This window comes from Rattus norvegicus, chromosome 3 (genome assembly GCF_036323735.1).
Source record: "Rattus norvegicus strain BN/NHsdMcwi chromosome 3, GRCr8, whole genome shotgun sequence".
NCBI classification, from domain to species: domain Eukaryota; kingdom Metazoa; phylum Chordata; class Mammalia; order Rodentia; family Muridae; genus Rattus; species Rattus norvegicus.
The window spans coordinates 135,866,548-136,010,726 of NC_086021.1; the positions used below are offsets into that span (position 1 = coordinate 135,866,548).

General features: G+C 46.2%; 2 long non-coding RNA genes and 2 pseudogenes across 11 annotated transcripts; 1 reads left to right on the forward strand and 3 right to left on the reverse strand.

Moving 5' to 3' along the window:
- Window positions 1-7,514: 7,514 nt before the first annotated feature.
- On the reverse strand, window positions 7,515-10,277 carry Snrpf-ps3 (small nuclear ribonucleoprotein polypeptide F, pseudogene 3; annotated as a pseudogene).
- Window positions 10,278-11,920: 1,643 nt separating this feature from the next.
- Window positions 11,921-94,281, forward strand: LOC102555576 (uncharacterized). Of its 10 annotated transcripts, XR_010064886.1 has the most exons (6): window positions 11,921-12,054; window positions 32,600-32,759; window positions 33,261-33,388; window positions 67,152-67,241; window positions 69,989-70,451; window positions 70,598-71,057. It is a non-coding gene; the product is annotated as an uncharacterized LOC102555576 (long non-coding RNA). The 10 variants fall into 10 exon arrangements; XR_005502440.2 differs by lacking the exons at window positions 69,989-70,451; window positions 70,598-71,057 and adding an exon at window positions 94,007-94,281; XR_010064887.1 differs by lacking the exon at window positions 33,261-33,388.
- Window positions 23,137-27,181, reverse strand: LOC134486150 (small ribosomal subunit protein uS17-like; annotated as a pseudogene).
- A 4,394-nt stretch (window positions 94,282-98,675) lies between the features above and the next one.
- LOC134486438 (uncharacterized) lies at window positions 98,676-114,344 on the reverse strand. Its single transcript, XR_010065372.1, has 3 exons — window positions 110,757-114,344; window positions 109,166-109,273; window positions 98,676-109,024 (listed from the first exon to the last, which is right to left on the reverse strand). It is a non-coding gene; the product is annotated as an uncharacterized LOC134486438 (long non-coding RNA).
- Between the last annotated feature and the right edge of the window lie 29,835 nt (window positions 114,345-144,179).

Below are 144,179 nucleotides of genomic sequence, written 5' to 3' on the forward strand. Positions count from 1 at the left end.
CGTGTGTGTGTGTGTGCGTGTGTGTGTGTGTGTGTTCCAGTCCACACTGGTGCACACATGTGTATGCACATATGTGGAAGCCAGAGGCAAATATCAGGTGTCTTCCTCAGTCACTCCTCGCCTCGTTTTAGAGTCTCTCATGAACCCCATTGCTTTCTCACTCAGCTGGACTCACTGGCTAGCAAGTCTCTGGGACCTTCACATCTCTACCTTCCTGGTGCTGGGATTGCTTGTGTATTCTCCTGTGCCTGGCTTTTTATGTGGTTGCTGGGTGTCTTAGTGAGAGTTTCTATTCCTGTACAAACATCATGACCAAGAAGCAAGTTGGGGAGGAAAGGGTTTATTCAGCTTACACTTCCACATTGCTGTTCATCACCAAAGGAAGTCAGGACTGGAACTCACATAGAGTAGGAAGCAGGAGCTGATGCAGGGGCCATAGAGGGATGTTACTTACTGGCTTGCTTCCCCTGGCTTGCTTCCCCTGGCTTGCTCTTATAGAATCCAAGACTACCAGTCCAGGGATGGCACCACTCACAATGGACTGGGTCCATTGATCACTAGTTGAGAAAGTGCTTACAGCTGGGTCTTGTGGAGCCCCCAGACTCCCAAACAGATGATGTTGTTGTTGTTGTTATTGTTGTTGTTGTTGTTGTTGTTGTTGTTATAGATGGGTGATGGACCCAATGGCCAACCTTCATCCCCATATGGAACATCGGTTACACACAGGCCAGATGGTAAAGAAATGGGGCATTCTCCAGCTCAGGCTTTTTGTTTGTTTTGATATACAAAATACCAGGGAGAGGAGCCCATTTCTCCAAATCTCCCAGAGGCTCTACTGTGAAAGTGACTACAAGGTGTGTCTGGGCCCCATAGTCTCTGGATTAGAGCTTCCCCCAAATTCTCATGGGTGACTGCAGAATCTGGGGGGCCAGCACTGTAGTTGGAGCAAATGAAAACACACAGGATAAACACGCTGAGGGACAGGTGCTCACTGTTTGTTTAAATTAGTTGTAATTGCAAAATGTTCAATTCTCATCTCTACTTCCCTCTGCCAATTTGCCCTGGCCCAAGCACCCATGCCGCCTGCCAAAGGCAGGGTGAGTGGGAGGACAAAGTGGGCTGGAGGGCCCAGGGCCAAGGCCATGGAGGGAGCAGGTGAAGCAGCTCCAAGCTGTGTGCCCAGGGAGAGCCCAGTCATCAGGTGAGTCAGAGCCTGCTGTTGACAAACCTAAAGGGCTAGGTGAGGTCAGAGAGAAGGAGGAGCCATGAGTGTGCCCTAGGAGGCAGAAGAGAGGGCGTCTCACGTCCAGCACGTATCAGCGATAGCATGAATCACTGTGGGCTTGATATCCGCCGGCTCAGTGGAGTTTGCTGTCACAGAGGGTCTTGGCACAATCATTGCTTCCTTAAGGACAGAGCCTGGAGGAGGTACAGAAGGCTCTGAGCCTCCCTGAGGTGTGCAGAGAAAGAGGAAAGTAGTCCTTTGCACTGAGGCCCAACCCACTAACACTGGAGAAAGTCTTAAAAAGGGGATTCCCAGCTATTTCTAACAGTATCTCAGAGGCCCATCCAGAAATGGCTTTTTGTGACAGCTAACTATCCCAGACCAGGCTCTCCCCACCTATCCGTGTGAGGCTGGGCTCAGCCCAGTGCCCCTCAGGTCATTTAGATTGTCCCATGCTGTTTTCCCAGTAACGGTAACTCATAGGTGCCTTGCCACTTATAATTGAAGTTGTCCTCCGGGTTGAGGCTCAGCACTCTGACTTGGCAGGACCTGAGAGGACCAGTTAAGCTGTGGGCACTCAGCACCATCTGCTAGGGCGACCGAGTGGCAGTTCCACGCCTGGGTAGGACTCTGAGGTAAATCCTTCTCATGTAAGCTGCATCCCCCACCTTGGCTTCTTGACGTTCATGATAGGCACCTTTCTAAAAAGTGCATGGCCAGCAAGATTACCAGGAAGTAAAGGTGCTTGCTGTCAAACCCAAGGACTCGAGTTCATGGGGAAAGAAGAAAACCGACTCTCACAAGTGGTTCTCTATGCATGCCGTGGAATGCTTGCACGTGTGAACATGCGTGTGTACACACAAATACATGTAAGCATTCAATTTGTAAGGTGTGAGAACACTCGTCCTATTCAAATGAGCAGCCTCTGGACTCTGGGACCACTGTGTGTCCTCTGAACTCCCTGTGAGAGTCTCTGTCCAGAGCTCCATAGAGGCAGGATTCGATGTGTGGACTCCCCGGAGAGAATGGTTGGTAGCGTTCTCCACACAGTCTATCTGAACCTGGCGGCCACTTAAAACAGCAGTGTTCATGTGTCATCTGAAAATGACACTTGAGGAAAATAAATCTGGGTAAGCAGGGCCCCTCCTTCCTGGAACATGCCACAGACTGCCTCCCAGAAGGCCGAGTTCACTCCCACCGGGCGCCCTTGCTTTCTCAAGGAGTCTCTTCCCAGACAGCCGGAGGAGGATTCATTTTCTAGTAGCTCCCTGACCACCATTCAGTGCTATCTTCAAGATTTGTCCTCCGTCCTACAGGTCTTGTGCACACTCAGGGGGCTGCAGCTCTAGTGAGCTTGCAGTGACTGGGAACCATCGAGGAGGACTCAGGCCTAGGGTTCTAGAGTACTTTTGAGGATGACAGAGTTCTCCGTCCAGGGAAAGACTGTGGCTGCTCCCTGGACTCGGTGAGCAAACACAACATTGGAACAGAAAGGAAGCATCCTTCCCAGTTCCCTCCAGGCCTCTGGGACTATCCTTGGTGGTACTGTCTGCTAGAGGGCCTTTCACTGCACAGCCCTGGCCTGGGGCAGGGGAGTGGGAGAGGACAGGCTGGGGCTGCGGTTGGAGCCCTGGCCCCAGGGCAATGGGATAGAGAAGCACTGAGACCCGTGTTTCTTTGAACTCTCTTCCACAGGAAATTTGGCTTCAAATCCTTGTACAGCAGAAGGCCAAGGCAGCCTTGGGACACCATGTCTCTCATCTGACGATGTCTGGACAGAGACCTCTGGAAGCTCTTCCCAGAGCATCAAAAAGACCCAGCTGGTGACCTCATGGGTCACAACTTTATTCCCTCCACTTGATTTCAAAACATGGGACTGACCTTCCTGGATCCTGGCGGGGCTTTAAAGTTCAGACATGCATACAGACAGACAGTTAGAGACAGACAGTCAGTCAGACAGTCAAACAGACAGACAGACGAGATGTGAGGGAATACACTTGCTCCTGTGACTAAAATCCCACATGAGATCAGTGTTACTGATTATTTTTGGACCAGGGAAAGTGAGGACCTGTCCCCGAGGTAAAGGTTAACACCAGGTGTCTGAAGCTGGGGAGATCTTGTTATCGGATAGCTGGGCACAGCCATACTGACAAACCCCCTTTCCCAAAGCAAAACTCCTGAGAGGTAGGTGTGAAACCTGAAGGACTTTGTCGCCCACCCCCACCCCCGGAGACATGATGTCAACATGTGTACACAGCACCTCTATGGCAAAGTAAAGCACCAGCCAGGGACAATGGCTCCCTGTCGGACAGAGTCTGTTTCTCCCTCTGTCCACAAGTCAACCTTAAAGAGCCAAGGGAGGAAATGACAACAATTCTAAGCACAGCCTTGTTTTGTATAATTTATGGGTTTTTTTTTTTGTCTGACTTTGAAGAACTGTAGGTTTATATAAAGTAAGCTAAATGTTTTCTTTCCAAAAAACGTCAAAAGAAACTCCACGTTCAAAGAGCGAGAATTCATTGTCCGTGTTCCTAAATGCCGAGAGCCTTTCTTTCTGTGTGTTCTATGACTGCAAGCTCTTCTGAAGCCCGACACAGTTTTCTATTGAAAAGTAGCCAGGTCGGGAGCAAGCCTGGCCCAATAAGTGTCCTGAATGTGCAAGCTCCTTTTGTATTGTCATGGCAGGGAAACTCAGAAAGAGGGCCAGGGCAGGCAGAAGCTGTCCGGACCCAGCATCTGAGACTGAAAAGCCACAGACCTGCGATGAGTACTGATTGATGGAACTGTCTTCAGATAACTTCTACCCATCCGCTGCTGCTCTGCGAGGCAGTTCTAATGACTGAGTTCAGCCATCAGGGAGGCTGGGACAGGCCCCACCTCTGATGGCCGGGCCCAGCCTCTTCTTGGGTCCATTTGGGGCCTTGGGTTGAACTGAGACTAGCAGACAGAACCCTTCATCTGTTGTATGGTTCTCACAGATGCCCAGGCTGGCAGTGATGTATCCATTTCCCTGACTGTTATCACATATGATATCTGTCTAATCCATATTTCACATATGTATGTGCACAGACCTATGCTAGCTCCTACGTCTGGCCACTAGTGGCAATGTACCTTTAGGAATCTTGTGTTCAGTGTTCCATGCACCTAAGGAAGTGTACAAGGAACGGAGCCAAGTCACAGGCGCAAGAGGTTCGTGCCTGCAGAAGCCAGTGATAGAGGCGGGAAGGGTACTGTGTTGTTATTTAGTTTACAAAATACCAGAAATTTAAAAAAAAAAAAAAAAAGCAATGAAAGTGGAGAAGCTTCAGTTTAGTTGGGCTCAGTTTGTGTCCATCATCGGTCAGTCCCAGTGCCTAGGTGGGACATAACTGGTCCCTTCCAATCTGCAGAAGCAATGCTAGTGACTACTGAAAACCAGTTACTTCTTTTTATTTATTTCTTTGCCTTTCTACTCAGTTCGCCCCCGCCCCCACCCCCCCCCCGCCCAGGCCATGGAATGGTGCTGCTAGTTAGCGCTCGGGGTGGCCTTTTCCTCCTCAGCTTCGGAAACACCCTTCCCGACAAGCTCTGGGGTGTACCTCCTATGTGACTCTAAACCCAGTCAGCTTGACATGAAGATGACCCACAACTGGCCACCAGATCTACCCACCCCTGTGTACCTGAGACTTGTACACAGGTCAATCTTTAGCTCCCAAGTCAGTCTCCAAAGCTGAGGGGCCTGAGGGTCAGGCACATGAGGAAGACTTCATTTCCTGGGGCTGCCTTAGCCAGTGGCTCCAATGCCCTGATTTAATGCAGCTCACCCCAAAGGCCGCTATTTAGCCCTATGAGTGTGTGCTGTTTTCAGCGTTTTACCTGAATTATCTCCCTTGGTGCTCACATAAATATTAAGATGTAGGTACCAATCCTTGTCCCCACTCTTACAAAATTAGTGAACTGTAGAGAAGGGAACTGTACAGCTAGAACGTGGTGGGACCTGGTAAGGGTGTGGCTCATAGGCTAATCAGAGGCATTGGCATGGACTCCACCTCTCTCATGGTCTCTTACTCCCTTGTCCTTGGAGACAGCTATATCCTATCCAGTGGACCATGCAGCATGTAGCCCATACTTCTCTGGAGACCCCTCTCTTCAGACGCTCTATTCCTACAGCCATTGAGTCTTACCCTTGATCCAGATCCCCAATACCTCTGCCCTCCTGCTGTCCCTGCAGGATGCCTGTGGCCCTCCATTTTGTTCTGCTTTTCTCCTGGGCCTTCCTCCTGCCTTCTCCTCTTTTCTGTCTGGCTTCTATTCCTCAGAATCTTCGTAATGGGAATTCCCTCAGCAAGCTGACCTTTGTTATAGCTGCTTGGCAAAATCCCAAGCCCAGAGAGTCCTCCCTTCCACCTCTCTGTGGCTCAACCACGGCTTCTGGTTGTTTGGAGAGAGAATCACACAATCTGACGGGTGCCTTTGTACCGGGCTCTCCATTCAGCTCAGCCTGCAGGTTGACCCTCACCACTGCCAGGCTAGGCTAGGGGTTCCATTATTCTATCTTGTCCTGTGCCCACAGGACCCGTATGCTCTCCTATGTCTGCATCTGGCCCTCATTCTGCTCCATGGACCCCTGCACTTTCCTTCCAAGTGACCCCACCCCCAACTCAACTTTCATCTTCTGGACATCAAACTGGCCATCTCATCTAGGCTGTGTCTCTCTCCTCCCTGCAGAGATGGCCAGAGGCCTCCCAGCTGGGCTCTGGAGTCAGCCATCCCACTCTCTTGGTGTCTCTGGCCTCTTGCACAGTGCCCTTCTGTTTCTGGACAATTCCAACCAGCATCCAACAGTGCTTCCTTGGTGCCCTGGCCTCCAGCCCCTCTGGCACAGAGACCTCTGAGCTCTTCTCTCTTTGCCTTCAGAGTCACAGCTTTCAAAATAATCGGATTTGTTCACATTGTGTCTATTTTCTTAACTCCTTTGCAGTCCTGGACTCAAGGCAGCCTGGCGCAGCTCCCAATGCTTTCCCTGGAGCTCTCGGTCAAGGTTGCCAGCAACCCGTCTGGCTGGCTCTTGGACTTTATCCTGAGTCTGGACACACTCTGAGCATCTGTCAACAGACTCTCCCAGCTCACCTCCTACCTCCCCAGTGGTCCTTTTTCAGACTCCTGAGTGTGAGTGCTCTCTGGGCCCCTGAAGCTCTTGACTTCCTACCCCAGGTGGCTTCCATCAGACTCTGCATGGATTCAAACACCGTTCTTGTCTTAGTCAGGGTTCCTATTCCTGCACAAACATCATGACCAAGAAGCAAGTTGGGGGGAAAGGGTTTATTCAGCTCACACCTCCACATTACTGTTCATCACCAAAGGAAGTCAGGACTGGAACCCAAGCAGGTCAGGAAGCAGGAGCTGATGCAGAGGCCATGGAGGGATGTTACTTACTGGCTTGCTTCCCCTGGCTTACTCAGCTTGTTCTTATAAAACCCAGGACTGGGGTTGGGGATTTAGCTCAGTGGTAGAGCGCTTGCCTAGCAAGCGTAAGGCCCTGGGTTCGGTCCCCAGCTCCGAAAAAAAGAAAAAAAAAATAAAACCCAGGACCACCAGCCCAGGGATGGTACTACCCACAGTGGGCCCTTCCCCCTTGATCACTAGTTGAGAAAATGCCTTATAGCTGGAGCTCATGGAGGCATTTCCTCAGCCGAGGCTCCTTTCTCTGTGATAACTCCAGCTTGTGTCAAGTTGACACACAAAACCAGCCAGTACAGGTGCACAAGCCAGCGATTCCAGGTCCATCCTGCACCTCTTTGAACTTCCCTCCAATGGATCTGTAGAGGCTCTAGCCTTAAACTGTTTCCTCCACAGAGACCCCAGTCATCCCATAGCTGACACACCCACATTCAGTTTTCCCCACCAGTGTGTTCCCTACAGCACTTGCCATCCCAGTAAGCTGACATGGTGCCCTCCCCAGCTCACTTATGCCTTTGTCTAGTGAATTCTCATATCATCTGATATGTATATCCTATGGTGACCTGGAGGACCCATTTGTCCATACTCCGCTCAAGACTTTGTCTCCGAGACTCTCTCGGATCCTAAGGTCTTCCTACTTGAAGATCCTGGGTATATAGCTTGTTTTGTCCTGAGTAGCCTTCCCAGTCTCCACATGAGCTGTTTTCCCTTACTGTCTCCCTCTGTTTCAAATGCTCTCTATCCAAAGTGATCATCATTTAACAGCGTAATCTAAAGTAAGCCCCTTTTATATTTTTATCTCAAACATATTTTCTTTATTTCTAATAATACAACTTAAAATCGATTCTTCTTTGGGTTTTATATCTCTTTGAAATTTGATTTGATCTTTATTTTTGATGAAAACAAATGTACATGTATAAGAAATAAAATACACATTTTCAAAACATGTTTATGTGGCTGGCATCACCTGATCGTGTTACTCAGTTGCACATCTGTCTCGTGTTAAAATCGCTTTCTTTGCATGTCTGGTTTGCTCTTTTTGATGTTGCTGTGGACCCAGGAAAGCCTGCATCTTGCATCATATGATGCCCTTTTGGGATGCACAGTGGTACCTAGCATATCCTGATGGGTACCGAATGGGTGACTGAAGGACGGAAAGCAGGGTTGGAGTGACCTCATGACTCTTACAGCTCACAAAGCATCCTGCAGAAGATCGAACACAGTACCAGAGTTATTTAGAGCGAGAGAAAAGCTATTTGAGACTGCAGGAGGTCTGAGAAGTCTTCCTGAGGTAGAGACTAGACCGCTAAGACTCCGTCCTGTTTCTGCTAACTTCGAATCACAGCGATTGCTGTGAAACTCAACTGTGGTCATGAAGGCCTGGCGTTGGTTTTGAATTCATCTTGTTTCCCCTGTGTGTCTGGCCTGAGGAAGAACTTGGGATTTCCAAGGACCCCTGGAGGCACTTTCTTTGAATCACTGCTTTTGATCACCTTTGTTTCTCATCCTAAACCAACCCCATCACCCTCTGCTCTGCCACCCCCAATTCCACTCAGCCTCTTGCCAGGCCTGTCTTCTTCCAAGGGTTCTTACCCTATACTCCCTGACTCTGTCCCTCCCACTGGTGTCTCTAGGCTTTGTTTTCCTCCTGTTCCCACCCTTGTCCACACTCATCTGATGGTGAATCAGGTTGACTGTGGTAAGGATCCCCCACTACCCCCAAGGCTCACAGTGACTGGTGTGTGTGAACTGGGAGAGGAACCGAGTCCTGTACTGTTCACCCACCATGGATTTTCCCATGATCTCCATTTGAGGACACAGGCTGGCGGAGCCTCCAACATCTGGAGTGTCGCCAGGCACCACGGTGGGAGTGAGAAACAAGGAGAACTCTGAGTCAGCTCTTACCAGCGCTCATCCGGAAACTCGTCGTGTCTCTTTCCCTCTCGTTCTATGGTCCTGTGGGCTTTGCAGAGTGAGGAGAGGCAGGAGCCACGAGTAGAGTATCACACAGTCCTCAGGAGGAGAAGAATGCTAGCCTTGCAGGGCTTCCACTCTAACGGGGCTGCATGCTCTCAGAGAGAGGGCACTGTCTTGCCCCTCCCATGCCGGGCCTGTAATTTGTGCAAAGATGCAGTATGAACATGAACCCTACTTCTGGACCAGGATGCTCCCTTTCCGTTTCAGTGGGTTCTAACACACACAGTAGGAATGGGTGATTTTGAGTTTAGGCTTTAAGAGAGTTCTGGCAAAGGTTTGGATGAAGTTTCCACTAGTTGACCTCATTTTGCCCCGTGCTTCTTAGCCACAAGATCTCTGTCTTTCCCTTTTAGTGTACAATCCTCTCCCAGCCTCACCTCGTCCTTCCACTCGTGAGTAGCGAGACCACAGCTGTTCCGTGTTGAGCCCTCCCCAAAGCCAGCACTGGGGTCAATGTTTAATCACCTTTTCATGACTCCTCGTCACAAGCCAGCTGGTGAGGAGACAATTGTCCTCAAGCCACTTTTATAGAAACGAGGAAACTGAAGTTCAAAGAGGTTTTTTCAAACCTCCCAGCTTGTGGGCTGGACCTTTGGGCATTTCCCTAGTCTGTGTGACTGGCACGCCCGCCTCGTGACTGACTGGCTCCTCGGCTGAAGGGGTGAGTTGGTGAAGGTCAACCCTGGAGACAGCTGCCAGCTCGCCTGGGAACTAAGTGTTCTGCGCAGGGGTTGAAGTGCATAGATAATGGTGGAATTTACCTCTCAAGATGGCAGGGCCAAGTGTGACTTTGTTTGATAAGCTTGGATTTTTATGTCTTTAGAAGCAAACAAACAAACCACCAAATGGCAGTGTTGCTGGATGACTTCCCAGAAGCCTGACTGGGAGGGAGAGGCATGGACTCCACCCTCGGGAAAGCCAGGGTTCTGGGGTGAGGAGCTCGGTGGAGTTTCCCCGCTAATACTCAGGTTCCCCTGGCTGTGTTTCTTCTAGCTTCTCCTGTCTTCTGTGGCGTTCTGGAGCCATGGAGAGCTCCCACAGCACGTCCCCTTACAGGGCTCACTCACTGACAGAAAGAAAGGACAGTGAATTACATTGACACCGCACAACAGGCTTGGAACTAAGGACATTGTGTTTTCTTTCTTAAAACTTTCATTAATCATGGGGAACTGAGGCAGAGGCTCATGAGTTTTGCAGCTGGGCTGGGGTACGCAATAATACTCTGTCTCAAAGGTATGAGGTTTTGTTTTCTGTTTTTGCTTTTTCATATGGGAATGTAGAAGCTGTTTATTTATTTTTTTATCAAATTGAAAAAAAACCTAAATCTTTATTTTATAGAAATACATATATATTTTAAAAAAACTCCCCCAAGATGCTATTTTCTCATTTCCCCATCTTCCTCCTCCTCTTCAACGCCTCTGATATAGAGGACATTATTACACCTTATTAGAACTTCACCCAGATGTCCAGACAGTGCCCTGTCTGTATATTCTTCTGTATTTGCAAGCTGCATGTTCATGTAGCCATCAACGGAGACCAGGTAGCCCTTGTACTCCATGCCCTACTTAAGTCTCACCATTGCTGGCTTTCCTGTCAGTCCGTTGAGAAAAGGCTTGGGATTGAGGGATAAACTCATCGCCAAACCCGAAAGCACTGTCCCCCCCCCAGCCGCTGACCCCTCCTCGTGACTGGAGCAGCTGACACTACACCGAACGGACCAGCGCTAAGAGTGAAGCCATTTATTTTTACACTTGCTTGTAACAACTGTTTTTCTACTTGTTTTATATTAAATTTTAAAATTGGTACCTAAAATGTAAAAACTGTAGTCTTATGGGTAGAAATAGAATTTTTTCCACTTTTGAGGGTATTTTTTTTTCCTTTGCTTGACTTTTTGTTTTGTTGTTGCTGTTGCTGTTGTTTTTGTTCTTTTTGTTTTAGGGGTTTTATTTTGTTTTATTGTTGCCTGTACACACACATACACACACACACACACACACACACACACACACACACACACACACACACACCCTCAGCTTCCCCAAGAGACAGGACTGTCCTGGAACTCACTTTGTAGACCAGGCTAGCCTTGAACTCACAGATGTCTGCCTACCTCTGCTTCCCCAGTACAGGGATTAAATGAGTGTGCCACCACTGCTTGGGTAAGTAAAACCGCTTTGTTGTTGTTTGTTTGTTTGAGATAGGGTTTCTTGGTGTAGCCCTGACTGTCTTGGAACTCACTCTGTAGATTCAGAACTTGAGACTCACCTGCCTCTGCCTCGGGAGTACTAGGATTAAAGGTGTGGGCCACCAACACTGCCTTTTTCGTTGTTTGTGCTTTGCTTTGCTTTGTTTTGTTTTGTTTTGTTTTGTTTTGTTTTGTTTTGTTTTGTTTTGAGGCAGGGTCTCAGAATGTAGACCTGACTGGCCTGGAGCTCACAGAGATGCATCTGCCTCTGCTGTTGGAGTACCATGCTATGTCACCACACCCAGCAGCCATGTGGTATCTTAATACATGTATCCATGTTTCCACTGTGACGAAATAAAAGATGACTGAGGATGCAGATGAGTGTAAACTGATCTTAAAATTAATTTATTTTTAATTGACAAATATGAATTATATATGTATATATTGATTGTGCGCATGCCTTGTGGAATGGCTAAATCAAACTAGTTATTATATGTATTACTCATTTTTCTGTTTTTGGTTTGGTTTGGTTTGGTTTTTATTAGCTAAAGTCACCACGCTGTGCAATACATTTCTTGTATTATCTCTTTTGTCTAAAACCTTAACCATTATCCCTTTGACTACAATTTCCTCCCCACTATATTTTTTGAATTATTCCATTTTATATATGATGAATATGAGGCTTGCATTAAAATGTCCCCAAGCTCCCACCTATCTGAAGTGATGAGCTAAGCCAGCAACCCACGAGCCTCCAAAGGACCGCGGTCCCTTCCCTTTATGGTGAAGAGTCATTGATGGATTGCAAGGTTGACAACAGTGATAAAACGGGAATGGTGACAGCAATGAATGTGGGGATGAGGTCAATGACTGACAGTCCCACAGTGAGCTGCAGATGCTTTGAGCATGTCCTCTAAAGACTATTATATTAGAAGGTGAAGCTTTGGAGTGGCAATGCTGGTGGGGATGGGCCTCAAGATGGTTTGTATCTACATGGCACAGGGAGTGGTACTATTAGAAGGTGTGGCTCTCTTGAGGTAGGTGTGGCCTTATTGCAGTAGGTGTCACTGAGGGTGTGAGCTTTTAGACACTCATCCTAGCTGCCTAGAAGTCAGTATTCTCTTAGCAGTCTTCAGAGGAAGATGTAGAACTCTCAGCTCTTCCTGCACCATGCCTGCCTGGATGCTGCCATGTTCCTGCCTTCATGATAATGGACTGAACCTCTGAACCGGTAAGCCAGCCCCAATTAAATGTTGTCCTTATAAGAGTTGCCTTGGTCATGGTGTCTCTTCACCACAACCCTAAGATAGACCTTTATGAGGCAGAACTTATTTGGAGTCAGGTTACTGGGATAATGTCCTTGGACAGGATTAATGTAGTTCTCAGGTCTCTGGGTTCTTCACACAAAACAAATTGCTACAAAGAAAGCCCCTGAATCAATCTCTTTTCTCTTCTCTTCTCTTCTCTTCTCTTCTCTTCTCTTCTCTTCTCTTCTCTCTCTCTCTCTCTCTCTCTCTCTCTCTCTCTCTCTCTCTCTCACACACACACACACACACACACACACACACACACACACACACAATTCTTTCTACCAGGACGCCATCTGTTTTGTTGAGATGCAGCCACACAGCTTTGCCAGAGACAGCATGGATGGAACTATTCGAGTTTAGACCTTCAACTTTAGCCTCCAAACCTGTGAACAAAATAAACTTCTTTTCTTTGCAGAGTATTTAGCTTCCAGTATCTGGCTCCTGTTGCTATGGCAACAGAGAATTAAGTGAGAGGCCAGGGAGATAGTTCAATGGTTAAAATGCTTGCGGCACAAGCAGCATGCATGAGGATTGGAGTCTGGATCCTGGAATCCATGTTCCTTTGTTAGGTTTTGCATATATTGCTGGGGTAAAACACTAAAAACAGCCCAGGGTTTATTTCATGTAACAGATTACAGTGCGTCATCAGGGGAAGTCAGGGCAGAAACTTGAGGCAGGAACCAGAGGCAGGAACTAAGGAGGAACTCTTCTTCCTCACTTGCTCCTCTGTGGGCACAATTTCTTGTGTACTGTGTAAAGGTTATCTTTGTGTTACTCAAAGGCTGGTTTCTGGTTTCAACCTGTCTCGGCATTGTAATGCTTAGGTGTAGAATCCTGTCTCAAGTTTATATAAATAAACCTTACCATTTACTCTCTGCTTTGTCAATAAATGCTGATCACTCAATGTCTGGGCAGAAGAGAGAATAGGGAGGAGCTTCTGGCCACAAGGGGGAGGGGATGGGAAGAGAGAGAGAGAGAGAGAGAGAGAGAGAGAGAGAGAGAGAGAAAGAGATTGGAATTCGAGTCTGAGAAGATACCATAGAAAGAAGTAACTGAAGCCCTAATTGTAATCATGTTAAGTATTTGGGATTGGGGCTGGGAGGCTAAGATAGACCATTTAACTGCCCAGATATTGAGGTGCAGCTTGGAATAAAACTTGTTTTCTCTGTGTGGTTAACTGGGGACTAGCAAAAGTAAAGAAATCCAGCTGCTACATTGATTTACTATTTACATAATATTAAAAGATGAGTCATTTTGCACTCTTCATGCTCTCTCAGTCTGCTCTTTCTTTTTTTTTTTCTTTTTTTTTTCTTTTTTTTTTCTTTTTTTTTTTTTCTTTTTTTTTCTTTTTTTGGAGCTGGGGACTGAACCCAGGGCCTTGCGCTCGCTAGGCAAGCGCTCTACCGCTGAGCTAAATCCCCAACTCCTGCTCTTTCTTTTTTTTTTTTTTTTTTGGTTCTTTTTTTCGGAGCTGGGGACCGAACCCAGGGCCTTGCGCTTCCTAGGTAAGCGCTCTACCACTGAGCTAAATCCCCAGCCCCACCCCTGCTCTTTCTTTTTAATGTGACCAGGGACCACTGACCAGATGTGGCACCGCCCGCAATGATCTGTGCAGCGATTCCTCAGTTGAGCTTCCTTCTTCCAAGGATTGTCTGCCTGTGTCAAGTTGACAAAAAAACCAACCAATGCACTGTAGATGCTAGATAGGCAAAGCAGTCCAGTTGTAATTCCAGCTTTTAGCAAGTGGAGGTGGGACTCCTGGAGCAAGCTGGCTAGCTAGACTAGCCATAGAAACCAGCTCTGAGCTCAAATAAGAAACTCTGACTCAGTGAAAGACGCCTGTCATCAAACTTTGAACATACATGCACATCACCACACAAATGTGAGCTTATACTCATGGACACACACACACACACATACACACACACGCGCGCACACACCCATATATGGGCCACACATGAAAAAGAGAAGAATATGAACTGCCATGTCCCAAATGGTCGTTAATGAGTCACCGAATTCTTAGCCTTTCTTAGAAGTCAAAGCCTCTCTGTCTGCAAGGTCGCAATGGAAGAGGCTTTACCTGCACCAGGATGCTCAATGAGAAGAAGCTTCTCTTTACCAATCCAGTCCCGTATCCTCCTTCCCTGTGCAGCCACAGCCCAAAAGGTCACCCACACACAGGCTTGCTGCAGAAGACCTGGGTTCCCACTGCAGCCACCTCTCCTGGGCACAGCTTCTCCTAGGGTGAGGCATCTTCTTATCCTCCACCCTGGTCTTCTTTCTCCAGCCTGGCCCAGCTCCAGGAGCCCACCCCACTCACCCAGCTTGGCACACACATCTTGGCATATCTTCTGTATTCTTCTGCGGCTTATCCTAAGGAAAGGCTCCAGAACCTGCGGCTGGTGGGTTCATTCTTCCTTTCATGGAGTCATCCATTTGTCTCTTTCAACCATGTTCGTGAGGCACCTGTAAGTTCTGTCCACTCTTCATCCGTTGTGTGGCTGGACGGATAACCGTTCACCAGCCTCCAGTTTGCTTGTCTGTAAAATCTAGCTCATCATGGGTGACACTGTGTGGAATGTGGGACCTAACAGTTTATCACAGGTCTTCTGTAACACTAACTCCTTGCTTAAGCACCTCTGCCCCTACTCCTACCACTGCTCTGACTGAAGTTCCTCCCCAGTGCTCCACCAGAGAAGGTGACCCACAATCTGGGGCTGTGTTGAGGACTCGGGGTGGTTTAGAGTCAAGGCAGGGTTGAGGCAGAGGCCTCATGGTAGCTGCCAGGTTCCCCCAGACCACTGTGCATTCCACTGAATACTTCCTGAGCGTCCGGTCTGGATGGAAAGAAGAGAGAGAAAAGAGCTGCACAGAGCCCTTCCCTCAGGCCTGGGGGCTGCTTTGCTGAGCTGTGAAGAACCACAGATTGGGCAGATTCCTGAGGTAGTCCTGGTAAGAATTCCTTCCAACTAGAGGGAGAAAAGGCCAAAGAAGAAAGCAGGGGAAATAACAGGAAGTGAAGGCAGGCGCTAGTGCTAGTGAGAGAGGGAAGAAGAGGACTCTGCACAGAACCCAGAGCCTTCTTATGCACCTCACTGCTCAGTGCAGGCAATGCTGTTAACTCCAGCTTCCACCTAGAGTTAGAGCCCTGGGACAGAGGGATTAAAGTCAGCAACCAGGGAGGGAGCAGAGCCACAGAGAAAATTGTCAGCAGGTGTCTGCAGCCAGAATAGTCTCTTGGCATGGCCAGAGCACATACCTATGTGGCTTGGTTAGTAGAGTGATTACCTAGCATGCATGGGCCCTGTGCTCAAGTCTTCACACTGTATAAACTGGGCACTTACCTGTAATCCCTAAACTGGAGAGGTAAAGACAGAGGATTAAGGTCATTCTTGCCTACATAGCAAGTTTACCTGAACAGCATGAGCCCCTGAATCCTGGTCTAAAAGTGAACATCAAAAACACAGCAAAACCCAGAGTCTCAACTCTGGTACTGCAGATCCTAACAAGTGTGTGTGTGTGTGTGTGTGTGTGTGTGTGTGTGTGTGTGTGTGTGTTCATTCCTTCTTCCTCATTTGTTGAAAACTTTGACCACTAAAAGTAAAGACTACATAAACACAATTACACATTCAAACACACACACACACATCTTTTTTTTATGCGTTGTGTATTTTTATGCCCTTTTTATTTTTTTAAAAAAGAACTTGGACAAGACTAAAACACATATTTTCCCACTAATCAGCCTCTCCCTCTTCCTCAACAAAAACAACAAAGACCCCCCACATAAGTTGAGTGGGCATGGTTACATTCTATAATTTTTATGGAGCAGTGGGAAAAGGGAGTGAGCTGGTCACCTCATTTTAGCCTTTAGGTTCCTGTGTTCTGATAGGCTAAAGTGCAGTAGTTCTAGTACTCTGCCATTGTTTGATTAGCTCTCATAGCTAGAAGGGGGTTATCGTCCTTTGGGGATCTCCAGTGCAGTTGGGGGAGGGGTGGCTGGGCTATAGCCATCAAACAATTGTGACTAACAGGACCGTGGCCAGTGCTGGCTAGTAGGATCTGGGATGGGGATGCTAGCTGGCATATTTCTTGGCCTTGTATGGGGAGCGTCAAGTATGCATGTGGTGGTCAGATTAGAAGGATGATTCACTTCCTTCACAACTTGGCCTCAGGTGTCACAGCATGTTACTTGTGTCATACTTGTAGGTATGTCCGGATTCAAGGACAAGCAGATCATTAGGAAAGTGAGAAAGGCATTTGGGATGGGAAATCTTGCTGGACCCATCCTGGGTAATAAATATAGTGTCCAAAATTTGTCATGTTAATAAGGACAAATTATGGAATTTGTGTTCTTTCTAAGAAAGTGTCACCAACTATTGTGGCACCAGTGTCATGACATCCCCATGGCTTTCAGACTGACATACAGGGGTACTGTTTTTGACCCCTGTCCACTGAGTGCATAGCGAGAGTCAGGGTTGGCTGAGCCCTCTCATGAAGAGTGATGGGCACACTTCTGTGTGAGACAAACCAGGCATTTTATACAAGAGCAAAGCTGGGGCTTGTCAGGCGCACCTAACTTGCTGTTATCGATGCCCTGTCAGCAGTGCTGTGTATTGGACAAGACTAAACAGAGATGTATCCCAGGCACGGGGAACTGGGATCCGTTTAGTTTGCATGGTCCAGAAAAGGGCTTCATTTAGTGTGCGGGATAGGAGAGTTGTGTGCTTTGAGAGGGAGATGCTTGGTTGGGGACATTCTAGAGTCTGTCGGCAGCTGCTGTTGGGTTCCTCCCCAGAATAGACTCTCCTGGTCTCTGGTCCAGTTTCTGGATGTCACTTTCTCTTGGGACAGCGCTAATGTCCAGAAGTGAGGTTGGGCCAGGCCATACAGAAACTCTAAGTTGCTTTTCATCTGAGAGAAGGTGGGTGCTCTAAGGTCCTGTCACAGGGAATTAAAGTGCAGATCCCTAGGCCTCTTTCTTCCCTTCCCGCAGGTCAGACTGTGCATGCGTACCTGTGTGGACTTTCTTGGGGACTCTGCATAGAAGCACACAGTAGCCTGCCACAGTGATCATCACTGTGGGCATTGGCACCCACTGTTGGATTTTAAATCCTGGGTCTTGTACTTTTAATAATGGTCACACTTTAGCTACCCACTGCCTCAGTTTACCTACCTAATAGGTAGAGGCAATGATGACTGTGATCAGATTTGCTTCACCAGAACCCCAGCTCACAACAAGTATCTCACAGTCCAGTAGGAAGGTCTTCATTGGGGATGGGGTTGGAGGGTGTTAGTTCATTCCCGGGGTGATGAAAGCTGAAGCCTTTCTCCACCCAACATCTAGGATCTAGGTCCCTTCTCTGAGATCCCAGAATTCAATGGGGACAACTTAAATCAACACACACACACACACACACACACACACACACACACACACACACACACACAATCTTTCCAAATTCAAGTGAGGGCAAAAAGGGGTCTCTGTGGTTACCATAAACACTTTTTAAAAACTAGAAGGGCTAGGGAGATGGCTCATTTAGTAAAGTGCTTTCCTTGTAAGTGTTAGGATCTGAGTTTAATACTCAGATGCCATGTAAAAAAGTCAGGTGTAGTGGCACCCACTTGTCACCCCCATCCGGAGAAAGTAGAGACAGATGGAGTCTTTGGGCACACTGGCTAAACTCCACTACTTGGCAAACCCCGTGTCCCAGTGAAAGACTTTGCTTAAAAAGAGAAAACGAGAGATGACAGCTGAGAGGGACCTCCTAGCATGAAAATGCACACGTGTGAAAACATATGTACTAGAATACATGCACACATGCAGATACATACAGATGGGTGGCTTCTTGTTGCTTCTTGATTTAAAGCCTAAGACAGGGTCCAAATACATTCTAGACATTTCACACACAAGAGCAGTCACCGGGAAGACAGGAGAGGCAAAGCTGAGGCCAGGTAGGCTGCCCACCACAATCTCTTAGGTGTGGCCTTAACCTGCAGTCACTTCAGAGGCTGAATCAGGAAGTAGGAAGCCTCATCCAGCAGTGGGTTGGCCACATGTGCAGTGCCAAGGGACAAATGCCTTCCAGGAAGAGATCACAGAAAGTGACAAGACTCTTTAGTTAATTTTAGTCAACTCTGAAACCTCAGTTCAGCTCCAGCAACGGGGTTGGAATTTAACATCTGTGTGGCTAGTGAGACTATCACACATTTCCCAATGTGTCATACACTGTTTCTTTGCTTTGGAATCTGAGTAACCAAAGGAAGAGCCATTTTCTCTGAGGTATCACTCATGTGGAAAGGTAAGTGAGGGAGCCCTGGGGGCAGCAACAGGCTGGCCTTGCCAGAGATAGAACCAGGAGATCTAAATCCTCAGCTCCTTTGTCAGAGATTCAAGATGAGTCGTCATGTGTGCAAGTTAGGTTCTTCCTTTCCGTTCGTGACTCTACTGTGACCGACCGTCCGTGTTCATAACTTGTACGTGTTGTGGCGATCTGTTCACGACTGCACAGGGCTCCCTGGTGTGGAAAACTGCTGCCCATTCAGCCCGGCCTCTCCCTAGGATTAGCACCAATGGCAGCTAGTCACAAAGCAGGTCTACTTAAATCAAGAACTTAAATCTCAGGGTTGGGGATTTAGCTCAGTGGTAGAGCACTTGCCTAGCAAGCGCAAGGCCCTGGGTTCGGTCCCCAGCTCTGGAAAAAAAAAAAAGAACTTAAATCTCCTTTTTATTTTTATTGTTGTTGTTGTTGTTATTATTATTATTATTATTATCATTATTATTATTATTATTATCGTCATCATTGTTTCACAGAACAAAATCATCAGAATGCTACTGATAATTTCTGGTTAATAAGCTTGTTCTTCAAAGGGTCTAATTTTCGTGCTCTGCAAATTTCTCAGGGAAACACGGAGCATGCAGGGGACTTGCTTGGGTCTCAGGCAGTGGGTAGCTTTGAATGTCTGCCACTGGAGTGCTATGAGCTTGACGAGATGGAGATCAAACTCTCACCTCAGAGGCCCAGCTCATCCTAATTCTTTCTGGGTTACCCAGAGTCTTGGGCCCATGTCCTTTCTCCACAAGGAAACAGTCTCTCAGTCGGTAAAAATCCCCTTTCCCCACCCCTAGGGAAGAACCTGGTGTTTTACCCTCTACCTAGCAGGGGTCATTATTTTCATCCACTCTTGCCCCCAAATGAAGGCATAGAGTCGGCACAATAATTCAGAATGGGAAGCAGAGTTTGGGCTTGTTTTGAAAATACCTTTTAAAAAGAAGAGTTTTAGAACAATAAAAGTATTGATAAAAATCACACAGCTGAAGTGAAACCCACTCGTCCACCTTCCTCGTGCTTCCTGTTTTGGTTAGCACATTATCGTCAGCCTCGGTGGTATTTCCACCCTCTGCTTCCACCGGCGCATCTGGACGAAATGTGTGCTCAACCGGAAGGGTCTGGAGCCCTTCCCTGTTCTGCTCAGGTCCCAACATTCCAGTCAGTTGCCACCAAGAAGGGGCCAAGGAAGCTTTGGCCACCCTTGGAGACAGCAGAGCCACAGCTCAAGTGGCCTGAACTGCTTTCTGCTCTGGACTCCTGGCTTTTAATCCTAATTGCATCCTTGTCATGGAGGAGGGATGGTATTCGTTTTTCCCAATCCTGGGACAGAAAAGAACAGTCTTTGCATCATCTGTCTGCAGCTGATTACAGCTCCTCAAGTCACCAAACATCACACTGTGAGTCCCAAGCAGGACATAATGAAAGGTGACTGTGGTGGTTTGACTAGGTTTGACCACCACCACCCCCATTCCCCACCCTCCCCAGCCCCCTTCCGCATAGACTCACATGTTTGAATGCTTGGCCCATAGGGAGCGGCACTATTAGGAGGTGTGGCCTTGTTGGAGTGGGTGTGGCCTTGTTGGAGTGGGTGTGGCGTTGGAGGAAGTGAGTCATTGTGGGGATGGGCTTTGAGGTTTTCTATTCCTAAACTCTGCCCAGTGTGGAATGAGAGCCTCCTCCTAGCTGCCTTTGGATCAAGATGGAGAACTCTTAGCTCCTCCTCCAGCACCATGTCTGCCTGCCTGCTGCCATGCTTCCCACCATGATGGTAATAGATTGAACCTCTGAACTGTAAGCCAACCCCAATTAAATGCTTTCCTTTATAAAAGGTGCTTTGGTCTTGGAAACGATGTCCCTTCACAGCAATAAAACTGTAAGACAGTGACCAAGATGCTAACAATGACAGCTCCTCTCTGTCAATCCCTGGCTGCCCTTTCTGGTAGATTTAAACTACCTTAGTCAAGCTGAGATCAGTCTACCATACTCCTACCTCTCCATGTCTACATGGATTCCTTTCTTTTCCATTATTTTGTTTTTTGAGGCAGAGACTCAGATGGCTCAGGCTGGCTCTGAGCTAGTTACATAGCAAGTTTGGTCCTCTTGCCTCTGCTTCTTCTGATTGGGATCGTACGCCAGCTCCCACTGGCGTACTGGGTTGCTGTGCCTTTATTTTAGTAGAGGAAGGACTATTGGTGTATTATATTTGCTCAAAGCTACTACATACCTCTTTCAGAAGTGTAAAGAGAACAAAGGACAGATAAACACCTTTATTTCCAAGTAGACATAAATAAATAATGATTTTTAAGTTTCTGTTGGGTTTCTCAAGATAGTATTGGGAAAATAGCAAAACTTTGCGTACTTGATTTCCCAAAGATGGCCGCCATCTGTCTATACACTCAATAGTCTCTGACCACTAACCTTGTCTTCTCATCATGATCTGGTCCCAATGACTACTCTGAGAAGTATATTCCCAGTGTCTAGGTCCAGACCTAAGTGGACTGATAGCTTCTGTCTCCTTCCCCGCTCTTGGGCACTCTCTCTCTGCTGCTGAGAAGTTCAGACCTGTGGAGAGCCACATGGAGAACAGCCCAAGTGCTCTTTGACAACACCAGATTGGACCCCAGCCAGCAGACAGCACGACAGCCAGCCACAAGTCAGGCCACCTTGTCCACATAGAAGTTCCTGATGTTCTGTGAGAACTCATTCAAGTAGTCACAAGTTTCATGAAGTTTTCTCCAAATGCCCTCCAAATGCCTGGCTTGGGCAGAAGTGATCCCTTACCTGTGAGCCTCACACAAAGCTCACTTACAGGGAACAGCAGTGGTGACCTGGTTGCTCTGGACTGCATACTTCACCCAGCATGATGTGCTGGAGACACAACCTAGAGCTCATGGGCAAAGTGCAAAGGAAACTGACTACCTATTGCCTAAGGTGCTGGCACAGTCTGAGTCCCCAACAAGACTATAAGGAAAGCACACCCCCTGGTTTTCCATGTCCTCTTCTGGTCTTACAACTTCTGTGGCCTTATAAGTTCCCATGTATGGTGTCTGCATTCTCCTCTGCCAGAACCTGAACCTTCCCTCTCGTGTGTTCCCCTCCCAATAAAAGCATCCTTTCTGGATGAGACTGGAGAGACGGCTTAGCAGTTAAGAGCAGTGGCTGCTCTTCCAGAGGTCCTGAGGTCAATTCCCAGCAACCACATGGTGCCCTGTTCTGTCTGATGCCCTCTTTTGTCATACAAGCATGCAAAAAGAACATTCATATACATAAATAATAATATAAATCTTTTTTTTTTTAAAAAGCATCCTTTCTGCACATGCCCCACCAAAAACGAACGTCTACTTTCGTCTTTAAAGTGAGCCTGAATCAGCATCATTGTTGTGATGGCCATTCCCAGTTGTCAACCCCATCGTGTGTGGAATGAACTACAATCCAGAAATGGAGGCCACACCTGTGATCCAGATCTTGAGGCTGGAAGACACAGGCTTTTTGATACGGATCTTGAGGTATAGTGGCTATGAAAAGCTTAGCCCCAGGCAAAGTGATAAACACCTTTAATCCCAGGAGACAGAGGCAAGCAGATCTCTGAGTTCAAGGCCAACCTGGGTCAGATTGTCTCAATTCCAAGTAAAGAAAAGCTTAGGACCAGGCGTGATGGTATGCACATTCAATCTGGGCCATACCTTCTGTGGAAGGCCTACATAAGGACAATGGAAGAAGGAGGGCTTTTTTCCCCCTCCACCTGCTTGCACGTGTTTGCCAGCACATCTGTTGGAAACGTCATCTTCAGGATTCCAGCTTCTACAGAAGTCCAGCTGAGGCACTCAGCCTCATGGGACTGAGCAACTACTAGACTCTTGGACTTCCCATTCACAGCTGCCCATTGTTGGGCTAGTTGGACTGCAGACCATAAGTCATTCCAATAAATTCCCTTAATATATAGAGACATTCCATAAGTTCTGTGATTTAGAGAACCCTGACTAATACAGGAAAAAGGAAAAAACAAAAACAAAAAAATACAAAAACCCCACCTGCCATCGAAGGGAGTGTTGTTAAAGGAAGGGAACAGGGAAGGGCAGAAAACCCAGATCAGGACTGTTTGTCTTAAAATGAGAAAGACCTCTCTGGCCTTGGTCTGACTCTGTGAAAGCGGTTCACAGACAGCCTTCTGTGGCTCTTCCCTTCACGTGTCCTGATCTGTCACAAGCAGCTGGTCTGACTGAAGGTCCTACTATGGTGGCAGTAGCTGAGTTCAAGCCCTAGTTGCCTGTCCGTGAAATGGGTACATGCATTTACCATGTGTAACTTCTCTCCAGTTGCCTGTCTGTGAAATGGGTACATGCATTTACCATGTATAACTTCTCTCTAGGCAGAGCTTAGATTTGGTTTTCATTTCAATTTGTATGTGTATGTGTGCTTTGCCTGCATGTATGTCTGCCGTGTCCATGTCTGTGGCCCTCAGAGAAGGCACTAGATCCTGTAGATCTCGTGGATCTGTAACTGGAGTTACAGATGGCTTGTGAGATGCTGTGTGGGTGCTGGGAATCAAATTCAGGTCCTCTGGAAGAGCAGTCTGTGCTCTTTACCACTGAGCCATCTCCACCCAGTTTGGACTGTTTTTTTTAACCCTGTCTTTTCCCTACTGCTGAAGGTAGAACTCACAGCCAAGGGTTAGCTACTCCCTGCCCTGTGGCTGACAACTGTCTTTGGTGTGGGGGTGGGAGATAACTTGGGAGAGGGTCTCATTCTGAAATCAGGAATGTCATGTTGAGGCTCAAAATGTGGCCAGGAAAGTAAAGTAGAAGTGGAGAGAGGGGCAGAGCGAATGAGGAAGAGATGTGGCTCCAGGTCACAGAGCAGAAAACAGCTCAGACAAGCGAGGGGATGCCTGGGCCAGAGCTGCCCAGGAAGTGAGAATCGTTCCCATCACTGACCCCTTGCCGGCTTTGCTGGGGAAGACTGGAAAGGAATATTGGTCTGGGCAGGTGCACCACCATAGAAGCCCCGCACTGTGGTGGGTTGCTCTGTGTTTCAGAAAGGTATGATCAGTGCTGTGCAGACCACAGTGAGAAGGTTAGAGGACCCTCCAGGACTTCTACAGACAGCCCTTCTCTCTAGTAAGCTGGGGCCAGGATAGGCTACCTAGGAGAACAGAGAGAGGCCAAGTTGCTGTTACTGACAGCAAGGGCAGCCAAGCTTCTATTCCAAACTGACTTTAGGACCGTGAGTAATTAATTCTTTCTCTCATAGCAGCCTCAGCCTTCCTAATGCTGTGACCCTTTAATACAGTTCCTCATATTATGGTGACCTGCTAACCATAAAATTATTTTCATTGCTACTTCATAACCATAATTTAACTATTGTTATGAATTGTAATGTAAATGTCTGTGGCGAATATGCTCAGGGGGTCTCGACCCACAGGTTAAGAGACAGTCATCTAGATCAGTGTACCCTCATCCAGGCAGAGGGGACAAAGCAGGGCTCCTTGGCTTTGCTCTGTAATTTTCAAAAATGAAACACAGGTTACCTCCACTGAACGGCACATATATTATTTGTCTAATTTCCTGGGCAACCATTTAGAATCCTTCATCCCTAAGCAACATACTCCCTCCTCACTCCTTCCAGCTGCCCCTCGCCCCCCACCTCTGGCGTCTGTCATAGGTTAGTTTGTCTTGTTCTTGAACTTTATAATAACGAAACTGGGGAGCGTAGAGCAGCCTTTTTGTGTCTGATTTCTTTTGCTCAGTGGAACATTCTAGAGAGACATTCAAGTTTCTCTATTTCTAGTTCCTTGTTTCACATTGCATACAGGGCTATCCCTCAATTTGGGCTATGTCTCACATTTCTTAAATCCTGGATTTTCTGTCACCAATAAAACAAGAGTATTTTTGTGGATGTTCATAGCCTCCTGCCCTCAATAATACCTCAGAGTGGAGTTGCTGGTGTGAATTGAAGATTATGACAGTTACAGAATTGTCAACCAAATACAATTGGGAGTCACCAAAAAAAGCGAGTCTCTGGGTCGTTTAAACCTGGTATAGCATTACTAGAAAGGATTTCCTCAGTTCTGTTAATTGAAGTAAGGTAGTCCACCATGAACAAAGGCAATACTATTTTCTGGGTTTGGGTCCTAGACTGTTCGTAGAGGGGAAAGCGAGCTGAGCATGTATCCACTCCTTTTGCTCCTAACTGTGGATGCCATGTGAGCCACCTTGACCCCTGCAGGATGGGTCCCAGACCTGTGAGCTAAAGCCTCCCCTCTTGTCTTCTTTCAGGGTGTTTTATCACAGCAATAGAAACCAAGATTGATATTTGTTTTTATTAGAAAATACCAGGCACTTCCCCCAAGGGCTGTGCTATCTATTGAGTTCCTCTGAGCAGGAAGAGAGCTACTGGCTTTCATGAACTTTCTAACACTTGGTGGACCTCCTTGCCCATCTGGGCAGGTGTGTGGATAGGACTGTGTGATGGTTTTTCCTTTTGTGACTTCAACTCCAGGGCACAGGCCCCGGCGGGCACCACCATTCATGTGTGCCCATACTCACAAAGATAAACACACAGCTAAACACAATTAAAAATAAATAAATCCTTAAAACAAATATCAACTTGATATCAAAAAGATACTAATTCTTCCCATTATGATGGAAGAAAACAAGATAATTTAAATGATATCTAATACAAAATTTTCAGATCTTTGATCAGGCAAAATATCAAAAGTTAACTTGAATAATTTCAAGTAGGTAACACTACTTTTTTATTTATATGGTTATGTTTCTAGAAAAACTAATAGAACTTCTGATAGTGTCAAAAAGTGGCTTTGAGGGTGGGCAGTTCTTTTCCTCTCTCTCTCTCTCTCTCTCTCTCTCTCTTTCTCTTTTTAAGGATTTATTTATTCCATGTATGTGGATACACTGTTGCTATCTTCAGACACCAGGAGAGGGCATCGGATCCCATTACAGATGGTTGTGAGCCACCATGTGGTTGCTGGGATTTGAACTCAGGACCTCTGGAAGAGCAGTCAGTGCTCTTAACCGCTGAGCCGTCTCTCCAGCCCCAGTTTTCTCTTTTTAATGGTTGTTTTGTTTGAGACAAGGTCTCATTATCTCAGGCTAGTTGTGAAAATCCTCTCTTTCTTTTTTCTTTCTTCTAATGTACATTGGTGTTTTGCCTACATGTATATCTGTGTGAGGGTGTCAGGTCTTGGAGTTACAGACAGTATGAGCTGCCATGTGGGTGCTGAGAATTGAAACCAGGTCCTCTGGAAGAGCATTTAGCACCCTAAACCACGGAGACATCTCCCTAGAGATGTGACTTTTTAATCCTACCTCCAGCTCTAAGGCCACTCCAGCACACCCAGCGGGCCGTGGAACTCTTAACAAGACTTTTGTGTAAATTACATAGACACAAACTAGATAGGAAGCATGGTCAGGCACTGTCCCGAACCAGCAGTGGGCTCTAATGCCAGGCATGCAGTATAGCATTGGTTCTTCCTGGATCCAACCATCCAGCTCTCCCTGAAGATTTTAAAATTATCAGACTCCATAGTCACACAAACCAAATACACTTCTTCACATATATACATGTTTGGTTTCTCTAGAGATTCCCACGGCCTCCTTACTAAAGCCTGAAATCATAGAACCTACCAAAAATGAATGAATGAATGAATGAATGAATGGAAGAGCATCGATGGACTATCTTTACATTTCCAAAATCTCTGAAGCCCCAGTCTCCAAATTCCTTACAATCGGGATGTCTTAGGGACCCCCTTCCAACCATCATCTTGCTCCTACATCTTCTTAGTTACCTTTTCATGAGTGTGGCGGAGTCGAGGGAAACAAGATAGGAGGATTTATTTGGGCTCACAGCTTCAGACAGTTCTGTCTGTGGCGGGTTGGCCCTGTTGCTTCGGGCCTGAAGCTAGACAGAAACAAGGTATCATAGTGTGGGAGCTTGTGGTAGAGAAGGTTGTTCATGCCATGGTGGCCAAGAAGCAGAAAAAGAAACAGGAAGGGGCCAGCAAGCAGGTATGTGTTTCCAAGGCACGCACCTCTAAGGTCTACTTCATGATTCCATCACCTCCACAAATAACCCTGCCATTGGGGGACGAATACATGACCTTGTGGGGACATTTGATATGCAAAGCATAACGCCCACTCAAAGTTAGGATGGCTTTGATTCTGTACCCATGTGGCTTCCCAAGAGCTGTGACATTTGAACGTTTATTTAAGTTGGAAAATAACTTGATTTGTTCTAGGGCTAGAGTCCCCTTAGAACTTCTGAAACTGCCTCTTGGTGCCAGCAGCTGTGGCGACCTTGAATAGACAGCCTGCACTCTCTAACAGTGACAATGTCGCTGATCCGGACATCTCTGAAACAGAGGGACAGGTGCACAGACATGTTCTTGCGACACCTCTCAAAGCAGTTGTACTTTTTGATGTAATGGAGATAGTCCCAGCGGATGACAATGGTCCTCTGCATCTTCATGTTCGTCACAACACCAGACAGGATCTGACCTCGGAGAAATTACCAGGAAGGGGCATTTCTTGTCTATGTAGGTGCCCTCAACGGCCTCCTTGGGTGTCTTGAAGCGTAGACCAATGTTTTTGTAGAACCAAGGGAGTTTTTCCTTGATGGTTTCTCCCAGCAAAACATGCTTCTTGTTTTGAAAGATCGTAGGCAGCTCTTGGTAAGCACTCTCTATCTGAGAGTCCGCCATCTTCCCAGCAGCCTGAGAAAAGGCAAGGTAGACACTCCCAGCTCCCTTATTCACTACTCGACATTTGAACTTTCATTTATCTATTTCATCTTGAAAGTTGTAATTACATTTTAAACTTTTTATTTATTTTAAGAGTTTCACTTATGAATATGCTGTATTTACATGAGGAATATCCTAGGAGTGATGTGAAGACGGTTTTACAGTCATGTATATGTAAAAACTCTTGTTATCTCTTATTACACGTGTGGGAGTTGATGGAGAATCTGGAAACCGCCCTACTGATATCTTGCACCTTTCTCCCTCAGTAACGTGGTTGGTTCATTCTAGAAGAGGCTTTTCAAAGGCACAAGATGATTTGACTGGAAATGGATTGCTATTTCACATGGCTGTGTGCAGGTGAAGTCACCTTAGTGGACTTCGTGAGAATATCTGTTTCAGGGTCCCTTCTCAGGAGCAGAGGTGAGATGTCTATTCTCAGAGGCAGAAAAAGGAAGGGCAGCCATGCAAGGTGTTGATGACATCATAGTCTTTCAGTGTTAGCAAATCCAAATGGATAGAGCTGTTGGGAATGCACAAAAATAGGGCTTGGTGATGCAGATCTGTCATCCGAGGACTTGAGAGGTGAAATTCAGAGAGCAGGAACTCAAGCCTGGGCTACTTGAGACCCTGGAGAGAAGGGGGTTGGAGGGAGAGGAAAAACAAAATTTAAAGGTGTTAAATGTTTGCCACAGGATTTGTTTTTCTTAACAGCCCAGGAGTTGGTGCAGTGCCTCAGGGGCCTGCAGCTTGGGTCAACACGGGGTACTTTCCCTGTATGTGAACCACCACAAACACTTCACTCAACCCAGGCAGAGTCAGATTCTCCAAACCAAAGAGAAAAGCCCCAGCTTGGGTTAACTGGCAACTGAAGGCGACAGACAGCCCAGACTGGAGGAGGGTGGGGTGAAGATGAACTTCATCGGGTGGTTTCTACCTGACTACCCTGGACCCTCCCACACGGGGTTTGCTCCATGTTGCAGAGGTGCCCAGCTCGCAGTAACCATCTGGTTGTGTGCACTTGTTCAAAGGCCAGTATAAGGACTTAAGGGTGAGAAAGTCTTAGGACCCTGCAACCCTCCCCACCGCCTCACTTGTATGTTGTTATTTCAACAACTTCATTCCAGTGTCTGGACATAAAAAGAGACCATGAGAATATGAGAGTCCATGAGAATCGGAGGAGGACATGTGGCGGCAGTGAGAGTGGGGAGTTGTGGGAGGAGCGAGATACACTGCCTATATGTGAGAAATTGAATAAATAAAATGTTTTAAAACACTGCACACATTTATATTAAAGAACAAGTTTTCATGTGTACATATGTTTGTAAAACCACCCCCAAATCACTCCCGGAACGTTCCTTGTGACATCCTTACCCCCAGTCCGTTTATACCCATTCTATATCACTGTGGATTTTCATCTCTGTAGCTTTATATAATGCAAATATATAACATCGGCCTTTCCCTTGACTTCTTTCATTCACCAGAATTCCTTTGATAGTTTGTCCAATTTTTTTTTATCAGTCATTTATCTTTCCCTCCTTCTCTCTGGCTGAGAAGTAGGGCTGTGCCCCATCATATCACATGCTGAGCACACAGGTGACTTTCAGTTTGGGGCTCTGACAAAGCTCCCATGATTTGAGCCCCAGATATTTTGTGAATGCTTAGTTCCTTTTCTCTTGGAAACGAAAGTCTGGGGCAAGTGATGCAGTCGGACATATTTAACTTTTTAACATACTCTGAACTGTCTTTGGAAATGTTTGTAGAAGTTTACAGTCACAGCAGCAGAGGGTGAGAATTCTAGTTCCTTTACGTCTCCTGCACTTGGTAGTGTCTGTCTTCCTCACGGAAGCCATTCCAAAGTGTATGTGATGGTTTTGCACAGTGACCGCAGTCTACATTCCCTTCATGACTAGTGATGCTTCTGTTTGCACGGCTGTGGAAATAGCTCTCCAGATGGCCACCATATTCTCGGATGGGCTATTTTCTTCTCGTTGAGCTTTTACGATTTTAAAACATTTTCTGGATATAAGTCTAAGATATGTGTGTATTAGGGATGGAGAGGTCAGAGGTTAAGAGTATGCTCTTCCAGAGGACCTGGATTTGATTCCCAGCACCTACAGCTGTCTGTAACTCCAGTTCCAGAGGTTCTAATGCTCTACTCTGGCCTCCACAGGCACCAGGCAAAGAGGCACACACACACACACACACACACACACACACACACTCACACATACATGTATATGTATATATACATATATATGCAAAACACCCATATGCATAAAATAAAAGTTAAACAATTTAAAAATTGAAAAATATTAGTGTGACATTTTTTTTCTCCCACTCTATATAGCTTGTCTTTTGTATCCATCCAAAACTTTTCAAAGAACACAAGTTTTAAATTTGGAAAGGTCCAATTATATCAGTGTATTTCTAGATTGTGTGTTTTGGGGTCATATCTTAAAACTCTTTGCTTAACGCAAAGTCAAAACGTGTGTGTGTGTGTGCGCGCGTGCACGCACATTGGATGAGTTTGAGCTTGTAGGCATGTGTGCCCATGCACACACATGTAAAGGTCAGAGGAAGACACTGGGTGTCTTTCTCCATCACATTCTGCCTTCTTGCCTTGAGACAGTTGTCTATCACCAAATGGGAGGTTAACCGTTTCAGCCAGGCTGTCCAGGGAACTAACCCCTAGCATCTATTGGTCACTGCCCCCCAGTGCTGGAGCTGCAGACACACACACAGCCAGGCCTGGCTCTGGGGACTTAAAGTCAGCAGACGCTTACCACTGAACTATCTCCACAGATGTTCCTACATTTTCATCTCTCTTATCTTTAAAGATTTATAGTGTCAGACTTAACACTGAAAAAGTGAACGATGCGTGTTCTTAGTATTTTCCTGTGAGTTTTTTTTTTAAAGATTTATTTATTATATAGAAGTACACTGTAGCTGTCTTCAGACACCAGAAGAGGGCATGAGATCTCATTACAGATGGTTATGAGCCACCATGTGGTTGCTGGGATTTGAACTCAGGACCTCTGGAAGAGCAGTCAATGCTCTTAACCACTGAGCCATCCCTCCAGCCCTCCTGTGAGTTTTGAAAGCCTCCTCTCCCCCATTCCAGGAGGGAATGTTTGAATGTGGAGGAAACAGCTACCCAGCACACGTCTGTCAGATTTATTCCTAAGTACTGCACAGTCTGCTGCCACTATGCATAGGTCAGGTCGTAATATCTGATATTATGTAGAGATAATGTCTTGGGGCATTGCTAAATCCACTTCCAAGGTCTGGCATTTTACTTTCACATTCCTAAGGGTTTTTATAGAGAAGGACTGTCCACAGTACAAAACTTATATTTCTTTTTTGTGGCTTACTGTGCTAGTTAGCATTCTTAGCACCAGGCTGAGCAGAGGTGGTTGCCCTGGTTTCTGTCTCAACATGAGGAAATTCTGTCTTTTACCATGATAGTACAAACTGTGGTTATTTTCACAGTTGCTCTTAAACAGGACAAGCACATGGTCTTCTAGAACTGGTTCTCTAATCATTTTAACCAAAAAGGGATGTTAGGTTTTGTCAAATGACTGTTTTTGTATCTATTAAGATGGCCATGTGGTTCTTAATTTTGCTATTTATGTCGTGACTTACATTGACTGGGTTCTGAAAATTGAACCCACAGGGCAGAAGGAGAGAACTGACTCTTGAGAGTTGTCCTCTGACCTTCATACACATGTCATGGCATGAACCCACATGTATGTTTCTATATGCACACGTCACATACACACAAAGTAAATAAAGATAAACAAATTATAAATGGACCTGCATGTGTATAGTTCATAGTGCACAGCTGCAGGACCCGCCACACACATCTCCCACCATATCATTAGAGACCTATTTACTGCAACCCCTTTATTTCAGATCTCATGTTCCTACCAAGAATAAGTTACAAGGTACACTAAAGGGAAAAACAGAGGCAGAATCTACCTGAAAGAGCAAGAACAGTGTTGCCAGGCATGGACTTTGAAGAGAAAACCTTTTTTTCTTCTTCTGTCAGTATTTGGGGAAAGTGCCTATCTCTCCCTGGCTTCATCTGTATGAGTTAGGTATTGTTGATCAACACCTACTTTCAAGGGTTTGTCTTTCAATTTTCAGAAATGTGACTGTGATCTGTCTGGGTGTGGCTTCTTTCTCTGGGGGATTTGTGTTACCATTTCTGTTTAGGAATCACAGCTTTATGCCTGTTGCCAAAAGTCTGCAAAGATCAGTTGCCTTCCACTGCTCCTCTTTCTCTACTCTCTGCTGAGACTCTAATCTTATGAACACCACGTCTTTTATTGCCCACAGATCTCTCAGACAGTTCATTTCCTAGTCTTCAGAGTTCCTAATTATCTAACCTTGCTTCTTTTTTTGTCTGCAAACTTAGCCCATCTATTGAGTTTTCATTTTAGGTATTATATTTTTTAGTTTTCTAACTTTTTACCTTATGTTCTTATGCTCATGATATTTGTCTTAATATTTTGTTTCAAGAGTACATCCAAGGGCCTGGGAGGTGGCTCAGTTGGGTGAAGGTCCTTACTGTGGGTCTGCATAGCTGGGGTACCAGAATGTTGCCTATATTCTGCTCAGAGAGGCAAAACACAGAGGCGCTATGCTATGTTTCTTTCTCACCGCTTGGGAGCCAGGCTCATGGGCTCAGGGGAGGCAAAGATAGGGGTCCCAGCCCATGTTTCTCCTGGTGAGAAAGAGCAGGGGTTGGGGCAGGCTGTGATTCTCAAACTCCTGTGCACCCAGAGACTGCTGGGAACTGTGAAGAGTTGAGAATGGGGGCTTCCATCCTCCTGTGTACCCAGACACTTCTGAAGACCTTGAGAAGTTGGGAATGGATTGCCGGCCTGCAATGAACCCAGGTTGGGGGAATCCAGCTAGATCAGAGTGAATGCCAAGGGTGCAAAGGGGTTGCAAGGTGGCCCTCTACAGAAGACTTAGGCATGGCTCTATGTGATGAAGCGCTCCCTCCACCCCTGCCACGGCCCCTACCATGATGGTCCTTGATGAAGGAGACTGTCCTTGTTTGTCCAAATGGCTTTATTCATTCATGAGGATGCATATGACTTACTCAGGGTGAACCAGAGACTAAATACCTTTTGCAGGAAGGGATGCCCACGAAGGGATCTCATTGGCTAAACACCCAGGGCCCCCTAGATATCTCATTAGCATGAAGAACTCTAGGCTCTATGCTATATGACCAGCTATCATGATCCTCTTAGTGGGGTGTCATGATCACATGCCCCAGGACAGGAAATCTGGTCAAAAGCTAGTTCACACTCCTGCCCTTCCCAATTCTGAGTTTTATTGGGGTTCTGAACTTTGCTGCTACCTTACCAGGTCTTCTGTCTGGTGGCACAGCCCGCTGCCCCATAGCTCACTGCAAGCTCATGACTTGGAAGGAAAGAACCAACTCCAGGACATTGTGGGGTGACCTCCACGTGCGCAGTGACACTTGTATGCCCATACACATTCATACATGCCCGCAGAACAAAGAAAGGTAAGAAAAATTCAATTTAATAGGGTATATTCGATTTTACAAGGGTCTTCAGCATATCTCATACTAATGACTACCATTGTTACCATCTGTTGCCTTTCTTGTTCACTTTTGCCCCGTTTCCTTACATGACAAGTGCTTTTTGCATAGGTAACTTTTTAGGGTGTATTAATCATATATAACAATGGATTTCATTATGAGAGTACAGACATGTATATAATATGTTTTGATCATGTCTATCCCATGCTATTTCCTGTACCTCTAACCCCACTGATCCCCTCTTCCCAAACAACTTTCATGGCCTCCTCCTCCAGGTCCTCCTACTCCTATTTCTCTTTCTCCTTCTACCTTGTCCTCCTCCTCATCTTTTGTGTCCCAGTGAGTTTAATTAGGGTTGCTTATAGGCATAAAATTGTGGTAGCTGCTAAGCCCACAAGGTTGGATGCTTCAGAAGGTTCCTGGAGAGATGCTGGTCCCTAATCTGAAACCTTGGTTCTACTACAGGCAAAGGAATCAGCGGGGGCAGCAGCACAGGGGCAAATGAACTTAGAGGCAAGACAGCAGAAGGTGGGATGGTCTTCCCTCCATTTTTTATCTGGACGCTCCGTGAAGAAGCTCTCCCCACAATGCATGTGAGTGAGGGACGGGGAGCAGGTCTTCTCACATCAGTCAAGGCAAGCTCCCATCTACTCTGTAGCTACTGAGCAGGGGCAGAATGTGGGGGCTCTGGGAAGAAAATGGACAATTATAGGTACTCATGATAAGAATGTTATGCTTTCTTGATGGGTTTTTATATTTGGACATTTTCAGTGAAAAACATATGCAGTCTCTGAGGAGCAGAGGCTCAACATTTCCCTCATCTACAAAGTGAGCCCAAGACAAGGTGGAAATGAGGAAAAATCACAAAGAACAAGAAGATAGCTAAGTTAGGGAGACGGTTTATCACTGGACAACTCTCCCAGTCTTACACTTCCCTGGTGCCTGTTCACCTGTAAAATTTGACATTTTGATTGCAAAAGTAATATAAACATATAATAAAATGATCACTCACTAGAGAAAAGAAAAATAAATGAAAAAATTATTCCCCTGGGAGAGATGGCTGAGCGGCTAAGAGCCCTTGCTACTCTTCCAGATGAGCTGAGTTCTTGACACATGTCAAGTAACTGACAGCACCTGTAATTCCAGCTCTGGGAATTTGACCCTTCTCCTGGCCTCCCAGGCACCTGTCCTAACATGCTTTTACCCACACGCAGACACGTAAGTAAACATGAAGATAAATCTTCAAAAGAAGGATTCCTCATATGAGTAGCCTCGTGAAGACAGCTCTTGGTGGTTCGTTAGTTACTGGGGGGCGGGGGATGTTAACAGAACCAGTATTATAGAATACCTATTATTCTGCAACTTCCTTTTTTTCTTGAACATTCTACAAGAAACATTCTAAAAATAGAATAGTTGCTTAGAAGGTGTGGTTATATGATCATGCTAATTTTAATTTTGATGTGAAGTTACATAGGAACATTTACCCAGTACAGAATTTTGTATTCATATTATGCTTTTAACCTAAGAACAGAACAAATGCAGCAGCAGAAACTACTAACTATCCAAGTAGTGAGAGCCGAAGTTGTGGTTGGGATCAGCTGGCCATCAGCACCTCTTGGGGCAGGTGGCAGCTGGGCCACTTGCGGGGGTGGGGTTGGGGGGGACTCTTTAGCAGAGTGACTCAGCAGAGCCAAGCTGACCAAGACCTCAATCTGTCAGGAAGATCCTTGTCCTTAGTCATCCAATTTCTCTTCTAAGATGGAGAAAACACTCACATGTCAGCTCCTCTCTGCTCTGCCAGCTGGATTTCCCAGGAATAAGCAATTTTGTTTGGAGCTAACTTTTGGAGCCATCAAAGATATTTGACCCAAGTTTGAACCCAGGATCTCCTCAGGCGTCCTACGGACAAGTATCCTCCAATGATTCCAAAATCCCATAACCAGAAATGTTAGCAAAAGATCTAACAAAGCTGACCTTCAACCATAGTGCCATGAAGCTTCCGTCGTCTCCTTGACCAGGAAAGAAAATCATCTCCACCACTGGAGGAAGAGTGGGCGGAGAACAGAAGTGAGGACTTATGAGGGAGGGTCAAAGTGCCTTTCCCAGGAGAAGGGTCCAGACATTGCTGTTGGTACAGAATGATTCTATAGCAAAGATAAATAGATTATATTGATGGGGGGGAGTCTTCCCGGAAATCAGTTTGAAGAAAACATGGACCATTCAGATACGTCTGCTCTTTCTACCTGTATTGTAATTAGATCCTTCTGAGAATTGGACCCTGGAGAGAAAGTAGGGCAGTCGACTTAGGCCTAAGCTGTACACTGTCCTTTGCTGCTGATAATGCAAATGTAAAAGATGGTTTTTGTGATGAAACTGTACAGCGGTTATTTTGAATAATCTATGCGTGTGTTTTGTGATTTATTTCAATTCTTTTGCAATCATTTTGAATAGTCTGTGCACAAGTCCTGTGATATGTTTCCAGTCATCCGCTGCAATCATTTGACTAATGTATGCCTGAGATCTGCAGTGCATTTCCCGTCTCCCATTTCTCTGATGCTGGGGTTCGCCTTCCCAACTTGCCCCCATTGATCTGTACGGTGTATGTAAAGCTTGAGTGCACATGAATGACTTCATTATAGCTTTATGTTTTAATTCGACCCAAGGAAGCACGAGTGACTTCCAGGATTCTATGAGCTTCAGAAGCCTCGAGTCTGAGATGAAGTGCAAGAATGTGAGAGAATATAAATAGAATCAAAGGGTGATCTGGCTAGAAGATAAATAATTAGATAACTGAATTTCTCTGTTTGTAGGTGTTTGTAATAAAGGCAATCTTGTTACCTTAATTTCCGGTAATAAGAACACAGAACTGATTAAAATGGGGATGTGTGTGATCCAAGTGTTTTAGGTTCCTCTTTGCTCATTTGCAAATAAACCCTGAGTGGGCTCATCCACCCCAGTGCAAATGTAAGCAAAGCCCAGGCATGAGGAGGGCCCGCTGGCTTCCCTACGTTTTCTTTTCTGTACTTAACGTTACATGAGATTTGCTCCTACCTGGTTTACATCCAGAACGGTTTCTCACATGAAAACTGACTCTTCTCCCTTGGCCCCATGAAGCACCACTGTGCTCAGGGCAAACCTGTTGTTTTCTGATTTTGTATTTATTGGCCCTAACAGATTACTAAAAGCCCAAGGAGGAGGGCGTACGTGTGGTGAGAGGTGATGGGCTGCCTACTGCAAAACCAAACTCTGGCTTAGGCCTCTTTCCCACACACAAGGCTCCTCTCTCTGATAGTGTAACCATCAAGTCCAACAGTAGCAAATGTATCCAAAGATGGGATTATGAATGTTTCTAAGTTAGTTACAGTGACTTGCCAACCCAGAGCGATGACTGGATAATACCAGATCCAACAGGAATCCCTATCACTGCCCTATCCCTAATGCTTGGTATTCATCCACCCACCCAATTGTTCAGTTCTTACTACACAGAACTAAGTGCTGATGTTCCAGACTCTTTGCACACCCTGAATCCCAGTGATTTTTTTCAACTCTGGCCTGTGCTCTGAGGACCCTGAGGACATCCCCAGAGCTATGCCCTAACTTCCCACCCAATGGAGAACTACAAACATGTCCTCAGCACCAAGGTCCTCAGAGCTATAACCTCCTGGACTTTCTCCTCCTGGGTTTCTTTTTTTTTTCCAAGGGTCTTGGTGCTTCTTCAGACATGATGTCATGACTGTCTTGGTGGTGGGTAACATGTAGGGGGAGTGGGTAGATGGTCCTCGTGGTTCCTTGACAATTTTCATTCAGATATTGCTCCTTTCGGAGCCAGAAGCCTTCCCAGAAAGGCCTAGGTAAGGGTCCCCAGGTTTTCTCAGTGTAGATTAGCTGCTCTTTCCATGGTCCTTCTGCGTGAGAGAACCCTGGGCAGCCGGGGTCTCTTGCTCTGTGCCCAGCCCCCACCCTGGCTCTGTCCAAACCAAAGCAAACCCCATCCATCTCCTTCTAGTCTCGTTGAGGTGTATTATCAGCCATCCGTTTTAGCTTTACCTAGAACCCCTCACATCTCAAGAACTAGTTTTTGTAAGTAGATTATGCTACATTTAAAAAACAAACAGACAGAGACAGACACACAATAACAAAATGATTCTCTCTTCACCCCCCAACCCAGCGACAACCAAAGTGTTATCAGCTTGAATGGGAAGAAAACTCTCCCTTCTCATGTCTAGGACTTGTGTAGGACTTACCACACCCCATCTCCTTGGCTCCCTTCTTTGTGAAAGTTACTTCATTCACATGCCATCCTTACACACGGACAATATTGTGCACTCTTGGTACAGATCATGAAATGAACAATAACCATAATGTTTATAACGAACCACACCTGAACGCCATACCAGCCAATTGAAAGGCCATTGAGCACTCCAAAGAGCCCTTCCTCTACATCCTGGATTAGCTTCTTTGTTGAGAGGTGAACTGCCCTCTGTGGGACGTATACAAGGGTGTATTGTCAGGAGCAATGGACAATGATGGCACTTTTACCATATCCATAGGCTCAATTTGGAACCGGCAAGAAAACACTCATTAAAGGCCCAAACACGACTAATATCTTCAGTGCCCCCCATCCCACCCCCCCACAAGCACACACTTTTTTTTTCTTTTTTTATATATTCTTTTCTTTTTTTATTTTCCGGGGCTGGGGATCGAACCCAGGACCTTGCGCTTCCTAGGCAAGCGCTCTACCACTGAGCCAAATCCCCAACCCCTTAATTTTTTTTTATATATTCTTTTTTTTTTTTTTTACTTTTTTTTTTTCTTGAGACAGAGTCTCTTCGTGTAAGTTTAGCTAGCCTAAAACTCAATATGTAGATCTGGCTGACCTTAAACTCATAGGAATCTACCTGCCTCTGCTTCCCTCGTGCTGGTATTAAAGGTGTGTGCCACCATGCTCAGCTAATTGATAATTTAGTTAGCTGACTAAGGTGCACATGACCAATTTCCCACAGACCAGTTATGTCACCATGGTGCTGTGCCAGCTAAGTATTCTGGCATTTTCCCCTTAGTTTCTGTACATGTATGTGAGAGCATGGATGTGTGTGTGGGGGCGGTTGTGTGTGTGTGCATTGCTCACATGTTTCTGTGCTTGCACAGTGTAAATGCAGAGGCCAGAGGTTACTTCCAATGTTGTTCTTCAGACACCGTTCACTTTCATCTTGAGACGCTAGCCTGAAATTCTCCAAGTAGGCGAGACTGACGGGCCTGGGAGCCACCTGTCTGTCTATGCCTCCCTAGTGCTGGGCACATAACAGCATCTTTGGTGTGTGTGTGTGTGTGTGTGTGTGTGTGTGTGTGTGTGTGTGTGAGACAGAGAGAGACAGAGAAATAAAGAGAAGGATCCATGTTTGCATGTGAGAACACATGTATCTGTGTGCATGTGAAAACCCAAAGTTGACATCAGATTTCTCCAGCCTATTTATTGAGTCGGAATCTCAACCTGGAGCTCCCAGTTCTAGCTAGGATAGCCAGACACCTTGCCTCAGACATTATCTCTGCCTCCTGAGGTCTGGGAGTATAGGTGGCTTTTGCTTGGGTTCTGGGCACAGAAGCTCCTGTCCTCACTCATACGGGGCCAGCACTTTATGGCATACTTCTCCAAGCCCATGCCTGTCTCTCACGTGAATCCTGTGTGTCAAACTTACCAGGCAAGTTCTCTGTGGACTGAGCCGTCTTCTTGGCCCATGAGTTATTGTTCGTTTATTATATATATTATTTGCAAGTTCATGCCCACTAAGCAGTAAGCTCAGCATGCTGTGCTATATAGAAGCTGATTAATTTTATTTTCAAGTAGTTTTCTCTTTCCTCAGAGATCATTTGGCAAGGGCTTGGTCCTGTCATGGTCAATTAGCCATTTCTCTCTCTTGCCAACAGGAGTTGGCCTGTTAGGCTGGACTTGGGCACCAGATGCCACCTCCTGCTTGGCTGCCCTCTTGGTGACATCACCTGTACCTGGAGTACCCAATAGACAATGGGCTGGAAAGGAGTCTGACCAGCCAGGCTGTGTCTTTGGACACAGATCACTGCTGTTGAAGGAGTGGCTTAGCATCGAGACTCCTCAAGGCCTGCAGGCATGACCCCACAAGGCTCTAAATCATGTGACTTTTCCAACTGCCACCATGTCACATGCCTGGCTTCACGGTGCTAAGAAGGTTAGCCAAGCCAGGGCCAGAGTTTCTATGATTGAAGTGTGATGAGACAGAAGGTGAGGACCCAGCACCTCCAAAATGAGCCACCAGCCTGAGGCAGAGCTGAACTCAATTTGTACACACAATCTGCCCATATGTGTGGCACCTTCATTCTGTCCAAACACAGTAGGTCAGGGAGACAGCACTCTGGAACACAGTCATGGCGAGGCAAAAGAATGGAAGTGAATCTAGCTAAGGGGAAATGCTGTATGGTTCACCTTAGCTTTCCAAAGTTGTCTGGTCACGTTGTGTCTCTTCCTGGGTTTTTCCTATGGGGGCAGGGGGTTCTCTAACAACTCACTGTCAAGATCAACACTGGGATGCCATGAGCTCAGGGGTTCCTTTGACAAATGCTCACCATGTACTAGAAGGGGGCCAGTAAAGCCAGGTTAGATTTGGCCTGTCTTCCAAGCTCTCAGATATCCTGTGGCCACAGTACCATGAGGATCCAGTCAGCTGAGCACAGAACTCCAGGGAAGGAAGCACAGAACTTCCTGCTGGGAAGCTGTGCTGAGAATAGCTTAAAAACAGGCAGGCCAAGGGCAGTGGTCTCACCCAAAAGAAGCACTAAGTCCTTGGTCTCCAGCAGGAGCTACCAGGTAGAAGGATGCAGCAGCTGGTGGAGGGAGCGGAGAGGAGCTGCTCTGTAGCTTGCATTTGGTGATCGTGGGGAAAAGACGGTTTAAAATGGTTCCTTGGCTTTGACCGTGGGGGACATTAAAGGAAACAAAGAGAAGTTCAGTGTTGAGCATGCTAAACTTTGGACATCTAGGAGACATTGCAGCATAACTGAGAGGTCCAGCGTTCAGGACAAGAGGTTTTTAAGGACAACAGTCTAGGTCCAATAGCCAGAGAGTTACACTAGGAGAGAGTGCGTAAGCACAGGGGTAGCTGAGTGTCCATTTCCACTTGACTGTGAGGAGGACCAGCCCAGCTGGCTGTAGGAGGAAGGAGGTGTGGCCTTAACAACTTTAGTACCTGTTGCTCCATAGGGGCGAAGACCCAGGAAACACGAACTTTAAAGAAATGGCTGGGTTTGCCAACTAGTGGATCACCATTCATTCCCCTGGAGCCAGCCACTCAGCTTGAAAAGAATTTACTGGAAACCGATTCGTTAAAGGATCAGTTTCCCTGGTGAGGACTCCCTGGAATTTACCCAAAAGTTGTTTGTGTTAATTACTTTAACAACCGCCATCATGTTTGTCCTCTGGTTCCCACAAGCCTTCAGATTTCCCCCTGGGTGGTTTTTTTTTTTTTAGACCTTACAATCAGTTTCATTTCGATCGCTGGTGTTAGGTGTATTTTCACTAGCCACTCTGCTCTTGGCCATGTCAACCTTATGAGGGTTTCTTTATTTAGAGAGCGAAGGACTTCCTGAGTGCGTGAAATTATTAATATATGTGTGTGCGTGCGCACGCGCTTGCACATGTGCACTAGTGGCTGGGTTTCCCTCCACTGCCTTTACTGTCAATTGTAATTTGAAAGACAGGGCTCTAAATTGGACAAGTGCTCCCACTTCGGGATTTTTTTTTTTTTTGTTATTGGGGAGATTGTCATGAATATGTGAAAATTAACACTGCAAAGAAAAAAAAACCGTTGACTTGGCTGACTGCCAAACCTCTCCTGGGAAACACGAGTAGATACAGACGGTGGTTAAGATGACCCTTGCGAGACAAAGCCATCTTTTCTGCAAAGCAGAGGCTAAAGTCAGAGAAGCCTCACGAATTGTCAAAACTTTGATACAAGACAATGGAAGAGAAGTCAGCACTTAGAAATGAGAACCATATGCGAAAAATCTAATTAAAAAAGAAAAATACAGGGTAGAGAATCCCCCAAATGAAATATTTCTACTAAGGCCTAACCAGAGAAAAGATAGAATCCTGAACAGAAATCTATTAGGATCATGTCATTGTGCATCTCGAGAATAGGCAGCAGAGAGAGAGGCTGGGACTTGGTAACCTGCAGGATTTGGTTTCAGAAAGGTGGTTTTTAAGAACACTGGGCTGCTGTTGTTGTTGTTGTTGTTGTTGTTGTTGTTGTTGTTGTTGTTGTTGTTGTTGTTGTTGTTTTAAACGCAGTCACTTCTAAGCATGGCTTTCGGGAACTTTTTTCCTCCCCTCCTAGAATACACCTTTTCTGAGAGGGGCTGATTGCACACTGGGGAAGCTTAAGAGGCAGAAGTGATCTGGAATCTAGATTTTGCGGGAACCAGGGGAGGCCGGTTATGCAGATTATGTGGAGGCCTGAATAGTGCCGGAGGCTGCAGCAGAGAGCACCTTTCGCTGAAGAGAGTGAGGTCATCTGAGGACAGGAGAAAATAAGAGGAAGTGCCCTCAGGAGCTGGGAAGGTGCAGGGACCACAGGGGAGTGCACGGCCATCCGGGGAGAGATTCTCTTCACCGCCTCTTCTAAAGCCTGAGCGGCACTCGCTGGAAGAACTCCAGAGTGCGTGAACAGGGGAAGTGGACATACCATAGACCGGGTTCCGGGGCCAGGGAGCAAGCACTACCCCCCGGGAAGTGCTGGGAGGCAGAACGCAGGCGCAAGAGGGAGAGTGCCCTTGGCAATGGTGAGGTCCAGACCGGGCTCCTCTCAAGCCAGGAGCAGATCTTAGAGATAATCACTGAGGCCTGTAAGAGAATACCAAGGGCCTCTAGGCAGTGAGGTAACAGGATGCTGGGTTTCAGGTGTGGGATTGGAGTTTGAGCAGGGAGAAGAGCCTGCTCAGCACGGCTCTATCCCTGCGGCCATAACGGCCCTATCACATTCTTCTCACAAAGAAAGCCCGGGCTCTAACCCACTCTCCTTCACTTAGCATCCCCATCCCATGTCCGGTCCTTCCTCCTCCCTACCAGGCTGGCAATTAACACAGTCACACCCCAGGAACTTGCTCTGTTTCGGGGCAGATATGGTTATTCATCCAGGAAGGAGAATGAATTAACCTGTTTCCGTTTTCCCAGCCCATCTATCTCCCGTTCCTAGGAGGCTATCCTCCTGCTCCTGCTCCGCCCTACACCCGATTCCATCCCGAGGCAGCAGGAAGCCTCTCTGCAGGGATACTGGCTGGGGATCTCCCGGCTGGAAGCACCTGCTCGGCTGCAGCCTGGGGCACTGTGACCCCTGGGGATGCAGCTCAGAAAGCCCCTATTAAAATGCTAATGCAGCATCTGGAAGGGTGGAGCCTCAGGATAGCCTCCTACCTCGGTGCCTGAGCTTCCTCCTGTCTGACTAGCCAGGGACAGAACACCCTGTGGGTATGGCGAAGGTGCTGAAGGCAGTGTTGACCTCAGGTACCAACCCAGCATTCTGCTAAGCTCCACATTGAGCTCCACAGCTGTCAGGCTTACGTTTGGGAGCCCCTCAGGACAGCAGGTCCTAAGAGTCTGGCAAATTCCCTACCCCTGGCCCCGCTAACACCCTATTATTGAGGGCCCAGTGTCCCACTTTACTCAAGACATCCCAGCACTACAGCTGTCCACGTACGGTCACCTTCAGCCTGTCACTTCAGAGAAGTGGAGCTCACGATGTTAGGCTTCAAACCCAGGACCCCTAACACTAACCCTGTTAATATACAGGCAGTTTCACTTGGTCTACTCTCAGGGACCTAGCAACTGCTTACATCAGCATCTGCCCCTGCCAGGTACCCCAGGTGTGTGCTGTGGATAAAAGGTCCCCGCTCCCTCTCTCTATCCCCTCCTCCTTCTCCCTGTTTTCATTGTGATCTCCCTGGCCTCAATTTTTGAGACCAGTGAACCTGCCCAAGAGCTGTCCCCAAACAAAACTGCTTTTATACATTACATTTGGCCTGAATTGGCTTATTCCATTGGTGGAGAAAGCCTTTAACAAGTCTGTTTACAACTCACGCCTCACATGAATGGCCAGTTTCACCCACTGTCATCCAGAGCCATCCCAAACCACCAGAGAACTGTTCTTTGCACATATATGTTCCATGGTCCATCTACACATCATGGGTTGGATAATAAAACAGACCTCAGCACAGCAAAGGAATTGAAACAAAGCAAGACATCTACTCTGACCACAGTCGAACCCCACTGGACATCAGACAGTGAAATGCAGCAGGGGTAGCCTCAAACACTTTGAGACTAAACAACACACCATAAGTAATGCTCAGTCCAAAAAAGGAAACATTGAAGGGAATAAAACCAAATTAACCAAACAAAATACAACAGTCAAAATGCACGGGATACTCTAGCCCAGAGTGGAAGGTGATATTCACACTGCTGACGCTTACCTTAGAAAACAGACACTTGTCAAAAGAAATAAGCTAAGTTCTTAAGAAACTAGAAAAGGCCAAGTGACGTAAGCCCAGTGCAACAAGAAGGGGAAAATATTATAGAAACAAACTGAGGTTTACAGAGATGGCTCAGCTGACGTGAGTGTTGCTGCTTTTTTTTGTTGTTGTTGTTCTTTTTTTTTTCCGGAGCTGGGGACCGAACCCAGGGCCTTGCGCTTCCTAGGTAAGCGCTCTACCACTGAGCTAAATCCCCAGCCCCCAAGTGTTGCTGCTTTGACAGAGGACCTAGTCCAGCTCCCAGCACCCACATGGTGGCTCACAGCCATCTGTACCTTAAGTTCCAGGGAATCTGACATTCTCTTCTGGTCTCCACATGCATCCAGGCCTTTAATCCAGCACTGGAGAGGCAGGAGGAGCTTTGAGTTCAAGTCTAGCCTGGTCTACAGAGCCAGGACAGCCAGGGCTACACAGAGAAAAACACTGTGTGATGGTTGTATATGCTTGGCCCAGCCAGTGGCCCTATTAGTTGGAGTGGGTGTGTCACTGTGGGCGTGGACTTAAGACCCTCACCCTAGTTGCCTGGAAGTCAGTCTTCCACTAGTAGTAGCCTTCAGCTGAAGATGTCAAACTCTCAGCTCCTCTTCCACCATGCCTGCCGGCCTGGATGCTTCCGTGTTCCTGCCTTGCTGATACTGGACTGAGCCTCTGAACCTGTAAGCCAGACCCAATTAAATGTTGTCATTTATAAGACTTGCCTTGGTCATGGTGTCTGTTCACAGCAGTAAAACCCTAAGGCACACTGTCTCAAGATGAAATTGAGAAGAAATAGAGATAGAAGAGCTGAAGAGATGGCGGCTCGGTGGTTAGGAGCACAGCACATACGACTTTTCAAGTACTCACATCACGCAGCTGCCAACTGGTTGTAACTCCAGCTTCAAGCGATCCAATACCTAGGGCCTCTATGGGTACTGCATTCATGTGTGCACACACACCCTGTATATACACAATTAAAATGAAATAAATGTTTTCTTAAAAAGAAATATATGTTTGATTATAAACATATGTAGTGGGCTGGAGAGATGGCTCAGAGGTTAAGAGCACTGTCTGCTCTTCCAGAGGTCCTGAGTTCAATTCCCAGCAACCACATGGTGGCTCACAACCATCTATAATCAGGTCTGGTGCCCTCTTCTGGCCGGCAGGCATACATGCAGGCAGAAAGCTGTATGACATATACATAATAAATAAATAAATGTTAAAAAAAAGTAGTAAACTTACAGTGACTATCACACTTAATGGTAAAAAGTTTAATCTCTTCCTCCTATGACCACAAACAAGGCAAGGTTATTCAAAGCCAGGTCAGTCCGCTCCTGCCTATGAGCCCAGAAGTATAGAGGGCCAAGAAAGGAGGAACAGTGCTGAGGTTTGCTGGCCATCAGCCTACCCCAAACACGCTGAAGGTCTCTGTCTCGGGCAGTTAAGCAGTGATGGGGACAGGAATTGTGGCCTACTCCTCTGGCCTCTGTATGCGCCCACACAGACGTGAACACACATATTACATACACACAGAGAGAGAGAGAGAGAGAGAGAGAGAGAGAGAGAGAGAGAGAGGGAGAGAGAGAGAGAGAGAATAGGTGTAACAAAAAGACTCATCATAACAATCTCTAATCTACAAAGTCAAAAGACAGATTGAAATAGATATGACAACCTCTAAATTACACACATATATACATTCTTTTTGAAGAACTCAAAATGAATCACAGATTGATGTGAGACTCTAAAAGTCTTATTTAAAAAAGAGCAGAGAAAATATCCAGAATTTAGGACTAGGCTGGACTTGAGGCCAAACACATGTTTCATAAAACAGTAACAGGAGCTTACAAAAATCGAAAACATTTGCCCTGACTTTAAGAAGAAAACATGAATCTTAATTTCCTCTCAGGGAGATGGAGATTAAGGACTTCACTGTATATCACCACGTGCCTATGAGAGCAGCTCAGATGAAAACTAAAAAATAGACATCAAATGTTGGGCTAGAGGCTAAGAAACCAAATGGATACTGCTGGTAGGAATCTAGATCTCACAGCACTTCAAAGAACAGCTGGGTGGCCTTTAATGTCTAAGCTGGACACTGTGAGGCACACCATTAAATCCCAGCCCTCAGGAGGCAGAGACAGGTGGAACTCTGAGTTTGAGACCAATCTGGTCCACAAAGTGAGTTCCAGGACAGCCAGAACTGTGTCTTAGTCTTTCCAGGATGCTGTGACAAGATAGCCCAAGATTAAACAAATGACATTCACTTCCACAGTTCTGAGAGCCGGATCCAATGCTGGTATTTTGGGAATCTGGCTGTCCAATTTGGGGATTTCATGGCTTGCACAATGGTACCATCTGGCACGACCTCCTGTGGTACATGAAGCCAGGCAGCATCCAAGCCTTTTATATAAGGCTGTCATCATTCTACCTCCTGATCATCACTTTCCAAGACCTCATCTTCTAATGTGATCAAACAAAAGATTAGGTTTCAACATAGGAATTCAAGGGCAGGGGGTATGAGCATTCAGATTGTCACACTAAAAATACACCTTTCACATGGCCTAGCAATTTTATTCTTGGGCGTTTACTTCAGGAAAATGGAAATGTAAGCATACAAAAGCTTGTATGGGAGAGACATCTTATATGTAATAACTGAAATCTTGATATGTGATAATTGAATCTCTGTGTTCTGTCACAGAGGGATGACTAAGCAGCTGTGGTATAGCTGTACCATGGAGTCCTGCTCTAGCTTTATTTCTCTTGATGTAATAAATAACCCTGACAAAAGACAACATGTCGAGGCAAAAAGGGTTTCTTTCAGCTTACAATTGCAGATCACAGTCCATCAGTGACAGAAGACAAGGCAGGAACTTGAAGAGAAGCCTAAACGGCAATGCCTCCAACCAAGCTCACTTCACAGCTGAAGAAATGTGGTAGGAATCCTGGAAGATACTGCCTGTTAGCTGGCAGCAGATTTATCCTCTGCTAGTTTTCTTACATAGCTCAGGACCACCTGTCCAGGAATTGGTGCCACCCACAGTGGACTCACCTTCCTACATCAATTTGCAATCCAAAATATCTCCCACAGACACACCACAGTCCAATCTGATCTAGAAAATTTCCTAATGGAGGGAGATTCCCTTCCCGGGCCATTCTAGGTTGTGTCAAGCTGACAGTCACAGCTAACCAGAAGAAATACCATTCATTGATGAAAGGGAGCCATGTTCTAATAGGTATACAATGCGGGAATCTAAAGGGAATTCTAGGGAGCAAAGAGAGTCAGTCTCAAAGGGTCACATATTGCACCATGCAATTTCCAAAAAAAATTTTACCATTACAAAAGTATAGAGATGGTAATAGAACGACTGCAAGGGCTAGAGACTAGAGGGAATACACACACACACACACACACACACACACACACACACACACACACACACACACACACAGAGTACATATGTCTACATATGTCTATATGTGCTTTCATTGTTCCCAGATGCCCTAGCTCCTGATGAGAACATGACTATCTTTACATGGTAATTCTATATGTCTATACGTCTCAGGTTCTCTTTCACTGCTGTTTCTAAGGCGAAGCCTTTGTCTTATGTTTTGGGAAGTTTGATTGTGATATATGTAAATGCAATTCTGAGGTGACTCCCTTTGAGTTTTTCTGGGTGTCTTGAATCTGCAAGCATAAGCCTTTCACCATGTTAACGACATTTAGAACCACTGATTACTCTAACATATTCCTGTCACCTACTTTTGGTACTCTCTTTCCAGGACTTTGCTTCTAGGAACACATTTTCTGCCAATGTGTTCGTTCTTTCTTTGAGAAACCTGTGTTTTCCCACAATTCCCCGTCTGGAGCAACTCCTGTTCACTCTTTCTCTAAACTATCTCTGGGTTCTCAGACATAACTGGCAAATGACCAAACTGGGATTTCCCTGACTCTTGCACTAGTGCTCCTCTCACTTTCAATATTGATCCCTTGTTGACAACTCTAGAAACAATCAATCTAGACAACTCTTTCAGGTCTCATACCTCCCCACAGGAAAGACACACCCACCCTGTGCTGTTGCCTTTTGGGACTCAGCCTCTTCAGGACACTTTCCAGTCTCCAAACCATGCTCCTTTCCCAGTCAAACCCCGCTGTATTTACCCTAGGAGCTTGAGGTTTCCTTAAAGATCTCCCTGCCCCACATAATCTTCCCACCACAGAATCAGCTCTCTGAGAGGTCCTGTAGCCCTATGGCTGAAATGCTGTCCTGGCTTCCTTTGACCACACCTTTTCTCTCCAAGCCTGTTCTCCTCCATTGACTCTTCCTGTCCTTTGTGCACTTTCTAAGTTGTTTTTTAATCAAACTGTAGCACTCACATGGTGTGCCACAGGACTTTTGAGAGCTGGGAGTATTTTCACATGCACACTATGCCCACTGTGATCCCTCTGGGCACAGGAGCTCTTCCAGAATGGCTCTGTGTGAACCCCACCATCCTCCTGGGCTCTTTGCTCGTACTACTCTGACTCCGCCGGTGGAGGTTATTCTTGCCTGTGCTTGACGTTTGCACAGATGATCATTATGGTTTGAATGCGAACTGTACCCCATGGTGTGGAACACCTGTCCCAAGCTAGTGGTGCTATTTGGGGAGGTTCTAGAACTTTTAAGAAGTGGGAACTAACTGCTTGGAGGCAGGTTTTTGAAGTTTATGGCCCAGGCCCTGTGCCTTAGTTAGGGTTTTTATTGCTGTGAGAGACACCATGACTGTGGCAAGTCTTATAAAGGAAAACATTTAATTGACTACAGTTCATCATGGCAAGAAGCATGGTGATGTGAAGGAAAACACGGTGCTGGAGAAGGAGCTGAAAGTTCTATATGTGGATATGCAGGCAGCAGGAAGTGACTGAGACACACTTCATAATAATGCCACTCCCTATTTGGGGGCCAATTTCTTGCAAAACATCACATTCTTTCCTCTCCCCCCTCCAGCTCTCTCTCTCCCTCTTTCTTACTCATCCTCCTCCTTCCCTATCTACTCCTTTCCTATGCCCTTCCCTCACTCCTCCTCTCTCTTGATCCACTACAATATGAACACCTTTGCCACATGTTCCCACCACCAGAAATTAAACCTCCTTACCATACCTCGCCCATTGTAATGGGCTAAGACCCTCTGAAACTGTGAACCAAAATAAATCTTTCCTGACATACATTGTTTGTCTCTGGTATTTTTGTACCAGTAACTAATACAATGCTTGCTGTGTCTCTTAGATTTATCTTACCCTTGTGGCTCAGTAGTATCCCACTGTTAGGCACAGTGTGTTGTTAATCTATCCCACTCCTGATAGATTTTGAGTTTTTTCTCCTCCCTTGGGCTTTTTGTTAGCTCAGTACCCTTTAGTGTTTTGCCTAATATTGTCTTCAAAGCACTTCACTGGTTTTAACATGACCAAGAGTAATAAGCCTTTAGTCTCTCACCTGCCTTTTTTCTGAGGCCAGAGCAAGATGTATATGTTCTCTGGTGTCAGAGGGTCAAGTCAAGCCGCGTATCAAAACAGCTGAGAAGAAGTGGACATCAATATGAGGTCAAGCAATTTCAGGCTTTGTGGGCCATGGAGGGAGAGCCTCAACCAGTCTCGGGGTGAGGTTGTGTGGACTCACTGGCTTTTGTGTGAAGGGAACAGGCCACACCAGACAGCCTAGGCTAGAGCTCCCTGGAGAGCTGGAGTCTCTGGGCTGGGTTTGGGCTCCCTGGCCTCTTGCCCAGTGTCGTGAGGCAACCCAAATGAGAGCCCAAGAGAGCCAAGAGCCACAGGGCTGTTTTTCTAAGATTTAAAAGGGATTATGTCATCCACCCAGCCCTTGTTTGCCCAAGGGAAGAACCTCAAGTCTCCTCCCTCAGGACCCTCTGAGAGATCTTTCTATAAGCACTGTGGCAGAAAGAGAGAGGACAGAGCCACAGGCAGCTGGAGCAGCTGGGCATGGCCTCTGGCAGAGGCCTGAGGCATAACTGGCTGCACCTGATGAGCAACTGAGATTGCAGCCTGTGGGCCACCATGCTGACTGTTTACATATGCATAATCAGAGGGAAGGGGGAAAGATTTGGGAGAGAAACACCAGAGAAAAACCCAAGAAGCCACAAGACCCAGACGAGAATCAGCGATCTGGTAATGACTGGGTGTGCTGTGAGGCTGGTGTTTATCCCAGACAGAGCTGGTGCGTTTCTGAGATCTGGTGACAATTTGGGGCACATATATTTAGGGGGGGAAGGGCAAGTCCTGGGAATTGGTTTTGAGTCAGGAGACCAGGGCTTGAAACTCAGCCATGTGGTCCACATCTTTTCAGATTTGGGGCAACTAGCTACCTACCCCGTCAGCCTGCAGAGTCCCTGCCCTGAGTAGCAAGTAGGCAGATCTAACCGAATAGACTGGCCTTGGCATCCGTCTTTGGAGGCCCAGGCTCACTAAGTCTCTGGCTGGATGTCACAGTGAGCATATCAGTACATTAGCTGGTTACCATCACCCACCCTACCCCCCAACACCTTTGAGAGCTCCCCCAGCCTATGGCAAGGTTTGTTTTTGCCTTTAAACTCCTACTGCCAAAGTGAAGGCCTGTTGGAATCAAATCCTCACCCAGCTTCTCAAGTTACAAGGCACTATTTGCTCAATGTGTCTGAACAACTCATTTTGAACCACAAAGTTCTATCTTGGGAAAGCACCACTGGCTTCAGTGTCCTAAAACAGCACTTTTTTTTTAGATGCTGATCACCCGTAGAAGACAAAGAAATAGTAACACATGGACAGTTTCAAGGTTGATCATGCTCGCCTGGCTTCTTGAAGATTCTTTACAAGATACAGTGAGGGTAACAAATTCACGCCATAGAGACCATTGCAAGGTGTGGGTTATCGAGGGCTCCACCAGTAGCTGTGTGTGGCCTGCCTTTCCCTAGCTATATCCCCCAGGCAGGGTCCCCGAATCTTAAATTACTCATCCAGAGCCACCGTGAGGTATTTGTGAATAACCTGTAACAAATATCCAAAGGAACATCATGGTGACAAAGACACTGAGCCTTCAAAGAACACACGTGACACGATTCATGATTTACAAACACATGTTTCGTTTTATTTTAGTGTGTGTCGATGTGTGCACTCAGGTACACATTTGGGTGTGAGTATACATGGAACATGTGTGCATGTACCTCTAAAGGTAAGAGGAAAACTTTGGGTGTTGCTACCCAGTACTACCCACCCTGCGGCGTTTTGTTTTGTTTTTATTTTTACTTTCATCTATGTGTGCTGTATTATATCATCCCACCCCATCCTCTTCCCTCAACCCTCCTGTACTTCTCTCCACTCACCCTTGAATTCCTAGCTCCTTTTTCTTTATTATTATAACACACACACATACAAATACACAGAGACACACAGATATACATACATACACAGACACACAGACACACAGACACACACACACAGACACACACACACAGACACACACACACAGATACACACACATACACAGACACACAGACACACACACACAGACACACAGACACACACACAGACACACATACAAATACACAGAGACACACAGATATACATACATACACAGACACACAGACACACAGACACAGATACACACACATACACAGACACATACAAATACACAGAGAGACACAGATATACATACATACACAGACACACAGACACACACACACACAGACACACAGACACAGATACACACACATACACAGACACATACAAATACACAGAGAGACACAGATATACATACATACACAGACACACACATATATACATACACACATATATACATACATACATACATACAAACATACATACACAGAGAGACACACACTTAAACACACACATACATATACACATATACACACATACATACACATACACAGAGAGACACACACTTAAACACACACATACATATACACATATACACACATACATACACATACACAGAGAGACACACATTTAAACACACACATACATATATACATACACACATATACACACATACACACACATACACACATTCACACACACACACACACACACACACACACACACACACACAAATAGAACATGCCGAATCCAATTAGTATTACTCTTGTATGTTTTTTGGGCTGACCATTGGACTATCAGGAGGCTCGTCCCTAAGGAAGATTGACGCTCCCTCTCTCTGCAGTCATTAGTTGCTTGTAGCTCTTCATTTGGGGTGATAGAGGATCTTTCACTGGCCTGGAGCCTGTCCAGTAGGAGAGCCAACACGTGCTAGGAGTCCACTAGACCCCACCTTCCCAGCATTAAGGCAACAGGCATGTGCTGCCATGTCTGGCTACTTTACCTGGGTTTTGTGGGTTGATCTGGGGTCCCCATGCCTTCCCAGCAGGCAGCTCACTACCATAGCTGTCTCCTTAGCTCTCCAAACTTACATAGCCTTTGAAATCTGTTTGTAAATCTATAGTATGAGTTAAATAAACATTTAATTTTTGTCTATGTATTCCTAATACTTGTCCAAACTTACTTACATATTTTCTCATGAAGAAAGTCATGTATGCCATTATCTTAAGATCGGTACATCATGTGACACCTCTAACCCAGAAATTCAGAGCTCCCACGATATCTAGTTAGACCCATTCCATGCTCTCTAGAACCCTCAGGAAACTCTTGCCACCCTGTGTGAAGACTATTAGATACAAAGTGAACTGAGTCAACCTTGACAGAGGATGCGGATGTGTCAGGCTTCAATATGAACACTTCCCTGGTTATTAGCTACCCTGAAGTGACTCTGTAACACATCCTGTGGCTCTGAGGTGCATATTGGGCAGGTTGTGGGACAAAATGCAAAGGTGACTTGCTGACAGGTTTGTGACTACCTGGCTTTGAGATGGGATGTCAGACAGGTACCAGGAAGAAGCCGTGGGACCAGCACGTAGAGGACGAGGAGAGGTAGGATGGCTGAGTGGCTGTGCCCACAGCACCTGGCAGCAAAGACTGGCAAAGCTGTATTTCTTTCCCTTTCCTCTCTGCTTACTCACCATGAGTTCAAAGACTTGTGGCTGGTGAAGTGAAGCCCCCTCTCCATCATTGTGGTGACAAGGATACCTTCCCCCTGAAAAGGGGCTCTCTCTGCTCTCTTAGTTCTGGAATTCCCATTGGAAGGGAAATGGGACTCTGGATGTGGGAGAGATGCACAGTTTTCTCATCTTCAAAATGAAGAACTTCAGCCAAATTGGCTTCCTCAACCAGGCCAACAGTATTGGCACTCTGCTGATCAGGGAAGACAGTAAGAGCCACCTCAAATCACTTCTCGTAGTTCCTCCAGATCCTCCTTCCCTCGGATGTGGGCAGGTTTGTGTGCCCAGGAGCCCTAGGGAGAAGCAGTGTCTTACTGAATACATCTCAGACAATATTTCTGGTTGCTTCTTCTGAGGTTGGCTCCCACCTGCAGTTACTGGAAACAGGCTGGCTGTGAGCCTCAGACACAGTGAGGCATACAGTGAACAGTGTCCGTGTTGTGGTACAGCGTTGGCCCAAGAAGGCAACAGGGATGGACATGATAGCATCTGAACATTTCTCCTCTGTTTGCTCCTGCGGCCTAGAGCTCGCCTCAGTAGTCCCAGCTCCTATGTCATCTGTGTTGAGCATCAAGCTGCGGCTCAGTGTCTATCCTAAGTATTGAATTCTTGTTGCATAGCTATCTGAAGTACAGAAAATGGGGAAGAGTAGCTATTCCATAAGCTACTAAACGGAGTTTTCTGGAAGCCTCTAATGAGTGACACTTCCCTCTTGAAGCAAGGCTCCTGTGAGGGAATTCCAGACTGGGTAAGGTCGGCCCTGTCTTTCCATCCATGCCAGGGACTAGAGTCTGTGCTAACCATGAGGCCACAGCCCTGCTGGAGGAGAGCATCCTTCTGAGGCTAAAACTGAAACAACAACAGAGACAGTGTGAAAGCCCCTTGTTGAACCACAGCCTTGGCCTGGTGTCATTTTTGAGAATATACTTCTCTATTCCCCGAATGGTTTACTGTTTTCTTTATGGTCCAGCTATTTGTGTACCCTGAGAAATCTCTAGCAACTGCTTTACCAAGAAATGAGCTGGCTCTTTGGGGACTGTGTTTATTGTGTTCTTCATATCTGGAGGGAGCCCGACTTTGAAGCTTCCAGAAAAATCAGTATTCCTGATGGGCTTTGTGAACCAATGTGTCTCGTGATAACAAGTGGCTGAACACTCCAAGCAAACACACTGGCTGTAAAAACTTCACTCTTGGAACACGGCTCAAACCCTATTCTTAGATAGCTTCTCATCTAGACATTAGGAGGTAGGGAAATAGAGCAATCCTCTCTCCCTGAAAGGCCTTTAGCTAATATGCTTATCTTTCAGGCCTGCCATTGGAGCTGGAACATGAGACCTTGGATATAGAACTCTTCTCCATTTCTGATGTTTAAAAGAATTCAAAGAGATTACATCCATATATCATATCATGTTATGTATGATGTGACATCATCAGCCCATCCACGGATTCTTTCCAGGTCTATTTGATGAAAGGACTTCCATGTAATTGAGGACCAGTGTTTTTAGAATAGTGGAACAAAGAAAGAAAGATCTCGGGCCACTGGGATGGAACCCTAGCTCCATTAGCTGTGAGAGGTTCCCATCTGCTCACTGCCTCTGTTTCTTCATCTGTTAAATGGGTTGTTAAGGACACAGGTGACATGAAGGTATGCTATGCATCCATGACAATGCTCTAGTGATGGCCCTAATGTCATTACCACTATGCTCCTCATTGTCATCCCCAGTAAATATTAAAGATCTTTAGAAAGTAATCCCTGGGCTAGAAATCAATTTCCAATAATCCTTTCAAACCCAAAGTAAAGCCATATCTAAATTGCTCTGATTCTAAGTTTGTTATCTAGTGAATTATGCAGTACACATTGTCAGCAAACACTGCAAATCATTCCTTATGTGTAAATACACTCATGCACATACACCAGGCCTCCTTCAGAAAATGAAATCAAGTCTGTCCTGGATCCCCAGAGATTAGGAACGGCAGGATAGAAGTTCTGGTCTCTCTAAGGCTCTCTCATCAGAGTAGGCACATCGTGTAACTCCCAAGGCATTTCCGAGTTTGGTAAAACACGCCAAGGGGCTGGGGGACCTGGGTTTGGTTCCCAGAAGTGTTATCACCGACTGGAAGAACACTTGGTGAAGAGAAATCCCAAACAGACAGCACAGACTTCGATGACAACGACCTTCAGAAACACCAGAGGCCAGGCACAGTGAAGAATGAAACACGAGCACGCAAAACACTCTTACACATAAAAATGCTTTTAAAAAATCAAGGAATTCCTTTAGGTTGAATGGAAGTGGTGCCATCAAAAATAGTTGAGTTTCTAGACAAGCATAAAACCTTTTAAAATTTAAATACATGCTATTAAAGAAAAGTAATATTATAGGGCATATGTGTAATGTATATGACAATCTTAACATAAAATGATTGGGGTAAATGTACCTATTGATCCTGAGGTTCTTTTGTAATTCGTATAAAACAACACTTATAACTTAGTGAAATGTAAGACACACATTGTAATCTCTTTGTAATCAATAACAAGAGCAAAGAAGTTGGCTAAAAAGCTAACAGATAAATTAAGAAGTGATTTTAAAATATACTAAGATAATTTTAAAAGCAGTCAGAAAAGAAGGACCAGAGGAACAGACACTAGAGGCTAAGAATTCAGGTGAATGGTGAACCAACTACCTCAGTAGAGCAGACTACATACCAAGTTAGGGAAGGGAAATATTAATACAGCAAAACTGAGGTCAGACAGGATTGTCCAGGCAGAGAAAGAACAGTCTCTGTAAGATGTGTGACAGAAATATTAGAAAGGGAGAGAGAGAAAAAAAAGAAGAAAGGAAGGAAGGGAGGAAGGAAGGAGAGAGAGAGAGAGAGAGAGAGAGAGAGAGAGAGAGAGAGAGAGAATATAAAAAGAAGTGTTGGGAGAACAGTAAGAAGGATGCTGGTGGGACTGTGGTGCTCTCCAATGAAGGCGAATTCTAGGTGGAGTAGGTAGGAATGGACATGTCACAATCATCAGTTCATCCAGGAGAAGTGACGATCACTGGTTTGTAGGAACCAAGAAAAGAGCTTCAAAATACACAAAGCAAAAGCAACACAATTCAAAAAGCAGGGAATTCCACAACCCTACTTTACAATGTTGGCACTGTTATCTGCCATGGATAGAAAAGCTAGACCTCAAATCAGTGGTGGCATCTGCATTTGCATAAAACCACCAATGTCTTGGCCCTGTTGATATCTAGAGAGCATCATGCCCCCCCGGAGCTTTTGTCAAGAAGGTACTGGGTTAAGTGAAAAAGAAAGACACATGCTGGGGCCTATGAGTCGGCTCAGGAAGTAGAGGTGCTTGCCACCAAGTCTGACAGCCTAAGTTAGATCGCTGGTAGAAGAAAACAACTCCTGACAGCTGACACTGACACACGCGCAGACACACACACATGCACACACACACGCACACACACACACGTGCAGAAGTACAAATAGGTGAATGTAAAATGAAAAAAGACCATTAGTGCATGTTCCCATTTATAGAGTCTAAAATTGTTGATCTCACAAAAGCAGAAGACAGACGAGAAGGCTGTGGGGAGCGTGATGGCTAAGGGGTACAGTTACTCATGAGCACTAGCTCCTAATGTTCTAGAGCACAGCAGCTAAACTGTAGTCAACAACACGTAGCTGCATGACAGCTGGTAGAGAGGATTCTGAACAACCATAACAAAGGAAGAGACAGAATGTTAGTGACAATTCATATGACAAATACCCTCATGTGAGCATTAAGCATTTCATGGTTTGAAATAATTACTCTGCACCCCAAAACACAGCAATATTATATAGGAATTAAAAACAAAACCATATGTTGCCCGTTAAAAGATGAATTAAGTGAGTCCATGAAGTAAGTCCCAACAAGTTGAAAAGGTATCATCCTGTACTGAATTTTTGTTGGGCACAATGGAATTCAACAAGAAGTCACTGATGGTGAGATATTTAGAGGCAGACGGCACTTCTAAGTAACCCTGAGCTAAAGCAGGAGCCACATGGAAAATGGACTTCTGAATGGAATGATCGTGGAAACAAGCCATCAAGATGTTGAGCTTTGCTAAAAACAGTGTTAGGAAGGAGATGCATAATTTCACATACAAAAGAAAGTAGGTATCAAGGCAGTGCTTCAGTGGACCTCTTTGAGGGTCATAACAAAAAGAAGGAAGAAACGGAGGGAAGAAGAGAGAGAGAGGGAGGGAAATGGGAGGGAGGGAGGGAGGGGGGGAGGGAATAAAAGAGGAAGGAAACACCAAATAGACGAGGAAGAAATAGCAGGAGTGGAACGAAATGACTACAGAAAATTAACAAACAAAAGTGGTTAAGTGGGAACATGGAGTAGCCAGATGAACATGCAAATGGCAGCATGGTGGTGACTGGGAAAGGACAGACAGATAAGCAACAGAAATGAACAGAGAGCCAGGGACAACTTCACACTTACAGGGACATCTGGGTTTGTCCAGGAAGTCAAAACAATTTATGGGGAAAAATTCTTTCAAAAAAAGAAAAGAAAAGAAATGGTGCTGCCGGAGGAGTTAGAGAAAGGACTGAAGGAGCTGAAGGGGTTTGCAACCCTATAGGAAGAACACCACCACCAATACCAACCAACCAGACCTCCCAGAGCTCCCAGGGACAAAACACAGGAATGGACCCATGGCTCCATCTGCATATGTAGCAGAGGATAGCCTTCTTGGGCATCAATGGGAGGAGAGGCCCTTGGTCCTGTCAAGGTTTGATGTCCCAGTGTAGGAGAATGTCAGGGCGGGGAAATGGGAGGGATTGGGTGGACGAGTGAGGGAGCACCCTCATAGAAGCAAGGGGGGTGTTGGAATAGTGGGTTTCTGGAGGGGAAATAGGAAATGGGATAACATTTAAGATGTAAATAAAAAATGCAATTTAAAAAATTAAATAATTAACTTTAAGAAATGGTGCTGCCTTCATTGGGTGTTTATTTTGATACAAACAAGATACCTTACATTTTTTTCTCTCTTCCTCATTTACAAAAATTAACTTGAAATGAACCACAGATCCAGAGACAAAAGTCATCAAATATTTAGAGAAAACCATAAGGGAATATTTTCATAGTTCAGGTATAAGCAAATGTTGGATAGGTCACAGGAAGAGCTAACATCAAAGATACCAGAGACATCTGTCTCTAACAAAGCCAAAAGCTTCTTCTTGTAAAGAATATCACCAAGAGAGCTGGAGAGACAGTTCAGCCATTAACACACTGGCTGTTTTTCCACAGGACCCAGGCTCAGTTCCCAGAACCTGCAAGGCAGCTTACAAGAATCTGTCACTCCATTTCTAGGGCACCCAATGCCCTCTTCTGGCCACCTCAGATTCTAGGCACAAACATGATATACAAACATGGGTATAGGCCAATACTCACAGACCTTAAAAATAAATAACTACATCTTAAAAAGTCATCACTAAGCAAATAAACGCGCAAGCCACCTGTTGGGAGAAAATATTCACAAATCTAAAAATGGACAGATGTTCTGAGTATATAAAGAACTCTTTCCACTCACTATTGAAAGGTAATCAATTCAATTAAAAATGGATGAAAGAACCTGATAGGGTGGTAGACAGTTATAAGCCCGGAGAGGAGTGAGTTCAAGGTTCAAAGTGAGTTCAGATACGTGAGATTCTGTAAAGGGAAAAACCAGAGGGCTGTGGATACAATTCAGTGGTTATAGGACCTGCCTTGCCTGTACAAGGCTAAGGGCTCATCTTCAGCCTCATGCAAATAAGTGGGTAATTAAATAAATAGGCAAAAAGCCAGATGAGAGAATTTGTATATTATACACACACACACACACACACACACACACACACAGTCAAACAACAACAAAACAAACATGCAAATGGCCACCCAGGGACTGCAAAGACACTTACCAGTACTCACCAGGAAATAAAAATTAAAACCACAATGAGATACCACAATACTTCTACCTAAAGTTAAAATCGCCGGCATGACTAAATATTAGTAAGACAATACATAAACACTACCCTGTGACCCATAGTGGCACTCCTAGGGATTTTCCCACACAAAATGAAAACATATGTTCATCAAAAGGCTCATCCAAGATGGCCACTGCAGCTTCATTCACTTGAGTGGGAAATACAAAATAGACACTCATCAACAACAGGAAGGGTTGGAGTATTCATAGACGCACCAATAGGATCGGGTTCCCCGGCGTTCCACTACTGTAACCAATGCCTTAGATGGTCAACTTATAAAGAGGGAAGTTTTGTTTTGACTCAGGTTTTCGTGACTGCAATCCAGAGTCAGGCAGACTCATTGCTGTTGGGCCTCTGGTTTGGGGGACAGATACAGCAATGGGCAGCCGGTAGCATAACCAAGTTTTTGCCCAGCGGCCAGAAAGTAAAAGACAGAAAAAGGGGTGGACTAAAGTCACACTGCCTCCTTCAGGAGCACACCTTCAGTGACACTGAGACTAATAGGAAGTAAAACCCCGCCCCTGGGAGTTACCACCATCTTCCAACAGTACCAAAGTGGGACTCAACCCCTAACCCCTACCCCTAGTTCCCCACTCCTGCCCCTCACCCCTTGACCCCCACCCCACCCAATCCCCCACCTACCATCCCTTGCTCCCCACCCCTGTCCCCTATCACTTGACTCTCCACCCTCACCCTCCCACCCCTACACACCTGCCTAACCTTTGTGGGGGTGGGCTTAAGACTGAAGGATCCAAGGATAGCTGCTCAATGGGTATGGGACTTCGCTATGAGCATGGTAGATTTCGGAAGCCAGTGTCCATCTAACAGGGCTCAAGTTCCAGCGCAGCTGCTGTTTTATCCTGACTCTGTCAGTAGCTGCTGTGGAAGAATGACTCTGTGGGAAGATGGCAGCCTTTGTCATAGCTACTCTGTTGTTGAGGCCATGATCAAAGGCTTGTATCCTCTGCTCTCTCCCTGAGCTGTGCCAATCTCCTCAAGCTACTTTTCACAGTGTCCTTCCAACTCTTTGTGGGAAGAAATAAACTTTCCCAGGAGGCCTGAAGTGGCTCAGGAACCCCAGAGGAGACTCCTCCCAAGGTCCTGTGGTTGGGGCACAGGAAGAGGCTTCATAAGGGGCCATGAGGGATCAGCACAGGCAGGGTGAGGAATCCCAGCAGGAATTCTCCACAAAACATCATCTGTTCATCCTTACCTCCTCTCATGATGCCATCGGAACAAGCTCAGAGGAGGCAGCAGAGAGGAGGTGGGATTGGATAGGCTGAGAGTGAGTTCCTGTGATACACCAATATGCCAGAGGCACACAAAGTAAAATTTACAGCAGAACAGCAGCACAGGACCAACAGAGGCACAAGATAACCAACAAGGAGGGCGGGGGCGATGGCTTAGCCAGCTGAGGAGGCAGGAGGACCTAAGTTCAGATACTGAGCATTCACGTAAAAAGCTAAGGATGTTTCAGGGCAGACTCAAGAACCTCACAGACCCCATCTTGTCTCTGACCTCTAGTCCCCGTCATATGCTCCGTTCAAGACAACCAGAAAGAGTCTATTTCTCCAAAACTATTAGGGGAAGCATAAACTTCACAGACGGCACATGGAGACCAAGAACAGTGTTACATATCCAAAGGGTTGGGGGCTAGGGATACCTCATAGAATACTTTTCTTCTTTTCAAGTGTGTTTCTCCTTTGAGACCCTTTCCAAGCTTCCCCTGGAATCTCCATTCCCATTAGGAACACGGGCTCTCTGTTTGGCATTATACAGAACTGTTTCTCTGTCTCCATACAGCCTGGGTGCCCAGCCCTACCTTCTACTTTAATTGCACTATGTCACTGGAAACACTGGCCCAGTTGGTGATCCTACAGGAGTCTCTAAATCTTGACTGAAACTTCACCTCCATCATTTTCACCATCTTCACCAACATCATAGCTGAATGCTGCTGTTAGCACCCCCGCCTCTCCCATCAGCACCAGCAGCATCACTGCCACAACAGCATCATTTCTACCACCACCATAATCATCATCAACGCCATCAGCATTGCTGCCACCACCGTCCATATCAATTCTGCCCCCAGCACTGTCCATGGACCCATGGGGTTTCATCATATATAAGAAAGAGTGCTCAGAAAACTTGTTATTGCAACCTCTCGTGAGACAGAAGTAGATCTACTTTCATTTCAAGGAAGAGGGCATTAGAAATCTGAGAACCACTCCTCTGTAGGAGGAGTTCAGTCCACTGGGATTCTCTGGCCTCAGCCAGGCCCTGCTATGACTGCCAGGCTGTCAGTTTCTTTCCTTGGCTACGGCTGTCCCAGATCCTCATCAGGCTTCAATCCAAGGCCAGATGGCCTCTGTGCTTTCTACAAAACAGTCCACGGGCCTTTGTTGCAAACACTCATCCTGCTTCGCCCTCTCACTCTACAGACAACCTTTCTTGAGCAGCAACGGTTCCAAGGATGCTTTGGTGCGTGACCGTATCACTTCACTCAGACCATTCCTCTTCCTGGTGAAGTCTTTCCCTGTGGCCTTAAAAACCCCATAGCTATCTGATTCTGTTCCTTTCTACAACTCCTACCCAGGCTGTGAGAAGTGCTTGGGTGTTTTCTCGTAGGAAGAGCAGCCTGCCCGCCATCCCTGGCAGATCATAATGTTTAGGTTTAGAGGGACCGTCATTGGAAATGGCTAGGGACTCCACTGAGAACTGCTCAGGATATGTGTCCTGCTAACTTCACAATGAAGGGACAAGACATCTAGGAACCTTTCGTGGGGTGTGCCAACATCAGGAAAAGCATCAAGAGTTTGAAGAAGAGAGGTGGACCCACTAAGGCTACCTTGTCAGGGTTTTTGTTAAAGTGGTCTTTCCTAGCAGACAATCAAAGGCTGCGACTGTATGTGAGCTTTTAGGATGAGCAAAATGACACCACTCTGCAGGCTCATCCCAAAATGTGCACCAGGCAGCCCTGGTACTTGAACTCGACTCACTCCCATGTGCTGGGCCATCCCTCTGCTAGACTAACAGCCCACATTCCAGGCTCCACAAAGCCCACAGAGGGTGTTGCTGAACATAGTCATTAGGTGTATGCTCTGCCTCGGAGGCAGCCCAGTAGATCTCTTTACCTGATTAATTAAATAATGATGCTATACACATCTGTGCACACATTTTCGTGTGGACATGATTTGAATTCTCTTTGGTATCCCAACAGGAGTGGAATACCGGGGGCCATGGCGTGGTGACTCAAATGTATAACACACAGAGGAACCATCTCATGGTTTTCCAAAGTAAACTAATTTGACATTCCTCCTAGCGGTGTGCTGAGAGATATTATTTCTATACTTCTTCACTGACACTTGCTATTATTGTCTGTCTTTTTATTTTAATCATCCTCGTGGGCGTGAGGCAGTATTTTGTTTGTGGTTTTGATGAGCGTTTATCTGATGAGTAAGAATGTGGTCTTGGCTATTTGAATATCTTCTGTAGAGGAACGTCTATCTGGGTGTCTCATTCATTTTTGAAGTTTCAGAGTTATTGAGTCGTAATACTTTTTAAAAAATATTCTAGATATCTGGCCTGTGAGTGTTTTTCTATGCACAGATTACACAGAATTGGCACATAATTCTTTTTATTCCTGGATTCAATGTTTTCTTTTTTTCCAGGATAATACTTGCCTCCTTGAGTGACTAAGAAAGTGTTCCCATGTAAACTACATTTTGAAAGAATGTGTTTGTGTTATTTATTCTTTTAAAACCTTTGTATAATTTACCACTGAAATCATCTACTTTGGGGTTTTTCCTTGTATTATTTTTTTCAGGGGAAAGGAAGGGTTAAGGCAGGGTCTTGTATACTCCAGGACCATTTCAAGTTCACCAAGCAGCTGAGGAAGACCTTGAACTCCTGATCCTCCTGCCTCAACTTCCCGATTGCTCAGATCACTGGCATGGAACTGTGCCCTACTTGAATTTTTTGTTAGTAAAAGTTCTAGTTTAATCTCTTTACTTTTCGTTGCACAACAGTGCTTTCTTGAGTTACTTTTGTTAGTCTGTCTTTCTAGAAACAATCCCATTTCCTCCAAGTTACCAGCGTGTTAGCGGGGACGTGGTTATAGTATTTCCTCACAGTTATTTCCTTCTGGAAGCTTGAGATTACTCTCTCTTTATCACATCAGTAAAGGGATGGCTCTTTTTCTCCCTGTTAGTGCCGCGGAGGACCATCAGTTTGTGTTCTTTCCTAAGAGGAAAGTTTTTATTAGTTTTTGGGTTTCTTTTCTGTCCTCTGTTTTATTCCTTTCTACTCTGATCTTTATTATTTTTTTCTTCTGCTTGCTTTAGTTAGATTTTTTTTTCTCTTTTTCTTTTCCAGTTTCTTAGGATGATTACTGATTTAAGTTCTTTGGTTTTTCTTTTTTCTTCTTTTTCAATGTTGATGTTCATGGCCATTGATGTGTTGAGTGCCCTTGCTGTGTGTCTCGTCGTTCCGGTTTGTAGTGCTTCCATTTATCATAAGCCATTCAAACTTTCCTGCCTGATCATCCCGAGTGCTTTTACCTTTTAATCCCGGGAAAGTCTATGTTTGCATTCTACGTGATTTCTTCACTACACCACTGTGGCCGATGAAGTCAGTCCCCTCTGAGCTCCTTGGGACCATTTTCATGGCCTCACATATGCCTATCCTGGAGCCTCTTGTGCAAACGTGGCTTTGCTCTGGAGTGCATCTTTCTCGGGGTGACTTCTAGGCCACTTGGTTGAATGTGTTGTCTGAGTATTCCATTTTGCCGATGTTCTGCATGCAATCTGTCTGTTGTCCAAAACTGGGGTACCACAGCCTCTAGTTTCTGGTTTTGAATGATTGATTTCTGTTTCTGGTGGCTTTCTCCTTAGTGTTTTGGGGCTCTGGGTGAGGTGCACAGTTTCATAGTTAGTTTAGCTTCTTGGTGGACTGACCCATGTTGGTTCTTGTTCTAAACTGTTCCTGTTTTTGTCTCTGATAACGCTTTTGTCTTGCTGTCCATTTTGTCTAATATTAATGTAGCCACTTACTTCTTTTTTTAATTGTTTCCATCATAAATCTGACATTTTCTACTTTACTTTCAACCTAATTGCCAAACCACGGTGTGCCTCTTGTGGATGCTATCATAGTTTTCATATATTCTTTCGTTTTGACTCTTTTAATTGAAATTTTAAGACATTTAAATCTAATGTCTATTCACAGGATAGGATTTACAGCTGCTATTTTGACATTTTTTTATGTCTGTTTTTTTTTCTTCTTTTACTCCCTTGTTGCATGTTTTGTATTAAATAGTCATTTTTAGTATACCATTTTGAAAGCTTACTGTTCATTTTGTTACTTTTCAAATTACTATCATAGCAGTTTCCTTGAAGAATTTCAATTAATATCTGTAGTAGTTAATATTAGATGTCAACTGGCCAAATTAAAGGATATCTACATATCTGGCCAGGCACTATTTCCGAATATGTCTGTGAGGCTGTCTACAGAAAAGACTGACATTGTATCAGTGAGCCGCGACTAAGAGTCATCTTCTGTCCCTGTGGGAAAGCGCACCATTCAACTAGCAAAGGAACCAGACAGAACCGAAGGTGTCCCTCTTTGTTCTCTGGAGCTCAGGCCTTTGGACTCTGGGACTTGCACTGGTTGCCTCTCCCATTCCCTGGCATTTAGTCTTGGACTGAGTAGTGTGCTCTGAGGCCTTTGGATTTGGAGTTGCCGCTTTGCCCCACTTCTCCAACTTATAACAGGCTAATTGAGAAACTTCTCAGCTTCTTCGACCTCCTGGCCCAGCCCCTCTGATTAAAGCTCCCACTGAATCCCACTTGAGTCAATTTAGTGGCCATCTAATAATTAGATAGAGATTTTCTTAGGGTTCTAGAACAGATGAACTGGTTTGCTGAGTTGCTGTCTAAACTGGGGCATGCGGGGAGCTCTGGGGTCTTGTTTGCGCATGCACACTGGGGTCTTGTTTGCACATGCACAGCTCTCTCCATTTATACCCAGGGTTTTTCTTCCTTGTGCTCACAGATTTCTATATTCCCCAGACTATTATGCCAGAGTTCTCCGGGCTTCACGGCCTTTAGATCCTGCCTGCTAGCCTTTAGGTTAAGCGTACGCTTAGTTTATTATCGCTCCAACCGTCATCCTCCGCTCCACCATCTATGACATCCAACAATTCCCACTGAGTGTTTTTAACAAATGCCCTACAGGAAACAGCTTTTAGCCCTGAGGAAATTTTGTTAGATTAAATAAAGACAGACTTGCAAGTGGGGCTTTCGGAGAGATGTCAGGCCTAGTTTCTCTTGGGGGCTTTTGACTTTGCAAGGCTCAGACAGAACGAGAGAGAGAGAGAGAGAGAGAGAGAGAGAGAGAGAGAGAGAGAACTCTTCTTAGTGAAATTCTGACATTCTATCAAGAAAATTATTGTTGAATGGATGGAAGGCTTTGGCCAATATCTAGAGTTCTGGAAAGGTTGAAACTAGTTATTTTTGATACTTTTCTCATCATTTTTGTAGAAAAGAGGATTTTTCAAGATCTGTACCACACCATTTTTGCAAATGCCGCTGGGTTTCCTCTCTTTCCCAACATGCCATATATAAAACTAAAACTTGACCCCAGGAAGGAACACACCAAAACACTCCCAACAAGAGGGTCTGTGAAAAAGGGTAGGTTTAATGAGTCGGTCAGATGCTACCGCCTTTCCCGACTGCCCTCCTTGACCACTTTCACCATGTATTTGCCGTAGCCCTCCTAAACTCATGGATGCCCAACTAAACCTGCAAGGTGTTAGTTATGAACAGGGAGTAAATTTCTCTGAGGATCTAATGTGGGAGAATTCCACAGACACTCAACAAGCTGATGTATGGGCCCTCATTAGAGAGACTGGCTCCAGGTCCTGAGAAGTCGTGGAATTTTCTGCCAGCTGGAGGTAGTCTTGTTGCCTCAGGGGTGGGGATGGGATACAGCGGGCACTGTGTGCTGAGGAGGACTTTGGGGTCCACCTTTAACTCCCTGCTCACATGTCACAATTATTCTGCTCCTTTGATGCACACATGCTTTGCCAGATCTACAAAGCATGGCCCCAGGGCAGCCCCAGGGCCCATCTCCCGCTCTCCCGCTCTCCCAATGAAGGGCTCCTTCTCGGCCCCTGCCACACGAGTCCCTTCTTAGAGAAAAATCTAGCCTTCCAGAAGACTTGCATTGATAAATTATTAACTGACTCTGCCGCACATCAACTTTAACCAATGTGGTCTCTAACTCCTGAAAGCATTTTTATAGAACTAAATCAAAGCTTCGAAGATGTACAAGGTAACCAGGCCTCTCACCTTATCTCCAAAGGAAGAAACAGAGCGGTTGTGGGTGCCAGATACTTAGGGTTAAAGACACATTTTCTGCTGGTTTGGTCTTTTGTTTTGTTTGTGTGAGGCATGTGTTTGTGTGTGTGTGTGTGTGTGTGTGTGTGTGTGTGTGTGTGTGTGTGTGTGTGTAGCTCAGATGACCTTAAACTTGCTACAAAGCACAAACTGGCCAAACCCTGCCCAATTTCCTGTCTTAGCCTCCCTCTTAGTGCTAGGTTATCAGGTGTGCACTGCCGTGCCCAGTCACACCGACACACATATTTTCAAGTATAGCATTCCAAACACACGCCGAGGAACCCAGCTTCTGCATAACACATTGTCCTTCTCTGTGTCACAACCGCCTTCACCCTGCACTGCATTATCTTGAAACGAATTTCAGACTTTGGATAGCTAAGATAAAGGCCTGTTTTCTGATAGCTCAATTGACGAATAATTGGAACACCAGAAGTTGTACGGAACTGAAGTCTATATTTGAGAAGTTTGACATAGTTACAAACCTCAAAATATTGTCACAACTGAAAAAATAAACACCAGGCTAGATGTGAACACCAGGCAGGATGTGAACACCAGGCTGGATGTGAACACCAGGCTGAATGTGGCGATGCACACCTTTAATCCCAGCAGTGGCAGGCAGATGGATCTCTGTAAGTTCAAGGCCAGCCTGGGCTACATAGTGTGTTCTAGGACAGCCAAAGCTACATGGTGCCACAAAAATCAAGTAAAATAAAACAAACCTACCAATCACCCCATTTCTTTGTGCCCCCTTGTGGTTACCGCAGCCTGATCTATTACTGTAGGCTAACTACACTTTGTACAATTTTCTGTAACTAAAGACAGAACACATGTACTCCACTTTTACTCATCGTAATTATTTTTGAGGTTTAGTCACACCACCCTGCTTTCCATAATGGCTTCCGTGTGACCAAATGGCAATTTGCTAATCCATCATTGGCTGGGATGCATTTGGGTGGTTTTCAGCTCTTGACAATACAACCTAAGCGATTGTGAGCGCTTGAGTACAATTCCATGTAAAAAGTGATTTCATTTCTTTGATGGGATGGAAATAGCCAAGCCTAGAATGACAAAGGCACTTGGCTAGATATCTTTTAAGCCTTTAAAATTACTCTTGTTTAGTGTGTGTAGAGGGTGCCGTGCATGCATTTGGAGGCAAGAAAATAACTTCTTGAATTGATTCTGTCCTTCCACCACGTGGGGCCTGGAGACAGATCTCAGGCTGACAGGCCTGGTCGCAGGCCCCTTCACCTACAGAGCCGTCTAGCTGGCCTTCTTTTTAATTTTGCTAAAGGTGGCAAATGCTCTTTAAAGTGCTCATACCAATTTCTTTCTCCAGCATCAGGGAATGAGAGTCACTGCAGATCCCAGATCCTTGCAGTGGACCTGTGTCCTGGTTGTTACAGCGGTTGCCTAGTGACTGACAATGGTAGGTCTTCTTCCTTATGCTTGTTCTCCAGCTCTAGACATTCTCCAGTGAGATGTCTATTCAGTGAGATGTCTATTCAGATCTTTTGTGGCTTTAAAAAAGACTATGCTGTTTGTTTTCTTTAAATTACTTCTGGGTACAAGCCCTTGGTTATAGATGATGCTTTGTAAATATTTTCTCTCATTTCTGTGGCTTTCTCTTCTATTCTCCTAGGTATCTTTTGAGAACCGAAAGGTTTTTTTTGTTGTTGTTGTGAAGAAGCCCAGTTCAAGGGTTATTTCCTGTGTGGGTGTACGTTTTTATGTGTGTGCAGGTTCATGTGTGGGTAGGTACATGCATTTGTGCTGGTGCATGTACATGTGCGTGTTCCTGCATGTAGAGGCCAGAGGTCAACCTTGAGTGGTATTCCTCAGACATGATTTACCTTCATTCTTTGGAGAGAGTTTGTCTTCCTGGGACCTGAGGCTGACAGGGGAAGGTGGCTAGCCACCTGTGCCAGGCTTCTAAGTCCCGGGACTGTCAGCACATGCCTCCATTCACAGACTTCTTTTTTTAAAACCTGAGTGTGGGGGAATTGAACTCATGTCCTCATGCTTGCACCGCAAACAGACCACCAACTGAGCCATCCATGCCCCCACACCAAGAGGTTTTCTTTAACAATTTAAGATTTAGCTGTTAAAAAATTAACAATGCAGTGCCAAATACAATTTATACTCTTATATTTTCTCCTAGGAGTTTTAGATTTTGGCTCTTTTCATTTTTATCCACGACCTGTTTTGAGTTTATTTTCCCCCATGGTATAAGGTAAGGATTGAGGGCTTGCCTTGCCGGTTTGTTGACCGTAGCTGTCCAGCTTCCTTCAGCTTCAATTGTTGAAGACTTTTTCTACAGGGAACCCTAAAAATTTTGTCAAAAATAAACTGACCTTGAGAATGCATGGTTGTCAATTCCAGTCTTTGATCTATATATCTATGTCTCTCTATTGACATCGATATTGTTTAATAATTAAAGAAAACAATAGAGCTTTTCAATTAGCCTTAGATAAGCAACCCGGGCCTTAACTTAAGTTCCCAGCCTGACTCCAAATCTCTCCTCCCCATCCTGGGGGGGCCTTGCTCCCACTTAGGCAGAGGAAAGATTGAGACCCTTCTCTCACGTTGACAATGATGAGAAGACATGATGTGACTCTGGCTCAAGGAATGAGTCAGAAAGGGTGGCTTGAGTCAACCAGCAGGGCCAGCTGTGCTAATTCAGGAGAAAACTAGAGATATTAAAAAGGCACTGAGACGCGTGAAGAAGTTCAAATCTCTGATTCCACACAAAGACTGAGCGGGCAGTGACTTATACAAACTCGGCCATTTACAAGCTCAGTTAAGGCTGTGCTCTAAAACGCAGAAGTCCTGAATGATTCCCTTTCATCCCCATCTGTCCTTTGAAAACATAATCCTGTATCACGGCTTGCCGTGGAGGAAGAGGGGACGTATTAGATTGTGCTGAGGACACATTTTGAAAGGCTTCTTCTTACAGAGTTCAACCGAGAGGCCATGATTGGTTTGTGGGGCCGGTAGCCAGTGGAATAAGGGGCGTGCTAAATCTAAAGAATCAGCTTCAGGAAGACCCCTAGGGACCAGTAGCGTGCAACAGGGTGAGGAAAGACACCCACGAGGTCAGAGAAGGGTCTGGTCTACAAGGGCTTGGATCAGGGAGGTCATAGTGAACTCAATGGAGGCCAGCCTTGATAATCCAGTTGGAAAATTCCAGAGGGAGGACGATGCAGAGAAGGCACTAGGGCAATGACTGAGGCTACAGATGGACATGGTTAGCTGACACTTGGGAGATTCTGGTATGTGGTCTGGTATTTGGCTTATGTATTAATCAAGGTCTCTAGAGGAACAGAACCAGTAAAGCACACGCACATGAGGGAGGATCTATCAATTTATCAGATTGGCTCACATAATTCAGTGTGGGTAGTCCAACAATGGCCATCTGTATACTAGAGTCCCATAGCTTCACTGTCCATGAGGCTGGGTGCCTTAGCAGTTCCAATCTGGCACTGAAGGCTTAGAGGATTCCTGAAGAGCTGTGGGTTTTCAGACTAAAGAACATAGACTCTGGCGTCCCAATGTCAGTGACGGGTGGAGCAGGGGAGACGCATTTGCCAGCAGAGAGTGAAGGTAGGCAGGCAGAAGAAACAGCTTTGAGTTCAGATCTTGGGCTGCTCTGCTGAAAGGAAGGAGTTGGTATGTGCGTGTGTGTGTGTGTGTGTGTGTGTGTGTGTGTGTGTGTGTGTGTGTGTGTATGGTGTGGTGTGTGGTGGTGGGGGGTATCTTTCCCTTTCTGTTAATCCTTCCAGGAAATATCCCTGCAAACCCACCTGAAGGCGTGTCTCTTAGTTGATCCCAGATCCAATCAAGTTGACAACGGAGATCAACTTACAAAGCCCAGCCCTCATTCAAATATGGGGTGGAAAAAAGCTGGGTGTGGAGTGTCCCCCTCAACCCCACTCCTACCACCATGCAATCACATCTGTGAGCCCAGAGTACTCAGTCAAGCTGCAAGAACTGAGCATAACCAAGAGCCCAGGTGCCAAGTCTCAGCTGTGACAAATGGTATCAGAGGCAAAAGGCAGTAGTGTGTCCCTCTAACACTAGGCCACCATGCTCAGGTTCCTTGTGTCTTCCCCTGAAACAACAGAAGTTTCATAATTTAAGGAGGTTCATTTTCTCTCGTTTTCTATTTTACCTCAGATCACTCAGGACAAAGTTCCATGGGGAGCTGTGGAGGTGGAGATTCCTTATTTACAGCAAAACTGACAAAAATAACTTCCTAAAAATGTTCACCAAACTCACGTTGCACAGCAGAGCAGGCTTTGGCCAGTGCTTCTTGGCTTTGAGGGACCAGCTTGCATTTCACGAATTGCCCTCTGCCTGGATATTCCAGGGAGCATGCGTAGGGGCTGGGACTGTCTCCTTGGGAAGATTCACAAAGGAACAAGCTTTTCAAAGGCTCCAGAGCTCGTAAAGAGATACTCAGGATCATTAGCCATTAGGGAGACGCAAGTAAAAAACCTAGTGAGGCACCACTGCACATAAATATGACTATCACTGAAAAAAATGGACGATGATAATAAGACAAAATGTTGAGGAATTGTTCTCTTTATTGGAAGGTGACAAAGTGCAGTTGCCTTGCATAGAAATCCAACGATCTGGGGTTGGGGATTTAGCTCAGTGGTAGAGCGCTTGCCTAGCAAGCGCATGGCCCTGGGTTCGGTCCCCAGCTCCGAAAAAAAAAAAAAAAAAAAAAAAAAAAGAACCAAAAAAAAAAAAAAAAAAGAATTAGAAATCCAACGATCTGAGATCATAGAAATCAAAGATCTGGACTGTAGAGTTATTCCATGACCCTGCCCTTCCCCTCCCAAGCATCGAATGATCCAAGGCAACTGAAAATACACACACTACTGGAATTTGTTGACGCCTGACAATGGCAGCATTCTTCACAAAACGGAAGCGACCGAATGTCCCTTAAACATGCCTGCGACAGCACAGCTGATCCTCAAAGGTACACGGTGAAAGAAACCCAGAACATACGGCCTCATGTGCCCGATTCCACCACTGCTGGGCACGTTCCTTTACATATCATCTGTGTATGGCTTCACTTTTCTATGTACTGTCCTTTGGGTGGATTTATAGACATTTTGGAGATGGAAAATGTTTTGTTTCATTGACTGCCCACCCCTCACCATCTGCCGGCCCATGAGACAGCACACACCTCAGATAGCCCATGAACACCCAGTTGAGATTTTGTACCTCAAATGAGCTAACCCATTCAGAAAAGTAGAATGATAAATAATAACAACCCACCGAAACGTTGTTCGCGCAGTCCTTGCTCTAGGAAACAAAGAGAAAGACAATGGAGGATGGGGGAGGGGGAGCTATCTTTCCAGAACTTGCCTACTGTGACACACCTCCTGAACTCCACCCCGCACCCATTTGCACCGCTCCAAAAACCAATATCTTGTCATGGGTCTGTCAGTGGGTTACTTCATGGATTCTAGCAGGACTTTTGTGACCCAGCGACTCTCAATGGTGGTCCCCTCTACTAGCAGAGCACCATCCCCTCAAACACATCATGTCCAAGCTGGTCTACCTCCTTCTGATCCCAGACCAAGTCCTGCATATTGGAGGCATCTTCCTAATGGCTAAGGGCTGAAGTCACACCCAGGGTTTTTTGTTTTGTTTTGTTTGTTTGATTGATTTGTTTTGGATTTTGTTGTTGTTTTGTCCTCTGAACTTCTGACTGCCCTAAAGGAGGGAGGTATCAACCAACTTTAAGTCCCACTCCCTGGCTACAGTTTCTCCTCCCGGTATTTGAAAAGGTGAAGACTTCACTCGGGTCAGCTCCCCTAGTACAAATCAATTCCTATTGTGGTAAAAGAAACGGCTTCATTCAGCTGTTAAGAGTTTGGACAGAACAAGAACAGATGGACCAAGGAATAATTTCATTTTCTCCACTTCTGAGGCAAATCAGACTGGCACACAGAACGTGTGGAACTGCCTAAATAAACGTTTCTTTATTTAAAAAAAAAATCGGTTAAATTTGCCCACCCTGGTGGTATGGCTTCCAGGTATAAGTCTCTTTCTCTGAAGGAATAAATTGATCCTGGAGCCACAAAGAAGGACAACTGGCTTTTGGCAAGGCAGCCTGGAGTACCCGCAGAGTACAGCAGGACAAGGTGGAAGGGGACTTGGGAGGACACAGGGGCGGAGGGGCGGAGGGGCGAAGGTGGAAGGGAGGAGGGGGGGTAGACAGGACGCTAGGGACCGACCGTGACGACAGAGGCAGCTCTCCTTAGATAAGACAGGGAGAAAGGTGCCTGGAAGTAGGGCGGAACCTGAACGCGGGGGTCTTAAGAGGCGAGAGGGCGGTAGGCAGCAGGAAGTCCCCTGGAGGAAAAGCGGCCTCAGGGTAAAGTTACCAGTCTCCACTGCTCTCTGGAAACCGGTCTTTCTGGCTTTTCTAGGGTCAGAGGGCAAGCTTCCCAGCAGGCTGTAGACTTTCTAGACTTGGCTCCTTTCCTTCTCTCTCCCCAGGGAAGGGCAGGGCAGGAAGTTTGAGATGACTGAGTTCCTGGGTCACCTATAGAGTCCCCTTTCTATGCCTAAAATGAATCAGATGGGAAGAAATGGAAGCCGCTGCCCGGTGCTAGCATTCTTCCGGGGCTGAGCACGATACTGGGGATTGACTCTTGTACTTGAATCTACCAAATTTACATGTAATTAAAGACCCTGGTGCAGACTAAGTTCCAAACCTTGGAATTGCCTAATTAGACATAGGAAGCCTCCCCATGAGACCGTATGAGCAGGAAGAACTTGCTCAGCGCAAAGCCTTCTTCCGTGCAGCCAATAGGGTGGGCACGGAAGTCCCAGCGCAGAGGCTGGGCAGAGCTGGACTATTCTGATGGAGAAGCAGAGGAAACTGTTACTAAGAAAAGACAGGCTGTAGAGAAGAAATGACATCAAAAAACCCAGTGGGTCACTGATAATGGACACTGAGCCACGGGATGCTAACAGGGATTGTTAACATTTTGTTTTGATTTCTTGTTCCACACAAGACCCTGGTGAAGTGCAATCCGACAGTTACTCCTTAGCACAGAACCATGGCAGATCTTCCTTGAGAGTGGATTTTGGTGCAGATAAAACAGAAAGGAAGAGTTGGGAGGGAAGAAAGGAAGGGAGAGGATGCTTCTTCTCTGGCTTTTAACACTGTGGCTGTCTGTAAAGGGCTTGTCCTAAATGACATCATGCAAGTGCCTGGTGCACCTCTGGGACACCCAGACAAATAAATGAACCTGGTGAGACAGGAACCTCTGGGCCTCCACCAGGCTCACACAGAGCAAGGCTTCTGCTGTCCTCATCAAGTCTAGCTGCTCTGCGACCTGGAATATGTTGGGTGCTCCCTACAAGAACCAGGGATGATGGCTGGACTTTAGGGGTGCTAAAAGGGAGCACGGGGTGAGGCAACAAATGAAGGAACAAGGAGACTGTTTAGGAAGCCTGGCCAAGAGGTTGTCCAGACAGCCTGGCTGGTCTTCAGAAATCGGTCCTGGATAAACAGAGTCTTCTATATGGTCTTCCTGGTCTATATACTGTAACTGTTGCCACAGACCAGGGGGGAAACCACTCTGTCCAACACCCTGTGTTGTGGAAGTCCCTGGAAGAGTCACCTTGAAGCGACAAGAATGAAACTTACTTAGCCAGGCTGGTTCAAACTTCTGGAGTCTGACCCTGAGCAGTTTCTTTCTTTCTTTTTTCTCTTTTCTTTTCTTTGCTTTTTTTTTTTTTTTTTTTTTTTACATATTTAAACACAGTAAAACTTTGGAAGAAACTTTCCTCCTGACAGTTATCACAACAAAGTTTAAGTCATGGCTACACAGAAACTCCCTCATCTGTGAACTCTTCCACAAAAATGGGCCCTGTTGACTGTGAACCAACGTTTGGGATAAGGGCTCAAGAAGGAGGAGTTTGTAATAAGTGTGGGGATGGGCTCTCCTCACAGAGAAGCAACGCTCACATTAAAGGTTTGGAATAAGCATAATGGCACTCTTTTGCACAGTATATGGGGTCTCTCTTGAGGATAGCTTCTATCAACTAAGAAACAATGCTCAGGAGTCCAGGGGATTCAGGTGAGGCTCCCCAGAACAGCAAACGATCACCAGGTTATCAAATAACATCCACTCCAACCTTCCGGGTGAACAGGTGTCAATTTCTTACATTGAAGAAAAAGCCTGTAACACTTCTGGCTTCTCTAGTGTTATTTGTAAGACAGGACTCATGCCCTTCTACACTGTGTTCCACTTCACAGAGACCTTATAGCCACCCTTAAGAATGCTTACTGCAGAGGTGTCTTAGTTAGGGTTTTACTACTGTAAACTATGACCAAAGCAAGTCTTATAAAGAACAGCATTCAACTGGGGCTGACTTACTGTTCAGAGGTTCAGTCCATCATCATAAAGGCAGGAGCATGGCAGTATCCAGGCAGGCACGGTGCAGGAAGACCTGAGAGTTCTACATCTTCATCTGAAGGCTGCTAGTGGAAGACTGACTTCCAAGCAGCTAGGATGAGGGTCTTAAAGCCCACACCCACAGTGACACACCCACTCCAACAAGGTCACACCCACTCCAACAGGGTCACACCTTTTAATAGTGCCTTTCCCTGGTCTGATCATATACAAACCATAACAAGGGGCTTCGAGACAGTTGAGTGGATCAAGTGTTTGCTGTGGAGGTATGAGGACCAGGGTTTGGATTCCCAGAACCCACACAAATGTCATGGTGACCTGTAACTCCTGCATTCAGAAGGCAGGGTCCCTGAAGCAAGCTAGCTGGCTAGACAAACCCCTATCTAGGCTCACATGAAAGACCCCTCCTTAATGAATAAGGTAGAAAGTAAGGAAAACCCCTGATGTCAACCTCAAGCTCCCAATGCACCTATGCACACACATATTCCCACACATACTCAAATGTCTAAGGGTCATTGCCGTGAAGAGACACCCTGACCTTGGAAACTCTTTTAAGGGACAGCATTTAACTGGGGCTGGTTTACAGGTTCAGAGGGTCAGCCCATTATCATCAAGGCAGGAGCATGGCAGTAGCTAGCAAGGAGCTGGAGGAGCTGAGAGTTCTGCATCTTGTTCCAAAGGCAAACAGGAGAAGACTGTCTCCTCGGGCAGCTAGAAGGAGGGCCTTGAAGCCCACTACCACAGTCACACACTTCCTCCAACGAGGCCACACCTACTCCAATAAGGCCACGCCTCCTAATAGTGCCACTCCTTGGGTCAAGCATAGTCAAATCATCACATCAAACACACACACACACACACACACACACACACACACACACACACACACACACACACACACAGTGCTTCTCATTTTTCATCTCAAGACTCCTAGTGAGGTCCCAAAGGCAGGAAGAAGGTCCTGGAGGAGAACCTTACAGATTTCGTTGCCTGGGGGCTCACTGACCTATTCTCTCCTGGTTCTGTGCTGGGGTCTGGAATCCCACCAGGAACAAAACCCAGCCCCTATGGGTCTCCATGACAGTGACAGGTGAGGCCAGCACCAAGTAATAGGCACAAGGCTGGAAGAAGCTGTGGGTTTCAGCAGCCTTAACATGACATTTTCATGCTAGTGTTTCCAAGTTGACTCAGTGAAGGCCATTTCTTTATGAATCCCTCCTTTTTTTGCAAGATAAACCTCGAACCCTGCCCCTTTTAGCATTAATTGTCAACTTGACATAGCTTGGAATCAGCTGGTAGGAAATTCTCCATTGAGGAACTGGCCACATCGGTCTGTGGGTGAAACTACGGAAGCTCGTCTTGACTGTTCATTGATGTAGGAAGGCCCAGCTCACGGTGAGTGGTCTCATTCCTGGGAAAGTGATTGAGGACAATATAAGAAGGCTACCTGAGAATGAGCTCATGCCAGCAAGTGGCATTCCTCCACAGTTTTTGCTTCAAGTTCCTGGCTGAGTTTCTGCCCTGATTTCCCTCATGGATGACCTGGAAGTAGTTCTTTCCTCCCTTAAGCTGCTCTGTCAGAACTGTAACAGAGTTGAAACTGGAACAGACCCCATGATGCACACATTTTTGAGGAAGAAACTTCTTTTAACCCTCAGGGTGCATCCCTGGCACCTAACAGAACAAATGCCAACCTGGTTTTCACTGTCTGTCTACATGGGTTTGGACGTAGTACATCTTCACTAAAACTCACACCATAGTGCAAGTCATCTCAAGTGTTGGGAGTCGTGCTTGTGGGTGGCACCTTCTGAAAGCAGTGTTGGTTCCCTCATGGGAGTGAAGTCTTGTTATCACAGACTGGGGTAGTTAATACAGGAGGAGGCTGTCATTAGGCCAGGATGCCCCTTTGTGTCCTCTTTTGCCTGTGCCTGCTTACCCTTCTGAGTCCTCCCATGAGTTAAAGCAGCACAAAAAACACAAGGGAAGCCAGACAGACTCTGGTGTCGTGCAACTGGACTTCCCAGCCCTCAGAACGGTGAGCCCAAATAACAACTTATTTCTTTACAAATTATCTGCACTCAAGTAGTCAGTTATAGTCACAGAATGCAGACTCACACACCATCCATCCGGCATTTATTCCATGAGGAGATCAGATTGTGCACTCCCTTCTCTTTCCTCAGACACAGCAGGGAAAACGCTGAGAAAACGCAGCCTGCCTTAAAGACCAGTCTTTTCTTGCTTCCACCCCTCACCCCTCCTTCTGGGAAGGTAAAGGCACTCTGTCATTTGGGAGGAGTAGAGGGACTTGAAGTCAGGTAGCTGCTGTTCTACATAGATAGTTACTTACATAGAGTAGCACTGGGTGACACTACCACTCAAAATACAGAGACTGTAGTATGGAAATTATTCCGTACACTTACCCGAGAACTGTTTTGTTTCTCATCTTAAATCCATACCTGTTGTGCCTTGTGCTGTTGCTATTCCGTTTTTTATTGTCATTCAACTGTGCTTCATTTTATTTTAATTTGTGCTGTGCCTGGAAATCTACCTGCAGTTTAACTGACCCACGAATGTAAAGGTTCGACACAGATGAGTGAATAGGATGGACTCAGTAAATGGCAGTCATGATGGTTTCTAGAAATTCCTCAGAAAATTATCCAGAAGACTTCAGGCAGAGCTGGAGACATCCGCACTCTAGTTGGAAGCACTTTTCTGGGCACACTGCATGGATAAGATGGGTAAAACATAAATAGAGCCAGTTTTCTATTCTCAGAGGGAAAAGCATAACCATTAACCCTAAGTCTATGGGTCCTTGGCAGGAGACCCATTCAGGATGATGTAGACAGAAGAGACGAAGTACTGTGGTCCTGAAGCAGTGACCCCAATGAAAGGCCTTTTTTAAAAAAAATACACAGTTGTTGCTGTCTCTTGTTACATTCTCCCACCCCAATTCTAAAACAGTAACAAGAATGTTCTCCCCTCTGGGTTCTCTGCCTCCAGGCCGGGATCTTCTCAGATCTGTGTTCTCTTGGTGGCCCTGGTGGAGGGATGAGGAATCTGCCCTGCCAAGCCCGACTCAGCAGGCTGGATCTTGGGTGAGGACTGAACAGCCAGGCCAGACAGCAGGCCGCCTAGCTGCCCCCACTCTCTCCTGGCAGACCCAGCCTTGGCCTGTTGTCTGCTTTCCAGCTCTGATTCTTCTGTGCCCTGGCCACTGGCCACAGGGTTGCTCTGCACTCTGTTATCTGGAACTGTCAGATCCTTTGGCCCGGCCTGTCTATCCCTGTGCCATCCCAGGGGGCTGTGTTTGCAGGCTTGGCCCCTCATGGTTCAGGAAGCATGCCAGAGCAGAAGGGTTCAATACCCATAATACTCTTTGTGTGGGGCATGAGGGGCCACTGGAGGCTCTATTGGCACTGACACACAGTACTCACTCTGTGGGAAGCCTTGAGTATTCAGAATCCATTAGTAAGCAGAAAACTGAGTTTACAAGCCAGTGTGCCAGTAACTTCATAATATATAGACTCACGATTCCTATGTAGATTACCTTCATATACAGCCAGCCCCCTGTAGTCATGGATTCTGCAATCCCAGATGAAATGAATCACAAACAAAAAATATTTGTTGTAATTGCATGTGTATTTAACAGCAGATATTTTCCTAAACGACACATCAACTAACACAGCATCTAAGTTAACCGAGGACAGTTTAAGTTTTATAGGACGGTATACGCAGGGCCATTGCAAATACTGAGTCAGTTTATATAAGGGACTTGAAGATTTGTGCATCTGCGAGGTTAGAAGCTCCAGGAAGCAGTCCCCTATAGATGCCAAGGGTAACTTTATAGACACATATGCACATATATGACACCATATATAACTGCATGTACATATGCATGATTTTACTCATGGATGCATAGACATGTATAAATGCTGGGTGGATGACTGGATTATACACACCTCAGGAATACGTCGTGGTGTGGCTGTAGACATGCTGGGCACTTATGGAGCCGCACACCACTGTAAATAGTGACAGTTAGAGTTTAGGTGGATTCAGGTTTCTTCTTTCATTTAGCTCTAGTTTTTAATTTTCTGGAAATAACACACATGATGCAGTGAAAATAAAGGAAGAGAGGCTGAGGCTCTGGCTTCGTTAGTGGCTTACCTGCTCCTCAGGCTCAGAGTCTATGCTTTGCTCCCTAGCACTGCGTAAACTGGGCTTTGTGATGTATGGCTGCCATCCCCGCCCTTGGGAGATGGAAACAGGAGGGGCCCCATCAGGAAAAGAGCAGGCAGAGCCTGCTGTCTGCTTTTGTAGGGTGGTTTGTTTGTTTGTTTGTTTGTTTTGTTTTGTTTTTTGCTTGTATGTTTTTGTATATGTGCACATGTATACAGATTCATGTGGAAGACAGTCCAGCCTCAGGTGTAACATCTCAAGAACCACTGCCTTCCGGTTTGTTTGTTTTTTAAATCTTGAGACAGAGCATTTAGTTGGCCTGTAACTTGCTGGTTCTGTTAGACTGGCTGACCAGCAAGCAAAGTTCCAGGGACCCTCCTGTCTCCACCTTCTTGGTGCTGGGATTATAAGCGAAGAAGGCCACCGAAGGCCACCGCACTGGGCTTTTCTTACATGAGGTCAGGGGACTAAACTCTTTACTGACTGAGCTTGTCCCCATGGCTCCCCTCGCCATGTATTCAACTCATGCTTTACACACAGACTAGAACCCTGGGAGGCCCCTCTGCACCCGAGAATCTGAAGGCTATGGGAGACTCTCCCATCCTTCTGTCCCTCCTAGGTCTGCACATTTCCTCTACAGTAACTTCTGCCTGCCCGGATGGAGAAGGAGCCTTTCCCTCTGCTCTTCCTCCCTTCCTCCATCTCCCATCTCCTTTTCCTCTCTGTCCCTCTAGTCCCCCTTTTCTGTCTGTCTGTCTGACTGTCTCTGATATCCGAGCCCATCCCGAGCAGTGCTGGTCTCTTTACCAAAGGCTATACTCCCAAGTGAGAAGCAGGCAAGAACCCTCCACACTGCTAGGTATGAGTGTTCCTGGAGCCTAGCTGTGTCCATCCCATCCTGGCTCTGAAGAAGCTCGATATGCAGGCCTGGGTTGCTCCTGGGTGTTGTCTTCTCTGCCTGGGATGGCAGAAGAACCTCTGTCTCCATCCTCTGCTGAGTAGGGAGATACCAGCTAGGAGCAGATCTGTGAGTCCCTTCACTGGATCCCTCAGTGGCTAGGGCTGTGCTCTTGTTCCATAGGAAGCACAGGGGCCACTGATGGGTAAGCAATAGTCCATCCCACTAGTCCTGGCTTGTCCTACCTAGACCCTAGTGGAGCAGAGCGTGGAACTGGTCAGTCTTGCTGAAGTGACACAGAATCCTCTGCTTGGAGCCACACTGGTAGGCACTGAGATTTTGGAGTTTCCTAGTGAGGTATTCTGTGCATCTCATCTCAGGTACCAGGAAGCAGAGCTGTCAGCAAGTGAGAAGGGAGGACAGTGGAATCCCACATCTGTGCGCGCTCTCTCTCTGAACCTCCGTTAGGGCAGGGAAGAGTGGCAGCAATTGTCTCAAAGGATCAGATTAATGAACAAATGTGTGAAGTGCTCATAGCAGACAAGGACAACAGCTGTTAATAGGAGTGGTGCTAACTGCGGTGGCCTAGAGCCAATCCCTTCACCTCTGGAAGCCTCTATTTCCTCCTCCGCAAGAGAGGAAAATAAAAATAGGCTCTCTGTTAAGTGGGCGGAGAAGAAAATCCTTGTATGCTGTAAGCAAGTGTGTCTAGAATTGTAACCAATGGAATCTCCCTTCTATAGCAGCTCAGGTTAGGTAGTTACTATATTTCAAAGCTGAGCACATTAGCCATCAGCATCCATCCACTTAAACACACACACATACAGGTGCACACACATGCATACACACACATGCACACATATGCACATATATGCATACATTCGTGTACACACATACACACATGCGTGTACACACACACACACACACACACACACACACACACACACTATGAAAGAAAACATCTGAAACCATCATGTTTGAGAATCCACTCCCTCTCAACTCTCCTGGGTTGTTCTTCTATTCATGAGCTATGAAGTCCATTGTGGCCAGTAGAGAATATCGAATAAGACACTTGGGGTCAGACAGATTGTGGGCACAACCTGCAAGGTGCTTTTGTGTAAACAGAGAAGGGAGTCCTTTCCCTGGGACACACCTTGGAACATGAGATTGTGTTAATGATGATTGTCAACTTGACAAGATTTAGGATCACTGAGGAAACACACCTCTGTGTCTGAGAATCACCTAGGAGACACACCTCTGGTCATGAGGGAGCCCATGATCAGAGAAGTGTAACTGGGGAAGAAGACCACCTTCAGAGTGGGCAGCATTCTTCCATGAACTGGGGTCCTAGAGTGAACAAAAAGTAGAAAGGGAAGAAACCAAAAACAGCAGAGTCCTAGCATGGGACTCTTCCTGACTCCTATTGCAGATACAGTGTAGCCAGTTTCTTCACACTCCTGCCACTTTCCCTACCATGACGGACTGTATCCCCCAGACCATACGCCAAAATAAACCCTTCCCACTGTAAATTGCTTTTTGCCATAGCAACTAGAAAAGTAACTAATACTGGTAGAAACTGGATCTCAACTCTTGCTCAGCCCCTCCTGCACAACACAGCCTTGTTCATACGGTCTGAATATAGGCTTCAAACGCTCGTGCCTTCTGGGCAGCCTGAGGTATCAGTGGGGTGAGCCAAATTGCTCAAGTGTGAGGCAGAAGGAAGGGTGGGGACTACAGCTGGTGGTGCAACCGCCAGGCTGGGAGTCTAAGGAGAAACTGTGACCAGCTTGGAAGCACTACCAGATGCTGGTGACTTTATAGTCAACTGGAGAAATCCACAGAGCTGTATGATGTTTTCCTTGTTTTTAAAAAAAAAATCATTACTCAAATCGTGGTAGGTAGACCACGGAGGAATTTGCTTTGTATAAAATTTCAGTAAAAAAGCAGAATTCCTATACCTGGAAGTAGACACTCCTAGTCTTCTGCCCATTCTCTTTGGCTGCCTTTCCTGCACAAGCCTCCAGGCCGGCCCTCTGTGGGTCTCCCAGCTCTCCGGCCATGTGTTCCCCTCTCATGACTATTGCCAACCTCAGTCAAACAGCCCCTTCCCAGCCCCTCTACTCTGCTTCCTTCTTCCAGACAGCAACCTCGTTCAACAGCTAACCCTTCAGAACTTAGCATGAAGAGTTGAGGAATAGTTCAAATGGTAGAGCTTGCCTAGTATGCATGCGGCCTTAGATCCATCCCCAGCCCTGCAAAAGCAAATTAAAAAAAAAAAAAAAAAAAGGAAACAAACCTAGTAGGAGTATCACTTCCTCTTTTGAATTCCCACAAATATCCTGGCTGTTGTTTCCCAGAATCCTTGCTATCGTGGGGGAAGAATTAACCCCAGGAATTTCTGGCATGGGGTGGTTATTACCACCTCCAGGACACTTCCTTTTTCATCTGGTTAGTTTAATTATCATTTGACACAATCTATGATCACCTGAGGAGAGAGCCTCAATGGGGTATTTATTATCTGTATCAGGTTGGTCTTTTGGACATATCTGAGGAAGATTGTCTTAAGTTAATTGATATGAGGAGGCCCCACCCACTGTGGGCAGCACCATTCCTTAGGCAGTGGTTCCGAAACTGTATAAGAGTGGAGAAATTGACCTGAGTACAAACAAGCAAAGAACTTGGCCTTTGTACATACTGTATGCTCTTGGCTATGGATGTACTGTGACTAACCATTTGAGGTTCCTGCCTTTGGCATCCCTACAATGGTGGACCTAACCTGGAGTTGGAGTTGTGAATTGAGATGAGCCCCTTTCTCCTCCAAGTTGCTTTTGTCAGGGTATTTTAACACAGCAACAGAAATGGTGTCACCAACAAATTCACCCCTCCCTAATCTCTGTAGCATTGTTTATCCTGTACACATCCAGTGGCCACCAAAAGCTTGATTATCAATTTGGGGCTTATTGTTTGTCCTCTTTCAGACTCAGAGAGAGAGAGAGAGAGAGAGAGAGAGAGAGAGAGAGAGAGAGAGAAGACACAGAGAGAAAAACAGAGAGAGACACCAAGAAACAGAGAGACACAGAGACACAGAGAAATACAGAGAGAGACAGAGAAACAGAGAGACACAGAGAGAGACACACAGAGAGACAGAGAGACAGAGAGAGGAGTCTTGTCTGTTTCTGTGAGTTCCCATTTCAAGAAAAGGTTTCTCCAAAAGCAACTTGGCCCTTGGACAAGACAACACCCTACAAGCCTTAACACCAGTCTCCAGCACTAAGGTGGAGGAGATCAGCCAAAGATAGTCTCCTAGAGTGTCCAGCTGAGTGCTCCCCCTGGAAGGATCTCCACGCATGCTCTGACACCTGTCTTCTCTCACTTTGCTTCTCACTTCTCCACTCTGTTTCCTTTATCCCGTGGTCAACTGGAGAGCTACGTCTTTGTAACTCAGTTCCTGATGGGCCTGTACAAGGCAGGACTGCTATCTTACAACTTTCCTGTAAACAATTCACATCCTGGGATGTTAAAGGGCGTTACGAGATTATATGTAAAAAGCTTTTTGATGTACTAAGTTTCAAAAGCATTAAAGAAAAGTTCTCTAGGGTTCTTAGCTACAGGATTTCTTAGAACCCTGACTGTGCTGTGGCTTTCTAAGACAGGGGCAGGCCACACAACACTTGTCGGCTACTGGCAGATGTGGTATGCTGCATCAGCCTTTAGGTGCTGAGGAGTGCACCCTGGGAGATGCACCAACGGATGTTGCCCAGTGTGCTTGGTGCTGGGTCTTTCCTGCCCTCCCCTGGAGCCTGGCTGCCTTCCCTGTAATTGTGTTCCCATAGGAATCCCATCTGGCTTGATACAACTCTGATCACCCACCTCCAGAGTATTCCAAGGCTTAGCAGAGGGTTGTGTCCTGAGATCCCCTCTGTTGCTGGCAGCTGTTCAGAACTGAGAAGTGGGAAGGCTGTTGGTGAGGCTGGTGTGGCTGACCACACATGTGCTCTTTTGTTGCATGTGCTCTGGCACGGCCAGGGGACCTGGGGGACCTAAGAATCTGCTTTCTCTGGGTTTACACCAAAGGACTTTCAGAGCAAAGCAAGACACAGTTTCACAGTGGCTCCTAAAAGTCTACATGGGTGGATATTAGAATGCCAACCCGTGATTTCAACTGCTATTTTCTTTGGTTCCAAAATGCCATCAGTTGTAAGACAGACCGTTGTTCTAGCAGCAACTTGTTGGGGAGTGGAAAAAAAAAAGAAACACAGAAAGAGGAAGAGTAAGGCAGAGAGAAAGAAACTAGGCAGAGTACAGGACACATCCTGATTTTAGAACAATTAAAATGGGAACAACTGTGTGCCTCAGTCTCAGAGTAGACTATTTCTACAGGTTGGGGCTGGCTTCCTCTTCCTTACTATGGAGTACTCTGAGAAGCAGACTCTGGACAAGAAGGCAGGAGACTGGGGTGCTGGGCAGGTGTTTGATCTCAAAAAATTAGCTATCGACCTACCACATGGTCAAGCCTTCTGTAGTTAGCAGGGGCTGTGGTAGATGTTCCATGCTTCCTCCCTCTCTATAGAAGGAATGTCTGGGTATATGTGGCCACTAGTTCTTCTCCATTGACACAGAGTCTCATCTCACTGTACCCTCAGAAAGTCACCACTAATTCATAAAAAAATGAAATCAGAAATTTAGTATGAATATTTTAAAATAATGAATGTGGATGTCCCTACGATGGCTCCACATCATAAGGACTCTCCTCTTTCCTTCATGTAAGGAGTCCTGGTCCTCGCACCCTGCCTTGTATTCTGTCACACTACAAAGATAGTAGGCAGGTCCTTGATGTTGAAGGCGGTGTTTTCTAGATTGGGACCTTCTATCTTAGAGGGAAGCTTGTTAAGATACAGAATGTTGGAAAGAAGGTGAGACAACAGGATGCCCTATGACAGTGGTTCTCAATCTGGGCTGTAATTCCTTGGGGGGCGTGTCAAATGACCTTTCCACAGGTTGACTAAGACCACCAGAAAACACAGATATTTATATTATAATTCATAACAGCAGTGAAATTACAGTTATAAAATAGCAACAAAACCAATTTTACAGTTGGGGTTCACCACAACCTGAGGAATTGTATTAAAGGGTCACAGCACTAGGAAGGTTGAGACCACTGTTCAAGGGGAAGAGATGCTTTCCATACAGCAGGGAAGCTCCTGAAGCTCAGAAAGGAAACAACTCAAAGTCTTCAGGAAGTCCCTGAAACTGACAGGATATACTACTAGGCCCCTCCTGCCCAAACCTATATAATCTGTAAGGACCACAGAGAGACACCCTCAGACAAGACAAGCTGCTGTAAGAAGCCAAGACCAACCAAGCCACCTGGAAAAGCCACTCTCCAACTTATTGAGCTGCCACAGGCCCTGCAGTGTGCTCCAGGTTCCCAGCTTTTTGTGAGCTGTCACTCATGCTGAGGTGAGCTTTGGTAATGTAGCTATCTCTGGGTCATTTCTGCTCCTGTGAGTAGCCCTTCACTCATGTTTTTGTAATAACTCCAATGAAACTCATCAGTTCATCAAGTTGAACTTCGGTGGCATCCATACTTAACTCTGTCATCAATTCCCTATCTGGGATGAGCAGATATTTGCTCACACCTCTCCAGGAATAGTTTCACACAACAGTTGAATTGGTATCCCAGTCCTTAAAAAAAAACTGCAATGGAGAAATGTCCAAAGGTCACAGAAAAGACTAGATAGCTTCAGTGAATTCTGGGGGATAGAAGTGTTTCCATCTCTATGTTGTGTGAGCTGGATCAGAGAAAACAGATGCAGCTGGGGACTTCAGGTCAGAACCAGAGTTGGAGATGACTAAGGAGCAATGAGTAGAAGCCTGCTCCTGACTGCATGAGAGAAGGATGGGATGCCGAGGGAGAAGGGGGAGATGGAGAACCCAAACTGTCCTGTTGGTCTGTGTCATCATCTTGCTGTAAAATTTTTGGACCTTATTTTTAGCAACTTGACCAAAGACTCTAAGTGCACTACCTAAAAGTGTTCAAGTCATGACACAAATACTCATGGGTGTGCCCCAGCACACTCTCAAAGGACTGAGCTTCCCTGGAACTGATCTTGGAAAGAGATGCTCGTCCATTCAGCCTTAGGTGAGACTGTCCGACTTGGTAGTTTATTGACGTCACCCTTGTTCAGCTTACATTTGGGCAGTGGTAATGGTGAGACTTAACAGGTGCAGGCTCTGATATTACTAGGAGTGACAATCTCACAGCAAACTCTTCTTTCAATCTTCCTGAACCCCCCTTCATAATGTTCGCTGAGCCTTGGGTGTGGAAGTGTTCTGAAGATGTATCCATTAGGTCTATGCTCTACAACTGCATTTTGATTGGTTGTGGGTTTTTTGGTTTTTTTTTGTTGTTGTTGTTTTGTTTTTTGTTTTTTGTTTTTGTAATGATCTCTGTCCATTGTATAGGGAAGTTTTCTTGATGAGGGGTGGGGATTACATTTCTAACTATTTAGTACGAGAGAAGTTGTTGGCAGAGAATCTACAATTCTATAACCACCAACAATTTATAAACATCTGTCCTGATGCCCACAGATAAGCATAGTCATTGTGTTTTATCACAGCAATAGGAAAAAGAACTAAGACACACCCTACCTCAATCTCCCAAACTTTGGGATGGTTCTATGGCTTGTGCCGCCTCTTTCCCTCCCTCCTTCCCGCCCTCCCTCCCTCTCTTCCTTTCACTCCACCCCCATTATCCCTTTCTATTTCAGTGTGTCCTCTAGGGAGGCCATCAGAGAAGAAGGGGTGAGCAGGGTTGTGATTGGTGTCAGGCAGAGCTAGCCAGGAACCAGCAAGGTCTCTGTGGACAGCACAGGGTTGTGGGACCTGCTGGTGAAGACTGTAGGTGGAAACCCTCTATGGGGATGTGTAAAGGAATGGGAGGGTGTCCCATTTCTCTGGCCAAAAGCAGCTTGAGAGAGCAAAGGGTTTATTTGACTTATACTTCCAGATCACAGTTGATCACTGATAGAAGTCAGGGTGGAACTCAAGACAGGAGCCTAAAGCAAAACCGTGGAAGAACACTGCTTACGGACTCGCTCAAAGGGTCAGGCTTAGCCAGCTTTCCTATGCTACCTGCCTAGGTATTGTGTCACCCATAGTGAGCTGTGTCCTTCTATGTCAATTGATAATCCAGATAATCCCTAAGAGTATGCCCAGAGGCCAATCAATTACCCAGAGGCAATTTCTCAATGGAAGTTTTTCTTTCAGGTAACCCTGGGCCTCAACAAGTGACAATTCAAGCTAATTAGGGAAGGGAGTCATGAAAAATTTAGGTACAGTAAAAAGTTTCTGAATGCAGAAGGAGGGAAAATTGATTCAAGATGAATTACGTGATGCATCTGAAGTGATTCTGACCGTGCTTGCCTGTGTTGTATAATCCCCATTGTAGCCTGTTCTGACGACAGACTCATTCAGTTTGCCCCATACATGCCATCCCACTACACAACAGCAAAGATACCTCAACTCCCGGGGTTCCTGAGATGTGAGGCTACCATACAGTGCAGACTCCAGTGATTTAAACAATGTATGAAGAGATTTTTGATTTTGTAGGAACAAAGCAACCTAACAATGGAAAATAAAGACATTTGATATTTTTCCACTGTTACTCCCCAGAATGTGTCAATTAGCAAAGCTAATTTATTCTTTTAGAACGTTGGATTTAAAAATTTGCCATTTGAGTGGCTGACTTGAATTTAGGGAAGAATTACTAGATTGATTTTTGTCTTGAGATTAGTACAGAATTGTCAATAATTTTGAGGTGGAACTAGATGTCCTTCTGTCCTCTCATTTTATATATTTATGTAAAGCTGTGTTCTCTGCATTGACAATCACAAAGGGACGCTATCGGCGCTCTACACCCGTTCAGCCAAGATTTGATTCTTTGTGTAAACCTAAGTAGGCACATCCATCTTGTTAGTATGCAAAGCGGCTTTCATCTTTAGTAGATAGTAAAATTACATGCACATTACATGTTTGAGAGTAAGGGCTTTGGTAATATGTTGTCAGCAAATGAGATTTGTTGGCCTTTTTTAAAAAAATATGTGTAGTCCAGGCTGACCTTGAGTCTGTGATCCTCCTGCCTCTGCCTCTTCAAGGTATCTACATATGTGACTACCACAACTGACTTATGTACCCATTTTATAGAGAGATCCCAGATCATAGAAAAATAATTCCTCAGTCAGGAAGGAGACATTTTGGGTGATCTCTGCTCTGAGCCCTCAGAGCCACTGGGAGGTGTGAATGCTCTGAGCCTTGCTGTAAGGATTACCATTTGGGAGCTAAAGGCAAAGGAAAAATATCTTTTCAGTATAGACTCAAAGTTTTGTTTTGTTTTGAGACAGAATTTTGCACTGTAGCTCAAGCTGGCCTAGAATTTACTATGTACCCTAGGCTGAAATATAACTCAAGGCAGTCCTGCTTCAGCCTTCAAAGGGCACACACACACACACACGCACACACGCGTGTGTGTGTGTGTTTATGTTATTTTGGACCATGGCTGGTTGAACGCTCAAAGTGAAATAATTTACAAATAGAAGGGCTAACAGTCCGACAGGCAATGGCTTATCTCCAGATGAGACTGGAATGAGCACTTCTATGGGTCTCCACATGTACAAAGTGATACAGAGAACATATTACAAGCAGTGCAAAGCCAGTGTGGTCAGGTTTTGTGCAAGCACAGAGGTCTTGAAGGTGTTATAAATGAATGGATGAACGAATGTTTAAATGGTCACATAAAGGTGTGCCAGTGTGGGGCTGGGGATTTAGCTCAGTGGTAGAGCGCTTACCTAGAAAGCGCAAGGCCCTGGGTTCAGTCCCCAGCTCCAAAAAAAAAGAACCAAAAAAAAAAAAAAAAAAAAGGTGTGCCAGTGTGTGTATATGTAAAACGGAAAGAGTCGGAGGATGGGGTGGGGGTGGGGGAGAAAGCAGAGAACACTGGAGAATTCTGCAAATAAGTTCTCAAAGCAAAAAGCAGATTGTGGTTCTCTGACCACAGTTGAATAAGCCTTGGATCGGCTACAAAAATGTTAGCCAAATAAAACTAAAATGTGATATATGGCCTTTGGCTAAATACGTTTTGTTGTTGTTGTTGTTGTTGTTGTTGTTGTTGTTGTTGTTTGTTTTTGTTTTTGTTGTTTTTGGTATTGTTTTGCAAACCTCTCAGGCCTTTGGCAAACAAAGACCGAATTCAGCGACATCAGCAAAAGAGAAGGGCCACCCCTTTGAAGCCTGCCCTTTAAAAACTTATCGAGGCTGGGGAACTAGCTTGAATGGTAAAGTCCTTACCACCAAGCATGAGGAGTTGAGTGTGGATACAGAGGATCCGTGTCAAAGCTGGGTGTGACAACATACACCTGTCGGCCCAGGGCCAGGGAGGCAGACACAGGAGGTTCCTTGGGGCTTATCCACCAATCATCTAGTCAGACTGGTGAGCTCCAGGTTCAGCAAGAGTTTGATCTGTCAGAACCGCACGGCTTCCATCATGTGGGGAGCAGACCAAGCCTTTAGGCAACAACAGTACCACAGCCTTAGCCTTTGTCATTTCCTGTGACTTCTGTTCGGTCACACCTGGAATCATGGTGATTAAGAAGTTTCTCAGAATTGACGCAGACAGAAGTGAGAGTAAGGTGCTGGCCTCTGGGTCTGAACACCTGCTGGGCTGTCCTTTTCAACCTCATCTGATGTCCACATTTGAATTGACAGTGACTGCCACAGGTCACGGTGGGGTTACTTACCATGCTGTCCTTCCTTGCACTCTTCTCTGGGTGCAGCTGGATACCGGCTTTCTGTGGACTTACTGTGTATAACCAGACAGAGCCTTGTTCCCTGCGTACCCTTCCCTCAATAACACAAAACAAACAAATAACAAAGCACAAGCTTTGGGTGAATGTTTGCCTCCTCATCGCCAATGGAAGTCACCTCAGCAGAGGGTAGGGATCCCTGAGGGACCAATGGGTGTGTCACGAGGAGGGGAAGCACAGCTATGTCTGCTCACACATCCAACAGACACGACTAATGTAATTTAAGGATATGTCTGAGTACTTTAAAACTTTCCCATTGAACAAAACTGGAGACAAGGGCAGAAAGCAACACTCCTGATCCCTATGGTGCTTGAAGACACTTGCAGCAGGGACCAATGGTTTCCTTGAGTCTCAACAGGAGCTTAGAGCCAATGTGGACTTTCAGTGTTTCCTCCTTCAACCACTGTCCTTTGCTTACTTCCACATCCTGGCTGGGAAGCACATTGGTACCTCATGCTGTCAAAGCCTTTCACAGGAGCAGAGCACAGCCAAAGCTGTTTACTGTTCGAAGATCGATGGTCGCAGGGGATGGCAGGACATTAACTCACGGACATTAGGTCAGAACATTAATTCATTAACTGTTCTCTGCCTTCCCAACTCTCAGTCACGTGGCCGTCACCATGTCCACAGGGACAGTCACATGGTACCAGATGAGGTCAAAGACAAGGTTTCTGGGGAACGCAAAGGCTGACGGATTCTTGGCAGAAGGCTCTACAATACCTCTCTGTGTTTTCAGGGTTGGGGTCATGAGGGTTGACTCGTGGGTATGACTCAATCTTTTCCTCTAGATCTGTCTAGAGGGTAACATGGTTTCATTTGAGTTAGTGTAAACTAACTTATTTTAAAATTTAAACAAGCTGTGTGTGTGTGTGTGTGTGTGTGTGTGTGTGTGTGTGTGTTACCTACAGAAGTCAGATGATGGTATCAGAAACTATAGTGCTGGAGTTACAGGCAACTGTGGGCTTCCTTACAATTGTGAGGCGCTGTTGGGAGCTGTCCCTCTGCAAGAACACAAGTGCTCTTAACCACCGAGCCACCTCTCCAACACTAGTTCAACTCTTCTTTGGAGAAAAACACAGTCAAATCTCTAAAAACAGACTCAGAAATGTGTCACCAAATGTTTACAACTTTGTACGCATTGTGCAAACATCTTAGAGTACACTTATATCCACCAACATAGCCAAGAAGTCACAAAATGGTATAAATTTATGGGACAACCTTCATGTACACAGTCCAACATTCAGCTGTAATGTCCTTATGCCATGTGTGAGTACACTGTCACCTTAGGTGGTAATCCCATATCCCCCACCCCAAATCTTCCACCTGTGCTACCTCTATACTGACCGCAGTGAGCTGTACACAGCAGAAAGATCTTTGCCCCTTTTCTCAACAAGGGACGATCATCTCTGGATGTCCACAGCCCTTGGTACCCCATCTCTACCACCTGATACATTACAAGGGTTAATTACTTTAGTCCCACCATGCAGAGTGCAAATGAGTACCCAACCCTCCCTCTGCCTCATGGTCCTGCCAGTTGTGGTTCTTACACTCCCACAAAATCGTACTCTCCCCATCCTGCACACATTCACTAGGGTATCTCACCATCTCTCAGTAGCATGCATTTGGAAAGATGTGGACAAGGAAAAGGGCATAGGGGAATACATAATATCTCACTTCAGAACACACACACTCTCTGTCTCTCTGTCTCTGTCTCTGTCTCTGTCTCTGTCTCTGTCTCTGTCTCTCTGCCCCTCTCTCTCTCTCTCTCTCTCTCTCCTCTCTCTCTCTCTCTCTCTCTCTCTCTCTCTCTCTCTCTCTCTCTCTCTCTCTCGCCAGAATCATTGGAAGTAGGTTCCAATGTTTGCAAGATGAGGGCAGCAGGCAGAGAGCAGAGGCTTCTGTCTTCCATGCTCTTATACAGACTTCAGCAGAAGGTGTGTCCTAGATTAAAGGTGTGTCTTCCTGCCTCAAAGACCCGGACTGGAAGTGAATTTGCCCTCTTCAAGCCAAGCAGAAAATCCCTCACAGGTGTGCCTGCCTCCATTTCTGGATTACAGTTCATTCCAGATATAGCCAAGTTGACGACTTATACAGTCACCACAGGTCTCGTCAGATCTTAATATTTACCCATACTTGATCCAGGACCTACAAAAATAATAACCACTATATAAAACAAGGCTTTCTCGACCCCGTTTCCCATCTCTACCTCTCAAGGCATGAGCTTGGATTTAGTATATTGTGAATATCAAAGGTGTTTCTGTAGGTTGTGCTAAGGTGTGTGCCCATTAGTAATACATAATATTGCTTTATGATTTGAAGTTTTAAGGAAGTCTATTCTGCTCTCCAGGGCCTTCTAACACTTGTTTCTCACAGTGTGTTTATATTTACCCATATGGATACATATTGCTCAAGTTCTTATATTTTACCAGCAATACTATTCTGTCACCAAAAGTTGTCTGGATTAAGTTAGCCATTTCATGTTGGTTTCTTTTATTTTGGTTTTTCATGATAGTTTTTTTTTCTGTGTAACCTTGGCTGTCCTGGAACTTGCTCTGTAGACCAGGCTGGACTTGAACTCACAGGAGATCTGCCTGCCTCTGCCTCCTGAGTGCTGGGACTAAAGGCATGCACCACCACCATCCGGCTCATGTTGGTTTCTGTAAGCATGCTTTCTTTCTTCACTTTTTGCTACTTTAGACAATAATGCATTATCGCTTCTCGGCCTTTTGGCTAAGATCAAGTGTAGACAATAATGCATTAAATATTTGTGCGTATGCATGACTGTTTCTCAAGTCCAAAACTCTGCTCTCCAAAGGGAAGGCTGTCCTCTCTGCCCCCATCAGCAGGTATGAGTTCCCAGTGTTTTCCATTCATACCAACACTTGGCATTGGAAGACCAATACTTCAACCAGTCTGATGAAGAAGTTTTCTGTGGTTAATGTTACAGGTCAGCTCTGAGATATTTCTATGGGGGTGTGTCTAGGTAAGAGTTCTATTTAAATTAGCAAAGGCTCTAACAGAATAAAAGGCTAGCACGCTCCTTTGGGGACTTTATCTACAGCACTAGATTTTCAGCTTTTCCTTGGGCCTCCATTCTGCTGCTCTTTCAACTTGAACTCCAGCAGTTTCCATACTGGCACAAACCATTCCTTAAAGTACATCTCTTTACTTTATAGGGTATATCCTATTGCCCTGATTTTCCTGGAGAACCCCAACTAATACAGATGTTATCTTACTCTGTTTTCTGTTGCTATAACAAAGTACCAGAGACTGAATAATTTCTGAAGGTGAGGCTTCTATTTGGATTAAGATTCTAGAGGTTGGGAAGTCTAGAGCACGGTGCTGGCATCTAGTGAGGACCTTGTTCTGCATCCTAATGTGGTGGGAGGTACCACACAGCAAGACAAAAAAACCCAAGCTTCTCCTTCTCCACCTCCTCTTCATCTTCCTCCTCTTTCTTTTCTCCTTCTAACCCCTGTCATCACGAGCACCCATCCTCATGTCTTTGTCTACCCCACTGCCTTTGAGAGACTTCCTCCCACTTCTGCTCACATATGAAATGGGAGGTTCTCTTCCTCACCGCTGGGCAGGGTTCCTCTGTGGCTTCTCCCCCATCTGTGGTTTCCCTGTGTCACTTGCTCCTTTTTATTTTCTTCACTAAGCCATTTATTGTCCCCTTGCTGATTTACGAATGTCCTTCTAGTCTGGATCCTGACCTTCTGTCCAACCCCGATTGCTCTATTATTTTCCTTTTAAGGCTCGATGTTTGCCTGTTCATAAATAAGTCTTTTAAAATGTTTTCTACCTGTGGTGGTGGCACACGCCTTTAATCCCAGCACCTAGAAGGCAGAGGCAGGTGAATCTCTATGAACCGAGGCCAGCCTGGTCTACAGAGTGAGTTCCAGGACACTCAAGGCTACACAGAGAAACCCTGTCTGGAAAAACAAAGACAAACCAAAATTTCCTATGGACTTATTTATTATTCAAAGTGATCTATGTATCACTTGCACCTAGTTTAGGGAAAATAGTTTTTTACCCTGAGTTCAGAAAGATATCCTCTGAGTTTGACTCTGTGTTATTTAGATTTGCTGCTTTTCATGCTCACGTAGTCCTAGAATCGCTGTTATTCTTGCCTGTCTGAAGACATAGTGATCCAATAGGCCTTAGGTGTGGAATATGTTGTACTCTAAATTATAGGACTATACAGTTAATATGAATAGTCTAGACCAACCTAAATTAATCCCCGACTGAAGGTGCTTTGTTTTTTCACTGGCCTGCACTCCTTCTCCTCTTGTGTTGAATCCCCTGTGTGCATGGGTCCATGTCTGAGTTTCTGTGATTGCTTTGATGTGTTTGGCATCTCAGTAACAATGCCCTGCTCTTCCCAATCAAGTTTTAAAATTAGTGTTGATGATTTTCCTCTTGTGAAGTTTCGGGTATGAATGTATTGGGTGCAGGGTCTCTTTTGATGGCAAGTGGTGGCTTCACCCAGTCAAATCCAGTTTCCACTGAAGACCAGGGTCAGGCTGTCCTGGTCACTCACTGCTCCCCACCCCTCCCCACTTTTTAGAACTTTCTCAAAAAGAAAATGAAATTAACAGTGAAAACACAAACAACTTGAATATATTTGCTAAATAGAAGCAGAAATGTCTTACAGCTAGTATAGGTGAGATTTTTATTACTAATAAAATTTTGAACTAATACGTGACAATTTTAACTAATACAGGACTCTCTCCCTCTCCCCCTCCCCCTCCCTCTCCCTCTCTCCCCTCCCCCTCCCCCTACCTGACCCCTACGGCCTTGTGTTCTACAGAACTTATGGACCTACGGAATGAGTCCCCACCCCACCCCGTCTGCATTCGTCTACTGCCTGTATCTTGCCAACTTTGTTTTTGAACAGTTTATGTGAAGACTTCTTGTGTAGTGCATTCCCTGCCATGAACAGTTTATGTGAAGACTTCTTGTGTAGCACATTCCCTGCCAAGCTGACCATCTCTGCTTCTTTGTGAGTTTCTTCTCTGTGTCTTTTGTCTCCTTGTTCTGGGTATTGATTCCTGGAAGCTGAGGAATAAAAACATTGGCAATGGCCTCGTGTCTCCTGCTGGTGTTGATGGGCATGGCTCCAAAGCTTCAGAGCTGATTTCAGTGTTTACATTTTTTGGTGAGTATCTTTGTCACACTAAAGAAATTTCCTATAATTCCTACTTTGAACACTCAGCTCACTTACTTTCAGCCTTTCATAATCTTATGATAAAATCCTCACTGGCCACACCCCTGGGTTTGGACACTCAGATCACAGCTGACACATAATAATTTACTATGCCCAGTCCAATACATTTCACCTTTAAATCACCGTTCAGCATCTGAGTAATTGCTAAGTGACCATGGGGTTGTCAAACATGTGAGTTTTGGAAGATTTTCCAGTTGATGTTTCCTGCAACAGGCTTAGATTAAATGCAACACCATGTAATGTTGGTGAAGTATAGGTGTTTGTAAAGGCTCTTGTAACCTATGGTTTGGTTAAATTTTAAGTTCTCTGCACGTCTTCAAAAAAAACAAGGACTATCTTCAGTTGCTAAGCTTTTCACACATACACATATACATGTAATATTTAACATATACACACAACCACATATGCACAAACATACACACAACATATATGCGTGTGTACACATGCAAATATGCACAGTAAGTATGTACAAATATAAGCATATATGCAAATATACATATATATACACGTGCATAAGTGCAATATACAGGCACACATATACATATATGCTTATATATACACATATACATGAACATGCATATATAGATAGTGCACATACTTATACATACTTAGATGCATGCAGATAACATACACATACTTATACACATACTCAATGTTACACAATGTACACATACATATTCATGTAGATACATGCACATACATTGAATAATACTCCCAAATCTTTCATGTATGGACAGTGTTTTTCTTGTCTTAAAGATGATGTCTTAACTTTTGATGAAGTTAGAGGAGACAAGATTCATACCTGTGGTTCTGTCCATTGGGTTTCTGTCCATTTGTTACTTGGCCTCAGAACACAAAGGACCTGACCACTACTTTTGGCACCTGTGGTGTACAGCTCCCAGCCTTTCTGTGGTCACTTGTCTTGAGTGACATCGTCACCTTCGGCTGTCATTCATTCCGTCTCACAGTAGCTGAGTCGTGGCCATGCGCATCTGCTGCATCTGATGACAGATTTCAGAGCGTAAACCAGTTTGTGAGCGTGTGTCTTGCTAGTAAGTTATTGTTCCCGCTTTCCCAAGCCTGCTGCATACCAGGAGTGGGGAGAAGCCACTGTGCCCTGGTCTGCAATCAGCAGGGGACCATGCCCTGCACACCAAGGAGGCCACTCTCCCAAAGCAGCCAGGACTGAGAGCAGCCACGTAGCTGGCACTTGATGACTGTTTTGTGAATAAAGTTCCTAACTCAAGGCCCACCCTAGTCCGTTTGTCCCTTGTCATTACTAAGCACCCATCCTGTGCCTGTCCCTGGAATCACATGGAGTTGAGCTGAGGCCCTGGTGGAAGAAACTCTTCCTGCAGTGGGGAAGTTATGAGTGACTCAACTCCCTAGCCACATGATGTCAGGCGCAGTCAGAACACCCACAGAATATTTGAAAGCCTCGTGGGGACCACAGTACTCCCTGCCTTTCACCAACAGTTAGGTGACACCAATTAGTGGCTGTCTCTAGGCGAGATCAAAGCTTACCACTGTCTTACCAGGGGTAGGGTAGGTCAGACACACCAAAGCCAAGAAGCAAAGTTTAAAAGGACCCATTCTCTTTCAGGTGTCAGCTCTGCCCTTGCAGGGACCTGGGAAGAGTGTTTTCTTAAACAAGGCATCCTGGATACCACGTCTTTTTCTACAGTCCTGGCTCTGGTCCCCACCATTCCCTACTGCCTCCCCAGCAGAGAAGTAATGTACCAAGGGGGCACCTCTTACCTTCTCTGTTGCTCCACTGTTATCAAAGTAGCCTCCCTGGTTTGTTTATGTCCAGCACAAGGGAGTAAACACAATATAGATTGGGGTGCTGGGGGGAGGTCTTGAGTTTCATCTGCCTAATTCACCCATTACATTCCTCATAGGTTTGAGATGCAGTGGTTTTTAACGATGAGTGCCAAGGGCAAACCTCCCACAATAGGAGCTTTGCTCACACAAGGGGAACTCTGATCTTAGCAGAGGCCCGAGGGAGGGAGGCTGGAGGGTGCTTCTGAGGTGAGGCCAGCCTGGTTGCTCATAGGGTTCCAACCTATAACTGGGGCCGGACTCAAACATTACAAGACAGTTACAACAAGACTTCCTGGTGTGTGGTGGAGCCCTTAACAAGATGAGGACATAGGAAGTTGGCCATTCGCTTTGAGTTAAGTGAACTTGAAGCAGGGACATCTGGGCACAGTGCAGCTACAGGGGTCAGGGCTGGGAGTGCAAGCCTTCCCTTCCCCAGAGGCTTCGAATTCCCCTCCACACTAACCCCCCCAGCCCTCCTTGTTATCTGTCTGAGGGAGGCTGTTGTTTCAGGGAAGAGATAAAAGTTAATCACAGATTGGGACTGCATGGAAAATAAGAAAATATCGATGACTTCATTCACCTGAGTACCCGCCTGGGGGAAGTGTTCAGCCTTTGCGGTGGTCAGACCAGTTCAACCAGTTCTTGTTTTTTAAAATACAGGCCTGGACTTAAACAAAGGCCTGGACCCATGAATAGGGGGCATTCATTAGCAGTTCTGAGTCACCCTGCAGACCTACTGCGCACCCTCATTTGTCTAGACAGAGCACTGCAGCTTTTCTCTGTTTATTCCTCTAGCTGTCTTTTCACTGGACACCCCCAAGGCCCTCCTCTCTCATTACAACCCTTATCTGGTCACACATCACCCTAGAGACTCCCAAACAGAAAGCCAGACCAGGAGCACACACCAGTTGCCAAACACTAGTGCCAGTGTTCAGGGCTGGACAAGTCCTCAATTCTGGCCCTCGGAGATGAACACCAGAGAACTAGTAGTTCTTGAGGGAATGCGGCGAACTCCGGATAGAATTTGAGCTGAGTCTGAGTTAAAAGTGAAAATGGTTTTTATGGTTAGTACCAGAGTGTTAGGCAAATACCATGTGGCACCTGGGGACATAGCTGGAAGCAGGATGCTAACCTCTGTGTTTTAAATCACCAGGCCTCCTAGGCAGGGACAGCAAAGCCTGCTCTTCTGGGAGAATCCCTTCATACACTGAAGCTGTGAGCTTATGTGGGCTGAAGCAGCACTAGGTGGAGGCTAAGGCAAGGGACCTAAGATATTGGGGGCTGAGAAACTGAACCGAGCCCAAAGGAAGCCGGGAAACAGAAAGAGACACACGAGATACCTTAGGTTAGTAGAATGCTTGCCTGGCACTCAGCAAGCCTTGGATTCAATCCCAACACAGCGTCCAGTGTGTGTGGTGGTACACACGTGTAGTTACAAGACTCACAAGTTCTTGGTGGCAGAGGCTACTTAGGGATTTCAAGGCCAGCCTGAGCTACATAATGTTCTGTCTCACTGAAAGGAAACAAAAAGACTAAGTGTATCCTTTCTTTTTTCTTTTTAAAACAGAAACAAAATAACCACAAATTACAAATGAAGGAGATTCCTGCTTGGTAGCAGCATCGGAAAGGTCGAAGTTCTTGCTTGTCTCTCCACTTAGAATGTACTCTTTCTGGTCTTTTGTTAGTAGATGCCAATATGTCCCTGTTCCTACCAGAACCTTCTATGTACTTTAATCTTCCTGGGCCTTTCATCCTTGGACTCCATCTCCTAACCTACCCTGACATCCTGACATTCATCCTTTCAATCATCCCCTTCTGGCATAGTGGTATAACTCACTTCCATGGTGTGCTTCTGAGGATGCCTTCGGGGTAGAGACGAGCCTCGGAGAGTGCGTGGCTCCAGAGGCTTGAGTGGATAAGAAGCTTTGGTGGTGGATTTTGATGGTGTCAGTATTGCTGACAAGTGGATCTCAGGACTATTAGAGCTAGAAAAAAGATGCTCTGAGGGTCCAGGACAGAGATAGTCCAGAGAAGGCAGTGGGAGGGACCTCAGGAGAGCTAAGGAAGAAGAAGCCCTCTGCCGTGAAGAGTCAAGGGTTCCACCAAAACGGTGCCTCCTTCCTAGTCTGCATCAGGTTGTTGTATTTGGGAGAACAGATGAGGAACCTGCATACAGGTACCACACATTAACTGGTACGATGGTGCCCAGGAGGACAACAGTGTCCTGGAGACCGAGGCAGGGGGAAGTGGAGGCAGGGGAGGCAGAGTCAGTGGGAGGTGGTGCCGGGAAGATGGGCCTGGGGAGGCGGAGCCAGTGGGAGGTGGTGCCAGGGGAGGTGGAGCCAGGGGAGGTGGAGCCAGTGGGAGGTGGAGCCAGGGGAGGTGGAGCCAGGGGAGGTGGAGCCAGGGGGAGGTGGAGTCAGGGGGAGGTGGAGCCAGGGGAGGTGGAGCCAGTGGGAGGTGGAGTCAGGGGGAGGTGGTGCCAGGGGAGGTGGAGCCAGGGGGAGGTGGAGTCAGGGGGAGGTGGAGTCAGGGGAGGTGGAGCCAGGGGGAGGTGGAATCAGGGGGAGACGGGCTGGGGACGGGCCAGAGCTAGGGGTCTTTCCAGCTTGTTCTCATGCTAGGAAGCCATATTAATCTGTAGGGTGGTGCCCGGTAGGCCAACAATGTCTAGAAGACCAACTTGCTCTAGTAAGAGCGGGAGGAAGCTAAGGTCTTATTTTTACATTTTTGGACTTGTGAAAGCTTGTGCTGCATTCTTAATTTTGTCTCTTTCCAAATAGATAACAGACTTTACTCCAAGTGGCTATTAAAACCAATGCCATACTGGCCTCCATTATGGGAGAGTTTTGCCAACTAAGAGTGTGATCTGGAGCTTGCTTGCATGTCCCACAAGCCATGAGAATTCTGGGATGCTTTCTCCAGGATTCCTATGTTTTAGTTGAACTTTGTCATAAAGGATCTCCACAGACAGTGCGTGCTCTGTCCCAAGAGCACATGTCTCTTGGGAAGCATGCTGGGGGTCAGCAAGGTGTAATCTCAGAAGGTAGGCTGGAGGGAGGTGGAGCCAGGGGTGAGGGGTGGGGGAGGCCTGGCAAAGGGACTTTCCAGCTTCCTCTCATGCTAGGAAGCTTGTGGGCTACTCCAGCAGGACCTAACGCATCACAACAGCAGAGATACAAACATTCTCTACTGAGTACTACAAAAGAATAATGGGGTTCGCCACAGGTGCGTGCTGGAGGTGTGCAGTCTTCTGAGAAGCAGAGTGAATTTCTGCGTATCCTGGCTCCATCATTGATCTCGGCTGCTGATCCCAGTCTTATAAGCATGACTGAGCTAGGGCTAGACACTGGGTGTCCGTCACATGGAAATGTCATCGCTATTTTGATTTTCAGGGGTGAAAGACTGTACTCTTCCAGAAGGCAAGTCTAGTTCTAATGGAATCACACTGGAAAGTTCATGCGGGCAGCAGCACAATTAGGTGGCCTGGAAGCGAAGAGAAGTCACCTAAGATTCCTGGTGCAGTTCTGTGCACAGCAAGGGTTCAGTCGGAGTCCTCTTCACAGAAATCCCCCGGCTTCTAAAGGAACCATGGTAGGGAGGGGTGGAAGTTTGCTTTTAGCTGGAGGTGAATCTGGACCATAGGGCTGTGTCATTTGATCCCACAGTAGCATCTCCTTCCCATGGTTTGCCAGCGTCCTTCCAGTGACTGACACAGGCCTTCTCCCCTCGCCCCGCCCCCCCTTCAGCTGTACTGTAAGGCACCTTGAGTGGAGTCAGGCAACCATTGTCTTGGGAAGCCAACACAGAGCCCAGTGCTTAGAAGGGAGGCTGTGTAAAATATTATATTGTATCTGTAGACAGTAAATGGATGGGTGAGTGAGGAAAGAGAGAAGGAGGGGAGGAAAGAGAAAGTCAGAAGAAGGGAAAGAAGCAGAGAGAAAAGATAATAAAAAATGTTAGTGATGCCTCCTCGGTCTTCAAACTAGAGTCCCTCATTTGATTCTAGACCCTTCTAAACAGAATTTCAGTACTGGTCATTCAAATAGGCATTAGCACAAGGAATAGAATGACCCTCGTCCTCATGGTTCTGGAGATGTCCAAGTCCCTCCAGGCCCTAGGGGCCCTTGCATGTCACCTCAACTCAAATGGAGAGTCCCTTCTACTGCTCATGTGTCATTCTCCATGTATCTCCCACTAAGTTCCCTGGGACTAGGCAGGGTCTTGCACAACTGCATAGGGTCTTTGCCGCCCATGGCCGCCTTGCCCTGACTCACTGTCATCCACTGTCCTCTCTCTCTTCTATTGATAGCTCCATGACTACCCAGCTTCTCACAAAATGGCTTCTCTGTTGGAGACTGAGTTCCCCGGGTGTGGGCAAGTGAATGTGTCATTTCGCTCAAACTTAATTTGAAGGTAACTTTCTTTTACAGTTAAACCAAGCAGATGCATTCACTGGAAAGCATCCATACAATCTAGATGAAGCAAGAACCTCTGCCCTGTCCTCAGGCCTTTTCTGTGGGTTGTCTGGCCAGCTACTTCCTTCATTTTTCATTTTCATTCATTGTTACTCTTGAGTTTTTACCCTTGTTGATTACTGGTATTCCTGACCGAGCCTGGATAACAACTGAAAATTTTTATTTTGTTCTTCAGCCCAGGCTTCTAACTGTGAACCTCTTGCCTTAGTCTCCCAAATGCTAGATTACAGCTGTGCCTAACACAAAAGAGTCTATGCATGGGTGCTGGCAGGATGGCTCAGTGGCTAAGAGCACTGGCTGTTCTTCCAGAAGACCCACAGGGCAGCTCACACCGGTTTTAACTCCAATTCCAGGGAATCTGACACACAGACATACATATAGGCAAAACACCAATGCACATAAAATTAAAGGTAAATAAAGTATTAAAAAAAAGAATCTATTCATGTATTCAAATATTATACTTATGCATAAACATGACTACATGATTCCGTATGCACGTGTGTGTATGTATAATACACACTGACATTTATGCATATACATGCACAGACAGTATGTTACAAGTGTCCTCTGCTCTGTGGCCTGTCTTGGTTTCAGTTTGTAGCTATTTCTGGTTTTAAATCAGACGTTTCACATTTTGATGATGGCAGACTTACCACTCTTCCCCCAGCCAATCCCCTCTGGGATCTGCTTTGCTCGGGGCCCTTTCTGCTCCCACTTCAAGGTTGCAAACACATTCTCCCTTAGTTATTTTCAGCCTTAATTTTATTTATTTATTTTTTGAGGCAGCGTTTCATGTAATCGAGGCTGGCTACAAACCTACTGTCGGTGTATGACTGAGAATAAGCTTAGACCCTTGATCCTCCAGCCACTGCCCAAGTGCTGGGCTTAGAGATGTGAGCACCCAGTTTACACGGTACTGGAGAGCAAACCCAGGGTTTTGTACATGCTAGACAAGGGCTTTACCAACTGAGCTGTGTGTTAGGGTCCCATACATCCTATCTTACCTACTTACAATCCCTCCTCTGTCCTGTGACCTGGCTCTGATGGGTTCCTCCTCTGTCCTGTGACCTGGCTCTGATGGGTTCCTCTTCAGGGGAATTTTGAGACTGTTATGTTTCCTTTTTATCAGTTCTTGGAAATGTTTTTGTTTACCAATGTCAGCTGGTCTCCCTGATTGCCCAGGTGAGTTGTAGAGGGCCCCAGGGGTCAAAGAGGTAGCTCTTTGAGCCAAGTCCGGCATTGTCTCTACTCAGTATTTGCTAACTAGTGGGAGAATTCTGCAGAGACAAATGTCAGAAAGACCCTTCTGAGGTTTACTCAGCTCCTTGGAAAGCCATGGTCTTGGTCTGCCCTGGTCTCGTGGAACCTCTGAGAGTAGCTGGTATCTGTGTGATTTTTCCCTGCCAAAGTTGTCCAAACAGAGGCATGCAAAGGAAGAAAAAGAAGGGAAGGGAAAACTCCCTTTCTACTATGCAAACAGACTACGGAAAACAAATACTGTCTCACATGGGTTCAGCACCTTAAAAGTTTTTGTTTTATTTTTAGTTAGGCATACAAGTATGTGTCTGTGAGTATGTATCAGATCACTTGGAACTGAAGTTTCAAGAGTTGTGAACCTTCTCTTGTATGCACTACAAATAGAACTCAGGTCCTCTGCAAGAACGGTATGTATCCGCCCCCAACACCCCCTTCTCCCCTCACACCCCAGAACTGAGGACCAAACCCTGGGTCTTGTGCTTGCTAGGCAAGCACTCTACCACTGAGCCAAACCCCTAACCCCTTGAGCTAAATCCTCAACCCCCAGCACATACTCTTTTTTTTTTTTTTTTTTGGTTCTTTTTTTCGGAGCTGGGGACCGAACCCAGGGCCTTGCGCTTCCTAGGCAAGCGCTCTACCACTGAGCTAAATCCCCAACCCCCCAGCACATACTCTTAAAGGCTGAACCACCTCTCTGGTCTCAGCTTTAGACTCTCAGAGTTCGCTCTTCCCTCCTGGGCTGGTTCTCTCAGATCACACAGCATTCACTGTGGGCTACAATTGTGCAATATCCTAAGGGTCATGGACATGGAACACTGAGTTATCACAGAGAACACGGGACCCTGCACCCTGTTGCAAACTCCTTGATGTCATCTCCCAGATTCCCCCATAGATTAAGAACAAACAACAAACAAAAACCCAAAAACCTATCTGACCACAAAAAGCAAAGTATCAGGGTTGCTTCAGAAAAGCATTTAAAATGCAAAATCCACACACTGGTTCTGGAGAGCTAGCTCCTCTTTAAACATACGAAGCAGAAATAAAAAAGCTCAATGCATCCCAATAGGGTTCTTGTAGCATTAAACGAGACATCGGGACCTGGACAATACAAACAAACCTTTTCTACCACATGGTTTGGACATACTATTATAGTACCAAAGGCCCAAATAAACCTTTCTTGATAAAATGTCTGCCTCCGGAATTTTGTCCTAATGGTAGAAATCTAACTGTACAATGTCTTAGTCTGTGTTCTGCTGCTATAACTGAGTATCACCGGGTGGAGAATTTACAATTACCTGTAAGTGCCTGTCAGTACCATCATAATAGCACTCAAATGTCATCTTGAGTGCAAGGTGATTTAAACCACAACAGAAAGAGCCCATCCACACCCCCGTGTTCAGAAATTCAGACAGGCTAATGAGGAGAGCTTTTCAGGGTGGAAAGATTCAGAATCATTAGTGTGACTCCTGTGTGAGAGCCCCTCTCCCTTCACCCCATCTTGGTGTCTTATGTTCTCCCCAACACCCAAGGTAGCCGGATCCTAGAACAATTGTTTGCCATAGCCTGCAGAGAGTTGCCCTGCCTGTCTTGACGAGGGTGTGTGGGTTTTTGTTTTGTTTTGTATTTTATTTCTGAGAGATTTTTGAAAATCAGGTCAGGAGACTAGAAGGGAAAAGTTCCTGGAATCCTGAGTGACTGCCAGGTTCCTTTGAGGGCTTTGGTGTCAATAGGGCCCTGAGGTTAAAGAGAGAGGTGAGGTTGGATCCATGGAGCAGACAGAGGGTGAGTTCCATGTGATAGAAGGCTTCTGCAAATCCCACTGGGGTTGGAATGCCAAGTCCCGCATCTCAGTCCACACTGACTGACACTGAACTTCACCATCACCTTCCTCTGCTCCTTAACCCAGCTGTCTGTCTCAGGCCTGGGCAGAGACATTCCTAACTCCTCCATCCCAGCTTGACCTCATTCCATTGTTCTTCGTGCATGTGCCACCACACAGAGTCTAGAGTAACCCAGACAAGGTGGCTGCTCGGCACAGGCAGGGTGGCATCCGTCACCCTGCTGAGCTGAACAAGTTAACCCTTCTTGAAGTGGCCTCATCCGCAAACCAGGTTGACAATGGCAGCTCAAAAAGTATGCTGACTGCAGGAAGTAAAATTACTCGAACTAAACATGTTGCAGAAGGCTGGAGAGATGACTCAGTGGCTAAAAATACTCATTGCTCTTGCAGAGGATCTAGGCTCAGTTCCTGGCACACTACAGGGCAACAAGCAACCATCTTTAATTTCTCCTTCTGGCCTCCATGGGCACCAGGCATATACATAGTGTGTTTCCACACACGTAGACAAGACACTCGTGCACAGAATAAATACATCTTTAAAAAATATTTACTAAGAGCCTTGTATGTGTGGTACCTGTAAGCATAGCGTTCAAGAGGCTGAGGCAGGAAGATGGTTGAGTCTGAGGCCAGCCTGGCCTATATAGTAAGATAGTGTCTTTTGAAAATGTGGGTGACGGAAGAGCCCTAGGGACTGTAAATACGATATTAAAACATTATCCCTTCTGCATAAGTTCAAGTTTATCTAGCTAGGAAAGCAAGCAAGCATGGTGTTTCCCCAAGGCCAATTTCCAGGTAAGCAGGCATCAAGGGACACCTTAATAGATGAAGCATGCTGTGCAAGCATTTCCTGAGATTGCGTTCTGATTCTGTGCACATTTCCTGTCCTTAGACGGAGTGCACGCCACGCGGAGCAAAGGGGAAGTGTTGCCTTTGAGAGCCAGAGTCATTTCCAAGTAACACCCTTTTGTCTGGAGTTCACCGTTATACAAATGAGTACCACCCACCTGGCCTTGGACCTTAAATCCCGCCCAGCTTAGGTTCTTTTTGTACCAATTTTCTTAGATATGATTTTTACATCTTTCTTCCTTCCTTCTTTCCTTTATTCATTCCTTTCTCCCTTCCTTCTCTCCCCTTTCCCCTTTTCTTCTCCATCCTTCCTCCTTCTTTCCTCTCTGTCTCTCTCCTATCTACCTCTTTGTCACTCTCTGTCTCTCTCTCCTCTCTCTCTCTCTTCTGCTGATAGCTTTCCCTGCCTCTGGACTTCCTACCATACCTTGTAGCTGCACAGCCCTTATTAAGGAGAAGACATGAGTATACAGCAGCTGAGAGGCCACCCTTGAATGAACCTTGTACTACTTACTGTCCCTGAGCAGACAAACTGTGGTCGTGTATCTCTGCATAGGTCCAGAATGTTTCCCACTTTGCGGCTGCTGTCGTCTGTTTCCTTAGGGAATGGAGTTACTGGCATACCTGCTTTATTGGAAGGATCCAGTAACAAAAGCGACAGGTGGTCTTTCGCATGTGGACTTGTTGAAATGGAGGCCATGCTGCCTGTGGTGCAAAGCCTGCACTGCGTGGTTTGAACCTTGACATTCTCATCCACAGTTCTGCAGTTTCTGTTCTCTTTAAAGAACTGCACAGAGTCTTGCAGCTGACTCCTGCCCAGGCTTAGCTCAGAGCCTGGCACCAGTGAAGGGATAGCCAGGGCACAGGTGCCTGGCCTGGCGGTACCTGTCTCACCCAAATGCAAGTGATCCTCAACCCACTATGAGATTAGATAAAGCGATTTTAAGGTGAAAATGTTATTAGTAAAACAAATGCAATTTAATATCTCTAACTGAGGGAAACATCCTGGTGTAATAACCCAACACAAACAGGGTATACCTTCAACGGTTTCCCCTCTCGATTTCCTCCGCCTGGAATTGCACAAGTGTACTGTGTGGCAAAGCATTAAATGAGGGGAAAGACCAAGTTTAAAGCAAAATAAAACAAACAAAAACAGGGGCTGGGGATTTAGCTCAGTGGTAGAGCGCTTACCTGGGAAGCGCAAGGCCCTGGGTTCGGTTCCCAGCTCCTTAAAAAAAAAAAAAAAAAGAACCAAAAAAAAAAACAAAAACAAAAACAAAAGGCTTGCCCACTCTTCTCTCTCAGTGCTGAGACCCCATCCAGCTGAACCAGCTGTGCAAGTCTCGTGCACACTGCCACAGTCTCTGTGAACCCAAGCGTCTGTCACTTCTGCTGTGTATGTGAAGACACTGTTCCCTTGGAGTCCATCACCCCTTCCAGCTCTTAAAGTCTCTTGGCTTTTTCTTCCGCATAGATCCCTGAGTCTATGATTTGATGAAGACATCCGGCTTAGGATTGAGTGTTCCTAAGTCTCTCCCTGTCTGCATCTTTCCCACTTGTGTGGGTCTCTGTTAACCCCTGTACTGCAAGGAGCAACTTCTCTGCTGGGGGCTGAGTGAGGACTGATCTATGGCTGAGCAGGCTGTCACTTGAGTGAGTACTGATCTATGGCAGAGCAGGCTGTCACTCGAGTCCTTTTATTACTGTGTTCTTTTAGCAGAAGGATAGTAGTAGGCTTGGAGGAGTTGTGGGAGGGAAACATGATCAAAACCTATTGTATGGGAAAAAAAGAATAAAAACGTGAAAAAGATCACAGAGGTATATGGGAGGGTTTAGCGGGAGGAAAGAGAAGGAGAAATGGTGTAATTATACTATAATCTTATATAATTAAGGAAATAACAAAGATATGTAACAAAGAAAAGGAATCCAAGCTCTTCAGTTGAAATCTTGGGCTTTGGTGACTATCAGTACAGGCCAAGATGGGTCTTGGAAAATATTCTGCAAGATCAGAACCCCTTTCAAGCTTGAAAAAGTGTTGCTATAAAACTGAAGTGAAAATGGTTCTCTGGGGTGAGGCTGGAGTTTGAGCAGAGCCTCCTTAGCAGAGTTTCCTCACAGAGGCTACAGTGGGTGGTGGGTAATGGGGCAATGATGTATCTAAGTGCCCTCGGAGCCATCAGAGAAACCTGGGCCATCAGTTGTCACTTCCTGGGTTCTCATGGCTATACGGAGACCTTTGCAGGAGCAGTCTGGAGGTTGTCAGGCCTTACACTTGTCCATGTTTCCCATCATGCTCCAGGAGTCCAGGCTGCAGTCTCCCAGAGTGTTTGTCCTGCTGGAGAGAAGATGCCTCCAGGGTGTGAAGGATTCTAACTGGGACTCCACTGCCAGTAAACTCCATGATGTGAGGGCGTGTTGGTCTATCTCCCAGAACCACCCTTGTCTCTGGAAGTCTTTGTCCAAAACAAGATGCAGTGTTATGCCACGAACATCCATGGATGTAGAGCTGAGCCCGGTGAAAGAACCACGGGGCTATCACTATGGCTCAGCTAGCAAAGGTGCCTGCTGCAAAAACAATCTGTGTGTGATCCCGGAAACCCACAAGGTGGAAGGAGAAAACCAACTCCTGAAACATGTCTTCACTCAGTCCACCTCAAATCAATGTTCCAAAGAAGCATCAGTGGTGCTACTGCAGCTCTCGTGGTGCGCCCGTCCTCCTAGACTGCCCTTCCCCACGACATACACACACACACACACACACACACACACACACACACACACACACACACACACACAGAGAGAGAGAGAGAGAGAGAGAGAGAGAGAGAGAGAGAGAGAGAATGTAAACCCCCGAGTGTGAAGGAGACAGGGCCAAGGGAAGGAGAATAGGTTTCGAGGTCTGAACCATGGACAAGATGGATGCTTTCATGGAGGGGACCCAGGAGGGCTGCCATACCTCTTACACTTTATTAAGAACCTAAAATTCTAACTCTGTATTTATAGGGGCTGGGAGGATGGCTTCCTGGGTAAAGTGCTTGCTTACTTTGAAAGCATGAGGACCTGAGTTCAATCTCCAGAACCCACAAAGGCTGGGCATGGTAGCACTTGCCTGCAAACTCCTCACAGGGAAAGGAGAGGGGGGGGGAGAGAGAGAGAGAGAGAGAGAGAGAGAGAGAGAGAGAGAGAGAGAGAGAGAGAGAGAATATGAATCCCGGGGTGGGCTGGCCAGCCTGTCTAGACTAATTGGGGAGCTCCAGGCCAATAAGAGCTATCTCTAAGAAGGGGGAGAGCATTGTGATGATAACATCTGAGGTTGTCCTCTGGCCTAACATACACAAACACACATGTCCAAATATAACCACACACACATGCATATGCTTGCACACGCACACAGACCTGTATGTAACAGACAAAAGACAGCTCCAGGTTGACTGTGGCTTCCCTAAGCTTCTAGCCCGTGATTTCTGAAAACGTCTAGAATAATTTTGCTGCAAGCAGAATATTGCTGATGTCAGGCACTCTGGCAATGCTCTGTGCCCCCATACCACCCTGCCCAGCCGGGGGTGGGGAGAGGGTGGAATTGGCTACCACAGGACCCAGCATTTCAGAACTACCTCTAGCTATAAGCTGGCCTGCACATCATAGCAAAGGACTCAGTACTCAGCTTCGGGGCTTTTTTTCCTGAGCGAACACAGACTTCCTCTCAAGAGCCCAGTCCTTAGCAAGAAGCAGTGTGAAAATGAAACACTGCAGAAAGGCATTGGGTAGACAGTGAAGCCATAGCTTCCTAGGGTGGTGCGGAAGGGGAAGGAAGGAGAAGATGGAGGTGGGTTGTAGCAGGAACGGCAGTGCTGCCTCTTTGTAAACTTTGGGGGCCATGCAGCTGCAAAAGCATCTCCTGCAGGAGGACCTAATTGAGGACTGCCGGACAGTGCAAGGATTGCTGGTGCAAATAATGCCAACCAATCGGGAACTGCGGTTTAGAATACTTTCTTGCAACCGATGGGGGAGTAGGTGGAGGGCGTTAAAGGAGCTTGCAGTAGTGCTCAGATGAGCTTGCTGCAGTGTTTCTCACCTGATCCAGGAGTCTGTGTCATTGACTCTGCGCCAACTCGCACACAGCCCCCAAGGGCAGGTAGAGTTGGGTGGAGAGCTGTGCAGGGCAAAGGCAACACTGAGCGAATTCGTCTTCACCAATCCATCCCAATCCATGCTTTCCAGTCATTGAATCCAACATCGGTCCCCAACATACCAGTGGTCCGGAATCCCCAGCAATACCCACTTTTGATCTAAAGTGCCAGGAATCCATCTCTCTCAAAGGCATATAGAGTTCCCTTTCTGTTAGATTCTTCATCACTGTGGGGAATACCCAATATAAACAATTAAAGGAAGGGAAAATTGATTCTGGTTCATGGTGTTAGCCCATTGTCCTCTGACTCTGGGCCCACAGTGAGGTGAGCCTGACCCTGGAAAAAGCATGCAGCACGGGCTGCTCACCTGATGCAGACAGGAAGCAACGTTTTCATTCTATCGTGAATCCACGAGTGGATAAGGCCACTGGTTGTATCAGATCCCTCAGGACGCTCTTCAGCTGCCAATCAAGCTCTGAATAAAGAGGATGGGAGTGGGAGGGGCAGCATTCCTATTCTAACCATATCACCTCACCTCCCACATCTAACTGTTCAACCCTTCATTCATTTGAGGGAGGTTTAGAGAGAAGTCAGCCTCTCAAAGAACCGTCACCCACACAGACTGCAGCCATGGGTTCCGGAAGCCTGAAAACCACTGTGGCAGCTGATCCCAAACTGCTAGGACTTGATAAATAGCTAACAGTGTACCTAGTCTGTGTGTCCACTTCCGACTTGGGAACAGCAGCAGAAATGTCCCCCTGACCAGTTGCCCAGGACCCCTGCTTCCTGTTAGCTGTCTCCAGCTATCCCTGCTAACAGCTCCCAATCAGGACAGCCCTGGGCTGTATGTGCTTCCCACCAACAGCTTTCCTGATACACTTTTTCCTGTCTTTGAGTCCTGCCAAACTCAAGGGACATCTGCCAATTGCCTTTCTGCAGCAGCAAACTTCAAGTGAATATCGTTCGCTTTTCTTTCCCCTTTTGTTTACTTTCACGATTCTCTTACACGCACAGACAGTTTGATTGGGAGCCCCGGGCAGACAACAATGGCCAGTGTGGTTGATTACAGGTCGCCCGTACTCCACGCATGAATGCCCCAGAACAGTGTTGGAGAAGAACAGGACTCCTGAGTGATGACTGAGCCCTACTCTGTCCCAGAAGAAAGGTAAAGAAGCCCAAGGCATGTCTGAAATCATTATGTTTTGACTTAAAAAAAAAAAACTTCATTAGCCTGGGGACAATGGGACTATTGTCTGGTGATGGACAAAAGAAAGTTCTGGAAACTTGGACAAGATGCAGCTGAACCACCTGAATGCCTGGGCACAGATTTTCTACAGGCTGATGCCCAGCAGTGAAGAGGGCAGAGCCAAGAGCCATCCGTGGGTGGCAGCGACCAGCTGGGCACCAAGTTGCCAAACCACTCTCTTGCCAGAGAGATTCAGACGTTTGTAGCAGGCTAGGCCCACACCATGGGCCAAATCTGTGATCTGCGGCAATAATTCAGATTCAACTCTCCTCAGTCACTGGGCCAACCTTAAACTCAGCTAAGAGATGGGCTTTGAGTCTGGGACAGACCCGCCTTTCTACTATAAAAACAAAGCAGTGTCACACACGGAAGCTTAAAACCCCATTATACCTATATTTTGCCTGGAGACGCTATTAGAAATCAAAGGAATGGGACTCTGATACTTATTAAAACGAGCAATTAGGGTAGCTCGGAATTTGTTCCTGGCTCCCTCTCATGCTAGTTTCTGATATTTTAAAAACTTGAAGGGAAGAATTCGGGTCTCTCTCCAGACACGACTCCACAAAGTCAGTCTCCTCGGAGCTTGGCAAACACAGGGGGAAGGTGAGGGAGACGCGCCGAGCCTCCCTCCCAGGCCTGGCGCAGACCCAGGGACTAGGAAAAGAAGGTGCTAAATTATCTTTGTTCTGCTTTAAGAATGCCTGCCAATTACATGAACTAAGGTCCCGAATCCGCTCCTGTTAATTAGGCTGACATCGCAGAATTTACTAGAAGAAAAGCAGTCTGGAAATCGGCTCTCTTGTCTTGATGGCTTCTGTGTCGTCACGTGACCATCAGTTACCATGGTGACTATCAGTCGCAAGTGGATTGTCCACAAGTTGAACTTGCATCTGACAAGTCAAATTTGTCAGTTTGGGGAAAAGTGGAAAAGGTTTAGTTTAGTTTTTTTTTTTCCTTCTGACTCAGAACCACTGTTCACTTTTTAGCTAGGCAGGCCTTCTCCATGCCACGGTCCTGAGGTGCTCTTATCCCCTCAGGGGATCAGTGGCACTTGTGAGAAATATGCTCGCCAGCACTGATGGCCTTCCATCAGAATAAAATATTTGAGGATAAAATAATACACGGCTGTGATTCAACCACAGACCTAATAATGGGGTGCACACCACAGACTTTGCCTCTTCTGTGCTGAGAGAATAAACTGACAGAGTCTGGGCTTTCCCTCTAAACAGGATTTAATTTCTTTCTTTGTCATGGCCTGTACTCATGATCGTGGGGTACGGACAGTTTTCCAGGCTGCACTTTGTACCTTAACAGGTAATGATGCTCGATTTATTGGGTTTAAAATAATTTTTTTAAAAAAAGCATTTAATAAAGACTACTCTAACAAGTCAAGGGAAGCTGGGCCTGGGAATCCCTGAGAGAGACAAGAAGGCCAAGCACCTGCTCTGGTGCGGGTCATCATCATGGCTTTGATGACAGAGTGGGGATAGAAGAGCCCTCTGAGCTGCACTCCTGTGCCCCAGCACAACAGCTGGCCTCTCCTTTGGCTAAGGTCAGAACTAGAGCCAAGGTTATCAACAAGTGTCTCACCTTAAAAAGATGACCTCTTTGCTGAAGGAGGTCTGAACCCCTGGCTTGGTATGCAGGCACAGCTACTCTCAGTAGGCAGATGTCTTTCATTTTAGAGTTCCTATGAATCTTAAGTGCCCCCAAAGGTAGGTGGAGTAGGACCTCTCTCTCAGGCTCAGGTCAGAAACCTTGGACTTGTCCCCACCCTAAAGGCTTAAGCTAAAATTGGCCTGCCTCTCTATTTCCACTGAAATCAGGAGAGAGCTCTTCTGGGCCTTTAGGGTCTGTTGAATTAGTGAAATAAGAACCATGTCTTAGACCCCAATTTCAGGTCTGTCTCAAGGGGACAGCTGTGTATAGAAGCACCCTCTGATGGCCACAGTCCAGTTTGTGTTGAGAAATAGCCCCTGGCTGCCTGATCGGAGGCTGTCACAGATGCACTGTCTCCTGCCCCCCACCATCCAGCTTAGACACGATTTTACAAAGGGATCCAGAAGCACAAGACAGGTTCCCCACACATGTGCAGAGTAGATGAGGTCTGAGCCAGGCCTAGGCCCAAGGCACACACATGCTTGGGAGAGGTGCCTGGTGTCCAGTGCCATGCCTCTGGCCATCCCCAGACAGGCACTGCGGGCTCATGTGCACATAGCAATGCACAGACACAAAGCACACACATAACTAGAAAGTAAACTATAAGTGAGATTTTAGCATACTTGAGTGTGAAGGAGATTATGAGTACATACATCCAGCTTACTTACAACTCTGCTGGGCACACAGTCAATTTCTCTTAAATGATGCTGTTGGTCTGTTCCTTCCTCCCCTGCCCTCTTCTTTTTCCTCCTCGCCAACAGCATCCAATATCTAGTCTCCTTCCTGCATTGGGATGGAGAGTCTAATAGAGCAAGCATCCATCAAGAGATGATTTCCAGGGGTTGGGGATTTAGCTCAGTGGTAGAGCGCTTGCCTAGCAAGCGCAAGGCCCTGGGTTCGGTCCCCAGCTCCGAAAAAAAGAAAAGAAAAAAAAAGAGATGATTTCCAATGTATCGTGGGGAAAGGGAGGCACATGGTATAACTCTGTGGTTGACATGGTGGCTGTGAATGGTGGGAATGTTCTAGAAGGCAACTTAAAGGATGCCCACTCAACCAGGGCTGTGAGTTTCCTTCAGCCTAGACTCATATGATATAAAGACATACATACCCCCAAGTGTCATCGAGGTCCACCATTTCTCACTGAGTGTTTTACAACACTGACATTGGTCTGGGCTTGGGAGATTAGGGTGGAGTCCTTCCTCTCAGGACTCCTAGGGAAGAGATGGAGACTCAAGCCAAAACTGTACAAGGTCAAACTTAGCAAGACAACCAGGAAAAGGGATGGGGGGGTGGGGAGGAGAGGGAGAGGGAGGTGCTAGGGGAGGGGAAGGACACCAGTATGGTTTTAGGACAGGCATCCTGGGTGGAGTCTCAGTAACTCCAAATCACAAAACCATATAGTAGAATAGTGACTTCCAGGCTCTAGGGAAATGGGAAGGGGTTATTTGGACGAGGCAAAGTGTTCAAACCAAGTGCATTTAAAACCAGTCTTTCAAACACTCTTTAGGATGATCCAGAGGCCCTGAGACATGGGCCCAATGAGCTTCAGGCTGCGTGTAGACAGTGAAGTTCTGTGACCTTGTGAGTTCAGTGCACTGAGTGTAAGGAGATTCAGATATGGTGAACACACATCCGCAGACTGCGGGTTATCACTAAGCTGTTCCCTGAGGTAACCTTCAGCTGGTGGAGAAAGATCACACTTGTCCTTCGAGAGGAGGAAACAGACAGAGGAAGACCCTAAGGCAAGATGGCATTTGGGCTGTCTACTGTAAAATGTGTCCCATCACACCCGTCTCCTCCTACACTACCCTGGTCCAAGATGTCATCCTTGGCCTCCATGAACTCTAGTAACTCTACCTAGCCCGACAGAGTGCCCTCTGCCTCCACTTGTCGCCTCAATTGGCATTCATGGCACCAGAAAGGAAACTTAGAAGAAATTAAGCACAAATACCATGGAACCCGTGTCCCAAACTGTTGTACTGTTCATCTCTGTGCTGCTGACAGTGGCCCACATGAAAGCAGTATCATTGTCCACAGACATAGGCAAGGAACAATACATACAACAGAGTATTGCCCAGCAGTGTAGAGGAGGAGGAGTCTACCACAGCCAACTTGGATAGGCCCAGAGGACACAGAGCTGAGTAAAATTAGTCTCAGGACTGCTACCACATGGCACTGCTTAGATAAAGAATATGATGTCATCTCTTGGGCAGTAGAAAAATGGTTTCCAGGTAGAGAGGCAACTAAGAGGTGCTAATGAAGGGGCCTTGTGCTTCCTTACAAGTTCAAGGAGCTCTGGAGGTCTTAGCTCAGCACAGCCTACATGGATAAGGATAGAGCTTGTATTCAATGCTTCTTACCACAGCGGGATAAAATGCTTTAAAACAATTAAGGGCAAAGAAGTAAACTTTTATCCAGAAAGAATAGGGAGTTGGGGTGAGGAACCTTTCTGTTTTGAAACAGAGGAAGGAGAAGCAGGAGGGCCACTGGAGTGGCCGCTGTAGACGTGGGTAGGAAGGCAGACACGTGAGCAGCCTGAGCTTGCTTCCTGGTCAGGTGAACGCAGATTTGGTCTGTTTTTTTGTTGTTGTTGTTTGTTTGTTTGTTTTTTTGTTTGTTTTCTTTGCTTTACTTTGTGGTGTGTGTGTGTGTGTGTGTGTGTGTGTGTATGTGTGTGTGTGTGTGTGTATGAGGGGGGGAGAGGGGGAGGGAGAGAGGGGGAGGAGGAGGGGAGAGAGAGAAAGAGAGAGAGAGGGAGGGAGGGAGAGGAGGAGGAGGAGGAGGAGGAGGAGGAGGAGGAGAGAGAGAGAGAGAGAGAGAGAGAGAGAGAGAGAGAGAGAGAGAGAGAGAGAGAAATTATAAGGATTTAAGGATTTGGCTTCTGTGACACTGGAGGTTGACAAGGCCCCAGGACAGAGGCTTTAGAGTCCCATGGGAGCTGCAGATAGAAGTTCCAGTGCAGGCCAGCAGGCCCAGAGCCAAGAAGAGCCTATGATGTCTCCGTTTGAGTCTGGAGGCAGGAAAAGGGCAACATCCCAGCTAGAAGGTATTTAATAGGAAGAACCCCCCTGTGACTCCTTCTCTTGCCCAGCTGTCAGGGTGTAGCTCACCCATCCACTTGGGGAAGGGGAACTGTGCTTCATCCAGAAATAGTCCACTCAGTGCAATGTTCTCCGACAGCCAGTCTAGTTGAATGTAAAACCTAACCACCACGGCCCTTAAACCAGCTGAATTCCTCTCTACAGGAGTAGGTCCTAGAGGCAGAGTGGCCAGCTGCTGTCTGCTTGGAGTGGGTCTCCAGTCTCTTTCTTGGGGCTCTGACCATCACAAGACCCCCACCCCATTTCATGCTCCTCCTTGAATCTTGATCCAGTGCAGCCCTTTTCTCTTAATGAGTTTGGGCCAAGTTTTACTGTCCACCCTGCCATTGGGTTCCCATGAGTCTGACTGCCCTCCTTCAAGCCCTCTGTCCTTGCAAGACTCTCCCTGGATCCCTTCCATATTTTGCTAAGCTGAGTCATTGCCAGAGAACAGGCCTTCTACAATCTTATCTGCCTGGTAATTGCCTTACAATTACCAACCTGAAAATGCACACAAGTGGGTACATACATGTCTATGCCCAGTGGTCTATATATAAAAGCAAAGCTGGGATACCTCTCAGACCCTCCAGGGCCAGTTGGCAATACTTTGACAGAGTTAAATGACCTACGGGGTACAGTCTGCAGAACGTGCCAGCCATTGGGTGTATAGTTTTAGTAACAATTCTAGTCACAAGGCCTCACCTCTGGTCACTGACTTGGGTACTTGCAGCCCAGTTACCTCTGGCTGGAGAATGGGCCTGCAGCCACCTCCCTGGAGGAGCTTTCCTATCTCCAGAAGAGACAGGTACATAAAGGGGGAAAGCAAAACCAAGGAGGTGCTATGACGGGACCTCTTTGGAGTGGCTAAACCAAGGAAGTTACAGATATGCACAGTGGGATGACCTAAGGGTGAGGGAGAGAGGGGAGAGACAGAGAGAGACAGAGAGAGAGACAGAGAGAGAAAGAGAGAGAGACAGAGACAGAGACAGAGAGAGAAAGAGGAAGAAAGAGAGAGAGGAAGGGAGGGAGAAGGAAGAAAAGAGAGAGAAGGAAGGAGAGGGAAAGAGGGAGGGAAGGGGAAAGGGAGAGGATGAATTTATTCTATTTGAAGGATGGAGCCAAGAAGCAGCCCAGGTCTATGATGCCCAAGTTCAAGCTTTGCAGTGGGCCATACCCTGGGGCCCTGCATCTAGAGAACTGAATGGTCTATGTCAGAGAGCACAGGTGCCCTCTTAAAGACACCGCCACCCGCCAACAGCAGCAGCTCAGTGAGAATGCCTGATGGAACCAGAATCTAGATTCCCAGCCAAGGAGTCACCCCATCTTCAACTTGGGCTCAGCATTTGTTTCTGTCCTCATTAACCAGGTAGGGAGGGTGGAGTCTGGGCAAAGCTGCCTTGTGACAGTGGCCCCAGCTGATAGGACTTGAGGAATGGACAGAAGGATGAGCTGCAGGAGTTCAGGCAAGGGTTGTCCCAGATGCACAGGGGAAGGAGGGCTATTTACGCTCTGAGAGTGACATGATATGGAAGGCTGTGCAAAAGACCACAGCAACACAGACCCTTGCATGACCGAGTAGCTAGAGAAAAACCACATCTTACAGAACAATGCTGTGTCCATCTACCACCATACTAACATGTTGCCTTCTCCCCTCTCTCTCTCCTTCACTCCCTCTCCCTCTCCTCCACCCTTCCCCCCCTCCTTCCGTCTTTCTTTATACGTTTATTTTGTACACAGGATCTTGGAGCATGACGGGCTTGTTTTGAGAAAGTGAGCAGCAAACACAAGTCCAGCTGTGAGAGGAAAGAGCAATATGGCCCCCTCAGCCGGAGCCTCAGGAAAAGCTACAGTGACACAGCCCATCAGAGGCTGGCCCCAGCCTCCCGCTGATGACCTCATTACTCCACGTCTGGGAACTGCGCCAAGAGGCAGCCCCAGCTTGCCAGAACATTGACTCCTGCAGAGGGCCTCAGGCTCTGAGGCCCCTCGGGACCTACCAAGTCCAGCGCCTCCTGAGACGCCTGCCATCTCCCTCCCACACTGGCTAATCACCCATCCTCATCTCTCAAGCTAGGAGGGTAGGGAGCAAGGGGATCCCACACACAAGCATCCAGAGTACCATGTTGAGAAACAAGGAGTTGGTCCCTCAGCTACAACAGCACACATGCAGGTTCTCCGATAAGGGGTCTGATGAGGCATTCACAGTAGTCTCTCCACAGTGTTCATGAGGGAAGGCACAGTAGAGAAGGATTCTCATGGTGGGGTAAAGGATGAGTTGCTCTGAACAGAACTGGAAATAATGAGACCAATTTCTCCTCCAAACACTCACTGAACACTCATAGCGGGCACCATCCTCCTCCTATGATCCCGTTAGGTGTGTACACACAAATGCTTCTGTGGCATGTCTCTAGGTCTCGTGTGGCCCTCAATAGAGAAGAACAAATTACAACCATGGAGCTAACCCAATAGAGGAAGAAACATGGCACTGGCCTGTGGGAGGCCAGGACCACATGGCAGCATGGGCTAAACGCCTGATTGGCACCAGGGTCCCACCTTCTCCCACTACTTGGTATTCATCATTCATTGGTTCTCGCTGGGAGCCGTCCCCGGGATAGTCATCTTCCCAAATCATTCCTGTCCTCACCGGCACAGGCACCCAGTTCATGTTCCTCTGTCTCTGCCAGCACAATCTGGTGCCTGATATAACTTTCTGTCACACTGGTTGGCTTAGAAATAACTACTCTATTCTTGGGACTAGCGTGTCTCCCTTTCCTGTCGCTATGACTTTAATGGAGCATTGTGTGGTAATTCGATACACAAATAAAACATATAAAGAAGATGTCAGGGAGCTTGGCTCTTCTATTTCAAAACCTTCTCAAGTTTATGTTGATTAACATGTAACATTTGAACATGTTATAGGGTAGATAGTGGTACATCATAATTCTTGGATGCCCTGGAACATTCTATGTAGATCAGGCCGGCCCAGAACTCACAGAGAATCTGACTGCTTCTGTCTCCAGAATACTGGGATTAGAGGAGTGTTCTGCCATGCAAATCTCACCTGAGCATGCCCTGCTTTCTCTTTCCTGAGGAGACTCAGTCCAAATTCCCGTCTCATTTGAAACAAATCTGCATTGTGTTAAGAACTGGAATGCTCAAGAAATATTTCTCAAGTATACATATGCTCACTTACACAGATACTCACACATTTACACACATACTCACACACACATTCACACATACACCATACATACACACATACTCACCATATACATTTGCACACACACCATATACACACCACATACCTCATACACACACATTTACACACACACACACACACACACACACAAAGTTCACTCCCTCTTCTTTTCATGAGACAATTCGTACTGCACATAAATTCTTTTGCAGGATTGTGACTAGGTGGTCCCTTGACCTTAGATCTCCAGGACAGGAGCTGAAAGGCTACATCTCCAGGAGTAGGTTTCACAGCCCCTGTTGAACTCTAAGTCCCAACACACCAGATTCTTCCTTTGTGGTCACCAAGCTTGGGTTTGATCCCATTCCGGGTAGTCCTGGCCAACATAGCACTTCACAGAAAGAAGGCCTAGGCCCTATCTAAAAATTTCTATCTTCCTTTCCTTCTCTAACCAGTGCTTCGTTCTCACACAGGTCGCCTTCCTTGAACCCCCTCACTTTATCATTGCTTCCATCCCCCATAAAATATATTCCATATACACAAGGATTCTCAAACAAAGCTACAACAGCAAAACCCTAAGAAGGCAAATATCCTTCTTATTGGGAAAATACTTATTACAAAATAGAATTTTTCCTAAGAAGGAAGAAAGGGAATGTTCAATGAGTCCCTACTGTGTGCACAGTGTCTTTGACCTCTCCTAGCATGATAAGGTGCCTCTGAGTCCCTACTGTGTGCACAGTGTCTTTGACCTCTCCTCGAGTGACAAGGTGCCTCTGAGTCCTGCAGTGTGCATTTCTTGCAAGTTCTCTGATGTCAGTTAAGCCTCGGAGAAGAAAGGATCACTTATATCTGTTCCCCTCACTTTTGTGTCCCAAAGGAAGCCTAGACCTCCATGAGCTATGGCAGCCTGCTGGGCCAGGTTCCTCTGGGGCCACCAGTCGGAGAGGAGCAGGGTCTAGCTGAGTCTTCATTGCCCACTCAGCACAGAGCTGGTGCACTGTCCTTGCTTTCACTGATAAGGCTTTGCTGGGGGACAGAATTAAGTCAGGGCATGAGGCTGAATGGAAGAAAGCCCTTTAGAAAATGAAATCCACCGAGGGATTGTGTGTGTGTGTGTGTGTGTGTGTGTGTGTGTGTGTGTGTGTGTGTGTGTGTGTATGTATGTATATTCCACCAAGCATTCTCACTTGCTCCCCCAACACTTACTAAACAACCTATCATGTGAAACACTCTCACCTGCTTTTTCCTGAAGGGTTCAAACCTTGATATGCTAAGGTGACTAATTCTCACATCCTCCTCCAAACTACAGGGTCTATGAAATGCCAGGGACAGCTGACCTCCAGGTTAGCAGGACCCACCACCACCTTATAAATACTTAAGGAGCTCTAAAAGCAAGCTTGTGAAGTCGAACCTCTCTCCTTGGATTGGTCAGGGGCAGCCACAGTGCAGAAAGGATGATCCAGACGTGTGATGTGTGGCCTTTTGCAGGGGTCCAGACACTGCCTCCAGGACAAAGTTCTCCTCTGGTGGCTAATGTGGCACAGATGAAATAGCACCAGATGGTAAATATTGACAACTTCAACACTTGGTGAAATTATTTAGGTGCTTAGCAAGTAAAGAGAGCACATCGGCTCCTTCCCCAGGTTCTGGTTTAGAGCACAGAATAGAAGAAAATGCAGAAGCAGGCTCTAGCCTCAGTGAGAGTTAGCATGTCCTAGGGTGGAAGAAAAATCAGATGGGAAGGTGGGGGTGGGGTGGGGCAGGGTGCTTGGAGGTGGTGGGGACAGGGGAATGGACGGATTAGAAAGTGAAATTGGATTTTTTTTTCTTAAAAAAAAAAAAAGATCGATGAAGTAACCAAGCTATTAAAATGGAAAATAAGTCTGATGTCATTCTGAAAAATAAAAGCGTTGAGTCACCTGCAGAGCCACTTAATTAGGCCCGGAAAGGAACAAGAGAGCTTGAGTAATTTTCCCCACCAATGTCAGTATTTCAAAATGAGCGAGGCGTCAGGCCTCTTCTCATCGGAGAGTTACATCAGTGCCTTTACCCTGGGGACGGCCTGAGATGTTAGAAGTCGGTGAAGAACAAAAAGGAATGCATTAGGAATGATCCTGACTGCACTGGAGCAGGGGGCGCTTCCACTTCAGATCCCTGGGACACCTTAGAACAGGGGCTGGAGGGGCTTCTGGGCATGCTTTGGGGTGCCGGACGGCAGCATGTCACGGCGACAGTAGTCACAGTGAAAGCCCACAAAGCCCTATCCAGAACCCTTAGGGACAGCCTTGTTTTGCATGGCTGCAGTCACAGGTCTGGGTTTTAACAGACCCGTGTGGGCATTCCTTCTAAGCGTTTAGATTCAACACCTCTGCTAAATGAATGCCTTGACCTCTCCCTGTGGGTCAGCGTGTAGACCTCCAGGGTCCTGCCAACTACCCCTTCTGTCTTCACCAGACAGAGGGTCCTGCTATCACCAGTCCCTTGCAAGGCCAAAACCTCTCAATAGTCTCCCTGCTGCAGGATTGGGCTACCTCAGTAGCACCGAGGAAGCAGGGGGCTCCTCCTCGAGCACTTGGGTCTTCTGAGTTGGGGTCCCTTCATCCCCACACACAAGAGGTTCCTGCACTAGATCCCCAACTAGAGAAATCTCTGACAAGGGACAGCAGAGACTATTGCTGGAACCTAACATGCAACACCCCGTCCACACTCCCCCGCCCACACTCCTCCCCCCCTCCGCCCACCCCACGTTATGGTGCCACAATTAGTCAACCTCAATTCTGATACCGTCTAGTTGATTTTTATTTATCTCATTATGTGGATGTACCTGTAGCACTCCAGGGGCTTTAATCCTTGAATCTGGCCTTCTGGCTTTGTAAGCTTTGGAATGGAGTTTGATCAGGAGAGCAAGGGGAGCACACACTTATGCAAGTATGGCTGTCAGCTGGGTATGAAATGCAAAGGGAAGACCTAGGGACACGGGAAAGGCCATTTCTTATGGAAATGGGGAGTTTGTGTCCTTGATTGGTAAGGCAGTCTGTTCTGAGCTTAATGAATACAGCAGAAATGAACCATGGGCTTAGAGAGTACCCTAAGCCCCTAAGGACCACCAAAATATCTCCCCATGTTAGCACAGAGAGCTAAGTATGAACAGTGCTCAGTATACATTAATTGCTCACATCAGAAATGACACCTGGGCTGGAGAGATGGCTCAGCGGTTAAGAGCACTGACTGCTCTTCCAGAGGTCCTGAGTTCAATTCCCAGCAACCACATGGTGGCTCACAACCATCTGTAATGAGATCTGATACCCTCTTCTGGAGTGTCTGAAGACAGCTATAGTGTATTCAAATAAATAGGTAAATCTTAAAAAAAAAATGCTACCCATCTCTCACACACACTTAGGTCCTGTCAGGCAGCACTGGGTTTCCCCTTTAACTACCTCAATATCATTCCTTCTCACCTTCCCAACCAAAAGACTGCTGGGTAAAAACAAAACAAAACAAAGACCAGAGGAATTAAGTATTTGCTTACTTTTCCCGCCAATCTAACAATGGAAACCCAGGCAAACTAACTCTAATCCTCTTTCGAGGAGCGCCCTGCCTCAGTGTTTATCTAGTGCCAACAGCTCATTGGGTTGCAGTGCAGGGAGCTTTGAGACTAAGAGATGACTAAGAAACAATGAGGAGAAGGGGGAGAGAGTGTTGGCTGAGAACTAATAAGATTGATTATTTTCACTTGGAAAGTCCTGAGAGAGACAGGAGGACGGGAGGAGAAGGAGGTGTCGTCTCTAGAATATACACATGAGATGTGGCGTATGGTTCTTCCAGATTCATCTCCCTAGACCCTGCTTTTCAGCTGGGCTAGTCAGCTGCCCTTGCTGAGCCTCAGTTTTCTCATCTGTTATACCAGAGTAGTGTACCTATCCTGGTAAGTGTTTTTAGCAGGGGCCCATGCGCAGGATATATCAGAACTCATGCTAGTAACTGTAGCTCCATCTTGTTGGAATCCAGTTCTTCTATTGGTGCTGAGCTGAGAAGGCCAGAGTGCAAAACTGGGTGGAACCATCATAGACCCCAGCTAGGATGGTTGGTGATCTCTTGTATGATGTCATCCCGAATTGTCTCCATGGCTTCATGATTTCAAATATCTTGCCTTACTTTGATTTTTGTGGTGTCACTCATGCTAGGCAAGTCCTCTGCCGCTAAACTGCCTCCCAGCACAATTTCAGATATCAGGGGAAAGGAGTCCTCAGTGCAAAAGAGACAACACAGGACCAGGACAGGCTGAACACTGTAGTAAGTCTTTTGCAATCCACAGCATGCATTGTTCTGGAAATCAGGTGTGGACCGTCTTACACTGGCTCAGAGGACGATAGGACCAAACAGACACACAATAATGAGACCATTGCCCTAAAGTCTTGGTGTCCTGAGGAGACACCAAGAGCACTGAGGCAAGATGGACCCAAGCTGACCAGGCAGGGGCACACACCCCACCCTCCAGAAAGTTGTGCTAGGTGGCCATTTCAGAGCAAGGCCATCGAAGACAGTGGTTCTTAGCATTGCCAATGCTGTGTGTTTTCTAGTAGTCTTAGGTGGCTCTTGTGAAAGGGTCACTTGACCCCTCCCCAAAGGCATTGCACCCCACAGGTTGAGAACCTCTCATCTAAGGGTTGGAGCACTTTGTGGTAAGGAGACTTTGCCTTCTCCTCCTGACTGGCCTGACTCCTCTTGAAACCCCTTTGTGTACCCCTCTGTGTACCCTTTTGTGTATCCCTCGTGCACCCTTCTGTGTACCCCTTTGCGTACCCCTCTGTGTACCCTTCTACATATCCCTCTGTGTATCCTTCGGTGTACCCCTCTGTGTACCGCTCTGTGCACCCTTCTGTGTACCCCTCTGTGTACCCTGCCCGATTGCTGGGTCCAGCTTGCCCATTTCTGTCTATTGGCTTCCCCTCACTCCAGCTCTGAAACAGTCAAAGTGCATGATTCAGAGGTCAAGGAAGAAGCTGTGCTCCTCATTCTTCTGCAGATTCACTTTATGCCACAGTTGCATGAGAAAGGAGATAATATCACCAGAGTTTACAGTCTGCCTGCCCAGGGGTTCCTTGGGTGAATTTGCCTAGGCCAGCATGGCCCCCATGACAATCATGTCTCAACAGCCTCTTCTTTGGCTTAATTGGGAAGAGCTTAAGGTCATAAGAATATAGGAATAGTGCTGTCACATTCTGTGGCAGACAAAAAGAGTCCAGGCTACACTAAACTGAAGGCCAATTATAGTGGTTTGAATAGATATGGCCCCATAGACTCATGTGTGTCAATGCTCGGCCCATGGAAGGCTGGCTTTGAGCTCTTATAAGTTCAAGTCTGACCAGTGTGATAGTCTCCTCCTGCTGCCTGTGGATCAAGATGTAGAACTTTTAGCTCCTTCCCTAGCATCAAGTCTGCCTGACACTGCCATGCTTCCTGCCATGATGATAATAGACTGAACCTCTGAAACTATAAGTCAGCCCCATTAAATGTTTTCCTTTATAAGAGTTGTCTTGGTCATATTGTCACTTCACAACAATAAAACCCTAACTAAAATACCAGTATTGCCTGATTTTTCTTGGGGAGACAGGGATGAATGTCTATTCACTCCAGATAGAACATTGCTGATGGATCCGCTAAGGACCAGCCTCAGCTCAGTCAGGGGTCCTCAGGAAGGTGTGTCTGGGAGCAGCCAAAGAAATGACTCAAAGTCAATCCTGGATACAAGCTGACAGCCCTGTTTTCTACTCCTGCTGGCTCTCCAGACACTTCATTCAGATAGATCTTGAAGATCAAAGCATAGTCTTTTATTTATATATCAATTCAGTCATCCACCCCAGCTCTCCTTTTGATTATTCCATGAATTAACATTTTATGACCTTAGCCCCCTGACTCTTAGAAAAGACATAGCAAATGAACTCAGAAACCTGCCTGCCTTTGTAAGCATAGACAATAAGTTAGCTGATGGGATCCTTTCCTGAATTACCATTCCCATCATGCCTGTGCCTAAACTTGGTCTGTCCCAGGCTGACCTTGAACTCAGGAATCTCCCTGCCTTTGTATCTTTCTGACAAACTAGCTCATTAGTGCAGCTGCCTTTGTTCTTTTAGATATGTGAAGCCCTCATACAATTCATATTGCATCTTTATATTTTGCACAGTTGAGAAATTATATAATTTTGAACTCATGTTTTCAGAGTTCTTTTCCACAGCCTTAAGCGCTGTACTGAAGGTCACAATATTTGCATTTTTGCTGAGGAACAAGAACACACCTTCAACCCCTGAACTTGTGTTGTTTCTAATTATCATGGGGTCATTAACCTTGGCAGGGAGAACATCTCCCAAAGGAGGAATAGAAGGTAAATTATGTACATTAATATACAAACAAGCCCTACTTCCACAGCAAATGACAAGGTCCTGCTGGCTCTGCTACAGAGCCAGGGAACTGTGCCACACTGTCCCTTGCACAGCCACACAGGACTCAGCACAGATAAAAGATAAAACTTCACCCATGTAATGCTCTGTGAGCTAATGAATTGATTGTGGCTACTTTTAGAAGCATGGGTGACTCAAAAGCAGCCTTGTCATTGGAAAGTCCACCCCAGCATGGGGGAGGACACTCACAAAAGGTATATCCCGAGATCCCTGCATATCTCACAAGTAGTTCCAATGAAGAATCTCTCTTTTCCAGCAATTATTCACAGTGGAGGAGACTTTTCGTGAGTCTCCTAAGTCTTATGAGCCTCCCTTCTCCCTCCAGGAGGGACTATTTCACTTTAGAGGAAACCACTACACAACAACTTGGCTGACCTGGCTCTGAAGCACTAGCTCTCCAGATGCACACGTGTACCCAGGGAAGGACATCTTTATCTAGCCTTTATGGACCTGGATCATGCATGCTTAACATGAGAAGTACCATTGTTTACATCTGAGGTTCATGGACTTACATGAAGGTTGCTGCTACAGCCATACACTGGACACAGGTTTACCTGCCCAGACTCCATTTCCTTGGAGGGAATATTTCTTCCCTCATAATTTTGGGGATATATAATCTCATAATCTTAGGTGCATATTCTCTGCTGTGAAAGGCTAGGGAAAGGGAACATTTTCTCTTTGCTGTGGGAGGTATGAGTGTATGGATAAATATAAAGTATGATACCTAACCCTTGGCTTAGAGCCCTCGTATGGGGGTGACATCAGGTCAGCAAATCCAGTTGTCACTCTAGACAGATCATGAGATAGGAATGATACTTCCTGCTTTCTTAGCTCACTGGAGAAGCCAAGATTTCTACCTCCAATACTGAGACCTTTATCACCTTCCAAAGAACTTGTTCTTTCATCAGCTGTAGCTGGAGTTTCCCGACAATGACGGAATCCTAACTATGATGAGCCTAAATACATTGTACCTTCTTAAAGTGCCCCCCACAATGTCCCCAACAGTATCTGTCTGTGACCAAAGAATGTCTTTCTATTTAGGACTTTTTCCATTTGCCCCAACCTCTCTTAATCTTGTTTGTGTTTCTGACCTATATAACTTCTTGGTGTAATGAGAGCCATATGTTTTCTTTACTTACCTACAAATTAGTGTGGAAGCAAATGGAAGGTGCTGTCTCTTTTCATTTCCACAGCACCTCCTCAGTTTCTCCTTACATAAACAAAATCCAGAGTGCACTTTTGATGGGCTGACATTCCATGCGTGCCCACTCCGATACCAGCTTCCCAGATGAAGAGCTTACAACCTTTGTCATGCTGTGCAATGCTGTGCCCATTGCTCCTCCCTCAAACTTTCAATCAGCAAGGAAATGCATTGCTCAACTACTTAGCAGAGAGCCAGATGGCCCTGTGAGAGAACCGCAAGCCCTCTTAAGTTCCACAGGACCTCTTAAAAATCAGGATATTGACCACATCTTCATGGCAAGAGATGCTGGGAACCCATGACCCTGATGATAAGCAAAAGATCCCAAAGCAAGGTTGAGTTCTCATGAATGGATCTGTGATACTTGTGAAAACAAATGCTAGATTTTTAGAAGTATCATGTATATGCATCTTCTGGGGGAAATCTATAAATTTCATTAGATATCCTAAAAAGTGGGTCATGCTCCAGAAGTTCCTTCCAAATGTGGGACTCATCCGAGAGCTCGTCTTACATTATTGCTGGCAAGTTCCATGAGCACGTGGAGAATCACGATAGGGACACCAGCCAGAGGCTAATGTAGTCAGAGGCTCCTTCCTTAGCTTTGAGATGACCTGGCTGCCCTAAAAGTGGGTCTTTACATTTTGTTTCTATCTTCAAAGTTTCTCTAGGACATGAGCAATGGTTGCATTCGTTACATAACCAGAGGCCATGACCTCAGTAACTGCCCCAAAAGGATTCCTGGGATGTAACTGCAGGTAGAGGTGGTTGGGGGTGGGGTGGGGCAGACAGGATAGGGAACAAGATTAGAGACCAGGAAAGAGAGTTCATGAGGTTCCTACCTCATGAAGAGATGAAAAGTCCGGAGTCTGCAAAAGTTATCAAAGAATAAATCCCAGTGAAAAGCCCTTTGACAAATTTGTCAAATTTGTAGCTTGGCATGGACGGTTCCTGTCTTAGTTACTGATCTGTTGTTGTGAAGAAACCATCATGGCAAAGGCGGCTTCTAGAAGAAAGCACTTAACTGGGGGCTTGCTCACAGCTTCAGAGCATGAGTTCCTTATCATTGTGCCAGGGAGTATGGTAGCACACAGACAGATGTGGTGCTGGAGAGGTGGCTGAAAGCTACATCCTGATCTGCAGGCAGCAAGGACACATACACACACACACACACACACACACACACACACACACACACAGAGAGAGAGAGAGAGAGAGAGAGAGAGAGAGAGAGAGAGAGAGAGAGCAAAACCCATCCCCCAGTGGCACACCTCCTCCAGTGAGACCACACTAACTGGGTATCAAAGATTCAAACATATGAGCCCACGGGGGCCTTTCTCACTCAAACCACCACAGTGCCAGAGTCTAGAACAGGGCTTCGGAAGCAGCAATGGATAGCCCTGGCTCTCTCCCCTTCCTTTACAGCAGAGCACCTCATTATTCTCTGTCAGTGCCATTCTGAGAGCAGGCAGCAAACGGACAGGGAGTTTTAGTCAAGACTTCCCTTTTTGCATGGCTGTGAGTGACTGGTGAGGGGAACTGGGTAAATGGCACAGCCTTCAGCTACTGTTGCACCTGTTGCAGAGGGTCTTGGGGGATCAGCAGTGGCCCTAGAAGGACACAGGTACTAGCCAAGAGCTCAAGAGTCATTGCCAACTGCAGACCTACCTCAGCTTACGCCTCCCCCAAGAAACAACTGCTGCTGTGTTGAGCAATCTGTTTAGAGAGGATGGTAAGTCATACCACACCATGCTCCCCACCAAATCACAAAGCTACCACGTCACCATGCTTTCCTGTGGACAGACGAGCAGCAAGAAGCCATCCTGCTGAGCTTCCTGCTCAGGCACAATGACATCTGCTGCCAACCTGGTGACGCGCAGCCCACCCCAGGTGTGGGAACGCTCTGGTTTCTTGCAGATTGTGGTTTCCCCATTGAGTCAGAGGGATTGGGACAGTGCTGTGAGTAGGACAGGCGGGTTACAAGACACATGTGTCAAAGAGATAAATTTTGAACCTTTGACAAGAGGTTTATTTCGAGTAAGCTGAGTCACTGGTTACATCAAAGATCATGCCCAGCTGTAGATACTAACAGCAAACCCCAGACCTGGGGTATTTCATCTGACGGGAAACTTGGAAGTTTCTGTAAACAGTTATTTTGGGCAAAAAATAGATTTTCATGTATGTATTTATTTTTGAAACAGGGTTCGCCATGTAGCCCAGGCTGGTCTGGAATATACAATTCATTATGTAGCCCAGGTTACCTTTAAATCCCATGTCTTCGTGTCTCAGCCTTTCAAGAACTCTAATGTTTGGGTTAGTGTTTATGATACTCTTGTTTTCGACAAAGCTTCAAGAACACACACAAAAAGAAATTAATTTCTTAGTTGTCCTAACTTAGCCGAGTGGTTCAAATTTATAATCTGCCTTAAATTCTATATGATAGGGAGAAGGTACCCAAAAGCGGGGAAGACCCTTGGTGAGGGTTTGGGGAGAGGAGTACTCAGAATGACCTTGGGGTGGAACAAGTTCCTCTGCTGTTTACATGTGCCTAGCACCATAAAGCGCCCTGCTTTATGGAAGAGTGAATGTCTTTCTAAAGCCTCCAAGAGGGCAAGCCAGGCATCTCTTCAGATGATGGCTTCCTGAATCATCTTTGCTTTTTCTGGGATGGACTACTGGTTCTATTAGGAACTTCCCAGCCACGTGGGGTCCTTCTGAGCCCCAGGAGTCTACCCTGTTGGTCACAGTGGAAGAGAAAGATCACAGGTTTGACAGGCTCTGGGAACAGCAGGCTTCACTGTCCAGAAGGTTCCACTGGCAGAGGGGGCTGATGTTCTACTCTGAAGGCAAGCTTGGGTGGAATAGGGTTTCCTTCTGGCTGTGCAGCAGTCGAGCCATAGACAGCAAGCTCCCCATATATATATATAGTATTTACCTTCTATTCCTCTCAGGAGACACAGCTCCCTCCACTCCAGGAAACTGGAGCTACCTCAAGAATGTCAGGACCCTTGGAGCCCATTTCTCTGAGTGACCAGGCTGTTCCATCAATAGCCAGAGAACAGACAAGCCATAGATCCCAGCCACGTAGGAGCCTTGGGGGTGGTTCAAAGGTCTGACCCCAGGTATCTGACCCATTAGCCCCTTGTCAAACCTCTAATCTGCTGATGTTTCTTCCTTCTATTTCCCACAGAGTTTTATAGTTTTATTACATGTGTGTTTGCTCTGTTTGGTGACATTTGAGGCACATGAATGAGAATCACCCATTGTTTTCCTTCTAATCTCCCCAGATCTGTTACCCCATCCTAGAAGACATCCTCAGCCCCCTCCTCTGACCATTTAAATCCTGCCCTCTAGCCAGAGCACAAGCTCTAATCTTCCAGGCTTCACCTTTCATGGCCCCTGAAAGCAAGCTCAGGCCCTTTCTCCAAAACAGGAAGTTATAGTGAAGTGACATCGTTTGTCCCTGTGGCTGGCCTCCACTGGTAGCCTCCCCCACTCCCTCCCTCATTCTGAGCAATCCTCTGACTAACTCTCTAGGTCCTCCTTCCTCTCTGGAGCCCCCTTGTACCAGTACATCTGCCTGTACTCCTCCCAGTGCCCACCTAGAATTTCCAGAACCTTCCAGACTAGGTGGCCTCCTTCTGACCCATGGACATTCCTCTGGGGCTGGTTTTGTCACATGATTGTTTTCCCCTGAGAATTTATTGCCAGGAAAAAGAATCCCCTAAAGAAACATTGTGATTCCTCATATTAGACAATGAGAGCCAAATACTATTCTTTTCATTGCTGGGATGCTTCATTGCTACTCTAGGCCTTAGGGAAGATGATTCTCAACCTGTGGGTCATGCCCCCATTGGGGGGTCAAAGGGCACTTTTACAGAGGTCACTTAAGACCACTGGAAAACACATAGGAAGGTTGAACATCACTGCACTCGAGTCCGTTGCATACAACTGACTGGGAAGATTGCCCAGCTCCCCTATCCCGTGGGCCCAAGATCCTGATGTGCCACTCTCTTTCTAGTCTCTCTGAGCATTCACGCCTACTGAGGAGTCTCCTCCACAGAGTGGATTTGTAGAAATCCTCATTCTCTGTTTCCCACCTTCGGTTGGGATCTCCCACCACCCATCACAATTTGTTGGCCTCCTGTACCCTGTAAAATGGGGTCTTTCCAGAGGGAAATCATCTGGTCTGACAGAATAGGCCCAATGGATCAAGTTTCTCTCTCCCATTTCCCATTTCCAAGCAGCTGGAAGAGAGAATCAAGAAAGACAGGGTTTTATTTTCATGGGTGGAGGTGATGAAGGAAGTCAGAAATGGTCTTGTTCTAGCCCTGAGTAACTTTTAAGCACAGTAGGCAGACGTGGGTCTTCCAACAACGAGGGCCCACAGAGTGCCCCTCACAAGGCCCTGAAGTCAAGGGACAAGAGGTGTCTCTGCCACTTTCCTTCCTCTCAAAAGTTCTTCCATAAACCTACCTGAGGTCACATTCTTTTGATGTGGCATTTTAGCCTTTTGGAGTATCCCTAGAGGTCAAAGAGCCCCTTCTGCCTTCAAGAGAAAGGTTGCTTTCTGTGAGTTCTAATTGTTCAACAAGGCTTCGTGTAGTTATGACTGAATACCCGTGTGTGTGTGTGTGTGTGTGTGTGTGTGTGTGTGTGTGTGTGTGTGTGTGTGTGTGCGCGTGCGCGCGCGCGCGCGCACGTGCACTTATATATTCAGGTACATGGCCTCCTCTGCATGAGTGGAGAGGCCAGGTGCCTGTTACTCTCTACATTAATCCTTTGAGACAGGGTCTCTGTCTGCACTTGGAGCTAAGCTGGCAGTCAGCAAACCATAGATATCCTCCTTTCCCCACCACCCCCACCTAGCAGTGGGGTTACAAGCACGTATGTAGTCATGCGTGGCTTGTTACCTAGATGCTGGGGGTTTGAACTCAGGTCCTCAGGTTTGAGGAGCAAGTCCTCTTACCCACTCAGCCCAGCCTCTAAAGCCAGATCTTAAATAATTACTCCATCTAGACAATTAAAAAAAATCAGCCCACCTTTTCTTACTCACATGTTAATTCCAAGAAATGTGGTGATGTGGAGGTCATTTTTGACGAGAATTTAAGTACAGTAGAGATACTAACACAGACAAAAAATACACCAAATAAACTCTAAAGGTCTAACTTGTGGCACCACCACCACCTTGAGCAAATACAGAAAGGGTCAGATGGCGGGTGTGGGAGGTCCATACACCTTGCCCTTCTTGTTGGCTTGTTTGGGAAAAGTGAGAATTGAGTGAACATTCTTTGGTTCTTTTTTTTTTTTTTTTTTTTTTCAGAGCTGGGGACTGAACCCAGGGCCTTGTGCTTCCTAGGCAAGCGCTCTACCACTGAGCTAAATCCCCAACCCGAAAATTCTTCTTTTCAGTTTCTACACCAAATCTGCTCATGGGATGAAAACAGCCATTGCCAGCATCCTTGAGCCTTAGTTGTACCACTGCCAACAGGCCAATTGTCGGCCATTTGGAAGGACAACATCAGCATCTGGTCACCAAACAGGCCAATGTCAGAGACAACTTCCTGAGCAAGAATGGGCATCCGAGACCTCTCATCCCCTGGCTGTAAAGAGCAGGAACAGACATTCTATCTATAATCAGTCTTGCTTGCTGTGTCTCCGAGCTCCAAGAGAGAGCCTCAAAGCACAGGGGATAGGCCTAGGACTGGCTCATGACCCCTCCTTGGTTTCTCTGTCCTTCTAGGGATATTTCCACCCCAACCTGAGAGCTGAATGTGGGGTGAGATCCCTTTACCCCATCTTTGGGAGCATCTATGCCCTTCCACCACTCTGCCCCGCATGTTTTCCCTCCACTCTTGCTATGGGATGGGAGAGAGTCCCCTCTTGCTCCAGCCTTTTGCTCATCTAAGATTTGTTTATTTCTGCTCTGGACAGTATAGCCCTTCCAGTCTGGATGCTCCATGTCAACTTTCTGCTGGACTGAGTGAGTTGAAAGACACAAGAGTGAATGGGTGAGCCTGGAAACTGAGCTATATCTCAAAGATCCGATACCATCATAGATAATATTGTGTATTGCTATACTTACTGTTACTCATTGAGATTTTGTATACTTAGAAAGTTTCTGGTTTGTTTTGAATATTATTAGGCTTAGGAGGAGGCAACTCAGTAAAGTGTTTGCACTTTTCTATTTCTCTGTTCTCTCTGTCGTCTGTGTCCTGTGCTCCTTCTCCTCTCTCTTGGGTGTGGCCCAACTGTTCATCTATTCTCAGGTCATCTTCATGCAACCAGTCAATGTCACTTAATGGCAGTAAACAAAATATCTAAGCACTGGACGCTGAGGATAAATGTTTCCACACACATCACAAGCACGCAGATCCTGGTAAAATAGATTCGTGGGCCCTGCTCTCAGACTGTGTCATTTGGAGAATCTGGGAAGATCCCAGAGAAAGTGCATTTCGAAGAATTTCCCCAAGAGAAAAACCTTGTCTGGTACTCAAAACCTAGCCAACTACTGCGGCCTAGTGAAGTTTTGGATCTTGGCCCACAAGACCTCAACCCTACACAAAGAACTACAGCCAACGACAGAAAGCTGAGAGCAGGAGGAACAGCCATCCCCAGGGAGAGGCATACCAACTGGTTAGTGGATGCCAAAGGGTCAGGCCTGAAAACATACATACATACATACATACATACATACATACATACATACATACATACATACAAACAAACAACATTATTCAGAGTGAGCAGGTGGTTTTCACGTATTTAGAAATATGTGTATTACATATATATGTATAACAACAATTTTGGGGGAAAGGGAGCCATGAATGTGAGAGAGCAAGGAGGGGTAAATAGCAAGATATGGAGGGAGGAAGGGTAAGAGTAAATGATGTAATTTTATTGCAATCGCAAAACCCCGTCCCCCCAAAACAAAAGGAACAATGACGATGACCGATGATGATGAAGAAGAGGATGAAATTACCAGGTGATGTCATTCTGGGTCGAGGTCCCATTCCCTGAGAAGCCCTACTGGTCCAGGTACCAGCCCCAAGAAGTACCATCTTCTAAGAAGTACCACTCAGAAATTGTCATAATAGCATGCCTCTGTATTAATCTGTGGGGCGTGTGGCAAAAGGTGACCGACACACGCCCTGTGAGTCTGGACTGTGTCTTCCTGGAGTCCTTCAACCCAACAGGTTGTCATCACAACAACATCTGGCATCGAGCTTCTTCATTTCAGTCCCTCTGAGCCTAGAACGGAGTCAATCACATGTATTTCCATTTGGTGTGGACCATGCCAACTCTTGGCCAGAAGAGAACATCCAAAAATTAAATAAACATGACAGTGTAAAGAGAGAGGAATGGGCAGAAAGGCCAAGGGCTGAAGACATCGGGAATGACAAAATGCAGAGATGAACTAGGCAAGAGGAAATATGGAAAAGGGAAAATAAAGGCGCACCGTCTCCTCCCATGCAAGGTGATCCCACCAGCAGCAGATGCCCCACTTCTCGGCCAGCAGAGACGACACTGGAACCCTAATTTATAAATCATTGTCTTCAACCAGAAAACAAACAAAATTAGTGTCCGGGGAAAAGAACCGCCTGGTACGCATTCTCCCTTGCAAAAGGTCGTAGTTCTGCAGTCAAGGTCAATCTGTCCCAAATCCTACATGTTTGCTGGTCCACAACCCCTTGCTCTAGTAAGCCCTCTGCTCTAGTCTGGCCCCTTCGTAGCCTGTCCAACCCTCACTGGACGCATGAAGAATCAGACAACTTTCCATTTTCAGGGCTTGTGGCTGAAGCACCTTTGTTCTTGCACTAATTCAAAATTATCAGCTGACAGGACAGTGCTGGGAAGGGAGGTGGCGGTGACCCTGCAGAGAACATTCAGGCCGTTGCAGTGTAAGTGTTAGGGATGGAGGCAGTGTCCAGCTACTCTGAGAGGCCCGATGCTGCCTGCATCCTGGCCTCCAGGTAAGCAGGGTGGCACTAGAAGGGAAGTCAAAGCATCCCCTGAAGGAAACTAGCAAGGTACTCAATGAGCTGACCACACAAGCCATTCGTGAACCCGTTTACTCTTCTGCCAATCTTTCTTCTTATCTGCTCAGAGTAAATGAGTGTTTGCCTTCGGAGGCTTCTAAACACAGCATAAAATACTCTTTGTACTTCGCACAGGACTGAAATCCCAGCGGCTGGCAGGAGGATCACAGGGCTAAGTCCTGCCTGAGCTGTAGATCGAGTTTAAGGCCAGTCTGAGTGACTTAAGACTTTCTCTCAACACTTAAAGAATAAAGTTTTAGGGCTGGTCCTGAGGCTCAGCAATTGGAGCTAGTGGAACTTGTCTAGCATGACAAAACCCCAAGATCAGTCTTCAGCTCCACATAAACAAATGAATCACAGGCAGAACACACGCCCTTCCTCATGAGGCACAGTGACTGTTCAACGTTGCAGGCCTGAGTGTGTTCTTTACAGTAAAGAGAAAGGAGAAGCAGACTCCTTCTCTCTGAGTTGACAAAGTCGTGTGGCCACAGAGTCAAGAGGCAGGGTGTCATAAAGCCCCAAGAGCCCTCTGTGACCTCTAAACAACTACTGTCTCCACTTCTCCCTGTATTGGACAGCTCTCTGTTCTTGGTTGTCTTGAAAATGGTGTTTATAAGAATCGTGCATCAGATTCTATATCTCATTCGCTGACTTAATTTCAACGCTAAGTATAGCTTTGCATACACTATCATCATATTACATTGTTAATGGAAATCTGGGTTCTTCCTGGTCTTTGGTTAATATAACCACATGATAACATTCCTTATGTGTTTGTTTGAGTGTCCTTGTGTCTTTCTGTTGGGTATGTCCCTTGGAGTAGAATAAGGTATGTTCCCATAAGATATAAGCACTTGGTCAGCTGTGGAAGATGCTTGTCTAGCGGTTTTCCACAGTGGTTGTACCAATGTCTGTTCTTTCTAGCCAATGAATGGCAGCTGCAGTTACACCAATTTTTTCTAGCTTGAGGCTTATTTCTCTGTACATTTTGCAGCAATTCTGGGGCTTTATAGTATGGGAGCAGCCTGGGATTTTATGTTGCATTTTGCTGTCCTTGTTTTTGGCTAATTGAAAATCTGTGGGGGGTGGGGGCTGTACATGCACATGCGGAGGCTACAGGTCTACCTTGAGTGTTGTTTTCTTATGATAATCACCCAGAAACTTCTCTTTACCTCCTAAACTCTGCTATCACAAGCATCCACAGCCATGTTTTTTTCTCAGTATGTGTTCCAGGAATAGAACTCAGACCCTCATACTTGTGCAACACGCACTTCACACACTGAACTGTCTTCCTAGCTATTGCTCTGATGAGCTGTTCATGATGTGCAAGTTTTGCATACAGTCTGCATAAAAACATTTAATCAGAATTTTAAGTAGAAACACCTCTCTCTTTCCCTCTGTGTCTGTGTGTGTGTGTGCATATGTGTATGTGTGCATGTGTTTGTATGTGTGTATGTGTGTATGTGAGTGTGTACATGAGTGTGTGTTTGTATGTGTGTGTGCATATGTGTATGTGTGCATGTGTTTGTATGTGTGTATCTGGTGTGTGTGCGTGTATGTGTGCTTGTGTGTGTGTGTGTGTGTGTGTGTGTGTGTGTGTGTGTGTGTGGCTTGCCTTTTCATCCTTCTAGCAGCAATCTGTGACAATGGGTATTCTCAGTTTTAATTAAGTCTTGATCATCTTCTCTCTAGAACTTTATTACAGTTGGGAACATTATATTCCAAGATCATGCAAGGACCTGTTTTATGCTATCTCTCACAAATTTAACTATTTTGCCTTTAATATTGAGATTACCCTTTAGCAGACTATGTGTTGGTGTGAAGTAGAATCAAGACTGAGTATGGTACTGCGTGCCTACAATCTAAGCACTCAGAAGGCTGAGGCAGATTACAAGTTTGAAACCAGAGATTTATCCAATCAACACCACAGTGTTTATGAAGACTAACACATATCCTATCCTTTATGATACCTGAAGTTTTCAGATAAATAATCCAATTTATTCTACAAATAAGCTAAAAATACAGTTGCAGTATACAGGCCCTGCTCTAGATCCGTTTGAAGGGAATTGAACATAGACTTGATAAAATAATGTCTCTTAACTCATGAATATTAATTTGACTGCTTTAATTACTCTCAATAATAATTCTGTCGTCTGTAGCTTTCAATTAAATTAGGTTTATTTCTATGCACCTTTGATGCTATTAAGAATATTTGATTTTTAAGTGCTCCAATCACTTGTCACTCAGGAGAATGTTTGTCCTCTCTTTAAGCTGATTACCGACCCCCCACAGAGTACTTAATGCACCAATTTGAGAATCCAAGTTATCCTGCAGTCCTCTCTGCTTTCCTCCCCTCCTCCGTTCAGAATCCATCTCTTTCACCAGTTTCCCTGATGTGCCTGTCTTATCCAGTCTACTTGTGAGCAGAGTCCTAGGAAGGCGTTTTTGAGCCTTGGTTACTTTACCTTCTGTTTTGTGGTTTGCACTCGGCTCTTTACGTAACTCCTACTCCTTCTCTGGTGTCTGTTCAATCACTTCTGCACCTGCATTCTGAGGTGCTTTTGTGATGGCTGCCATGAAGTCTGTCTAGGCTAGTCTTCACACGGTGACAGCAAGGTGTCAGCACGTCATCGTCTCTCATGTATTTCCCTGTTCTGGTCTGGGGAGACGGCTCAGCACTGTACTCTTCTCCCAGAAGACTGGAGTTCAATTGCCATCACTTACGTGAGGCTGGCTATCTGCAGATGCAGAGGACCCCAGTGCAGGGGATCCACCACCCATGGCCCCTGCAGGCACCTGTCCTCACATGCATATACCCACACGCATGCCCACAACATACACATAACTAAAAGCAAAAATTAAATCTTTAAAAAGTTTCCTGGGTCTTACATAGCGTGCTCTTTCATTGTATCAGGACACCCTGCCTTTTATGTTAAGAGACTCCGGTCTTATTTAATTAGGCTCTTGCTCTATTTAGGTCTAACTTAAAGGATTTGTCTCACTTATTAACCTCTGAGCCCAATAACATTCTAGCTTCATAACTTCCCTCATATAATCGCAAATAACTGAAGCTTCCCCAGATCCTCTCTGGAGTTGCCTGGAATTTAGAGATTTTCTAAGTCTGCACTTCAGAAGAAAAGGACATCTCAGACTTAATAGAGACCAAGAGTATAATAAATCAGGCCATTGGTTAAGATGTGATCCCCTTCATTGTCCTGTCTGGTCCCCTGTGTGTCTGTCAGTGAAGAAGTGGGAGATGCTGGGCCCTCTATGCAGAGAGATTGGATCCGCTGGCTGGCTTTGGAAGTGCCAAGCTTAGCTCATGTCTTACGTGTGGGGTGTTAAGATAGATGTCCTGCTCCCATGTTCTACCTCCAATTCTTTTAACTCTCAGAGTTCTCTTGCTGATGTCTCTTGTATATTTTTCAGAGTTTATTCTTGCCCTTAGTTAGTCTTTCCTTAGGAGGAAAGAAAACAGGCAGGCCTACCTTAGCTTGTCTGAAACAGAAGCCCCTTCACAAAGTGGCTCTAAAAAGATTTATTTAAAAAGATGTGTGTGTACTGGCCCTATGTGTATGGGCACCCAAGGGTGTCAGGAAACCAGAGTGACAGGCAGTTGTGAGCCACCTGATGTGGATGATGAGAGGGAGCCAAGTTCTGATCTTCCCCAGATGGGTAGAGAGTTTGTAACTGCTGAGTCATTCCTCCAGGCCCACAAAGTATTTTTTATTTAAATTTACATTTATTATGTCGTACTTATTACTAAGTGGAAGAGAGTGTGGGTGTGGGGGATGTGCACACCGTGTCCTCCTGTGGAGGTCAGACATGCAGGAGACTGTTCTCATATCCCTCTGAGGGATTCCAGGATCAAACTCAAGTGAGCAGCCTCCTCACAGCGAGCACTTAAACAGCTGAGCCACCTCGCCAGCTCATCACGAAATATTTTAAGTGAGGGAACTTAGGAAAATGTCTATCTCACATTGTCCAATGTATTGACTCGAAAGCTTAAAGAAAGCCATGCTGTGGATAGGAAATAAAACTGCAGACTGCTTACGACCTTAAGTTCCCTTTCTATGGAAAACTCCAACACAGGATGCTGCCTGTGCCCTGGACTACACCAAGCCAGACCCCAGCTGCCCTCGGGGTGGGATGGGGTTGGAGGTGAGGTGGCTCAGAGTCAAGATGCAGCAAGCTCATTTGAACACTGGGGCAAACTCCTTTAATACCCTCTGCCCGTGCCCCATTGGTCCCAAAAAAGTATCTCTTCTAAACAGCAGTTCCAGATTGGCTGGCATTGTCTGCTCCAGCAATCCTTGGTCTCTCAGGCAGTCCCTCCCACCCCCGAGCCCCAGCATTTACCTAGAGGTGGCCCCACCATTCCTGCTATAACAGGACAGCATATCCCTTCTGCTGTACTGTTCTGCATGTATGTCAAAACTTTGTGAGCCTATAGGAGAGAGCTAAGGAGAAAACAGAGTTGACCGAATTTTCTATGAGGGCCTACGAGAGTGCCTGAGCAGATGGTAACGTATGGTCAGAAGTAAGGCAGATGGAGAGGAGAGAAAGCTGGGTGTGCAAACATTGTAAACACACACACGCACACACACCAGATCAGAAAAGACAGTAGAATTCTACATCCAAAACAGGAAATATAGGAAATACCAACCTAGAAACTACCCACTTGTCACCTGGGAGCCGCCTGCCTGCCCCAACCTATTCTAAGTCAGTGACGCACGGCCACATTTTCCTTCTCTGCACCTGAAAGAATGACTTCTATCTCAACTAAGTCCCTGTCTGAAATGACGGGGTTATTCTTAGACCTGGACACGTAGCCCTTTGATTCATTCTAAAGGAAGCAGCTGTTCTTATGAGCATTCCAACCGGGGCCCTGCCAACGGGAACCTGAATTCCCAGGTAGCTTGCTGGTGTGGAGGCAGTGACCAGGAGGCCAGTGGTGGTTCTTGGCTCCCCCATCCACCTGCTACCCTTGCACCTAGTCACAGAGGGGATGCCTAAGCCGAGGGAGTCTTCTCTTACTAGTTCTCTGTCTCTGGAAGGCAGGAAAACACACTGTAACCATGGGAGCCCTTGTCTGGGACCCTGTTGTTCTGTAAGCTGTGTGTTTAGGCATATTACTTCTGTGCTTTGGGGACTATTATTAAATAAAATAGATGCCAGGAGTATTGCAGTATTGAGATAGACAGTCTAGAAGCTACTCTATTACTCATGGGCATGTAACATACACAGTGTGAATACGTAAACAAAAGATGATTCACACCCAAGCAGGAAGAAGCAGGGCACCGAGAGAAGTTATAGTGCTGCCTGTATAAGTTAAGATTTACGAATTGTTTATTTCTAGAATTTTACATTTAAGATGTCGGGGCCACAAGTGACCACGGCTGACTGAAGCCGCTATTAGACAGGATGTGCTAGGGTAGGATTAGATACCTGTCAGTTGCTGATGCTGGGTCCTATGTCCTTGCTGATTTTGTCTCTGGTTGCAATGAATGGAGACTACACCCTCACTGTAGTTGAGGAGTGTGTATTTCTTCCTTCAGTCGACTTTTTGCTTCATACCTGTGAACCTCTTGTGTTTGGTTCACAACAGAGTCATCACTTTTTGATAGATTAATTCCGTATTGTTTAATAACATCCCTCTTTGCCCACAGTAACTTTCCTATAGAATGTTTTTATTTAACACAGCCAATTATGATTCCTTTTTATTAACAATTTTGTGGTGCAGCCCTCAATTCTTTTGCTTCAGTTACTTAAGTCTGGGAATTTGAAATGAGTTTCTTGGAAGCGGCGTATAGGTGGATCATCTCTCTATACCTACTCTGCCAATCTCTGCACTTTAAATGGGTATATTTAAACCATTTTAACTTCATGATAATTATTGACCTGTCAGGCTCTGACATTTCCTTATGGATTTGGGTCAGTTCTTTCTGTGTCTTAGAGTGCTGTTTTCTCTGGCCTTTGTGTACATTTCTTGATTTTTTTTCTTTTCAGGAGTTCTATCTGATTTTATTATACTTTTCTTAGAATATAACTATCTGTTGCTTCCTTAGAGATGTTCATGTTTGCAAATGCTGATGCTGAAAAAATATGGAGGGTGTGTGTGGGGGTGTGTGGTGTGTGTGTGGTGTGTGTGTGTGTGTGTATGTGTGTGTGTGTTGTGCATGTGTGTGTTGTGTTGTGTGTGTGTTGTGTGTGTGTGTTGTGTGTGTATGTGTGTGTGCGAATGTGGTGCATGTGTGTGTGTGTGTGCGCTGTGGTGTGGTGTGTGTGTGTGTGTGGTGTGTAGGTGTGTGTGTGGTGGTGTGCGTGAATGTGTATGGTGTTGTATGTGTGTGTGTGGTGTATATGTGTGTGTGTGTGGTGTGTAGTGGTGGTGGTGGTGGTGTGTGTGTGTGTGGTGTATATGTGTGTGTGTGTGGTGTGTAGTGGTGGTGGTGGTGGTGTGTGTGTGTGTGGTGTATATGTGTGTGTGTGTGTGGTGTGTGGTGGTGGTGGTGGTGGTGGTGTGTGTGTATGTGTCTGTGTCTGTGTGTGTGTGTTTGTGTAGAGTAGCTGCTGGGCCTAGCTATCTAATGCCAGAATGCAGTCAGGAAGATTCAGGACTTCACTGCTGCTTGCTGTGAGTGACAGGCTACCTGCTGGTGTCCCAACTGTAAACCAGATGGGGTGGTGGTATTGCTGCTGCTGCTGCTGCTGCTGCTGCTGCTGCTGGCAGATCAGACTGTGAGGACCTTGGATTCTAAGAATGGGGGCAGAGGCCTGTATGACCAGGTCTTTATTTGGGCTCTTTCTCCTTCCATGGACTTTAGCCAGAGAGAAAAGGATGTCTCTGCGGATGCTTTTATCTGTGTCTTTGAGTGATTGCCACTGCAAACCTCTCCTGAGCCAAGCCAGGTTGAATGGGAGAGAAGAAAGAACGCCAGGAAACGCATCCACCACAGCACTGTTTCTCAACTCCTGACGTTTCTTGCCAGCACATCTTTTCCTCCCAGCTTTCAAGCTCTTATCGCTGTCTGTTGACCGATTTCCAGAGCCGTTATTTGTAGTTTATAAGGGAAGGAGAAAGTATCTACTTTGCCTGGGTCCAGATCCGGAAGTCGACACAGCTTGTTCTCAAGTTCGACATGTGAGTTTTGGAGCAGAAAGAATATGATCACCGGGGCCTCCTGTGATCCAAACCCCACCTTCTGCTTTCTCAGAAGGGACCGGCCTCATGCATTTCTGTGCACCTGCCCTGCACTGAGTTCACAGGATGCTGAATTCCTTTTGAAGAGCTAAGCAGATTAGCGCCCCTCTCCTGGACAGCACGGTGGTTGTTAGTGTTACTGCTGGTCAGCATCTTCTCCGAGGTTCCCTTCCCTCACCCTGGTGTTCAATAACATTTTCCTTCCTTTATCTAGAAGGAGGCAAACTTGGAGTGACTGGAGCTTTCTTAATTACGAATGTTTAGCTGTGCTATCCAGCTTGTAGCTGGACCCTGCTTGTTTCTGTCTTGGACTCTTGCCTGCCTCGGGATGGGCTTTCTGCCCAGTGACTCACAGAAAGTGCTATATTAAAAACTTGCAGCTAGTGGTTTAAATCAACCAGCAAAGACATACTAGGAGAGCACACTCTGCCACCTGATAGAGTCCCCATGCCCCGCTGAGAGGGTCTCGGGATGGCCATCTTCTCCGTTTCTTTCTTGTTGGTAATTAGAGGATAAGGTAAATCAAATATGTGGAACATCTCTTAACCTTACGGACAAAGTTTAGAAAAGATAGGCTAGATTTGCTCTCCTTTCTGTGCCCTGCTACTTGTCCCTGTGATTTTCAAAGACTTCCATGAAGCAAATTTATAAAGTATTCATACGTGTAGAGAAAACTGTGTTTACCTGATTTAGGTTTATATAAATCCAATTTATATGTGATAAATAATATACACACACTCACCAAATCCAGTCCATTGGTCTTGGCAGCAGACATTTCTAACCACCAAGCCATCACCTTGTCCCTCCTAAAATAAACTGAATGTTCAGATTTGAAGTGTAATAAGCATAGTAAAAAATGCCCTTTAGACGTGTTAAAATATCTTAGTTAGGATCCCACTACACCCAAAGCCATGCCTGATAACCAGAGCTCAGTCACACCATCTACTCAAGATAACCAGGCACAATCCTAGAACCCCAGGATGCCCACAGGACGGTATGTAAGCAGAGTCCAAGAACAGTGTTTGCTTTACACATCTGGGGAGAAGCCACCATGATGTGCCTTGTGGCTGGAGAGTCTTCCCAGGATCCTGACCCTCAAATCAGAGACCTCTGTTGGAGACTGAACCTGACCTTCAGCCAAGATTATGTCGAATGGGTGAGCAGCCCTGGGGGAGATACTTAGGACCACGGTTAGGAAGCAGAGTATGAACCTTACATGATGACCCTCAGCATAGTGAAGTTATACCAACTATGCATACATGCACACACATGCACATGCACATACAGACACACAAATGCACTTACATGCACATACATACAAACATACACACACAGTATGCCTTCTTGCTTGCAACATGAAGTAAGATGTTGTAAGGTAGACTCCATGTTTTCCTCATCTTGGAATCCCTTTATCTCTGTAAACTACACATTAAAATTATTAATTTAAAAACATTTATACCCATTTCTGGCTCTTCATTCAGTTTATTGTTGGAAAGCAGAGTTACAGAGATGCCAATAAATTACCATATTCTATTTTATATAAGAGCAATTTGCTTTAACCTTATCAAAGAATTAAATAAGCCACCTCAGACAACCAACCAATGCAATAAACTTTTTCATTTTTTTTTAGTTTAAAAAATTGAATAAATTTTTTTTTATTTTTTTACTTTTTATTTTTGTAAAAGTGGTAGCAATTTGGGTGACTTTAAGTTACGGCAAATTGGGAGACTCAAAGTCCTCTAAAACCTTAGCAGGAAGAGTGATTGCAGGAGTTTACACAAAACTCATTCATCCTCCCAATTCTCAGAAAGACGCCACAAGAGCTGGGGAGACGACATCTTACTCTGAAATTACTGTTTGCCTTCCCGACAACCAAACAGGGAAGGAAGGGAAAAAAAACCCTACCATAAAACCACTTACCTCCCCTTGCCTTAAACAAGCCTAATATTGGTAATACCCCCAAACTGCCACCAAACCGGGCAGTGTTTCTCCTGGTTCCCTCTGAAAGGAGCCTCCTTCACTTTTTTTTTTTTAACCTACAAATGGAGATCTGGAAAGGGGTGAATTTGGCAGTTTTGAAACTTAGAGGACATAAACAAATCTGTGTCCTTTTCCTCCCCGGGCATCTCAGTAAATAACCCCAGGCCATAGTCTGGGTCTTCTCCCCTCAAGTCTTTCAGGGATTGGGGACTGAGGAGGCCAGGGGCAAAGGTGGGGCTGGGGTGTCTGGCAGAGGGAGTAGAGGGCAGGAAGAGAAGGAGGGAGTCATGTGGTAAACCCCAACAAGTGTATGTAATATCACACACAGAGAGACATACAGGCACACATGCACACATACCATGCACAGAACATTCCAACTCAAGAATGGGGGCGGGAGAGAGTAAAGAAGGGAGGGGAGGGAGGAGGGGGGACGGAGAGAGAGAGGGGGGCTGAGACTATCTACATCAGAAAAAAGCAAACAAACATTTGTTCCCTGGTTTAATGTCAGTTCCCAACACTGGCTCCGAATTACCCACAGAAACATTGGGCCCCTGCCCACTCAGCAGGCAGACCGCTTATCCGGCCAGCAACAGGCTTTTAATAAAACAAGATGTCCCTTAACTAAGGCCATCCTGGGACTCCTTTTCTCTGGCCCCAAGGATATCCTTTCACTCCCCCTACCCCCAGCAGCAGTTCCTGCAGGGGCCCCTCTGGCATTCCCAGGGGCTCTGATCTCTGGCTCTGCAGTGTCTCCAAGGTTCACACCCAGGGTGCTGGCTTCTCCTGCAGCTTCTCTTTGCCTTCGTACCCCGTCTGCCCTAACCAGGCCCCAGTTTCCTGCACTCTGGTATTGATAGCTGGACACTGGATGTACACAGACTGGGAGGCAGGCAGTCATCATCTGACCTCATAAAAGATCACCTTTCAGCTTAAAAGACACCGGTCAGAAAGACCCCAACAGTCTGGATTTCATCTTCAAATCTGCCCTGCTCTAGGTTCTCAGTTTGGAATGTAAATAGCAGGTTGCTTATAGACCAGTAAAATATTGAGCTGCAAAGGAACTGAGCATCCCTAAGAGCACGGACTCCCTCTTAAGCCCGGATGTTACAGGCAGGTCAGTCACGACCAATGACCAATGAATGGTCAGAGTTGATGTCCGAGTGAAGGTGTGCAGGGCGCAGCTTGTGAGGCCCCTCCCTGTTTGGAGGAGTCTGCTCTCCACGCCCACATTTGTGTTTGCTATAAAGTGGTTGGGAGGCAATGGATGAAATGAGTGCAGTGGATGCCTTCTCTCACTCAGAGATGTTCCGTGGCTTTGGAGGAG